General features: G+C 35.5%; 7 protein-coding genes across 9 annotated transcripts in view; 2 read left to right on the plus strand and 5 right to left on the minus strand.

The window, feature by feature from the left end:
• LOC128225167 (acidic phospholipase A2 Cc1-PLA2-like) overlaps positions 1–9200 on the minus strand; it is a 22967-nt gene extending 13767 nt beyond the window's left edge. Inside the window, exons 1-2 of one of the 2 annotated variants that reach the window (XM_052935215.1) lie at positions 9130–9195; positions 6882–6941 (exon numbers count right to left, since the gene is read on the minus strand). The gene's annotated coding sequence lies outside the window, so the exon portion shown is untranslated. Of the gene's footprint in view, positions 1–6881; positions 6942–9129 lie in introns of both variants that reach the window. The other variant, XM_052935216.1, reaches the window with a different exon arrangement.
• A 3551-nt stretch (positions 9201–12751) lies between these two features.
• Positions 12752–34785, plus strand: LOC128224089 (solute carrier family 22 member 4-like). The gene is made up of 13 exons (XM_052933747.1): positions 12752–12758; positions 14321–14398; positions 15761–15906; positions 16547–16798; positions 18191–18287; positions 21193–21312; positions 22951–23155; positions 24044–24274; positions 27179–27313; positions 28555–28637; positions 33934–34051; positions 34310–34382; positions 34567–34785. The coding sequence occupies exons 2-13, from the start codon at positions 14326–14328 to the stop codon at positions 34735–34737; spliced, it is 1704 nt and encodes a 567-aa protein (XP_052789707.1). The 5' UTR covers positions 12752–12758; positions 14321–14325; the 3' UTR covers positions 34738–34785.
• Positions 34786–37304: 2519 nt separating this feature from the next.
• On the minus strand, positions 37305–38665 carry LOC128205868 (uncharacterized). Its single transcript, XM_052907896.1, has 4 exons — positions 38657–38665; positions 38418–38534; positions 37788–38102; positions 37305–37526 (listed from the first exon to the last, which is right to left on the minus strand). Exons 1-4 carry the CDS (start codon positions 38663–38665, stop codon positions 37305–37307), a joined length of 663 nt encoding a protein of 220 aa, XP_052763856.1.
• A 226-nt stretch (positions 38666–38891) lies between these two features.
• LOC128205873 (uncharacterized) lies at positions 38892–41603 on the plus strand. Its single transcript, XM_052907909.1, has 6 exons — positions 38892–39151; positions 39394–39541; positions 39802–39864; positions 40270–40455; positions 40922–41038; positions 41310–41603. Exons 1-6 carry the CDS (start codon positions 38892–38894, stop codon positions 41601–41603), a joined length of 1068 nt encoding a protein of 355 aa, XP_052763869.1.
• Positions 41604–44170: 2567 nt separating this feature from the next.
• LOC128221378 (solute carrier family 22 member 4-like) lies at positions 44171–91042 on the minus strand. Its single transcript, XM_052929990.1, has 13 exons — positions 90954–91042; positions 81234–81328; positions 60127–60272; positions 59510–59761; positions 57876–57972; positions 56024–56143; positions 54667–54871; positions 53403–53633; positions 50893–51027; positions 49300–49382; positions 45577–45694; positions 44690–44762; positions 44171–44499 (listed from the first exon to the last, which is right to left on the minus strand). The coding sequence occupies exons 2-13, from the start codon at positions 81322–81324 to the stop codon at positions 44302–44304; spliced, it is 1749 nt and encodes a 582-aa protein (XP_052785950.1). The 5' UTR covers positions 81325–81328; positions 90954–91042; the 3' UTR covers positions 44171–44301.
• LOC128221372 (elastase-like) lies at positions 70554–76101 on the minus strand. Its single transcript, XM_052929977.1, has 3 exons — positions 76002–76101; positions 73058–73213; positions 70554–72520 (listed from the first exon to the last, which is right to left on the minus strand). The coding sequence occupies exons 1-3, from the start codon at positions 76030–76032 to the stop codon at positions 70719–70721; spliced, it is 1989 nt and encodes a 662-aa protein (XP_052785937.1). The 5' UTR covers positions 76033–76101; the 3' UTR covers positions 70554–70718.
• Positions 91043–142252: 51210 nt separating the features above from the next.
• LOC128220183 (alpha-(1,3)-fucosyltransferase 10-like) overlaps positions 142253–144179 on the minus strand; it is a 16900-nt gene continuing 14973 nt past the window's right edge. For both annotated transcript variants that reach the window (XM_052928464.1, XM_052928472.1), the window contains one exon: positions 142253–143590. In XM_052928464.1, coding sequence (XP_052784424.1) covers positions 143003–143590 — 588 coding nt within the window. In that variant the 3' untranslated portion in view covers positions 142253–143002. The remainder of the gene's footprint in view (positions 143591–144179) is intronic.

A 144179-nucleotide genomic window follows, 5' to 3' on the forward strand; every position in this document is an offset into this window, starting at 1 on the left:
GAGAGTATAGTTTCTTAAAACACTTCGACAAACCTTTTCACAATACGGCCGTCTGACGGAGCACTGTCAAAACATTATTTTGGAAACAGGTTTGTCGAAGTGTTTGATGAAACTAATCACCTTATCAAACTCCTGTAATAAAACAAAGGCGGGTCTCTTTAAGAGGCGTAGACTGCCCTTTATTTTATTTAAAATGGTGTAGTAAAATAAAAGTTATCTTCATTTTAAGCAAAATGTTGCCTTCCGGCATGGCATTTATGACGTAACTTATCACGTGGTATACACACACTGATCATATAACCATATTCCCAGCAAACATATCGGGCCGATGTCGGCTGAATATCGGCATATCGGCCAGTGTTTGCCGATATCGGCCCGACATCGGCCCGATATAGGCATATTGACTGAAAAATTGTATGCGTAATAATACTATCTGATTTAAATTTGAATGTTTAAACATAATTACATAAACAATAGCTTTTATTTTTTCATGGACAAAAAACCTTTTATAAATATATCAATATCGGGCCGACATTGGGCCAATGTATATGTGGTATTGCTTCAAGGGAGAGCAATGCATATGTTGCAACTTTCACTTGCAGTTCATTTACCTGGCGATTAATAAATATTTAAAGTCATTATCATTAAGTAATAGAACCAACTTAAGTTTATATTGTTTTTTTTTTTTAAATTAATTCTGTAACTAAAAAATTCAGTTCATGTTTATTTGATTTTTATCTATGAAATTATTTAGTTTTATATTCACTGCGGTATTTGTGCCATTTTAAAAAGATGATGAAAGTCAAATCATATTTTTGGTTTTAATCAATGGTAAATACTATTTGAATCGTTGTTGAGCGCATGAATATAAGGAATTATTATAGTACTATTCTGTTAATCTATAGTTTTATTCTCGAAAGTTATAAATACTTTTATTTCGAGTTAATATGTTGAAAAGGAATTCGAGTAATATATTTTCCTGACTAGTTTTCTTTGTTGTTTTATGAGTTTGATTAAAATCAACATTTAGGTAGCATGTGCACACAAAAGCAAAGTATTACATGAATGATTTGGTTGGGTTTGAACGATTAATTTATCCGCTTTCATTTTAGACCAACTTAAAATGAACATTTTGTTATCAATTATGAATCATAATTGACACATTTTAATTTACAGTATCGTATATTGTGGAAAGATCGAAGTTGCAGAGAGCGGACAACTGCAAATTGAAAATGAGGAATAAAGACCAGCATAGGGGAGGCATGTCTTTACGTCCCAATGTAACCATTTATACTGAACTTATTCATACTACATGTATGTTAGTTACAATCAGTCTGTCATGGTGTGCATTCATATAATTTTTGTGAAGCAAATTAATTTATGATACATCTGTTAATGAATGAAGATCGAAGGTATTGATAAAAAGCAGGTGATTAAGGCTATTTCACACTTAAAAAAAGCAGGTTGACTATACCAACCTTTAAATTTACATAAAGGGGAGAAATGATCAGGATAGCCGATTAATGCATTTGTTACTGTAACAAAATGTGATGCATTTTCAGAGGAAGAGTGTTTTAATCAGATGAGGATGAATAAATGTCAGTGACAACACAACCAAGGCATTTGAAGGTGACAGTGGCAATGACAGAACTGTTCTGCAAGCATCACAACAGTTACTACAAGATCCCCAGACAGTTGCGACATCTATACAGGTATAAACCGTTTTTAACATTTGTTTACAAGCATAGTTCAAGTATATAATCCCCCAGAAATATGCGAAGGAGTGTAGGCAAATTGAATACAAATAGAAAAAAAATCACTTTTAACAAAAATTTAAAAATTAAGAATACCAAATTCCTTGAAAATGCATTTTGTAATACCCGTATCCTGAAAAAACTTATTATTTCTACCTATGTATTAAAAGTACATGCACTTATTCCAGAGGCTGTCGTGAAATTCCGTCGTTTCTCACAGGACAGGTACGAGAGACATATGCCGCCTGGATAGGGAGAGCATCGGACAGAGAAGGTGGAAGGGAAATTAGGAGGGAAATGAGGCAGGCACAGATGTCAGAGTGCATCCTTGGAACTCCGGGATGAAAAAACAAAACAATATTATGTTAAAAACCCTTTATGTTTAATGCAGGAGCTTTACCTTAAGTATTGTTCAATGAAATAACTCTTATTTCAAGTCTTATTTTGTTTGTTTATTTATACAGTGACAGTATGTGTGTATTATGGCATATACATGTATATGTATTGTAACTTGTACATTTTGATAATACTGTTCTGGGGTATTATCCACATTCTGTGATAACCCTATTGTTTAAATGTTTAAAGCACTAATAATAATAAAAAATGTAAGATCAAATTTTTAAGTATATAATATGCCTGTAGGTTTACGGTAGACTTTCTCTGCATGATTATTTTTCTTTCTGAAGACTAACCAAGACAACATCTTGTGTTTAACTATCATGTTCTGTTGTCATTGAGCATAACAATCCAGCTGTAAGAGAATAGGGACGAAAAAGGATCTCGGCATCATGCTGGCAAAATGTCGGCTATTACAAATATGCCGACATCGGCCCGATGTCGAGCCGTGTTGCACATCCGACATCGGCCCGATGTAAATGCCGATGTCGGGCCGATGAAGTGTTCCATATCGGCCCGTAATCGGGCCGATATAAAATGTTTGCTGGGTTATGTATAGCGGAGCGGTGCAGTAAGTTTCCTTATTTTCATATATTTCAGCCTTCGAGCCCCAAACATCCTACAATATAATTATATTTGATAATACTAATATTTACATTTATCTACTCATTTTTTAAGATAAAACTTGAACATTGTAATATTAACACCTCGACTTCAATTCCATAAATGTAGAGTAAAAAGAATATACTTGAAATAGGGTTCCCCTGTTTCTCGGCTATATTTGACTGGAAGAATGTTGATGTGTCCGATTGATATGGTAGCGGCTTTAACTGCGCTATACATGACCTTTATGGTTTTTAAAAACTTTGAACTAACATTTACTGTCATTTGTTCAAAACATCAATGTGATCTCATGTTTTGTCGAGACATTTCTCGAGTTCGACGTAAAAGCAGTATAATTTCAGGGTTTGGCTGAGGGTTTTTGCCATATGGATCATAGACTGTAGGATGAAAATACAATCAATTGTAAGCTTCATCTTTTGAAAACTGAATAGATTGCCCATTACTTTAATGTGTTCCATATACAATTTCATTTATATAACAAAGAATACGATTAATAAGCTAGAGCCGTGTCACAGGTATGGATCTTTCTTTCATGCTTTCCGATGAAATATGGGGTTTTATCAGCGTGGCATTCACTCTTTACCTGGAAAACAAACCTATTGTCAAGCGAAACAGACTGGTCTTTGAAGTAAGATGACTGAATATCCATATATAATGAAAAACAGTCTAAAACTAAGAAAAATGTTTAAAATCCAATGAATATCCGCATTTGTCCTTCCAAATTTTCATTCATAAAATGGCGGCGTAGTAAATTGGTTATGTATTCATGCCCCGCTGAAAATAAAAGTGTTTTCGTTATTTTTTGGAACACATTTGCACTTATAAAACTTTATTGATTACTGTTCATAAATGCTTTTCACTAAAAAAGAGCGCATTATAAACTATAAGAATAAATAGCAGAAAACTTTTTCTCAACAAACCAGAAATAGAAAAGTTGACAGCTATAATTTTGCTTGAGGGGCGCCCCACGGGTTGCGGCGTAAATAAAACCCTTTTCAAAAAAGGGGGTAATTAAGAAAAAAACAATCCGAAAATAAGCATAAAAGAAACTGAAAATCAGTGTTAGATCGTATTTTATTTTACTCGTGATGATAAAAAAACCCTATATTTTTACTCGTGGCTTCGCCACTCGTGAAAATATGTTTTTTTTATGACACTCGTGGAATAAAATAATATCTTACACTGAAATAAACAAATATCCTCTATGTATACACACTAAATTAACTATATATTACATGGGCTTCTTCATATTATCAACTCACATATGAACGTAATGTTGTTTTCAAAGCGCTGCCCTTTAGGAAACGGATGTCAGCCATTAAGGCAAATCTTATCTTGGATCGAAAGCACTAGAAATTTGAGAAGAATATCGGAAATTACAAGCGGAGATAACAATGCAGAAGGATGCTAGTTTCAGATTGATATAAATATAATATGAGGTTTTTGGAGAAAAAAAAAGTACAAGGAAAGAAAACTTTGCAACAACAGAACAAAGAGTTGTTATTAATGGTCAGTGCACGCTGAAACATTGTCATCTATCAAATCCCTAAGTGTTTGCAATTGTAAAGTTACGTTTTGGATTAAATTCGTTCGATGTACAACAATGTACCAGGGGAGTGTGTTAATTCCTCAGCAAAGTGTGTAACAGTCACCATTTCAAAGCAGTGCACAACTCTCATTGCAATGTGAATGTTCAAAGTCCCATTCAGTTTCCCAAGTAGTTCCTTTTCTAGTTATGCTTTAGATAACATTTGTTTGAAAAAAACCACAATGGGATATAACTTTGCAAAAAAAATGATACAAGAGTAAAAACTGCTGTGTTGAGCATTACAATGCTTTCTATCAATGTTCAAAGTTCCAGTAGGAGCTAAGTGATGCTTCAGACAAAAGTAGATGAAAGAAAATCAAAGAACATGGAAGATAACTATGCACAAGAGATTCCATGAGTTCTTAAATCTGGTATTGAGCATACTTTGAATTTGTTATCCATCAATGTTTAAAGTTTCTTCATTCAGTTTCATTTATTCCAGCAGTTCCTAAGTTATGCTTTGGACAAATAATTTCAACAAAGTGACAAAGAGTTATAACTGTCATCTATGAAAGTTCAAAGTTACTTTGGACAAATTTGCTTTTTAAAATTTAACATTGAGAGAACAAGAAAATGGAAGATAATGAAAACAGTTTGTAATGTCTCCCCTGCGGTACTCCACTCAACTCAACTCTAAACTCGTTTCATTACTAACTCATGTTACATTATACGTACATGTATGTAGCAACATGATTAGAATATGTATCAAACACATTTTAATTATAGGTAATCGGTTACAATAATTAGACAGTATGCAGAGATCATACGTGTTAGTACGTTAAATAATAACCATCTATACATGTACGTCTATAAATGCTTAGCAGGGCCTCAGTTGTTTATGCCGTTTACAAAATAAAGCAGTATCACATGGCATCAACCATGTTATACGAACAACGGTATAAAACAACAGAGACTCTGTTTCGCTATGTGTTTTTTTTCTAATAACTTCGTGGAAACATACATAAGTACAATGTTATACAGGGTGATAGTAATATGCAGGTAGTAATCTGCATGTCACACAAGTAAAGGTAATATCAATTCCTGCCATTACGTACATTATATTTCAGAAATAGTCAATTTATAGATATCATAAGTCGATATGGAGACCAATACTTTTCAAGGGTAATTATCATTTAAAGATGCACTCTTACTCCCAAATAAGATTTACTACATTTAATAATATTGTTTTAATAGTCCAAAAAAATGAATAAATGTCGAAGGCAATGGTTCTTATATGTCCTAGTACAATGCACATTATTGCCATGAATTGTCATAAGTTTAGGTTCCCTTCGAAATGGCAAGTGCTTTTAACTCGTTAGAAGGAAGAATAATCAAAGACTAAGGGGATGTATACTGTACGTTAAAATGTAACTTTTAACTGGTTAAAGTTTGTCATGTTATGACTGTGTGTTAGCGTCAAGAATGGTTTGGAATGACTCATTAAGGTTTCGGGTATTGTCAGTTTGAAAGATACGACGACAATGTCATTTGGTTATACGGGAAAAAAGTGCACTGCACTTTATCATATATTTTATAGCACTTCTCTGTGCCAAAATTGAAATACGACAATTTTACTGAAAAGTAGTGCTTTGTTTGATTTCGAACTTTGCCATTGATCATGAAATGTGAAAAGGCACTACATATTTGGAAAGTTTACCTGCAAAATTACATTCTTGGACAAAAAACAGTAAGAAATGCACTGCACTTTAATATTTTTATGGCACAGCGCCGTATCAAAAATGCATAAACAAACATCAATAAACCAGTATCAACTATGCAACATTAAATAGGTTAAAAACAGTTATAAACTAGATTAATTTTGTGATTTTACTCTCCTTTAATAATCGTTTCCAATTGTTCTCAATTATATCAATTGGGATAAAAGAAAAATCATTGATACTGTGGTCAGGAGCATTAAAATGTTCAGACACATTTGTATATGAATCTGGAAAATGCTTTATATCAAACGTATGACTGTTTATTCTCTGACTACATTTTTGTTGTGTCTGACCAACATATTGCTTTATACATTTTTTGCAATTGATAACATATATAACACCTGTAGAAGAACAGGACAATTCATGATTTATCTTAAATTCTTTGAAAAAATATGTACTTGAAATTGTCATTTTTGATTTGTCATTTTCAAAAAAAGTGTCGTATTGCCTTAATCTCTGTATGGTTGCGAGACTTGGTACTTTTACTCGAAATCAGACATACAAAAGCTCGAAACAGTTCATAGGTATTGCATTAAACATATGCAGAAAATAAAACTGAACACCAATAACCAATTTGCATTTAGTGCGCTGATGATTCACCCTATCTAAGTGTTTATAGACTATAGAAAACTTACAATTTTGGGCCAATTATGTCGACTGCCTACTAAATATTTGGCTAAGGAAATATCTAACCATAGACTTGTCAAGTATCTCCATGGTGACAAACAGACTGTCGGCTTCCTCCCGGACGTATTTCGTTTATTGATGAAATATTCATTATACAAATACATAGTGTCTTACGTGGACTACGGTACGTTCCCCTCTTTCTACGCTTTGAAAAGTATTCTCCAAAATAAGGTGCTGAAAATGGAAAGGCAAAAAGTGTTCGACTCTGTGCTCAAACTTAATTCAAGGTGGCTCACCCAAACATAATCACACCGGGGAAATATTCAAACTTATGGATAGCTGCAAAGGCCTCTCCAAAACTATTGTCGATGTGCTCATTGCTAATGAACTTAAGTGCCTCATTTATGAAAAGACAATACTCGCGCAACTGTGAAATGTGTCATCTTATGTGTGAAAGCCTGCCAGAACATATCATGTACTACTGTTATAAGATCGATCATTTGAGGCAAACACTGTGGGAACATGTCATTGACCTTAAAGGTGTGGTTTATTTTAGAAAGTTTATGACTCTAAGTGGGAGAGAACAGTGCCTCAATATATTGAACATTTCTGCAGAAATGTCAGATTGGAAATTGTCAAGTTGGGATTTAGGAAAGGTGCTTAAAACATGTTTGAATTTGCGTAATATAACCTGGACTTACAATAAAGACAGTGCATATATCGCCTCTAATGAAGGCTCTTTTGCTAAGAATGAAATATTCATCCTTATATTGCATTTCGTGTTGCTGTTGTTGTTATTACTTCTTTAAATGCTCAATGACTGTAATAACTGCTATTTTTATTGACTACTCATCTGAACATTTAGTCTTAGTCTGCCACACAATTGATTCAACATACTGAAATCTTGATGAAATATACGAGCAATAATAACTCGAAGCATGTAAGGTAATACAAAGAACTTCAAATGTTTTTTACTCTTATAAACAAAAAAAGCTTTTCACATTTGTATTTCCATATAAATTAAATCGTTTACATTTGATTCTCCTTATGCAGTATGGAATTTAGAATTTCGCTTTCGTCTCTAGGTTTCAAAAACCTGCAATTATAAACAAATCAACCAAACACCTCGGGCAATTACTCAGTTATATCTTAGTTGTGATAATTGAGTAGTTATCTTCACTGACCTTGCACATATAGGTGTAATCATCCTTCAAATTTAAAAACACTAGTTCATTTATTTTGTATGTTTTTATCTTGTCCAATGTTGGGTATATAAAACCATGCATTATTTGACATTTGTATTGTACTTTGGTACCAACTAAACCTGCTGTATATATGTTATGCTCTCCAATTGATTTGTAGTTAATGAGATCTTGGTTTATAATTGGTTTATAATTTTACCAATGTTTGGTAATGATGAATTAAAAGTACACACAAAAGGAATAATGTATTTTTCCGATGATTTTACATTTGGCTGCAAGGCGTCCTCTGCACTGATGGAAAATGTTTTCGAAACAGCTTCATCTATAACAGAAATTGGATAGTTTCGTTCTTCAAAATAGGTTTTTAGTTTATCACATTCCTCCTGGAAACGGTCATCACTTGATGTTATTCTTCTATAGCGTTTAGCCTGGCTGTAGGGGATGCCGACCTTGCACATTTTTGGATGACACGAAGAGTATTCTATGTATTGGTGGCAATTCGTTGATTTTTCAAAAACGCTTGTTTCCAAACCACCCTTTATGACTTTTTTTCGATATGGACATCCAAGAATGAAACACATGTTTTAGAGACTTATTTGTAAATTTAAAATTTTGGTGGACTTTGTTATTATCGTGAAGAAAAGCCGTTAATTCATCTTCAGAATGTTCCCATATGAAGAAAATGTCATCAAGAAAACGCAACCATAGTAACGGTTTTTTGGTACAGTTTTTAAGAAAATCTTGTTCAAACTTTCCCATAAACAAAGATGCAAAGCACGGTGCCATTTTCGTGCCCATAGCTGTTCCTAAAATCTGTAGGGAGTTTGCATCGTTGAATTGAAAATTGTTCTTTGTTAATACAAGTTTGATTAAGTTTGAGATGTCCTCAATATATCCAAGAGAGTTAGAGTTGTCTTGCAGCATGCAGATCCTTCCTTGAACAAGACAACTCTAACTCTCTTGGATATATTGAGGACATCTCAAACTGAGAGTTTACCAATAAAATAACTTTCTTGGACAAAAACACTGAGAAATAGCAAAATGCACTGTCAAATCGTGGTCATTTCACGTCGATTCATTTTCCATGCACATGTAACTTTTGTTCAAAAATAAGTTTCTACTCGACGTACCAAAAGATGTGGAAAAGTGAGGAGCAGGTTCATAACTTTATTTCTTCTTCAAGTTTATTCTAAAAACTGAAAAAAAAGTTAAAAACATACCTTTTCTCATCCAAGATGGCGGGTTTTTGTTTACATTTGGAATGGTACCGTGCAGGTAGATCACCCGCCCTGAAATAACATATTCAGACTAAAATAAAGAAAGTAATTCGTATGTTGGCCTCGCGCTCATGTGAATGGATGTTCAGTTTTAAATGCTTCAGATACATCTCTATCTTGTGTACACGAATCAAAGTACTGGGATTGACGATGATTGGTTAAAGCTGCACTCTCACAGATTTACCGTTTGGCAACTTTTGTTTTATTTTTGGTCTTAGAATGAGACAATTGTTGCGTACATATCCGAGAACCAGTGTTATAAGACTGCTGTCAGAGAATCACATCGCAGTTTTTTTTTCATATATACTTTCGAAAATTGATGTCATATGCTGATTCAATCATTTTTCTTAAGGCGTTAGTAACGCCTTTAGCCACAAAACTTCAATTTTCGAACGTAAATGATGAAAAATGCGATCTGATATTTTGTCACCAGTCTTATATCACTGGTTCCCAGATATTTTACGCAAAGATATGTTCATTCCAAGGCAAAAATAAAAAAATGTTGTCAAAATGGTCAATCTGAGAGTGTAGCTTTAAACTATGCACGTATGAATAATACTTGTAGGCTAACATGGTAAAGGGTAAAACAAAAAGCTTTAAAGAAGCTGAAGCTTAAAACATTTCAAGTCTTATAATATGCGCAATATTGATAACAAAACATAAAAAAATCATCCGTAAGACTACATTGTCACATCATCAGTATATACGATGCACGCTTCAATACTACAAGATCTCATTTTCAGTATAAACGATATACGCTTCTTCACATCATCAGTATATTCGGTATACGCTTCTTCACATCATCAGTATATTCGGTATACGCTTCTTCACATCATCAGTATATTCGGTATACGCTTCTTCACATCATCAGTATATTCGGTATACGCTTCTACACTACATGATCACATCATCAGTATATTCGGTATACGCTTCCACACTACATTACCACACCATCAGTATATTCGGTATACGCTTCCACACTACATTACCACATCATCAATATATTCGGTATACGCTTCTACACTACATTACCACATCATCAATATATTCGGTATACGCTTCTACACTACATTACCACATCATCAATATATTCGGTATACGCTTCTTCACTACATTACCACATCATCAATATATTCGGTATACGCTTCTACACTACATTACCACATCATCAATATATTCGGTATACGCTTCTAAACTACATTACCACATCATCAATATATTCGGTATACGCTTCCACACTACATTACCACATCATCAATATATTCGGTATACGCTTCCACACTACATTACCACATCATCAATATATTCGGTATACGCTTCTACACTACATTACCACATCATCAATATATTCGGTATACGCTTCTCCACTACATTACCACATCATCAATATATTCGGTATACGCTTCTACACTACATGATCACATCCTCAGTATATTCGGTATACGCTTCCACACTACATTACCACATCATCAATATATTCGGTATACGCTTCTACACTACATTACCACATCATCAATATATTCGGTATACGCTTCTTCACTACATTACCACATCATCAATATATTCGGTATACGCTTCTACACTACATGATCACATCATCAATATATTCGGTATACGCTTCCACACTACATTACCACACCATCAGTATATTCGGTATACGCTTCCACACTACATTACCACATCATCAGTATATTCGGTATACGCTTCCACACTACATTACCACATCATCAATATATTCGGTATACGCTTCCACACTACATTACCACACCATCAGTATATTCGGTATACGCTTCCACACTACATTACCACATCATCAATATATTCGGTATACGCTTCTACACTACATGATCACACCATCAGTATATTCGGTATACGCTTCCACACTACATTACCACACCATCAGTATATTCGGTATACGCTTCCACACTACATTACCACACCATCAATATATTCGGTATACGCTTCTACACTACATGATCACATAATCAGTATATTCGATATACGCTTCCATACTACATGATCACATAATCAGTATATTCGGTATACGCTTCCATACTACATTACCACATCATCAATATATTCGGTATACGCTTCTACACTACATGATCACATAATCTTATATTCGATATTCGCTTCCATACTACATGATCACATAATCAGTATATTCGGTATACGCTTCCATACTACATTACCACACCATCAGTATATTCGGTATACGCTTCCATACTACATGATCACACCATCAGTATATTCGGTATACGCTTCCACACTACATTACCACATCATCAATATATTCGGTATACGCTTCCACACTACATTACCACATCATCAATATATTCGGTATACGCTTCCACACTACATTACCACATCATCAGTATATTCGGTATACGCTTCCATACTACATTACCACACCATCAGTATATTCGGTATACGCTTCTACACTACATTACCACACCTTCAGTATATTCGGTATACGCTTCCATACTACATTACCACACCATCAGTATATTCGGTATACGCTTCCATACTACATTACCACACCATTAGTATATTCGGTATACGCTTCCATACTACATTACCACACCATCAGTATATTCGATATACGCTCCCACACTACATTACCACACCATCAATATATTCGGTATACGCTTCCATAAAACCCAGCAAAGATTGAACATAAATGGTATTGCATATTTCTTGCTGAGTAAATGCCTTTTATTAAATCATCGCGTACGTTAACTTCTGAACTATGAAATAAAGTCCTCTATGCATATTATTATATTAAGAACGCGTGTAATTTTTTATGACTTATCTTTCATATGATTTTCGTTTTCAGTACAAATCAATCACCATGAAAGACCTCATGACCTTGACACACACACCTTAAGACTTATGACTGACCACTATATTTGTGGTGGATACTAGTTTTTTCTAACAAAAAACGAACAACATTTTGAGAAATACAAATACTGTATTTGAATAAGCATCTGGACAGTCAACTGAACAACATAATGCACACACATGTAAATACAATCAGAAACATACATATATTTCAAGTTATCAATATCGAATACACTAAGATATTCTACAAATTGAAACGTTTCCACAAACTATGAACAAATATGTTGTATTTGTTATACATATCCACAATCGTGAAACATTTATAACCATGCAATACAAGGCCCATCAAAAACTGTAAATCTTTTAAAGAAAGTTAAGTCTTGTCCGTTTGACTGTCCGAAACTGAATGACCAATTCACTGACCAATACCTCGTTTTCCTCGTGCTAACTTACAACGCCACCTAGCGTTCATTTCATTTAACTAAGGAAATTAATTTACTTCTAATTCGTAAACTCAAACTAAGTAAATTACATTTCGAGTTAAATGTTTTCACATTATCGTTAAGAACACAATTAATTCAATAAAAATGGGAATGTATGCGATGTATATGTGTTACAGTCGATCGAGTTTTACAACTGGGTAACCGGTTGGTTGAATAGGACGTCACTCATATATGTTCTAAATCATAAGCATAGTTAACACTTGCGGAATAACTCAGAATTATCCATTGGTAAGTCCATATAAGTTGGTATTGTTTTAATATCCAAGGCAAAATATTGTAACGATTTATTGTCGATCAAATATTGTTTAACAAAAGAAGTTTATATTTGAAAACATGAAAATCCGAATTTAATTAAAGAATATCAACATTTGCACTGAATATTCTGTACGATAAAATTTGTGTTCATTTTGCATGAACCGGTCGACCTTTCGTGACCTCTGTAGTAGGAGTTTCGCAAGAAAGACCTGGGCCATGCACACGTAAAACACACATGAACACATTACGATAATTTTCTTGATTAACACGAACAAAATACAACCAAAATCATTACTACAACAAAAAATAAATTAATAAAAAGGGGAAGATGAAAGGATTTAATCTTATTTTTCGCGCTTCATAGGTTTGCTAAATCGCGGGGAAACTTGTAAGCGTTCCACTCATGAACACACGATAACATGTATGCGATCCATTCTTGATTTACGTTTTAAATAATTATTTAAAACGAATGACAGCTAGTTTAATCTTCAGCAGAAGAATATATATCTTTGAAGTTCCATCGACATCATATGTTTGTGTTAGAGCACACCCGATAATTGCAACGTCGTTGCAATTGGTTAGATGACGTCGCGCTAACCAAATTAGACCGTATAATATAACACGACATATCGTATATACTGAAAATATGATCAAGTAGTCTTGTCGACTTGGTATGTCTTTATTGTACCTAAGCAGGTCGACATTATTTATGCTATACAATACTATACCATACCATACCTTAATAAACCATACCATACCATACCATACCATACCATACCATACCATACCATACCATACCATACCATACCAAACCATACCATACCACACCCTACCATACCATACCATACCATACCATACCATACCATACCATACCATACCATACCATACCATACCATACCATACCATACCATACCATACCATACCATACCATACCATACCATACCATACCATACCATACGAAACCATACCATACCCTACCATACATCCCACCATACAATACCATACCATACCATATTATACCTACCATATACCATACCATACCATACCATACCATACAAAATGTGATGTTAAATATTAATGGAGTCAACATAACTCCATTTTACGACAGGGCATACTTTTGTTTTGAATATACTGATGATGTGGTTGTTCCGATCTTTTTTCGTCGGCTTGACGAGCTTGACCAGCTTTAACATATATATTGTTGTGTCGTGTAATCGATGCATATATTGGATATGACATGTTTTAATTATATTTTGACAACAAAAGTTGAATATGCTACGTCGACGTCATTTAGTAAACTCGACATTTAATGGAAAATAAATGAAAAAGTCGACATAACTTTGACAACATGTGAATAAACAAGTAGTCAAGACATCTCCATTATCAAATTATCAGTATAGACGGTATGCGCTTCCATACAAAACTGCATTACGAAATTTCTTCGTAAGATTAAATCGGACTGATTTGTTAACTACGATGCGATTCCAATAAAATGATTTTTTTTAACAAAAATCAGTCTTATTTTATCGTAATAGAAACCATGGGAGAATCATCTGAGACAAGTAGCGCCCCTGAAACAGAGACTTTCTTGCATGAAAATCAGCGATCATTCGGTAACGTGAACACTAATAGTATAATAACCATGTACAAGGTAAGGAATCACGTGACCTAAAGAGGTTCTCATATGTGTCACCAAGGATCAAAACCGATGAAAACACACATGGAAGTCACGTTCATTTCGAAATAACTTGTTTTCCTTTTCCTTTTTATATTTGCTTGTATTTTAATGATGCAATCAACCTGACAGAAATTTTGTCCAAGGATTATATCATTAAAAAACAACCAAAAATGGTTCACACGTGAAGACACAGAACAAGTCTTATATACCTTTAGAAATATTTTCACATCCTTTCAGTCAAAAAACGTTATTTAGAAGTTAACGTCACTTACTTCACACCGGTTGTGACCCGTGTGGACCTATGTGAGAACCCCTTTAAGTTATGTGATTCCTCATCCTATTATAGCAATTCTGTTTATATTTCTACGATTTAGTTCTTCACCTACTAACAGATTTGTATCCATTAACGCGTTAAAGAATGTATTCTAGAACACTTGAATAGCAAACATAGGCATTGATGTTCTAAAGATTTCATTTTAGTAATTAAAAGCAGAGTATTCTTCCCCGATGTATCTTAACGCTTTTACTATTTAATTGTTGGACAATTTATACATGTTCGCGAATGTCTTCTAACAATGCTATATGAACATATGATTATTGCTACATATTCACAAACTTATTCCGAGCGGTTTAAACACATTTGCTTCTTATATAAAATTTTCCTTGAGAATTCTTTGTCCTTTGATTAGTAAAAATGATCTATATTTTTTTTAAATAATACAAAACGATCCTAATCAAACTAATCAAAACTTGAATTTGAAATGTCATTCTTATTGGGTGGTAGATTTTCAGTCTCCAGACTGTCAGAATAAAACATTTACAAAATCAAAGAAAATTCTTTTCAGGAGCTAAACTCATAAATAATAATGAGTTAAAACAAAGAATACATGTTTAGAAGTTATTTTATTTTAGATTAATGGACCTGCAGATGTACATGTTGCTTTTTAAAATTAATCACAATGGGGGAATTGAATGCTAGAGTGTGTGTTTTTACTGTCAAGAGAAAAATATTAGTTTTTCTATGGCATTGTGTTTGTTTAATTTCTGTCTGGTATGTCTGGTATGCAAATTTGAAATTGGAGTCTGACGAAGTATGAATTTGAGATAACAGCGATGTTTGAACGTCTGAAGAAGATAAAAACTTAAAACTACAACAAAAATGTTCAATAAACAGCAAAATTGATACCATTTTACAAATGATAAAGTCTTTTTTCAAATATAGTATTCTCCTAGCCAGACATATTTGAAAATATAATAATGTTTAAGATCGGCACAAAACAGTGTTTCAATATTGCAGACGTTAGTAATGACGCTGTCACCCATGACAACAAAAAGAGCGGGAAACCAGCAGGTGACAGTGACGATGATCTCACACCAGACGACATTCTGCTTCAGTTGGGAGGATGTGGGCTGTTCCAGATTTTACTGGCCCTCATAATACAGGTGCAATTTCACACGGATGCATACATTACACCAGATTGCATCATTTAAGACTAAACTTACACTTAGTATTCATGGGGAGGTCCTCAACCCGTCCACACACGTTTTCGTCCTTTGAGTGGGCGAACGTCCTCAGTTGCTCCTCTTCCCGAATCATGGCGCCCACTTTAGAACAAACCATTCATCCACTGCTGGCAATGAAGGCACCCTTACTTTGACGATACATATGAAGTGCTAGTAATACAATACTTAAAACCACGAGACTGAGTATCCAGTGCTCCAGCCAGATTTTGAAAAGGGCAGGGTGCTAGGACAGAAATGGCCTTTTTGATGCGCATTGAATGAGCCTTAATGGGGCACTTGCATGGGCCACTGTTCAATTCATATTGTGTATGTGTTGTAATTACTTTTAATCCTAACAGTTTGTTATGATTACCTTATCTGTTAAATTTCCTTAGTGACAAAATTATGTATAGTTATTATTTAATTTTCTGAAATTTGACTCTTTCAAACAAATTGGCACAGTAGGAAAGGGTGCAGGAAAAGGGCAGCAGGGTGCTCCACCCTGCTATTCAAGCATAGCTAGAACACCGAGTATCTGCTAAAGGTATATTTTTAAACAACATGTTATTTTCCATTTAAGAGTATGAAAACGGTGATCTGCTGGGGAATAGGAGGGAACTCGTTCTTCGCATACGTTCCAAAATGGCGGTGCACTGATGTTGATGACGTCATGAATATATCGTCGACTGTTTCCCCGCTAACTACCATGGCAATTAATGTTACGGATACAACAAACACAACAGCATACTGGAACCAGCAGTGTCAACTTCCAAATGGAACCCACTGTTCCAATTTTGAATTTGAAAGCAGCATGCATACACTCGTGTCTGAGGTACGTACAACTGTTATAAAATTAGTAAGCGTTTCGAGGTATTGGAGGGATCTAACTCCGCCCCAATGTTCGATTGCCTGCTAGACGATTCAAGTTCGCGGACAATAAAAGATTGCCAGTTATGGAAGTATAAGTACCTGGTGACAAAACCGCTTATTGAGAACACGGTGTGTAATGCACATGACTGACAGCCCGCAACTAGCACAATTACGCATGACGGCGCGGCGACGCGAATTTAACCCAGTTTAAATGTAAGGTCCGACTGTTCCGTTTTTTCGATATAACGGGCCCTCGTCATCTGTGTAAAATTACAATGTGAATGTTTTTCTTTTCAAATGATTGTCCGTCAAGTTCATTTGCAAAGAGTGTATTGTACATTGTTGAAGAATGTTTTCTTTATTCAGTACTTATTTACGTGTATACATTAACTTCCTGTACAAGTAGGTGGAGCATAATCATGCAGTTACTTGCATAACACCTTTTGCCAGTACGAAAACAGTTTGAGTATTGCTGTAACAATGTCATTGTAACCAAATGTGACGTCACAAACCACGTGGTATGTCCACACTGTGTAATTTATATGTATGTATAACAAACCGCGAAGCGCTTTTGTATAATTTCTGGTGCGTGCGGTACTTTTACATTCATCAGATGGATTCGTATCAGTGAAAAGCTGAAAAAATCAACTAAGGTTCTGACACTTTTTTTATTTTAAAAAGTGAATTAACTACCTTAACGTTTATGATAAGACCTTTTCACATTATCGATAGAGTTACTATTTTTAGAACAGACTGACCCAATTGAAATGAAAACGAGGCTCTACGTGTAAAAATCGATGTAGATGTTACAGTGATAATGCATAAATCAATACTTATACATGTACAGTAACTTTGCCCGCTGTTACTTATGTAAGTTATCATTTTTGTGACTTATCTTTTATAAATTGAATTTTGCCATTCCATTCGCCCACGGTATGTATTGTTGTCCCGATCGATGCTAAATAGCGTGTTGTTAAAGTTGTATTTACCTTGTTGTGTGAAGTTTGTTAGTGGAAGTAAGAACATTTATCAAAAGAATGGAAGAAAATGTGAATTTGAAAAAAGAATCTTTATACATGTGTATTCATATTTAATTTAAACATGGTATCTTTTACAACGTTTGTAAAGAAAGTTATGATAACTTAACCTAAGACGTTGCCCGAGAGTGTAGTATTGTGTTGTTGGGGAAAGCGGACTCCCGGATAAAACACCACTTGGCTTGGTGACCACAAACCAAACTCACATGCGCCCAGGCCGGTAATCGAACCCGAGTCGCAAAAAGCAAGAGCGCTAAACACTGCGCTAAGCGGACAACCAACTGTTTATTTACTGTCTTTCCATACTTTCTTTCCAGTTTGATCTTGTATGCAGTCAGTCGTGGGTGACAGCCACCATTACCTCTGTCCAGATGGTCGGTATGATGGTCGGCAGCTTCGTCGTCGGACATCTAGGTACTCGTTCATTTTTTTGTTATTTATGGAGACAATGAATAACGTTTTAAATAGGTCAGAAATTTGTCGAAGGGTGAATGTAATTTGTCGCATTGCTTTATTAAGTTGAAAAGTAAGTCCTGTTATTAACCAGCAACACTAACACCAGCAGTAGCAGCAGCAGCAGCAGCAGCAGCAACTGCAAAACAGTAGCCTTTATTTGATATAACCGGCGACAACCAAGAAACAAATGTAATTTACATGCTGAGGGAACAGAATGTGATTACTCATTTTCTAGAATAATTAAAACGAACAACCTCAGTAACATTCGGAATTCCTCGGCCATTTTTTTTCAAAAACAACCTCGGATGTATGCCGGTACATCAGTTGAAGTAGTTCGAATTTTTTTAAATTATATCGTTAATTAAATTTAGTGTTTTAGAGTTGTATTAATTGATCTAAGTTTAAATTGATTACCAGTGAAGTGTATTATTGCAAACATTATTAAGATTTTCAAGAGTAAAGACATAAAGTTTAACTGCTAAATAAAATTACTACGCGATCTACTTGCAGCGGACTTAAATGTACCTCTTTTTGAGTATGTAAACCGTCCAAATACATCCGAGGATGTTTTTGAAAAAAAATGGCCGAGGAGCTCCGAATGCCTCAGTAAGTAACCACATATCAACCTATTCAATGAAATGTCGTAAAAAGTACGCAATTGGATTGTCCCTCTAAGGCACCTGATTAATCATTCGGTAACTTGATTTTTAACTTTTTTTGCAGATATTTGAAATTTACAATAAATCATTGGTTTAACCAATTTCACTTCAACATATATTTTTTTTTTCAAATTCCGAGATGTTTGAGTGCAATAGAAGGATTGGCTGGTAATAATACCATGAAAAGTAGACAACTGATATATGAACAAAATAGAAATAATCACGACAGCATTGAGATGGAAGCTTTAAGCTTATCCTATGACATAGAAATTAATTCTGTTAATTAGCATTTTATATACTTTCTTCGCGAAGTACGTGATGAACATTGTTAAAATATAACTGGTATTTTCTGGTGGTCAACATTTCCTTTTGTCCAATGAAAAGGAAGTAATTCTCGAGTGTTTGATATATTTTTTTCAGTAAATTAGCAGTCAGCCCTTATTGATTTTAATTCAGTGAAGCGGTATATATAAACAGTGGCTGCCAATTTAGTAGGTAGTATACACAATAACACGTGTACTTCTAAAAAAGTTAAAGGTTGTTTGTATAAACTTACACAAAATAAATGGTTCATGCGACTGCGTCTCATCAAACACATTTATGATTTTAAGTACATACTAACAACCTTAAACCATTCCTTAAAGGCACCGCTGATTAAAAAAAAATATCCAAAGGGATAAATGCATAAACCATCAATTCTTGAACGTTAATATGAAAACCTGCGATCTGACTCTTTGTCAGCAGTCTTATATAACTGTTTTCCATACATTTACGCAAATATTGGCTCGTTCCAAGACAAAAAAAATAATAAAAGTTGTCAAAACGTTCATTCTGTGAGAGTGCAGCTTTAAACCACCGGAAAGTATATAATGAATATGAGTTCGTACAAGATCGCCTATTTCATCGCTGTAGTTTGTATTCCAGCGTTTAATGTTAAGCAGAATAGAACTATTTTTAGATCGCTAAATTTAGTATGCCTTTGCTGCTGTTTGCATCTTTTTTTCAAAACATTATATTTTCTAAACGAAATACAATCTTATGTCTAAAATCTAAAACAACAAATGTTTCAGATCTTTCTTTTTTTTTATTTTTTTTTTATTTAATTCTATATTTGGGGGAAGGGTTTTTTGTTATGTTGCATAAGTATTTAGTGTCAGTGAACGGAAGAACGCTTACATGTGAACAATCTATTCAGTGAAATTGCTTTGTGCCCAGGGATTGACATGAAACTTATGTTTCGGAGAGAATTTATGATTTATTTTTTCTTTATGTCCTTATTTTGTTCGAGGTTTTTCTGAAATTATCAGCTATCTATGTTCGTATTACATGACGAATGAAATTCACATTTCAAATAACGTGACAAAATCGGTATGCGGCTAGCGTAAAGGGAGATCACTACGTAGCTTATAAGGATTATTAAAACTCATAGCTTTATACCGGTCTTGCAAATGCAAAAGAACACTCGGCCTATTCTGTCTGAGCTTGATGGAGATTTTCGAACAGTTACGATTGAAGTTGAAAGAGCGCTTGGCCTTTTCCGCCTAAACTTGACGGAGATAAACGAAAAGTTAAAGTTAAACAGAATGAAACTGACTTTGGCCTGAAAACAAAATACATGGCAGTACATGTATAAAGAAATGTTAAGCTTGAAATCTAATTTATTAAAAGCATTTGTACATTAAGTTTATCAACTCTTCAAGATAGACGCATGAATAGGAGACTAACCAATTTCCATAAAGCAGTAAACACCCTTTCTCCAGTTGAAATACCGGACTAAGTTGCTTCAGCACAAAACCATGCTACTTCATGTAGGAGACATAACTAAGGCTATATTTAACCCCTGGCCAAATACGAACAATACAAGAACAGTTTCCTGCCTGTTTTGAAAAAAAAATCGAAATTGTGATCCTAAATCGTCTGCAAACTATGATTTTAGAATTAAAGGTCAAATTTTCGTTGGGATGTTGAATTCGTGGATAATGCAACCCACGAAATCCACGACAGTTTATGTCCCACGAATATTTATGAGTTCACAGTAGTTTACGTTTTTCCATTTACTTTTAGTTTTGCTCCCTTTGGTAAACTTGTTTCACATTTTTAACTTAGATATGTCCACATTACTGTATTATTAATACTTGTAATCCTCTTTCAAATGGAGAAAAAGAAAAACTATAAACATTTACGGCGTCGTAGTGTTTTTTCAGCCGACATGTTCGGGCGGAAGAAGCCGTTCGTTCTCTCCATGGCGATCATCTGTTTGTCGACTATCATCTGCTACTTCTCTGTGCACTGGATCATGTTTGCTACGGCACGATTCTTCTTCGGTATGCACTCAAGTTATTACTTGCACTCTGTAAAACTAAATAGTTTATCGCAGAAAGATCCTCCTCAAACAAAAAAACACCTGAACTCAACTAAACTAAACTCAACTCATCTCAATAGAAAATAGCTATCTCGTTTTAAGACATTTAAAGCAACTGTAATCAAATACCGCTAGCACTCTCCAATCGAAACTGTCCTCGGACATCTTCCATCGCAAACAACCACGGATGTATATGGACGGTTAACTTGGTCAGAAATCTTTACATTTAACATCGCTGCAAGTCGATCGCGTAGTAACTTCAATTTAGCAATTAAACTGAAGGCCTATTCTCTTAGGAATCTTCATTATTTATACAATAAAATCCTTCACTGTTATCAATTTGAACAAAGTTTTACAAAATACACGTAAAACACTACAATAAATGAGCCTCATAATTATATATTTTACGATCTTCTACTGATGAACCGAGTTTTTTTCGATGGAAAATGGCCGAGATGTTCCGAATGAGCGCCGTCTAATCTGGTTCTGCATGGTTCTCGAGGGAAACCGTTAAGCTCTTAGGACTGTTTTTCCCATCGATGTAAGACGACATTTCCTATATCCTAGAATACTGATACTAGTATAAACAAATACTCCCATGATTTCAAAAGTCTTTTTCGTCGTACATTTGTAACTCTGTCATCCTTTCATGGACAAATGCTCATATAGCCACATTTTAGTGTAGGAATCGGCTAGATGTTCTCTCTAGCATGTATGCTTCCTCATATTGGACCAGTTGCAGCTATCTAACCATTGTCGAAGTACAAAGAGATATGGAATCTTCAGGTTTTATTCTTTGACGTGTACATGATGTATGCATGGTAAAGACTGAAATGAATTCAACAATAACACACTTACTACAAAGTACATTTAAATGATAAAGCATCATACAGAAAGCTCAGGAGTATGAATTACTAATAGATAAAGAATACCAAATTCGACACTCAATTTAGAAGACAAAAAATGAGGTACGAATGAACCAAATGTACAAAATAAAGTGAGTACGAATGTGGTCTTAAAAAACAGAAGAAAAAAAAACGCAAATTCTCAATTCTCTTAACAAAGCCATTTGGTACAGAGTTTACTTTAAGGTTAAATAACGTTAATAAACATAGTACATACACTGTAGTGACCACAAAAGCCTCAAAATGTTGAAAATACAGAAATCACCCCATGTGAATGCCGCTGCATTTTTGACGAAACAGACAACAGTTTTTATACCTGAGGTTAAACTCAACTTTAAAATTACGACAGCAACATATGCTGTAACATCCAGGGCCGGTATTCATAAAGCCTTTTTAGTCATTTACTAACTGAAGTGAGTTTTCTTGTTTAAGAATCGCATTGTTCATAAGATATGTTTTCTTTAGAATGTCCTAAATACTTGACTTTCATAAACTAAATTCAAAATGCACACTTTCATAGAAAAAACCCTAATTATTGTATTTTAATTTGATTGTTAAAAATACTTTAGAATGGAAATGGCTTAAGATGTTTTATGAATACTGTTTTCGGATACCCTCTCTAAATGGTCGCTTCCGTCGTTAACCTCGACCCGCTGCCATGGGTAACTATTCGTTTATCCAAACTTTCGTTGCAGGTATCGGCGCATCTTTTTTCATGAGTATCTACTGTATCCTGCAAGGCGAGCATATGCTCTCAAAGTGGCGCTCCACCACCATTTCCTTCCCCTCTTGGGCCCTTGAGCTGAACCTCTTCTCCCTGGTCGTCTTTCTCCTGCACGACTGGGAACACGTTACCCTGATCATGGCCTTTCTTGCCGCCATTTACCTGCTCACGTGGTTGTAAGTTTTTTGGTTGTAACTTTTGTTTGTTTGTGTGCTTTTGACAAAAATATATACATGTAGTTAAAATTTAGCTTGTTGAATTTCGAGTTCTTCCCTCTTGGATAATTTAACCACTTTTAGTCTTTTTTAGACATTGTGAGATATATTTTTTTTTCAAATTACTTTCCGACTACGCGAAAAAATGCAATTTCAACACTTCAAAGTGTTTCGTTTGTCACCATTCCGTTTTTGTGAGCGTAGTTTAAAGCTACTCTTCGTCCCCTATACTATTATCATAACAGAATGGACACTATCTTTATTTATTTTCAACATTATTACAGCTTCCAATTTTGACTGGCAATTTGTTGTTTCTTGTTCTAAATTTAATCACATATACTTGGAGAAGACTCGAACTCTTCAAACTCAAGTGTATTCGTAATTCTATTATATTCCGAAATGTGACACTTGAACAGAGCTTGTCCGCGATATTAGTAAGTTGGTATAGTAATTATACTAGTGGAAGTGAATTAAAAACAATAAAAAAATGAATTTACGAAGTGTCGCTAAGATTTAAAGTATAAAAAAGTTGTTTTAATCAGTCACCCTTTATTTGTGTTGAGTACAATATAAGTAATCGAACTACGGTGGTATTCAATATACAACTTAATACAATCGTATGGTTATACATCATTGACTCCATTCACTGTATAGGTCCGGTATTTATATCGAGCAATCCGATTAGTTACATCGTTCTTAGATTCAATAAAGGCCAGTATTGAATACCACCCCTGATCTGGAACGCTGTTATTAATAGGTTATAATAATTAAACTATTAAACAGTTGTGTTAATCATTGACTCTTAATTAATTTTGTTAAGCTCACAATAAGACATGGACTGTACCGCAGCTTCATCCCTGAAAGCTTCCGGTGGCTTGTTGCCCGGAACAAGATCAAGGAGGCTCGGCTTGTAGTCAACCAGATGGCCAAGTGGAACAAGAGGCCCGTCGTGAATTTTGAGCGCATGGTCCGTTCTGTGGAAAAGTCTTTAAGCGGCGATGAGGACGCTAAGTATTCCGTCATCGTGCTCTTCCGGAAACGTCCCCTGCTGCGCCTCACCGTGCCTCTGATGCTGTCCTGGTAATTGTTAGTAAAGTTAGGCCAAATTGGTTGTTGTTTTTTTGTTGTTGTTCTGTTTTGATTATTTTTATTTATTTATCAACAAAATCATATCAATACCGGAACATAATAAATAGAGGATATTTGTTTATTTCAGTGTAAGATCGTATTTTACACTGAAATGAACAAATGTTCTGTTTCTTTTATGCTTATTTTCCGAGTTTTATAGAATTTTAATTTATTTTTTCAATAAACCCCTTTTTTGAAAAGGGTATTTTTACGCCGCAACCCTTGGGGCGCCCCTCATGTATAATAATATCTGTCAATTTTCTATTTCCGGTTTGTTGAGAAAGAGTTCTCTGATATTCTTTTTTATAGTTTATTATTCGCTCGTTTTTGAGTACAAAGATTTTATGAACAGTTATCAATGAAATTTTATGAGTGCATCCATGTTCCAAAAAACAACGAAAACTCTTTATTTTAACCGCAGTATGAATACATAACCAAATTACCACGCCGCCATTAATTGAATGAAAATTTGAAAGGTCGAATGTGTTGGCAAAACAATTGGAATACTTATTGGATATAAAACATTTTTCTGAGTTTAAGAATGTGTTTCATGATACATGGATATTCAGATTAGTCATCTCACTGTCAGAGACCAGTCTGTTTTGCTTGAAGACAGGTCGATTTCCAGGTAATGATGAGGACCACGCTATAAATCTGTAAATCGTTGTGTGAATATTCCGGGAAGTTCGTATTACGTTTAACAACGACAAACCGTTCAAAATACAATTGAACGATGATATAACATTCTATTTATGTTCAAACTGTTGTTTTCGTCTGTAATTTGATTGGTATGAAAGCAAACGTTCTCAAGAAAACGTTTAAACAAAACGGATATAGAGGATCTGACATGAGTTGTCATTTAATACCAATTTTTATTAAACGAGTTCAGGAAAACTGTTAGTTAGCGAGCCTTTGGCGAGCTTACTAACAGTTTTCCTGGACGAGTTTAATAAAAATTGGTATTAAATGACAACGAGTGTCAGATTCTTTTTATCACATGCTTTTTCCGGTATAAAATGGCAAAAAAAACCCTACCTGTTTCACCTGCGAGGCTGATGAGCCGAATATCACCAAGTGTTGTCATTTCCCGCGCTACATGCATTGCAGGAATGTAGTACCAGGATTTATTTAAAACAGCATATATACCCGATCGTTTTAAATCCGTTTATTTAAGAATGCATTCTCATATGATATCCAGTAAAAATCACACTCTAAACACTTTAATTTTAACGAAATCTTTCTTTCTGTTATACCGGAAGTGAACATAAACATCATGACGTCATCTAGTAGATGTGACGTCATAATGTTTATGTTCATTTTCGGTTAAAATAAACTAAATTTTGGACGCATTTAAATTTGCTTTTTCAAGATATCAAGACGACATACTTTGTTATCCTCTTAATATTTAGAAAGAAATTCAACTACTCTAACCAAACAAATATTTATTATAGAAATAAAATAAGAATTGAAGGTTTGGTATACAGGAATATTACCAATTAGCAGTTCCTTTTTGCCAATTAACTTTTTATATAAATGCGGAGCGATATATTTTCTGACCAATAGATGAAGAGCAATGTTATATTACACATGTGTAATATAAAAAAATACGTGATGGTTATATTAAACCGGAAACAAGGTGTAGCATGTGATAAAACCATTTTTCTAATAAACGGTAAGTTTTTTTATTTCCAAATATCTTTATTTAAACTTATGTAACATTTCTTTAAATGTCAAATATTTTATTTGCAGACATTTTCTGTTTCAAAAATGAAGGGTTTCGTTTTGATCAAGGGGAAGTTACTACAATAGATTTTAAAGTACTTCTGAAAGTTGATATTTTCACTCCTTATTTTGCAATGAAAATTTTCACTGTTTTTATATCACTGATAAAACTCTATATTTCAAAAAGCATGAAAGAAACATTTATTTTGCAGTGATAAGAACATTTCATAGAAAAATACTTTTTAAAGCTATTATCCAAAACATTTTGTGAAGGTTATAATTAAAAAACACTTATGTTTAACATAGAATTGTAAATCTTTTTTGGTTTAGGAATGACGTCACCATTACGTCATATGTACTTCCGTTGTGTGGAAAATTCTCAATAAAAAAAATGTTCTTATGATTGATAGACATGTTTTCACATGCTCAATACACTGTAAATCAAAACTATCATTATTCCTGAAACTTTTATACCTTAAGTATCTATTCTTGCTTGATTTATCATTTAGAGTAGAGATTAAAGCATAAAACGCTGCCCTATAGTTGAAAGGTCATTTTGGAAGATCTGTCATGGCGGACGGTGCAATTTTTAGAGTTTGCTTTTCAAGTGGAGTGATTTTTCTTAGGAATAACTTGACCCCCCTTTTTATTGGCTTAAAAGGTAATTTTAAGCTTGTACTTTAAGAATATATGTGGTTATCATAGCCTGCATTCGCTCGAAATGCCTTTAAATGTTGTCTAAAAATTATAATTTTACATTGAATTATATATGGAATAACAATGGTGGTGTGTAACCTTTAATATTTTTTAAGTTAGTTGGGTTTTGCCCCACCCACTCACAAATATTGATCATTATGCTGCGTAAAAGTGCTATGCGATAAATGTCTTTAAAAAAGTTTTATTTTAATTGACTTTACGTTTTCAAAATGTTTGACATATGTATCATGAGCTAGCATAAATGTTTCGATGCTGCAGGTATATTTGCCGATCCATGGGAGTTTGAGGCAATGAGGTTTGACTGTATACCAAATAGTATCCGAGGACTTGCCATATACCTAATATGTTAGACATATTGCTTTATACTTATCTGCAACCATTTCTGTTAAAAACAGACACATACTCTTCTTGTTTCAGGTTGACACTTGGAGTGATCGGTTACGGGGTTGGGTTCGGAGTAAAAGAATTCTCCGGGAACTTCTACCTGAACCTATTCCTGTTCGCACTTGCCTCAATTCCATTCAAGCTCATATCCATATACCTTCAGGTCAGGTACGGAATATTTACGTTCGTAGATAAATACAGTGAGATGATTGGGCACTGAGACGTTGCTACAACATTCTTAAAAAAAATGGGCATTTGTCCACCACGCAGCAAAAAAATGCATTTCTCAACTATCGCCTACAACTGATGGGCCATTTCTCTATCACTTTCCACAAAGGATGAGCATGATTCCATAAATCTACAAACACATTTGGCTTGCTCCTCAGCTCCCCACAAAAGATGACGCATTTCCCCGCCACTGTCTAAACTGTATTGAGCTTTGCTCGACCACTTTCAAAAAAGTAATGGGCATTCGTCCACCACTCTCGAAAACCATATTGGACATCGTTTCATCAGTCAGCACAAACGAAGCGGGCATTTTTCCACCGCATCAGTCAGCACAAAAGAAGCGGACATTTTTCCACCGCTTTACAAACATATTGGGAATTTCTTCACTATTACAACTAATTGATCGATGCTCCCACATTCTCAAACAATCATTTCCAAAATTGGTGGTGTATTTCTCAACAGCTTTCTTAAAGGCAATGGGCCATGCTCCACCACTTTCTAAAAGGATAACGCATTGCTCTACCAGCCCCCGAACATTGTGGGCTATACCTCGCCTCAAATTTACCTCGATGTCCCAATATGAGATTAAAAACACTAACACGATTTAACATGTAGTGGGTCAATTGTTCATAACTTTGTTAATGTATATATTGTTGTTAATTGGATCGATGTTAACTTTCAAAGGTGATTTTTTATGATGTGTAAATATATTTAAATAAGACAGGCGGAGCTGCAACTATTGACCCAGTATGTGTAAGAAATCGCAGTTCATTTAAGGAATGGAAGTTGAGGTGTAAATATTACGTAAACAAAAATCTGAACAATCGGTCAAATGTTTACAAAAAACCTCATTTTGTTTTCATTTCTGCTCGAAGACTTTGCATAAAATAGATGTACAGTTGAACGCCGTTGTCTCGAACTCACATTGACTTGCAAAAATACCTTGAGCCTCGGGAAATTTGAGCCAAGCTTCGAGGCTGCCTTCAATATAAAGAAATCGGCCCTTTACATCCAGTTCGAGCCAACGAGGAAATCGAGCAAAGATAATTCGAGCCAACGGGATTCGACTGTATTTTGATTCATTTTAGCACTTATCAGTGTGAATGTTACATGTCAGCGAATCTTTTAAACATCATTCTAAAAATTAGCTACTACACGTATGTATGGTATATTTATTTCAGAATTGGTCGGAAGTTTACGTCAATCATAGCCTACATTGTTTGTCTCGTCGGCGGCCTGGTTGTTACTTTGGTACAGTACATTGGTGAGCAATTGAATATGCCTTGAATATACCTTGAACGTACCTTGATTCATCCGTGTGACATAAGTTAAGTGAGTGCTCCAAACGTTTAGAGTACTACAAGAACCATGAATCTTGATTCAAAGTCGGGTATATGCTAGCAAGAAACATAAGGTCTACAAGCTATTTTCCGACATGAACAACAAACATAAGTAACAATGAACTTGTGACCTAGAAATACTTGTGACCTGGAAATAAAAGCATAAAGTTTTTTAAAAAGGTACAAGTTTGGAACAGCCATTTCTCAATATAGCCATGCATAAAATTACAAAACGTAAGATAGATAAGAGCACAGTATCCAGTGATAACATCTAATTTTCCCGACCAATTCACACGCGCGCGGCTCCTCTTTTCACTGTAAAATGGTTAGTTCTTTCAAGAGTATAAATTATGGATGATCGTATACATTTAAAGCAGCAAACTAGTAAGTATCATTATGTACATGGTGATTACAGCATAACAGTGATGTGTGGTTGGTAAAAATGTTATAACTAATTCAGCTTGCTAGATATCATCCTTAGAAAGTTTTGCTAGGAGGAGGTACGTAATTTATTATGTAATTTAGATACTTCTAGATTTTGATGATATTATCAGAAACACTACGTTATGGACTATTGTATCACTTCAACTGCCATATTTAAATTTATTGACCGGTTTAATGTATTTGATTTCTGTCCAATGATGTCAGACGACCACTGTTCGATATCTTTCACAATTCATATAAGCTCAAAACATATTAAAAATACAACCAATCAGGCTCCGACCCCTGTAAAGTGGGATAAAACCAAATCAGAACTATTCATCGAAAATATTGATGAAACCAAATGTGTTCTATTAATGCAAAATTAGAAGATATCATAAATAGTAACGATGTAACACTAGAAGATATTGATTATATCACAAATGAATTATCAAATATTTTTGTAGACAGTGCAAAATTGTCTTATAACACAAAAGACAAAAATACAAATTAAAAAAAAAACCCAGAGCAAACAACACAACGCATAATTTGTACAATAAAAACTGTAAAACAGCCAGACAGATATTCCATCGAGCAAAATATAATTACAAATTAAATAAGAATCATGCAAACTTACCATCATTAAAAAGAGAAAGTAAGGAGTTTAAAAAAACTCTCAATTCAACATTTAAACATTATAAAATTGACAATGTTACAAAACTTAAGAAATCTAAACAAAAAGATCCTAAGAAATTCTGGAGAATATTGAATGGCAAAAGCAAAACTAATGTTGAAGCATCACTAAAAGACCTAAATAATCATTTCAAAAATGTTAATGCATCTATTGTTAACGATGAAACAAACACAAATAATAACCCACCTTTTGAGACACCGGAGTATATTAATAGTATTCTTAACGCCCCAATAACTAAGGAAGAAATACAAAAAGTGGTTAAAGAATTGAAAAATGGCAAGGCTGGTGGCGTAGTTTTAATTTTAAACGAACACATTAAATCTACTTTAAATTTATTTGAAAATATATATGTAAAACTATTCAACATAGTGTTAGATACTGGTTATGTCCCTGAATCGTGGACACAGGGAATTATTCAACCAATATTTAAAAACAAATGAAGCCCGCTAGGCGCAGAAAATTATAGGCCGATCACACTTTTAAGTTGTTAAGGTAAGTTGTTCACCGGTCTTTTAAATAAACGTCTACAAACATTTGCTGAGAATAAAAATTCAATATATAATAGATTTTCAAGCTGGATTTCGCTCAAACTACTCAACAATATGTTTGTGCTGCACTGTAATACAAATATCAAGAGCTAAAAAGAATAGATTATTCTGTGCGTTATTGACCTCAAAGCTGCATTTGACTCTGTCTGGCGTTCAGGTCTTTGGTCGAAACTTATTTCATATAACATTGGTGGTAAATTTCTAAAGGTTATTAAAATATATTCAATTCCATTAAATCGTGTGTAAGGGTAAATGGTGAGTCGTCGAACTATTTTGCAAGTAATATAGGGGTCAGACAAGGAGAAAATCTTTCTCCGATGTTATTGTCCCTGTTCCTTAACGACCTGCATGAATTCTTTAACACTAAAGAGCTTAATGGCATCTAAATCGGTGAAAATCAGTTATTTTCATATGTAAAAATATTTATACTTTTGTATGCTGATGACACAGCAATTGTCTGTGAAACTGCAAATGATTTACAAGATTGTTTAAATGCATATCATGACTACTGTCTTACATGGCAATTAAAAGTAAATATTGATAAAACAATGATTGTAATATTCTCATCTGGTAGAATGACAAATCACACTTTCCAATTTGATTATATGGACATAGAAACTGTGAAATGTTACAAGTTTGTAGGAATATATTTTAGTCGTTCTGGATAATTTCTTTCTGCCAAAAAAACATATTGCAAACCAAGCTACAAAAGCAATGTATTGTCTGATAAAAAAGCTAAATCATTATACCTCCCAATTAATATGCAAATTGACTTGTTTGATAAGCTAGCTAAACCAATACTTCTTCATGGATGTGAAATATGGGGTTTTGGAAATTTGGAGTTATGTGCAAAAATGTTAATAAAACCTGTATTTTATGTTACACCAAGTTTTGTTAAATTCCTGAACCTCTTCACAAGTACGAATGAAAATGATTTTAGGAAACTATCAATATTTGTTAAACACATATTAAAATCGTTTACCACTTAGTGTTAAAAACTGTTCATTATGTAAACGTATATCATTCGTTTATTCGGCGTATTAAATTGGAGAATTCTCCCATGCTATTTACCTCAAAAGTACATACTCTTTTGATAATTGGCATAATGTTCATTTTCCTGTTTTAATATGATTAAACTTGACATAATTTTTATTTTGATTATTGATAATTGTAATTCTAATTGTAATTTGAAACTCAATGTATCATTCCTTTAACTTTAACCTCATTGTGCACTTTGTTTTCATATTTGTATTTACTATGTGCCTGCATAAAGCCTTGTTATACTTATAAGCACTTATAATATCCTCATGTTTGTAAACTCTGTTTGCATAGAGTGTAAGAATAAACTTTGAAACTTTGAAACAGTAGCGTACAAAGGCCTGGTTGTTCCTATGGTTGGGTTAATCCCTACCTACAGGCAACCATTCAAACCTCTGCCCAGTCACCGTCTTGACAATATTAGCACCTACCACTGTGTAAGAATGTCAATAGAAAATGCCATATCGTAACACCTTAACAAATACTTGCCGAAAACAACACACTAGTAGTTGTATGTGTTTGACAGATGTTAATGATATATAAATGATCGAAACAATCATGAATATATATAAGCCCTTGTTATTTAATTTGCATAGAGGCTTTTTGCACATTTTAGAAATATGTGCATCATAATTTAATTATCTACCTCAACTCCTAAAAGCTTAACTTGCTCTACACAAAAATAGTGTGATTAAGTATATTGAATTGTTTTATTTCTTTAATAGACTTTGAGCCAACTAAAATCGCTTGTAGTTTGTCAGGGTAAGCCTGCATTTGATTGGAAGAAAACCAGTCTATCAAAATGCTACTTTCTTCTTCAAGGATGGTCAAGTTTAACACGTTGTTTTCTGTTTGTAAGATAACTGTGCATAAGTTTACATGCTGTAGCTAAGAGAACATATGCATTTTGCTGGTCTAAGATGATATCATGGGGCTGGCAGTCGAATGCTTTAGAGAGGTCCATTAGAACTGCACCTATATATTTGTTCTCATCAAGGTTTTTTTCCATTCGTCTACAAGCAATAACAGGGTAGTTTTCTTACTGTCAATAAATGTCAATATGTGTAGTAAGAAAAATGAGTGTTCCAACCTTTTGGAGGGATCCCTTTTTAAAGGTGAATGTGTTTGATTAAGTTAAGTGATAGTGCTCCAACAATTTGGAGTAATCTCTTTTTAAATGTCAATATGTGTAGTAAGTTAAGTGAGTGTGCTCCAACCGTTTGGAGTGATCTCTGTTAAAGGTGAATATGAGTAGTTCAGACTCTTTGTAGGAGCTCATTGCCAAAAGCCTGATATAACTCAATTATCTACCTTTGTATATAAGTCAAGACGTTGCAGTTTAACGTATTTTTAAAGAGTCATTGACGTACTAAATTAAAACCGAATGTACTTTCTTTAAATCTACACTTTCACAGTTTGGCAGTTTATATCTTTTTTTCTCATTTTTTTATCAGAATGGTGAGTATGGTATCAATGCCTTCACCTAAGTCATATAAGATAGCTCACAATAAAACAGATCTCATTTGTTTGGAACACTGCGGAAATTTCCGTTTTCTTAAAGCGTTAGGTATGCTTTTAACCATACAGCATCATTTTTCGAACGTAAATATGAAACAAAAAGAGATCTGCTCTTTGTCACTCTTATGTCACTGGTTTCAAGACATTTACGCAGAAATTAGCTCATTCCAAGTAAAAAAAGTTGTCAAAAATCAATTTGTTAGAATGCAGCTTTAAAAGAGTCATTGTAAAGTACACATGTACATATGGAAGGGTACAAACCACCCCGATAGGACAGCAACATATTACTTAGTTGTAGATTTTGCTTCCGTTAAACCTCTATTAAGTGGCCACCATTCGGAAAGATATAAGTGGCTGCTTTAGACAGGTGCCCTCCTAATCCAGGTGGATAATTTCCACCACTTAAGCTTTGTTTAAACAGGGGTCTATGATATATATTTCAAAAGACAATTGACTGACATTTCAGTTACATTATATAATGTTTACTTTCCATCTAATGCTGTTATGATCAACCGTGACATTTATTATTATTATTAGAGTTATGTTGTTGTCCTTTATCTAAACACGCTCCACGGATTGTTAATAGTATTTGCCCTACATCTTAGTGCTGCGGTGCTGGGGGTAAACTCATGGAGACTAACGCAGACCTTTCCCGAGAACCTGTAACCAATTATAGCCGTGTATTCAATCTATATGAGTACATTATAAACATAGATATTAGAGGTGTCTCTCAGCACTCCAGAACGCCTAACCATGGCGGCCTGACGTCAAGTTACGCCATAATGACAGTGCGGAAGTGGACGCGCCTGTGGACCAATTATAGCCGTGTATTCTCACTATATACGAGTACATATAAACATAGATACTAAAATATTTCTGTCACCAATCTCAACCGCCTTACTTTGGAGGCCTGACGACAAATTTCGCCCTAATACAATACCCAACTGTAACAATGTATCCCCACCACATACAACACTATTGAAATATCTCTTCTTGCTCTAGACACTCCTTACCGTGGCGGATTGACGACAGGTTTCGCCCTTATGGCCACTGCTGGAGTGGGCGCGGCCTGGGGTCCTATGCAGACTATGACCGTGGAGTTGTACCCGACAGTTGCAAGGTGAATGTATTAACCCAAGCTCCTGCCTTTTCACAATTTATTTGGTAATAAAAAGAAGTGCATTTAACGAAACATGAGCGAGTCCCTTTAATGAATAAGTGTCATTTCTGATAAGAGTGAGCACTATTTTATAGTTATACACTTAAGAGTTATGTAATATGATGTGTTATTTACCATTAGGAGCAACAGAGAAGTTAATATATATATATGTATGTATGTGCATCAATTGTTGTGTAAAATAGTCCCATGTTTTCACAGAAACACAGCGTTTGGTTTCCTGAGTGTTTTGGCCCGGCTTGGTGCTGTAATCGGACCGCAATTTGTATATCTTGTGAGTAGAAACAATTACTTCAAAGAAGGCTTATCCGTTTTGAGTTTGTGTCAAAATTTGAAAAGGCATTTCAATACTTGCCACAACCTGTTATGTGCCGGTGATTATTTCGCTGGCACCGCGTTAAACAATACTTAACCGACAAACATTTATTGAAATTATCAATTTCCCGCCATTTTTACAGGAAGTGTTGGTTCCCGGCCTTCTTTACATTATGATCGCCTTGCTCTCATTCATCTCCATAATGTGTATCATCTCACTGCCGGAAACCAACCACCGGATGCTGGTTGATCGCCTCGTAGATGACCTTGACCGAGAGCGGAAACAGGAAAAAGATCATATGGACTCTCATTAGCAGACGACAAACAACAGAGTTGTGTGACCTTTTGAAAAAAAAATGGATATAGCATTTATATTAAGTTTTGTGAATAATATTTTTGTTTAATTTTAGAAAGGAAATAAATAAGGGAAATATCAGACTTGAAAGAAAGTACCAAAGGTTCACCAACGTACAATATGCACCAGCAGATTCGGGGGTTGGCGGGGGCTAAAATCCCCATGAAATCGTCCAAGTTTCCTTTTTTTCAAAACAGGGGGGGGGGGGGAGAGAGAGGGGAATAAAATTCGCTCAAAGTGCAACATTTCGGACTAGAAATTGTTAAAATGGCGGCGTAAGTCAGGTTCCGACCTTAAGTTACGCCCCTCTAACATCGAATCCTGGATCCAACCTTGATATGGACTGGTTACACCATAGATAATACACGTTGTTTACCCTCCTCTGGATGACAGGTTGTTTTTAAACGTGAATTTACCACGATCGTTTTTGTAAAAGCGTGTTTGCGTGATAATTAGTTTTATGATGAAACCAATTTAACTCACCAAACAATTAAATCGTTTGATCATGTGTGTTATTATTTTATTACCCAACGTGACTTCGAAGATTTATTTATAAAGGAACCTTAATGCACATGTAACCCTTTTTCTTGAAAAAAAACCCGCATATGTTCCAACTACACGTGCGTTTATTGAGAAACTGAAGGTAAAACGTTTATTGTCAACGTGCATACAAAACGACATTTCAAGTTAAATACTTTACCATTGAAATGATAAACTTCTTCCACCTCAGATAAGAAGATCCAAAAATTTAACCATGCTAGAAATTCTTATCTTGCCCACAGGCAAAGACCCGTATGGAACTCCTTTTTAATGGCCATCACACTGTAATGACCTCCCTTGTCGAAGACTGTCGCCTGTAACATCATTGTTCCTTGTCTTGTGGCTATATTTAGAATGCTAAAAGATTATTTCTTGCTTCAAATATCTCCATTAAAAAGTGTTCAGGCACCTTTCACGAAATAATGCTTCACTCTCCTCAGAACTATTTAGAGACCGATTTGACTATTAACATTAACTGATACACTGCGCGCATATCCATGACAACCATGAATTATCACATATCCATACGTATTTATATTCACTACGCACAAAGGAGTTCCAGCAAAAAATACTTTACTTACTTTTGTTTAACTGAGGTGGTAGAAAAAGTATCTGACATAGACGCTCATCCAAACCCTCGGGCAGGGTGCTTTGCGGAAACTCGGTAAACCTCGTTTCCACAAAACACCCTACGCTCGGGTCGGGATTAACCTATCTTACATTCTCGGCCATGGATGATACTTATATTCTCCTAGTGGTAATTTTAGATTGTGAAACAAAATGCTCCGCATGACGGAGACAATGTCCGTAAAAATTTCCTCAGTTGACAAAGGGGAAAAACGTCAGTACTCTAACATCGTGGACTTCAAAGACGATACTAAAGCATGCATCAACAATTGTTGAATATTCCAGCCGTCAGTAGCTTAGTTTAATCTGTCCAAATGAATTGCAACACTTTATATCGTTATAAAATTAATCATTGTAATAAATACGAAAGCGCACTTCAAGCGTAACCATACGTACACTTAGTTACATGTAAATGTCTTAAAGCTGTAATCTCAGAGATTGACTGTTTTGACAAACTTTTTTGTCTTAGAATGAGCAAAGTTTTGTGTAAATGTCTCATAACCAGAGATTTATGAGCTTGGCCATTAATCACTAACCACCTAAGCTGTGCTCATAGTCACTAGCATCCTGATTCTGAGTTTGAGCTGGGCTCATATTCACTAACATCCTGAGTCTGAGTTTGAGACACGTATTGTGAGCTGGGCCCATATTCTCTAACATCCTGAGTCTGAGTTTGAGACTCGTTTTGTGAGCTGGGCTCGTATTCTCTAACATCCTGAATCTGAGTTTAAGACCCGTTTTGTGAGCTGGGTTCATATTCACTAAGGTCCTGAGTCTGAGTCTAAGACTCGTATTGTGAGCTTAGCCCATATTCACTAACCACCTGAGTCTGAGTTTGAGACTCGTATTGTGAGCTTGACCCATATTCACTAACATCCAGAGTCTGAGTTTGAGACCCGTACTGTGAGCTTGGCCCATATTCACTAACATCCAGAGTCTGAGTTTGAGACTCGTATTGTGAGCTGGACTCATATTCACTAACATCCAGAGTCTGAGTTTGAGACTCGTATTGTGAGCTTGGCCAATATTCACTAACATCCTGAGTCTGAGTTTGACTCGTATTGTCAGCTGGGCCCATATTCACTAACCACCTGAGTCTGAGTTTGAGACTCGTATTGTGAGCTGGACCCATATTCACTAACATCCAGAGTCTGAGTTTGAGACCCGTTTTGTGAGCTTGGCCCATATTCACTTACATCCTGAGTCTGAGTTTAAAACTCGTATTGTCAGCTGGGCCCTTAATCACTAACATCCAGAGTCTGAGTTTGAGACTCGTATTGTCAGCTGGGCCCTTAATCACAAACCACCTGAGTCTAAGTTTGATACTCCTATTAAGAGCTGTGGCTATTCACTAAAATCCTAAGTCTGACTTTGAGACTCGTATTGTTGACTGGGCCCATATTCACTAACATCCTTAGTCTGACTTTGAGACTCGTATTGTGAGCTGGGCCAATATTCACTAACATCCTTAGTCTGAGTTTGAGACTCGTATTGTGATCTGGGCCCATATTCAGTAACATCCTGGGTCTGACTTTGAGACTCGTATTGTGAGCTGGGCTCATATTCAGTAACATCCTGGGTCTGAGTTTGAGACTCGTGTTATGATCTGGGCCCATATTCACTAACATCGTCAGTCTGAGTCTAAGACACGTATTGTGAGCTGGGCCAATATTCACTTACCACCTAAGTCTGAGTTTGAGACTCGAATTGTGATCTGGGCACTTAATCACTAACATACTTGGTCTGTGTTTGAGACTCGTACTGTGAGCTGGGCCCATATTCACTAACATCGTCAGTCTGAGTCTAAGACACGTATTGTGAGCTTGTCCCATATTTATTAACATCCTGAGTCTGAGAATGAGACTCGTACTGTGAGCTGGGCCCATATTCACTAACATTGTCAGTATGAGTTTGAGAATTAAATAGTGAGATGGGCCCATATTCACTAAAATCCTGAGTCTGAGTTTGAGACTCGTACTGTGAGCTGGGCCCATATTCACTAAAATCCTGCGTCTGAGTTTGAGACTCGTACTGTGAGCTGGGCCCATATTCACTAAAATCCTGCGTCTGAGTTTGAGACTCGTACTGTGAGCTGGGCCCGAACTCACTTACATACTGGATCTGAGTTTGAGACTCGTATTGTGAGCTGGGCTCAGTCTGAGTTTGAGACTAATATTGTGAGCTGGGCCGATATTCACTAAAATTGAGAGTCTGAGTTTGATACTCGTATTGTGAGCTTGGCCCAAAATCACAAAGGTCATGAGTCTGAGTTTAAAACCCATATTGTTAGCTGGGCCCATATTCACTAACATTGTGACACTTTATTCAAGACTCGTATTACGAGCTGGGCCAATACACATTAACATTATGAGTTTGTAATTATTACTCGTAGTGTGACCTGAGCCCATATTCATTGACATCCTGTGTTTGAGTTTGAAACTCGTATCGTAAGCTGGGCCCATATTTACTTACATCCTGAGTCTGAGTTTGAAACTCGTATTGTAAGCTGGGCCCATATTCACTTACATCCTGAGTCTGAGTTTGAAATTCGTATTGTAAGCTGGGCTTATATTCACCAACATCATCAGTCTGAGATTGAGTCTCAATCTCAATCTTAGTTTGGTAATGAATATGGGCCCAGCTCACAATACGAATCTCAATCTCAAACTCAGACTCGGGATGTTAGTGAATATGTGCCAAGCTCTCTTTACGAGTCTCATATTCAGATTGAGGATGTAATTTTTTATAGGCTCAGCACACACTTCGAGTCTCAAACTCAGACACAGGATGTTAATGAATATGGGCCCAGCTTACAATACGGGTCTTAATCTCAGACTCAGTTTGTTTGTGAATATGGAACTAGCTTAAACTCAGACTCAGGATGTAAGTGAATATAGCCCAGCTCATAATACGAGTCTCAAACGAAGACTCAGAGCCTTAGTGAATATGGGCCCAGCTCACAATACGAGCGTCAAACTCAGACACAGAATGTTAGTGTATATGGGCCCAGCTCACAACGCGAGTCTCAAACTCAGACGCAGGATGTTTGTGGATATGAGCCCAGCTCGAAATACGAGTCACAAACTCAGATTCAGGACCTTAGTGAATATGGGTCCACCTCGATATTCGAGTTCCAAACTTAGACTAAGGTGGACAGTGAATAAGGGCCCAGCTCACAATACGAGTCTTAAACTCAGACTCACAATGTAAGTCATTATTGGTCCGGCTCAAATTAGGAGTCTAAAACTCAGACTCAGGTGGTTAGTAAATATGGGCCCAGCTCACAATACGAGTCTCAAACTCAGACTCATGTAGCTTGTGAATAAAGACCCAGCTCACAATACGAGTCTCAAAATCAGACTCAGGATGTTAATAAATATGGTCTTAGTTCACAAAACGAGTCTCAATCTCAAACTCAGACTCAGGATGTTAGTGAATATGGTCCCAGCTCGAAATACGAGTCTCAAACTCAGACTCAGGATGTTAGTGAATATGGGCCCAGCTCACAATACGAGTCTCAAACTCAGACTCAGACTCAGGATGTTAGTGAATATGGTCCCAGCTCGAAATACGAGTCTCAAACTCAGACTCAGGATGTTAGTGAATATGGGCCCAGCTCACAATTCGAGTCTCAAACACAGATTCAAGATGTTAATGATTAAGGGCCCAGCTCACAAAGAAGTCGAAAGCTCAGACTCAGGATGTTAGTTAATATGGGCCCAGCTCACAATACGAGTCTCAAACTCAGACTTACTAGGTTAGTAAATATTGGCCCAGCTCACAATACGAGTCTCAAATTCAGAATCAGGACCTTAGTGAATATGGGCCAAGCTCACAATAAGAGTCTTAATTTCAGACTCAGGATGTTTATAAATATGGTCAAAAGTCACAATACCAGTCTAAACCTCAGATTCAGGATGTAAGTGATTATGGGCCAAATGCTAGTGAATATGGGCCAAGCTCACAATTCGAGTTTCAATTTCAGACTCAAGATCGAAGTGAATATATGCCAGCTCACAATACGAGTCTCAAACTCAGACTCAGGGCGTTAGTGAATATTGACCCAGCTCACAATACGAGTCTCCAAATGAGATTCTGGATGCCAGTGAATATGGTCCAAGCTCACAATACATGTCTCTAACTCAGACTCCGGATGTTAGTGAATATTGGCCAAGCTCACAATACGAGTTTCAAACTCAGACTCAGGATACTAGTACATATTAGCTCAGCTCAACCTCAGGCTCTGGATGCTTGTAAATATGCCAAGCTCAAACACAGACTTAGGATGTTAATAAATATGTACTTAGCTAAAACTCAAAATCAGGATGCTAGTGAATATGGGCCAAGCTCTCAATACGAGTCTCAAACTCAGATGCAGGATGCTAGTAAATATTGGCCAACCTCAAAGTCAGACTCAGGGCTCAGATCTAAAAACGAGTATCAAACTCAAACTCAGGATGCTAGTGAATATGGGCCAAGCTCACAATACGAGTCTCAATCTCAGACTCAGGTGGGTAGTGAATATGGGCCCAGCTCACAATACGAGTCTCAAACTCAGACTCAGGTGGTTAGTTAATATGGGCCCAGCTCAAACTCAGACTCAGGATGTTAATGAATATGGGCCCAGCTGACAATACGAGTCTCAAACTCAGACTCAGGATGTTAATGAATAAGGGCCCAGCTCACAACACGAGTCTCAAACTCAGACTCAGGTGGTTAGTGAATATAGGCCTAGCTCACAATACGAGTCTCAAACTCAGACTCAGGATGTTAGTGAATATGGGCCCAGCTCACAATAAGAGTCTCAAACTCAGACTCAGGTGGTTAGTGAATATGGGCCTAGCTCACAATACGAGTCTCAAACTCAGACTTAGGACGTTAGTGAATATTGACCCAGCTCACAATACGAGTCTCCAAATGAGATTCTGGATGCCAGTGAATATGGGCCAAGCTCACAATACATGTCTCAAACTCAGACTCAGGATGTTAGTGAATATGGGCCCAGCTCACAATACGAGTCTCAAACTCAGACTCAGGATGTTAGTGAATATGGGCCTAGCTCTCAATACGAGTCTCAAACTCAGACTCAGGACGTTAGTGAATATTGACCCAGCTCACAATACGAGTCTCCAAATGAGATTCTGGATGCCAGTGAATATGGGCCAAGCTCACAATACATGTCTCCAACTCAGACTCCGGATGTTAGTGAATATTGGCCAAGCTCACAATACGAGTTTCAAACTCAGACTCAGGATCCTAGTACATATTAGCTTAGCTCAACCTCAGACTCTGGATGCTTGTAAATATGCCAAGCTCAAACTCAGACTGAGGATGTTAATAAATATGTGCTTAGCTTAAACTCAGAATCAGGATGCTAGTGAATATGGGCCAAGCTCTCAATACGAGTCTCAAACTCAGATGCAGGATGCTAGTAAATATTGGCCAACCTCAAAGTCAGACTCAGGGCTCAGATCTAAAAACGAGTATCAAACTCAAACTCAGGATGATAGTGAATATGGGCCAAGCTCACAATACGAGTCTCAAACTCAGACTCAGGTGGGTAGTGAATATGGGCCCAGCTCACAATACGAGTCTCAAACTCAGACTCAGGTGGTTAGTCAATATGGGCCCAGCTCAAACTCAGACTCAGGATGTTAATTAATATGGGCCCAGCTGACAATACGAGTCTCAAACTCAGACTCAGGATGTTAGTGAATAAGGGCCCAGCTCACAATACGAGTCTCAAACTCAGACTCATGTGGTTAGTGAATATAGGCCTAGCTCACAATACGAGTCTCAAACTCAGACTCAGGATGTTAGTGAATATGGGCCCAGCTCACAATACGAGTCTCAAACTCAGACTCAGGTGGTTAGTGAATATGGGCCTAGCTCACAATACGAGTCTCAAACTCAGACTTAGGACGTTAGTGAATATTGACCCAGCTCACAATACGAGTCTCCAAATGAGATTCTGGATGCCAGTGAATATGGGCCAAGCTCACAATACATGTCTCAAACTCAGACTCAGGATGTTAGTGAATATGGGCCCAGCTCACAATACGAGTCTCAAACTCAGACTCAGGATGTTAGTGAATATGGGCCTAGCTCTCAATACGAGTCTCAAACTCAGACTCAGGACGTTAGTGAATATTGACCCAGCTCACAATACGAGTCTCCAAATGAGATTCTGGATGCCAGTGAATATGGGCCAAGCTCACAATACATGTCTCCAACTCAGACTCCGGATGTTAGTGAATATTGGCCAAGCTCACAATACGAGTTCAAACTCAGACTCAGGATCCTAGTACATATTAGCTCAGCTCAACCTCAGACTCTGGATGCTTGTAAATATGCCAAGCTCAAACTCAGACTGAGGATGTTAATAAATATGTGCTTAGCTTAAACTCAGAATCAGGATGCTAGTGAATATGGGCCAAGCTCTCAATACGAGTCTCAAACTCAGATGCAGGATGCTAGTAAATATTGGCCAACCTCAAAGTCAGACTCAGGGCTCAGATCACAAAACGAGTATCAAACTCAAACTCATGATGCTAGTGAATATGGGCCAAGCTCACAATACGAGTCTCAAACTCAGACTCAGGTGGTTAGTGAATATGGGCCCAGCTCACAATACGAGTCTCAAACTCAGACTCAGGTGGTTAGTTAATATGGGCCCAGCTCAAACTCAGACTCAGGATGTTAATGAATATGGGCTCAGCTCACATACGAGTCTTAAACTTAGACTCAAGATGCTAGTGAATATGGGCACAGCTTAGGTGGTTAGTGATTTATGGCCCAGCTCATAAATCGAGTCTCGAAGAAAATAATTGAAATATTGTCAAGGCCTTGGTGTCGACGTCATAGTCGCCATACATTTTTTTCGCCATGCGAATTAAAACTGAAATGTTGGCCATGACCGTTTAAAGCAGCACTCTAACAGACTGACCGTTTTGACAAATATTTTTGTTTTTGTCTCAGCATAAACAGATTTTGGCATTTATTCCTTTCATTAAACATGATAGATATCTCACAATAGAACAGATCTCAATTTTTTGGTAAATTGCCAAATATTTCATTTTCCCTATAGCGTTAGTATCGCTTTTGGCCTTAAAGCAACAATTTTGGAATGTAAATGTAATAAACTGATCTGTTGTCAGCAGTCTTTTGTCAGCTGTCTTATGTCACTGGTTTCGAGACATTTACACAAAACTTTGCTCATTCCAAGACAAAAAAGTTTGTCAAAACAGTCAATCTCTGAGATTACAGCTTTAAGACATTTACATGTAACTAAGTGTACATATGGTTACGCTTGATTTGCGCTTTCGTATTTATTACACTGGTTAATTTATATAACTATATACAGTGTGGCAAATCATTTGGATTGTTAAAACTAAGATACTGACGGCCGGAAACCTTCAACAAATGCTGATATGTGCTTAAGTATCGTCTTTGAAGTCCACGACTTTGAATAGTGCAAGTAACGCTTTTCAACAAAAGACTATAAAGTACTGACGTTATTCCCTTTTGTCGACTGAGGAAAATTTTACGGACATTCGCACCGGTACACAGAGCACGTAATTATTTCATAATCTGAAATTATCGCTAGAAGATATGTTTTATCATTCCAATGGTTAAAAATTTAACTTGAAGTGTCGTTTTGTATGCACGTTGACAATTAACGTTTTACCTTCAGTTTCTCAATAAACGCACGTGTAGCTGGAACATATGCGGGGTTTTTGTTCCAGAAAAAATAGTTACATGTGCATATGAGGTGCGTGTTTAAATAAACTTTCCCAGTTACGTTGGGTAATAAAATAATAACAAACAATGATCAAACGATTTATTTGTTTGGTGAGTTAAATTGGTTTCATCATAAAACCAATTATCGCAAACACGCTTTTACAAAAACGATCGTGGTAAATTCACGTTTAAAAACAACCTGTCATCCAGAGGAGGGTAAACAACGTGTATTGTCTATGGTGTAACCAGTCCATATCAGGGGTAGATCCAGGATTCCATGTTAGAGTGGGCGTAACTTAAGGGCGTTAACTTTTGCCTTGCGCCCCCATTTTAACAATTTAAAGTCCGAAATGGTGTACTTTGGGCGTATTTTATTCTTTTTTCTCCTTTATTGAAATAAAAATAAACTTGGACGATTTAAGTGAGAAGAAGGGGAGGGGCGGGGGCGGTGCGCCATCCTGGAGCCGCCATTGCATATGGTACGTTGGTGAACCTATTGTATTAATTTTTAAAGTCTAAAATTTCCCATATTTATTTCCATTCTAAAATATAACTTATATTTTCACAAAACTTTTCTACTGATAATATAAATCATATATCAAACTTCTTCAAAAAATCACACAATTCTGTTATTGGTCGTCTGCTCTTGAGTGTCCACGTGATCCTTTTCCTGTTTCCGCTCTCGGTCAAGGTCATCTACGAGGCGATCAACCAGCATCCTGTGGTTGGTTTCCGGCAGTGAGACGATACACAGTATGGAGAGGAACGAGAGCAGGGCGATCATAATGTATAGAAGGCCGGGAACCAACTCTTCCTGCAAATAGGCAGGAAATTGATAATTTCAAAAACTGTTTGTCGGTTAAATATGGTTCCACGCGGTGATATTGGAATTATCACCTGAGTTCTACCCGTATTGTTAAGTATTGAATCGCCTTTTCAGATTTTCACAATGATTGAAACGGATGAACCTTTTTTTGAGTATGTTTTAGGAAAATTCTACTCACAAGATATACAAATTGTGGTCCGATGACAGCACCTAGCCTGGCAAGAACACTGAGAAAACCAAATGCTGTGTTTCTGAAAAAACAAACACAGAACAGGACCATCTTACAAATGTTTTCATTCATATATATACTTACACTTTTGTCAATGTTGCTTTAACAGGTAAATAACATGGCATGTTATATAACTCATAAGTTTATTATTATATAAAAGTGTTCACTCTTATTAGTTAATAACACTTATTTATCAAAGGGACTCGCTCATGTTTTGTAAAATGCGTTTCTTTTTATGACGAAATAAAGTGTGGTAAATCATTCAAACCAAGATACTGGCGGCCTAAAGGTTAAATTAAGGTTTAATTATAGAATCAGCGTGTTCAGGTGCATTGCCGTGAAAAAAGAATTGTTCAAAAAACATGAGCGAGTCCCTTAAATAGTTAATAACATTTATTGAGTCGGTACCATTGCGCTATTTGCCTGAAATATCACTATAACCCGTCGATAACCTTTGGAGAAAAAAAACTTTACGTATGTTCTTTTGTCCGATGCATATAATTGCAATTGTCCAAGGGTGTTAATACATGGATCCAACCAATCTCTTACGCAGTGATTTCCCTTGACTTACAAAGTAGATAGCTGTCTCCACATGCGAAAATAGCTAGATATCCAATAAAAGTTTATAAATAAATATGAAAAATAGCACCTTGACAGGTATTGAACCAATTCTTTATTAAAGTTCCATTAAATAATATTGTTTTCAAGTTTGAAAGATAAAGATTTTTAACCTTTGGTTGTAACACGTGATTGATAACATCATCACGTGATGTACGTGGTGCGAGAAAGCATTGAATACTGTACGAAAAGGGTTGAGTTAGGGTCAATACATTTACCTTGCAACTGTCGGGTACAACTCCACGGTTATGGTCTGCATGGGACCCCAGGCCGCGTCCACTCCCGCGCTGGCCAGGAGGGCAAAACCTGTCGTCAATCCGCCACGGTAAGGCGTGTCTAGAATAAGAAAATATATTTCAAAAGTTCTGTATGTTGTGAGAATATTAGTATCTTCCATGGCCGAGAGTGTAAGATAGGTTCATCCCGACCTGAGCGTAGGGTGTTTTGCGGAAACGAGGTTTACCGAGTTTCCGCAATACACCCTGCGCGAGGGGGCGGAATGAACCTATCTTACACGAGCGGCTATGGTAGATGCTTTTTCTCCCACCTCAGTTAAACAAAAATAAGTAAAAATGTATTTTTTGCTGGACCTCTTTTGTGCTTAGTAAAAATAATTGCGCATGGATATGCGATAATCGTGGTTGTCATGGATATGCGCGCAGTGATTCAGATGATGTTATTAGTCAAATCGGTCTTCAAATAGTTCTAAGGAGAGTGAAGCTTTATTTCTTGAAAGGTGCGTGATAACTGATTTATGGCGACATTTGAAGAGAGAAATAATTAATTAGCGTTCAAAATATTATCACAAGAAAATGTTTCCATAATGCTACAGACGACAGTCTTTAACAAGGGAGGTAATTACAATGTGGAGACCATTAAAAAGAAGTTCCATTCGGGCATTTTATCTTCGCCCGTGGGCAAGATAAGGATTTCTTGCATAGCTAAATTATTGGATCTACTTATCTGATGTGGGAGAATACATTGTTACAATTTGGTATTGTTCCACTGTAATAGTCTGCATAGGACCCAGGCTGCGTCAACCTCCGCGCTGGCCAGTAGGATGAAGCCTGTCGTCAATCCGTCACGGTTAGGCATGTTAAGAGAGATATTTCAATAGTTCCACTTGTACAAAATCTACTAATAGGTCGTTGTCCTATCGGGGTGGTTTCTACCCTTATATGTGAACATGTGTTTTGTACCATGAATCTTTAAAAGCTGCACTTTCGTAGATTGATTGATTTGACCACTTTTTATTTTTGTCTTGGAATGAGCCAAATTTTGTGTAAATGTCTAGAAACCAGTGATATAAGACTACTGACAAAAGAACAGACATATTTTTTTTATATTTACGTTCGAAAATGGATGTTTTACGACTGTAAAGCTGATTCAGAGAAAAAAAACTGTCAATCTTTGAGAGTTTAAAGCAAACACATTTGGTGATTAATTTCGTACGTTATAGACTCTTTTTAGATATTTTTAAACTGCAATGTCGTGATTAAAATATCAAGGTGATTCATATGAATAAAATGTATTTCGCCATGAGCTCCTACCAATTTAAGAGTCTTACACATGATCACATTTAACAGAGATCACTCCAATAGATTGGATTATTTACTTAACTCACATCACATATTCACTTTTTAAAAGAGATCACTCCAAATTGTTGGAGCACTATCACTTAACTTACTGCACATATTGACATTTAAATATACATCACTCCAAAATGTTGGAGCACTATCACTTAACTTTCTAAACACATTCTCATTTAAAATGAGATCATTCCAAAAGTTGGAGCACTCACTTAACTCACTACACATATTTACATTTATAAGAAAACTACCCTGTTGTGGCTTGAAGAAGACTGGAAAAAGGCCCTTGATGAGAATAAATATATAGGTGCAGTTCTAATGGACCTCTCAAAAGCATTTGACTGCCTGTCCCAAGATCTCATCTTAGACAACTTAATGCATACGGTCTCTCAGCCCCAGCAAGTAAACTTATAAACAGTTATCTTACAAACAGAACACAACGAGTCAGACTTGGCTATCCTTGAAGAAGAAAGTAACATTTCGATAGACTTGTTTACTTCCAATCAAATGCAGGCTTACCCTGACAAGTTGCAAGCACTTTCAGTTGGCTCAAAGTCTGTTAAAGAAATGAAACAATTCAGTATACTTAAAAACACTAATTTTGTGAAAAGCAAGTAGAGCTTTAAGGCGTTGAGGTAAATAGTTTATCAAATTTTGATGCCCAGATTTGTAAAATGAGCAAAACCCTATGCAACTGAATATCCTTCAAAGACTTCGCGTATTTTTGACAATCAATATTAAGCTAATTATCTTTAAATATTGTATCAGATCCAATTTCAATTACTGTCTTGTTATTTCGATTTTTATAGCAAGACCAACACAAACACAGAACAATTATATTTTTTAATGATTACACTTCATCTTAGGAAAGTCTTCTTCATAGTGTTCAATTTCCAACATTATATGTAAGCAGAGTAAGATGCATTGCTATTGAAACTTAAAGTGTCTGTACGGCTTATCACCAGAGTATGTTCAAAACCTTGTAGCTTTTAAGACATGCAATTTAAATATCAGTAATGAAAACTGTGTAGATGAGTCATCAGTAAGAACAGCTAAGAATGGGTAGAAATATTTTCGCTTTGAGGCCAGTCAGGTATGGACAGCCTCCCAAAGGAATTAAGGTACTCTCATAACTACCTAGAATTTAGAAGGCTGATCCGCACCTGGACAGGTCCCTCTTGTAAATGCTCAATTATTTTATATACATGTTACTTAAAAAGTAAAAAGAATTATAAGGTGTTTCACTGAATTTCTCTTATCCTTTGTGTCCACGGAAAAGTAGTTTTGTTTTCAACGGGATGGCCAACACCCACTGGACAAGATGTGGCATTCAAATACCAGAAAATATTTCAGCGGGCATTTTGAATATGAATAAAAAATATCAAATTAAAAAACAAAAAATATCTATTCATAAATGTTTCAAATTTATATATCATTAACATATGTCAAACACATACAACTACTTGTGTGTTGTTTTCGGCAAGTATTTGTTAAGGCGTTATGATTTGGCATTTCAATTAACATTCTTCCACAGTGGTAGGTGCTGATATTGTCAGGACAGTGGCCGGGCAGAGGTTTGGATGGTTACCTGTAGGTAGGGATTGACCAAATCATAGGAGCAACCAGGCCTTTGTACGCTTCTGTTTCTGATAATATCAGCAAAATCTAGAAGTATCTAAATTACATAATAAATCAAGTACCTCCTCCTAGCAAAACTTTCTAAACATATCCAGCAAGCTGAATTAAATATAACATTTTTACCAACCACACATCACTGTAATGCTGTAATTACCATGTACATAATGCTACTTAATATGCTTTAAATGATTACACTTAATATCCATAATTTATACTCTTGAAAAAACTAATCATTTCACAGTGAAATGTCAACGAGAGGTACAAGAGGAACCGCGCGCGTGTGAATTGCCGGTACCGCCGGGAAAACAATTGATGTTATCTCTGTTTACTGTGCTCTAATCCATCTAATGTTTTGTAATTTTATGCATAAATATATTAAGAAATGGCTGTTCCAAAATTGTATCTTTTTAAATACTTTATGCATTTATTTCCAGGTCACAAGTATTTCCCAGGTCACAAGTATTTTCCAGGTCACAAGTATTTCCCAGGTCACAAGTTCATTGTTCTGTTTTGATATGTTATTTATGTTTGTTGTTCATGTCGGAAAATAGCTCATTGAGCTAATGTTTCTTGTTAGCATATATATACCCGACTTTAAATAAAGATTCGTGTATTTTGTATTACTCTAAAAGTTTGGAGCACTCATTCATCTTATGTCACTCCGATAAATCAAGGTACGTTCAAGGTACATTCAAGGTATATTCAATTGCTCACCAATGTACTGTACCAAAGTAACAACCAGGCCGCCGACGAGACAAACAATGTAGGCTATGATTGACGTGAACTTCCGACCAATTCTGAAATAAATATACCATACATACGTGTAGTAGCTAATTCTTAGAATGATGTTTGAAAGATTCGCTGACACGTAACATTCACACCGATAAATGCTAAAATTAATCAAAATACAGTCGAATCCCGTTGGCTCGAATTCGCTTTGCTCGATTTCCTTGTTGGTTCGAACTGGATTTAAAGGACCGATTTCTTATTATTGAAGGCAAGAAATTCCCCGAGCCTCGCGGTACTTTTGATGGTCTCTGGGAATTCGGGCCAACGGGGTTCGACTGTATAGTCATTATATGCATGGGACTGGGTAGACATTGGTACAGAAGGACTTTTTGTGTGAACATTATAAGTTAAATTTTGTGAGTATCTTAAATTTTATAATGGGACAGCGGGGTAAATCCGAGGCATGGTATAGCCCACCATGTTCGGAGGTTGGTAAAGCAATGCGCTATCCTTTTAGGAAGTGATGTAGCAATGCCCATTGCCATTTTGAAAGCTGTTGAGAAATGCGCAACCAATTTTGGCAATGTTTGTTTTTGAGAGTGTGGGAGCATTGACCAGTTATTTGTGGAAAGTGGTGAAGAAATGCCCAATTTGTTTGTAGAGCGGTGGAAAAATGCCCGCTTCTTTCGTGCTGACTGATGGAACAATATGGTTTTCGAGAGTGGTGGACAAACGCCCATTGCTTTTTGGAAAGTGGTCGAGCAAAGCTCAAATAAATTTTAGGCAGTGGCGGAGAAATTCGTCATCTTTTGTGGAGAGTAGGGGAGCTAGCCCAATTTGTTTGTAGATTTATGGAATCTATTCATCCTTTGTGGAAAGTGGTCGAGCAATGCCCAATCCTTTGTGAAAAAGTGGTTGAGCAATGCCCCACCCTTTGTGAAAAAGTGGTTGAGCAATACTCTATCTTTAGTGAAAAAGTAGTTGAGCAATACCCCACCCTTTGTAAAATAGTGTTAGAGCAATACCCTACCCTTTGTGAAAAAGTGGTAGAGCAATACCCCTCCCTTTGTAAAAAGGTGGTTGAGCAATACCCCACCCTTTGTGAAAAAGTGGTAGAGCAATACCCTACCCTTTGTGAAAAAGTGGTTGAGCAATACCCCACCTTTTGTGAAAAAGTGGTAGAGCAATACCCTACCCTTTGTGAAAAAGCGTTAGAAAAATACCCCACCCTTTGTGAAAAAGTGGTTGAGCAATACCCTACCCTTTGTGAAAAAGTGGTTGAGCAATACCCCACCCTTTGTGGTAAATGGTAGAGCAAAGTGCTAGCCTTTGTGAAAAAGTGGTAGAGCAGAGTTCCATCCTTTATGGAAAGTGGTTGAGTAGTGCCCTATCCGTTTTCCAAAAGTGGTTTAGAAATGCCCTTTGATTTGTGGAAAGTCGTTGAGAAATGCCCAATCCTTTATGGAAAATGGTGGAGAAATGCCCCCATCATTTGTGGACAATAGTTGAGAAATGCCCTATCCTTTCTTTCTCACTTCATTTATGCATGTATGTATATACAAATGTTAATTTACGTACCTGACCTGAAGATAGATGGATATGAGCTTGGATGGAATATCGACAATAGCGAACAGGAATAGGTTCAGGTAGAAGTTCCCGGAGAATTCTTTTACTCCGAACCCAACCCCGTAACCGATCACTCCAAGTGTCAACCTGAAACAAGAAGAGTATGTGTCTGTTTTTATGCAAATGGAATCAGATACATTCGAACCCCGTTATGTCGAACTCGCATGGCACGAATTCCTCGTTGGCTCAAACTGTATGTAAAGGACTGGTTTCTTTATACTGAAGATTCCCGTATGGCTGGAATTTTCCGAGGCTCGAGGTATTTTTGCCGGTCCCTGGGAGTTCGAGCCAACGGGGTTCGACTGTAGGTATAAAGCAATACGTCTAACATACGAGGTATATGGCAAGTCCTCGAGTTAAATGTGGTATATATGGTATATCTATCACTCGCAGCGCCATTATTTAACTTCATCATGGGCCTGATTGTATTACGGTTAGAGCATAGACGGGTACCTGGGTACACTTTTGCCAGAAAGGCCCAAATCCATTAACTGTCTTTGACACATGTTGTTTTCATAAACATATAGAAGAAAACCACTGGTCATATTTTTTTAATTAAAAAGTTACGACCTGAAGCCTAACGACTGTTATTTAAAATCTAAAAATCGACTTGTTTTGGGAACATATTTGATAATATCGATTAGTTTGGAATAGTGCACTCTTAAAATAACAGGTTAATAAATGGTTGCACAGAGCCAGTGTTCGATTACAGACAAGACACACTGATAATGACCCGGTTGTTCGGGTTTATTTACTAGGACACATGGAAGTTGATGTCAAAGGTTTTACAATATGACACCGAAAAAGTTATAAAAGGATTTTTCAAACGTTTTGTACATAAATGTACATATCTTTAATACATATGCAGATTCAAATGCAGAGACGGATTAAATGACACAATTAAAATTCGGTCACGCGTTTTGTGAAATAGCAGTCTAACTCGGCTTTCGTCCATATGATAAATTATTGCACACTTTTAAAGGAACTCGCTCGTGTTTTGTAAAATGCGCTTTTTTATGACGAAATAACGTGTGGCAAATCAGTAAGATTGTACAAACTAAGATTCTTACCTTCAACAAATGTTGATATATGCTCAACTATCGTCTTTGAAGTCCACGATTTCGGTATCAGAGTAAATAATGATATTTGCTGTTTTAGTTGCTTTACCGTAAAAAAAGAAAGTTGGTCCAAAAACATGAGCGAGTCCCTTTAAGTGAACAATAGTTTGTCGTTTCATCGATGAATTGGCAATAATGCTACATATCGATGCCTCTTGACCAAATTAAACGTCCGAAAAAACAACAACTAATATTAAAGCTGCACTCTCACAACTTGATTGCTTTGACAACTTTTTTAAATTATTTTTTGGCTTGGAATGATCCAATATTTGCGTAATTGTCTGAAAACCAGTGATATAAGACTGCTGACAAATGAGCTGATCGCAGTTTTCATACTACGTTTGAAGATATATGTTTTATGGCTTAGAGCGCTATTACCGCTTTAAAACCTGCAATTTTCGGCAGTTTACCAAATAATAAAAAAAATAGTTGACAAAACGGTCAATCTGTGAGAGTGCAGTTTTAAGGACTTCTGATATGTTTTACTGTCTTAAGATTCTGTTTGACGATTTATTTTGTTTGTTGTTCAATCTTCATATTACATAATAAATGGGTTTAATCCTTTCAAAGGATCTCCCTCTTAGAATTATTTTTAAATTATTTATAGGTCATCGATTCAAACGAGCCAATGAAAGCCAAGTATTTCGTTCACCATATTTCGTTGAAAGTCTTGTGTTACCATATCAATTCATATATTGGGCCTTGAGGGGCTTAATGAACGATGCAATTTTTAAAACGGTTATAAATCATGTACAGTCGAACTCCATTGGCTCGAACTCGCTTGGCTCGAATTCCTCGTTGGCTCGAACCGGACTCATTTCTTTAACCTGAAGGTAAGCATTCCCTCTTGGAGTTTCGACTGCATTACAAAATGAACTAACATAGACTACGGTCGATGTCGCTCCCATGGATTAAATTCCCTCAATTTGTAATACACCAACTATAACCTATAATTGGTATCAGCGATTAACATAAATATTGCGAAATGCCGGTTGTTTATATCATAGTGGATGGCATTTTACAGTGTGTGTTATTACCAAAGGAAAACACAATTAAATAGCAAACTCAAACAATGAACATATTTTGCTTAATTCCGTAATGAAAAAAACCCTAAAATTCGGGACGCGGGTATTTTTTTGAGAAGATGGGACAAGCCACACAAGCCAAAAAAAAAATAAAAAATAAAATAGTATTTCTCTATATGAAATGTTCGTTGCATTGTAAGATATATGTTAATTATGTTTCTGTATTGGTATTTTTTGTTGATGACTGTATAAAAACAAACAAAATAGAACAACAGCAGAAAACAACAACTATTTTTAGCTTAACTTTATAAACAATTACCAGGAAAGCATCAGAGGCACAGTGAGGCGCAGCAGGGGACGTTTCCGGAAGAGCACGATGACGGAATACTTAGCGTCCTCATCGCCGCTTAAAGACTTCTCCACAGAACGGACCATGCGCTCAAAATTCACGACGGGCTTCTTGTTCCACTTGGCCATCTGGTTGACTACAAGCCGGGCCTCCTTGATCTTGTTCCGGGCCACAAGCCACCGGAAACTCTCAGGAATGAAGCTGCGGAACAGTCCATGTCTTTCAGTGAACTCAACAAAATTTATTAAGATTCAATCATTAACACAACTGTATTTAATAATCATAACCTATTAATGACAGCGTTCCAGATCAGGGGAGGTATTCAATATTGGCCTTTATTGAATCTAAGAACGATGTAGCTAATCGGATTGCTCGATATAAATAACGGACCTATAAAGTGAATGGAGTCAATCATGTATGACCATAACTGATTTAAGCGGTATATTGAATACCACCTCAGTTCGATTGCATATATTGTACTCAACAAAATTAACTAATGGTCACTCATTGAAATAACTTTTTTATATTTAAATCATATTGACACTTTCGTAAAATCATTTATTTACTTACTAATATTGCGGACAAGCTGTGTTCAAATGTCACATTTCGGAATGGAATGTAATAGAATTATGAAAATCCTTTACTTTTAAGAGTTCGAGTCTCCGTCAAGTATACGTATATGTGATTAAATTCAGATTAAGTGATTAAAACCACCAATTGCCAGTCGAAATTGGAAGCTGGAATAATGTCGATAATAAATATAGATAGTATCCATTCTGTTATGATAATAATATAGGGGACGAAGCGTAGCTTTAAACTACGCTCGCAAAAACGGCATGGTGTCAAACGAAACACTTTGAAGTGTTAAAATTGCATTTTTTTGCATAGTTGGAGAGTAATTTAAAAAAAAAAGATAAATCACAATGTACCATTAAAGACTAAAAGTGGTTAAATTATCGATAAGGGAAGACCCTGAAATTCAACAAGCCAAATTTAAACTACATTCGAACCCCGTTGGCTCGAACTCGCTTGGTTCGATTTCCTCGCTGGGTCGAACTGGATGTAAAGGAGCGAATGTATTCTATTACATGTAAGCATTACCGCTTGGTTCGAATTTTCTGAGGCACGAGATATTTTTGCTGGTCCCAGGGAGTTCGATCTAACGGGATTCGACTGTATATATTTTTGTCAAAAACACACACAAATAAACAACAGTTCCAACCCAAAAACTTACAACCACGTGAGGAGGTAGATGGCGGCAAGAAAGGCCATGATGAGGGTCACGTGTTCCCAGTCGTGCAGGAGATAGACGAACAGGGAAAAGAGGCTCAGCTCAAGAGCCCAAGAGGGGAAGGAAATGGTGGTGGAGCGCCACTTTGAGAGCGTATACTCGCCTTGCAGGATACAGTAGATACTAAGGAAGAACGCTGAGCCGATACCTGCAACGAAAGTTTGGATAAACAAGCAATTGTCTATGGCAGCGGAGCGAGGTAATCAACAGAAACGACCATTAAGAGAGGGTATCCTGGGGCGGTATTCATAAAACATCGTAAGTCATTTCCTAACTAGTCATTATTTTTGAAGTTTTTTCTAATCAAATTAAAATACATTAATTATGTAATTTTAAAATGAAAGTGTGCATTTTGAATTTAGTTTATGAAAATAAAGTAGTTAGGACATTTTCAAGAAAACATATCATATGACCAATGAGATTTCCTTAAATTAGAAAACTGACTTAAGTTAGGAAATGACTTAAGATGCTTTTTGAATACCGGCCCTTGAGGTTAAAGCAGATGCTAAAACGAAAGGTTGAATAAACGACAATTTGTCCATGGCTGTGGTTCGAGGTAAACGACGGTAGCGACCATTTAGAGGGGGTATCCTTGAAGTATAGTCTAAAAATAAAGTGTGGCTTTATGTGTCAATGGTGACGAGGTTAAGCCGAAAAAGAACTTTGGAGAAATGGGAGTATACTATCATTGGATAATAGAAGTATTCTAGGATATCAGGACATACCGTCTTACATCGACGGGAAAGACAGTCCTAAGAGGCCTAACGATTTTCCTCGAGAACCATGAAGAATCAGGTAAAACGGCGCTCCTCGGTCATTTTCCATCGGGAAAAATCTCTGGACATCATTACATGTAGTTCGTAAAATTAAATCTAATTAATTGTATTTATTGTAGAATTTTAACGTGTAATTTGTATTACTTTGTATTACTTATCTGTAGTTCGAATTGATTCCTGTGAAGTGTATTTTGCAGTAAAGTAATTAAAATTCCTAAGAGAATATTGCTTAATTGAAATTTCTACGCGATCTACTTGCAGCGTACATGTAGTTTAATGTAAAGATTTCTGACATTGTAAACCGTTCATATACATCTGAGGTTGTTTTCGATGGAAGATGGCCGAGGTGTTCCGATTGGATGGTGCTAGGGGTATTTGATTACCGTTGCTGTAAATGTCACTTTAAACGAGAAACCAGATTGCTATTTTCTGATATACTTTTCAGATGTATTATTGTTTACGAAGGATATTTTTGCGATAATCTATTTTTTTTACAGAGTACAGATACTAACTAAGTTGCATACCGAAAAAGAATCGTGCCGTAGCAAACATGATCCAGTGAACAGAGAAGTAACATACGATAGTCGACAAACAGACGATCGCCATGGAGAGAACGAACGGCTTCTTCCGCCCGAACATGTCGGCTGAAAAACACAAGGAGACGACGGCATAAATGTTTAAAGTTCTTTTATTTCTCCATTTTAAAGAGAATAACAATTATTGATAATAAAGTAATATGGATATATCTAAGTTAAAAAAAGTGAAACAAGTTTTCCAAAGTGAGCAGAAGTAAACGTAAGTGAAAAAACATAAACTACAGTGAACTCTTAAATATTCGTGGGACATTAACTTTCGTGGATTTCGTGGGCTGCATTATCCACGAATTCAAGATCCAAACGATAATTTGACCTTGAATTCTGAAATCAGAGATTTGCAGACGATATAGGATCACAGTTTCGATTTGAAAAAAAAAAATCCACGAATTTAAGAACCCACGAAATCGTCCTTTTTCGAAAACCCACGAAATTTCAAGCCCACAAATATAGATGATTTCACAGTATATCGTAATCGGACTAAAAACCTCGCTGAACCTAAGGTCGTGGATGTTTTTGTTTGTTTTTACTCCAGTCATCCATGATATTCTGAAAACGAGGCTTATGATTACGACATATTAACCGGGCACATAAAACCAATTCGGAAGGTACTACTCAGTGTTACATGTTTTTAGTTTCTCATTATCAAACACATGGCAGCGAATCAATGCATTGTTATACCATAACAGAAAATTGGCTACATTCAATCTTTGCAGGATTTGAAGCTGAATATTTTGTGATTTAAAAAAAATGTTTGTATTCTTACACGGGATTGCGAAAGTTTATCCAACACATAGTGGTTACGTTTAACCGCCTTTTTCTTATAAGAAATGTAGCTTTTTTCTAATGTCGTTTCATGTATTTAGTACATAAGGGGACCTTTCATCCAATTAATGGTGTTAGAGGTCTGTGTATGTCTGCAAGGCGGCACTGACGCCGTCTACAGGAGTGATCTGCACCAGGTCTGGAGGACGGGATCTTAATGAATTCAATATCAAGCTCAATATTGTTTTATACATGTATTGTCATTTTTTATCTTGCCAAATCAGTTTCATTCCGTTTAACTTTTAAATTCAACCGTTACTGCTCGAAAATCTCCCTCAACCTCAGACGGAAAAGGCCGAACGCTTTTTCAACTTAAAGCGTAACAGCTCGTAGATTCCGTCAATCTCAGGCGAAAATTACCGAGCATTCTGTTGCGATTGCAAGACCGGTATTAAGCCATGAGTTTTAATAAACCTTAGTCTACAAAGTGATCTCCCTTTATGCTTGCAAACATTAACCGCAATCCGATTTTGTCACGTTATTTAAAATGTGATTTAAAATGTGAATTTCATTCGTCATGTAATGCGAACATATATAGCTTATAATTTCAGAAAAACCTGGAACAAAATAAGGAGATAAAGAAGTGTTTAATCATAAATTCTCTCCGAAACATTAGTTTTATGTCAACCCCTGGGCACAAAGCAATTTCTCTGAACAGATGCAGCTTGTTCGCATGTAAATATACTTCCGATCCCTGACATTAAATTCTTATGCAACATAACAAATCGCCCTTACCCCATTAAAATAATAAATAAATGCAAATATAAATATAAAACAAATATAAAAAAAGATCTGAAACATTTGTCGTTTTAGTTTTAAGACATAATATTGTATTTCGTTTAAAAAAAGAATGTTTTAAAAAGAGATGCCAACAGCAGCAAAGTAATAATAAATTAAGCGATCTAAAAATTGACGTTTCTCATTGTCTCCATAAATAAAAACGTCAATCCACGAGTACCTAGATGTCCGACGACGAAGCTGCCGACCATCATACCGACCATCTGGACAGAGATGATGGTGGCTGTCACCCACGACTGACTGCATACAAGATCAAACTGAAAAGAAAGTATGGAAAGACAGTTAAGAAACATTTGGTTGTCCGCTTAGCGCAGTGTTTAGCGCTCTTGCATTTTACCAAGGCGACTCGGGTTCCATTACCGACCGTGGCGCATGTGAGTTTGGTTTGTGGTCACCAAGCCGGACAATTGGGGATTTTCTCCGGGTACCCCGCTTTCCCCCAACAACACAATACTACACTCCCAGGCAACATCTTTGTATAAGTTATCATAACTTTCTTCACAAACGTTGTAATAGATATCATGTTAAAACTAAATATGATTACACATGTATATATGTATTTAAAAAAAAATTCACATTTTCTTCCATTCTTTTGATATTTGTTCTTACTTCCACTAACAAACTACACACACTATGGTTAATACAGCTTCGACAACACTCTATTTAGCATCGATCGGGACAACAACACATACCGCGAATTGTAGATATCATAAACGTTAAAGTGACACTCTTATTCAAGATCAATACATACACATGTATAACAAACATACATTTTGAGTGAAACCCTATAACTGCTTCCTAAATAATGCATTTATGGAAAATATGAATAACTGTTAACAAGATTGTAACTGTGTAATAATAGCTTAAAACTATCGTCTCACAAGGTAGAGAATACGGTGTTTTTTGCACATTTCTTTCAGATTAAATTCGGTATCCTTCATAATAACCACTGTTTTAGACATGTATTAATCCGTTTTGGTATATTAAGAGACTTATAATATTATTTGTGGTAAATCTTATTTGGGAGTAAGAGTGCATCTTTAAGGTAGTTATTTGATTTTTTAATATAAAAAGTGCCTGAATATAAGTTGACTTTTCTTCAGCTTATCACCGATACAAATCCATCTGATATATGATAAAGCTACCGCACGCACAAGAGATTATACAAAAGCGCTTCGCGGTGTGTAATACATACATATGAGTTACAAAGTGCGGACATACCACGTGGTTTTGGACGTCACATTTGGTTAAAATGACACTATTAGTATTACAGCAACACTCAACTTGTTTTCGTGCAGGCATAAGGTGTTACGCAATAAATTGCATGATTAAGCTCCGCCTACTTGTAAGCGGTTTTTGTATAGAAGTTAATGTATACACGTAAATAACTACTTAATAAAGAAAACGTTCTTTAACATGGTACAATACACTCTTTGCAAATGAAGTTGCCTGACAATTAGTTGAAAAGAAAAATATTCACATTGTATTTTTACACCGATGACGACGGCCAATTATATCCACAAAACGGAATAGTCGGACCTCATATTTAAACTGGGTTAAATTCGCGTCGCCGCGCCGTCATGCGAAATTGGGCTTGATATGGGCTGTCAGTCAAATGCAATACACACCGTGTTCTAAATAAGCGGTTTTGTCACGTGATACTTATACTTCCACAACTGGCGATCTTTTATGTCCGCGAACTTAAATCGTCTAGCAGGCAATCGTAGATTGGGGCGGAGTTTGAACCCTCCAATACCTCGAAACGCTTACTCATCTTATAACAGTTGTACGTACCTCAGACACGAGTGTATGCATGCTGCTTTCAAATTCAAAATTGGAACAATGGGTTCCATTTGGAAGTTGACACTGCTGGTTCCAGTATGCCGTTGTGTTAGTGGTATCCGTAACATTAATTTCCAAGAATGTAAGCGGGGAAACAGTCGACGATATATTGATGACGTCATCAAAATCAGTGCACCGCCATTTTGGAACGTAGGCGAAAAACGAGTTCCCTCCCATTCCCCAGCAAATCACCGTTTTCATACTCTAAAATGGAAAAGAACATGCTGTTTAAGAATATACGTATATCAGACTCAGTGTCGCGTTTTTTTTTTATCTTTTGTGAATATTGTATTACTTTCATGCCATATCTATCGCAAAAGTAAGTGTGTCTTCATATTTAAATCATTTGAGCGATGGATGAATGGTGTGCCCTAAAGGTAGCGCACATCGGGTCGAGGAGCAACTTAGGACGTTCGCCCATCCCCCTGGACTTAAACGTGTTATGCACGGTAAACGGACCTTCCCAAGAAAAATAAGTTTAATTTTAAACTAATCTAAAATAGTGCAGTCTGTTAAAATGCATGCATCCCCCCCCCCGTATCGCACCCTTAATCCGTGATTATTTTTACCTGTATTGTGAAGGCCAGTAAAATCTGGAACAGCCCACATCCTCCCAACTGAAGCAGGATGTCGTCTGGTGTGAGATCATCGTCACTGTCACCTGCTGGTTTCCCGCTCTTTTTGTTGTCATGGGATACAGCCTCATTGCTTACGTCTTCAATATTAAAACACTGTTTTGTGCCAATTTTAAACATTATTATATTTACAAATATGTCTGGCTAGGAAGGTAATATATTTGAATATAGATTTTATCACTTTGTAAAATGGTATCAATTCTGCTGATTATTGAACCTTTGTATTGTAGTTTTAAGTTTTTGTCTTATTCAGACGTTCAAACACCGCTGTCTACTCTAATTCATACTGTATTAAGCGTCTGTTATCAATTTCAAATTTGCATACCAGACATACCAGACAGGAATTAAACAAACACAATACCATAGATAAACTAATATGTTTCTCTCGACAATAAATAATATACCCTTGAAAGCAATATCCACCTTGACAATCATTAAAACATTTGCAGGTGCCTTCAACTGAAACAATCTTGGCCATGTATGCTATGTATTTACTCATAGTTATTAATGACTTTAGCTCCTGATAGAGTATTTCTTTGATTTGGTAAATGTTTTATTGTTACAGTCTTAAAGGCCTAGTTTAAGGAATGTTTGGCATGATAATCCCCTGCTGTGCATCTCCTGTTAATCTGGTGTCACAGTAGGGGCCAAGTTCCTGTGTATTGGTTTATTGGCTCAGGGCCATTTAGGGTCCATTCAAATAATAAAACATCGAAAACTGCACAGCAGGATACTCAGATTGGAGATCTGATAAGCTCATTAGGCAATAAGATTAAGATCAATTAACAGAGGTTGTGTACTAAAACACGGTTTTTGGGAGCGGGGGGGGGGGGGGGGTGGGTGGGTTGTCACTTATAGAAGGCTTAAACTAGGCCTTTAAGACTGAAAATCTACCACCCAATGACGCTAAAACATAAAAACATATCGGCAGTGCCTTATAAGTAATTATAAAAAAACATCATTTAATTCCAATCGATATCATATCAAGTATTGCATTTGAAATGCCATTCTTATTGTATGGATATAATTTACGAGTTTCATTTTAAATTAATTGAAGGAATTAAATTAATTTAAAATGAAACTCGTAAATTATATCCATAAAATAAGAATGGCATTTCAAATGCAATACTTGACAAGGACTATCTCCGAAGTTTGCCGGAGTTTGCCGAGATGTTACGATTGTATGTTTTATATGTGAGTTTATTTTTCAAGTAGAGATTTTAAGTATTTCATTACCCCGAATCTTACACTCGCTTAAACTGTAGATTAAATTGTATTGCTGTATTTAAATATATTTATAGTTGCCAACGTCATTCGCTCTAAAATATAGTAAATGCTAGTGCAAGGTGATTATCTGTATATAATTACAAAGTATTGGGAATAGTAATGGAATCGTGAAACGTTCAGAACAACGGTTTTAAATACCATTGAGCCAGTCACATTCTGGTTATTGGTGTTTACTTTTATCTTTCCATAGTCCAGTTTATAAGTTGTTCAGCTGACATCTTATTTGTCTGATGAACAAATATAACAAATCCAACATATACATATAAATGCCTATGACGATATACAGCCTATATAACAATAGGCTTGTGATGTATATACTAGTACTATGAGCTTGCTTTCACTACTGACACATTTTTTAAACTAAGCTAAATGTGACGGAAATAATAGTTGTATGTAGCCTACGCAAATGTTACGTCCCTTAGTTATTCGTATGTCATTCTGTAATATGTTTTTGCTCAGCTGTCAAAAGTTATTGACTTTTGTGAGTATTCATGACATTATCTTGAGTATCCATGATTAAGAGATGTTAAGTTACAAGCAAGAAAAACGATTAAATATTATTTGTTCAATACTAAAGCGAAAGCAAACGCCCCAAAGACTGATTTAATCATTTCGGTAGATGCTTATTAAATTGCAAACATTCGCAGATGAGGTTATTTTCAAGATAGAATAGGTAACTTATATTAAAACTAATATATTTTTATAAACACATAACAATATTAGGAGTATTTTTTTTAAATTGGATATTCATAAGTGAGAACATTTCAGGCTAAACTATAATGTACAACTGGGCGTGTAAGAAGTTCAGTCAGTTCCAGCAAAAACGGTAAAAGGTTTTACATCTACTGAAGTGGACTAGTCCAGGATAATATAAGGTGAGCTTTTCTGGAGGTTGTGGCGGTTCCGTAGTCTGGTGGTAACACACTTGACTATCAATCCAGAGGTCGCAGGTTTGATTCCCCGCCGCACCACTAAATACTAATTGTCTTCAGGGCGGGACGTCCAATGGGGGTCCCATGTGACAGAGCTATACACGGGTGCACGTTAAAGAACCGGTGTAGCTTACCAGGGTTACATTATGTCTGTGCACTATGCTCCAAATCCCTAAAATGACTAACAATTTTATCGGCGCCCCGGCGGAATGGGCAAGGCCCAAGAGTGAGTATAAATAACCTTACCCACCAAAATGGTTGAAGATTCTGTTGCTGGTCGTCGTAGTGTAAACTCTGAACTAAGGTAAACACATGTAAATAAATGTATCTGTAAACTGCCTGGTTGTCACAATCCTTGTGGTTGTGGCGTAACGCACCAATGGGCTTTGATATAAATTACCAGAGACCGGGTCGTAGTGATACTTTGAGTCGAGTAGGTTAATATTTAAAACAAGATCTATATAGAGACAACAAAGTTTATTATAAGGTAGAGTTACTGTTAAAGTTTTGATTAGTTTGATTAGGATTGTTTTATAATAGTTAATCATTTTGTAAATCATTTTTACTAATCAAAGACCAAAGGATTCATGAGGAAATTTTCATATAAGAATATTGTGAATACTAATAAAACAAAAATAATTGTTTTTAGGAAGGGAGGACGGCTCCCGGCAAATATTCATTTTTATTATAATGGTAATGAAATTCAGATTGTTAATAAGTTTAATTATCTGGGAACGGTTTTTACTCCCGGGGGCTCATTTTCAGATGCCCAAAATACAATTGCAGGGCAAGCTTTAAAAGCAATTTTTAAGATGAACAAGTATTTGTATAAATTTACGGACCTTACTATTAAACACAAGTTAGATTTGTTTGATAAGCTTATTTCTCCCATTCTAAATTATGGTAGTGAAGTGTGGGGCTTTGTCAAAGGTAACGCCATAGAGCGAATACATATGCAATATTGTAAAAGGTTGTTGGGTGTTAAAAGAATACACAGAATGATTTTATTTATGGTGAGCTTGGACGTGTAAACTATCAGACAATTAGATAAGTAATATTATAAAGTATTGGGTTAAGTTATTACGTACAAGTGATAATAAGTTTAATAAGAAAATATATTTTACTTTATTGAATGACTGTGAAAGGTACCCTAATAAGAAAAGTTGGTGCTCGTTATTACGAGATCTGTTGAGTTCACTCGGTTTTTATGATGTATGGCTCTTCCAAAAAGTAGGGAACGATAAATTATTTCTTGCTTATGTTAAACAGAGACTAAATGATAATTTTATTCAAAACTGGAATGGAAGATTAGAAGCCTCTAGTAGAGCTTTGTTTTATAACAATATAGCATGTTTTAAACTCCAACCTTACTTAATCTCATGCAGTATTAAAAAGTTTCGATTTAGTTTATCAAGATTACGTGTATCTGCACATAGACTTATGATCGAGAATGGAAGATGGGCGAAACCCAATCCAATACCCGTTGATGAGAGAAAATGTAATACATGTCAAGTCTTAGAAGACGAATACCACTTTGTTCTGGAATGTGGCCTATACTCTGATATAAGACGTAAATATATACCAATATTTTATAGACGTAGACCAAACATGCAAAAGTTTATCCAATTAATTACATCTGATAAAGAAGACATATTAAGAAATCTTTGTATATATGTTTACAATGTATTTTTAGTTAGATCAGTTGACATGTATGCGTCCTAATTATTGCACGTGTATTGTGATCTATCCGTTTATCATGTAACGTTTTGTATTGTGTAGTTAGTTATAAATATTTACTAGTTTAACAAACATGTATGATATACTTTTACATAGAAGTACTGTTACATAAGTGAGTGTTCAGCTTTTATTATTTAGGAAAACAAATTCGAAATTGATAGTTGCATAAATGATGTATGCAAATACTTCTGGTGAAGTATCTCTACCTGAAACAAAATAAGTACGCATGATTGCTTAAATCCGTATAAGTATTTATTAAATATAACTTTTCACTTCGACACACACTCTCTGTCTGTATTGTTACTAGACTGAATATTTGCACACAGTGTTCATGTACAATGATTCTCTAAATTTTGTTACATTTACAGTCATTATCTAATCTTACCTGATTCAGATATGACTATTACAAAAGTGAATTTTAAAGTTTAAGTGATTTCCCTTAGGCTTCCTATAGTTTCGTTTTGTATAGGTTGTCCGATATAGGGAGTTGCAGATATTTTGCAAACACAACTCTCTTTATAGAACAACTATTGTATATATGTACATGTATTTATTTCAACTTATCTGTGAATAAACATATAACGTTATTGACACGTTAATTAAATTAATAGATTGCATTATAACATATTTTGATTTACTGAACATATGAAGTTGGTGTATTTGCGTATTTGATATTTATGTTTTCTTTGTTGTTTTTTGGTTGTCTAGTTTTGTTATTTGTATGCATGGAATCACCTGAAAACACTATATTGTATATATATTTGTCCACATGGGATATGGCCCTCTGGATATTCTGTAAATAAATCTTGAATCTTGAATCTTATAAGAAGTACATATGTTTAAACCGCTCGGAATTAGTTTGTAAATGTGTAGCTTTAATTATATGTTCATATGGTATTGTTAGAAGTAATTCGCTACACTAAAGAACATGTATAAAATGTCCAACAATTAAATAGTAATAGCGTTACGATACATCGCGGACGAATACTCTGCTTTTAATTACTAAAATGAAATCTTTAGAACATCAATGACTATAGTTGCTATTCAAGTTTTCTAGAATAATTCTTTAACATGTTAATGAATACAAATCTGTTAGTAGGTGAAGAACTAAATCGTAGAAATATAAACAGAATTGCTATAATAGGATGAGGAATCACGTGACTTACATAGGTCCGCACGGGCCACAAACGATGTAAACAAACAAGTAAGTGACTTTAATTTCCACTTTAGGTCACGTGATTCCTTACCTTGTACATGGTTATTATATTATTAGTGTTCACGTTACCGAATGATCGCTGATTTTCATGCAAGAAAGTCTCTGTTTCAGGGGCGATACTTGTCTCAGATGAATCTCCCATGCTTTAGTTTCTATAACGATGAAATAAGACTGATTTTTTTTAAAAACAACAACTCATTTTATTGGAATCGCATCGAAGTTAACAAATCAGGCCGATTTAATTAAGCAATTTCGTAATAATAGTTCTGTATGGAAGCGCATTATGTAACCGTCATTACTGATAATGGTATAATGAAGTTTTCTTGTCTACTTAATTATAAAATCACATGTTGTCAAAGTAATGTCGACTTTTTCATTTATTTTCCTTTTAATGTCGACTTCACTTAATGACGTTGACGTAGCATATTCAACTACTGTTGTCAAATTAAAATTAAAACGTCATATCCATTTTGTCCGTTGATAAGTCGATAATATATATGTAATAGCTGGTCAAGCTCGTCAAGCCGACGAAAAAAAGTTCGGCACAACCACATTATCAGTATATTCAAAACAAAAGTATGCCCTGTCGTAAAATTGAGGTATGTAGTCTCCATGGTTTGGTATGGTATGGTATGGTATGGTATGGTATGGTATGGTATGGTATGGTATGGTATGGTATGGTATGGTATGGTATGGTATGGTTTGGTATGGTTTGGTATGGTTTGCTATGGTTTGGTATGGTATGGTATGGTTTGGCATGGCATGGCATGGCATGGCATGGCATGGCATGGCATGGTTTGGCATGGCATGGCATGGCATGGCATGGCATGGTATGGCTTGGTATGGCATGGCATGGCATGGTATGGTATGGTATGGTATGGTTTGGTATGGTATGGTATGGTTTGGTATGGTTTGGTATGGTATGGTATGGTATGGTATGGTATGGTATGGTTTGGTATGGTATGGTATGGTATGGTATGGTATGGTATGGTATGGTATGGTATGGTTTGGTTTGGTATGGTATGGTATGGTATGGTATGGTATGGTATGGTATGGTTTGGTTTGGTTTGGTATGGTATGGTATGGTTTGGTATGGTATGGTATGGTATGGTATGGTATGGTATGGTATGGTATGGTTTGGTATGGTATGGTTTGGTATGGTATGGTATGGTATATGGTATGGTATGGTATGGTATGGTATGGTATGGTATGGTATGGTATGGTATGGTATGGTATGGTATGGTATGGTATGGTATGGTATGGTTTGGTTTGGTATGGTATGGTTTGGTTTGGTATGGTATGGTTTGGTATGGTATGGTATGGTATGGTATGGTATGGTATGGTATGGTATGGTATGGTATGGTATGGTATGGTATGGTATGGTATGGTATGGTATGGTATTAAGGTATGGTATGGTATAGTATTTTATATTATTGTATAGTATATTATAGTATAGCATAAAATAAAGTCGACCTGCTTAGGTACAATAAAGACATATCAAGTCGACAAGACTACTTGATCTTATTTTCAGTATATACGATATGTCGTGTTATATTATGCGGTCTAATTTGGTTAGCGCGACGTCATCTAACCAATGGCAACGGCGTTGCAATTATCGGGTGTGCTCTAACACAAACATATGATGTCGATGGAACTTCAAAGATATATATTCTTCTGCTGAAGATTATACTAGCTGTCATTCGTTTTAAATAATTATTTAAAACGTAAATCAAGAATTGACCGCATACCTGTTATCATGTGTTCATGAGTGGAACACTTACAAGTTTCCCCGCGATTTAGCAAACCTATGTAGCGCGAAAAATAAGATTAAATCCTTTTATCTTCCCCTTTTTTATTAATTTATTTTTTGTTGTAGTAATGATTTTGGTTGCATTTTGTTCGTGTTAATCAAGAAAATTATCGTAATGTTTTCATGTGTGTTTTACGTATGCATGGCCCAGGTCTTTCTTGCGAAACTCCACCTACAGAGGTCACGAAAGGTCGACCGGTTCATGCAAAATGAACACAAAATTTATCGTACAGAATATTCAGTGCAAATGTTAATATTCTTTAATTAAATTCGGATTTTCATGTTTTCAAATATAAACTTCGTTTGTTAAACAATATTTGACCGACAATTAATCGTTACAATATTTGGCCTTGAATATTTAAAACAATACCAACTTATATGGACTTACCAATGGATAATTCTGAGGTATTCCGCAAGTGTTAACTATGCTTATGATTTAGAACATATATGAGTGACGTCCTATTCAACCAACCGGTTACCCAGTTGTAAAACTCGATCGACTGTAACACATAAACATCGCATGCATTCCCATTTTTATTGAATTAATTGTGTTCTTAACGATAATGTGAAAACATTTATTTAACCCGAACATTACTTTCATTCATAGTGATTGCTTTGTATTGAAAATGAAAATCCAATGAAAAATAAGTCATAAATAGTTCGCGTTCTAAATACAATACTATTCAAAGAGGACTTCATTTCATAGTTCAGCAGTTAACGTTCACGATGGTTTAATAAAAGGCATTTACTCAGCAAAAAATAAATAACCATTTATGTTAAATATTTGCTGGACTAAGTTTTATGGAAGCGTATAACGAATATACCGATGATGTGATCATCTAGTATGGAAGCGTATATTGAATATTCTGAAAATGAAATATTGTAATTTATTATCGTATATCGTATATAATGAAAACATGAGCATGTAGTATGGAAGCGTATACCGTTTTATTATACCGATGATGTGATAATGTAGTATGGAAGCGTATATCGTATATACTGATGATGTGTTTATGATTACTTTATGTTTGGTTATCAACATTGTACATATTGTAAGACTGAAATGTGTTAAGCTTCAGCTTCTATTGTTTGACCTTATACCCTTTTAACCAACAAGTGTAATTGATAGTGCATAGTTTAAAGCTGCTCTCTCACAGATTGACCATTTTGACATTTTTAGCGCACCTTAGCCGTAGGCAGAGAGTGAGCTATTAGGATCGATGATTGTCCGTCGTCTGTCGTCTGTCGTCCGTCGTCCGTCCACACTTAGATTGTTAACACTCTAGTTGTCACATTTTTGCCTCAATTGTCACGAAACTTGGTCAGGATGTTTGCCCAGTTATTACTCGGACAAATTCGAATATGGGTCAAACAAGGTCACAGAGCCCAAATATGGAAAAAACATTGTTAACATTCTAGAGGTAACATGCTCAGCCCAAATATCCTGGAAATTTGTCAGAAAGGTTGATTCATTGATTTCTAAATCAAGTTAGAATATGGGTCATCTGGGGTCAAAAACTAGGTCATAGAACCCAAATATGGAAAAACTTTGTTAACACTCTTAAGGTAAAATTTTCAGCCCAAATATCCTGGAAATTTGTCGGTAAGGTTGTTTCGATGATTTCTAGCTCAGGTTCGAATATTGGTCATATGGGGTCAAAAACTAGGTCACAGAGTCCAAAAAAGGAAAAACCTTGTTAACACACTAGATGTTACAATTTCAGCCAAAATATCCTGAAAACTTGTCAGAAACGTTTTAGCCGAGATACAGTGGGACCCTATTTCAAGTTATTCTTTTTATTCTTCATTTAAAGAATGGAAGTTGAGGTGTAAATATTACAATATGAATGTAAATATTATTATTATCAAATATAATTATATTGTAGGATGTTCGGAGCTCCAAGGGTGAAAATTTTGAAAATACGGAAAATTAATTTCACCTCTCTGCTGTACAAAATATGGTTATATCATATTTTAGGTAACGTGTCAGTGAGTTTGGCCACCAAGCGGCTCTTGAAAAGAAGATATCCAAGGTGGCGCCCAAGACGTTAGTACGACTGGCCTATTACCTATGATTCCTCAATGTGTATATTTCTCCATTTTCAAGTGGAATGCTAATAGTGATGGGTTAACTGAACAGTTCAACTGAATGTTAGATGCAGACGGACTTCGTTCACATAATAGTAACTGAATTTCTGATCCTTCAGTATTATTGAACTTCGCGTTTAAATGTTTAAAAGCACTGAAATGTCGTTTCTTTTACCACGCCCCAATCTCAATGTGCATTTCGAATCAAGTGCAACATATACGGTCTTTCAATCGACTTCACACATCAAAGAAACCCCGTCTTCAGCCGTTAGCGATTTGACGTTTTCTTTAAGTATCACATGGCATTGATTACTGAAGAGGCGGGGTTATTGCCACTCAAAGCATCTATACATGTAACGCTTGCATTGGTTTTACTTCAACTGAAAATGTAGCTTTAAATTACAACCGCAGCGACAACATGGATAGATTACATTTGAACAATTTAATCAATCAATTAAATCGAGGTTTAAATAACGCTCGCAAGAACGACGAACCAAACGCTTTGAATGGCTAAAACTGACTGTCCGATGCCGCTGTTTTGGGCAGTAAAAAAATTATGGTCCCTTCGGTGCAAAATGGTTTTCCAATCATCATTTTGTTAACTGATTAAGGAGCATGTTTATCAAAGTTTATTTGCAAAAATAGTATTATTATACATGATCTAGTGATTCCTAAACATATATATTAGAAAACCGCTTGGGCCGATGCTACGGGCGTTGACAGTGTTGCAACTAAGGTTTGTTTCAATCAAATCAAGACGACTGTTCTGTTAAATCGTTGATGTATTTTGCCCAACCGAATACATGTATTTAATGTTTATTCTTCAAAGTTTGTATTACTTTCAATGACATTTATACTGGCTTATAATGTTATTTCAATGGTATTGACAAAACATTCCATGTATACTGGGCTGTCGATTGAGACAGACCTTTGGAATGAGACTAGGTGCATGAATGAGATAGAGCTTTCGAATGAGACTGGGCTTTTTTAGACTCTCGACTCTTCCGAATTTTAGTGTGATGTTTTTGAGAATGGGAATATTCATGTATTTGTTATTGATTATATATATATAACGGTGTAATTGCCGCCTTGGAAACAAGGAAGAGCATCATGACTGTTCGTCAATAAGAGAAAATTATTGTTTTCGATCTTGTGCCACTTGTCTTACCGTCCACACTATACGAAGTATATCATCATCAACAATATTATAGTTATTCATCATAAAAACATATCTGAGTAACCATGCTTTTTTTTCATTTTGTTGTATTTGCATAAATAAACACACGCCCAATGTCAATATTGCTGCATTTATTCTGCTTAAATGTAATATTCAAGAACAAAATGAACTTGTGCATTATTTACATATTTAAAAAGCGATTGAAGCAATAGCATAACCAGATTAAACTGAACTATCTTCAAAACATTTGCCTGCCATCATCGTTGCGAGAAGTTCCAGTTAATAATCATCCTCAAACGGCAGATTGCAGTCGGATTTAAAGAAGTACTTTGTCATAAAGTCGTCATATTCCAAGCCCCATTCGGTGTCACAAGTATACCCCGCTGTTAGATCTACGGTTATCGGTACAGACGTGGTTGTGTTTCCGTGAACAGTCTCCTCCAATGCGGCAACTAGCGACAGTTTCATAAAAACGTCGGTTTCACCAACATCCTTAATTACGATCTGGTTGGTCCCCGATCCAAGATAATCTGCTCCAGCGCATTTTCCACCTTCAAACTCATAGGTCAACTTTGTAACGGTAATTTGTACATCTACACCAGCGTCGCTGTGAGCGCTAATAATGAGGTCCTTGGCCCAAAGAGGTGTGGGGATTTTGAACGTAGGATTGATTGAGTTACTGACCTGTATATCTGACTGAGTAACGTTGTTGTTGAGACTGAACACATGTTTTGTGACATCACAGCGTTTGAGACCAACATCGTCGAACGCCATGTGGTATGGATACGTATCCAGTCCAAGGTCAATGGCAGCTTTTAGTACTCCGCACGAGCAGTCAAAGAAATCAGCGGTGCTGTGCCAGTACATACGATTTGCGTAAAGGAATACCTTAGCCGCCTGTTGCACTGGAACGTTATGTATTTTGGCAATGACCCAAAAGACCCTCCGGAATACACCGCTACTAAAATGGGTATCTAGATGTTTCGTCATATCAGTTACGTAAGAAATCGACCTATTATCAGCGTCTGGAGACTCAAACTCCCGCAAGTAAGGCATTGTCTTTGTCAACTCCTGTCCTACCATAAAGTCGGGATTGAGAAGGTATTCCTCACTTGCCTCGCCCATAATATCAGAGAAGGCTTCATTCATACCACCCGATTCCCCTCTGTATTCTAGACCAGAACCCTGCTCAGTAACGCCGTGCGCTATCTCATGGCTAACAACATCTAGAGAGGTTAGAGGATGAAACATTTGGTCGCCATCACCGAAGGTTGTGTTTACACCATTCCAAAATGCATTCTCGAAGGCATCTCCGAAATGTACTCGAAGCACGATCTTTTCTTTCAACGCTTTGCTATCAAACCACTCTTCATACATTTTCGCGACAACCGTTCCGTAGAAGAAAGCGTCTATGGCTGGGGAAAACGCACCGTTAACTTCGTCGCCGTATCCCAAGTCGCACGGAAAACTTGCTGTTTCAACAATCGTATTATTAAATGAATTCAGCATGTCGACAACTCGGACATAGTCATTTTCGAGGTAACATATCCCGTTATCTATTGTCGGTGTGAGGCAATGCGGCATGTCGCCGTACATTATCTTTCCCATCTTGATATTTCCACCAGACGCAGTGTACTTTTCCTTATTGCAGCAAGGATACGTGCTGAGACCTTGCCAATTTTGCAGTACTTCACCCGACTTCAGGTCAATTATGTAAATCGGCCGTTTTTCTCCATCAACTAAGTAAGACACACGGTTAACTAATCGTGCAGTTTCGTCAGTGTGAAGGTAGATAAACTTTGTGTAGGTCGGGTTTACCACATCCCTGAAGTGATCCCCCTCCGCTTTGATTGCTATTTTCAAAGTATCTTCGTCCGAGAGCTCAGCCTCTGTGTCCGAAAGGTCTGCTTCGATACCCTGCAGGATGTTTCCCGAAGCGTCTCCAGTGAAGTGACCGTCTTTCGTCTTCCGAACGGTAACAACGATGTCATAAACGTCCACTCCGAGATATTTTTCTTTCATGCGTTCAATGCGTGTTCCCAGCACATTTTTCGCTTCTCGTTCGGTCTCCAGACTTTCACCTATTAAAAAAAAACAACATAATAATACTGATGCAACTCCATTTAATAAATTTAAAATAACATTTTTAAATTATTATCATGGCTCCCAATAAACAGGAAAAAATCAGCCTGAGACTTTTATTGAACTGTCCAAACCCGTTGGCTGGAACTCAAAGTGACCGGCAAAAATACCTCGAGCTACCGTTCGAGTCAACGAGGAAATCGAGCCAAGCAAGCAGTCCTGTGACGCTTCCGGTTGAACTGTCCTTTTCCGGGATATATTCAAACAAAAATATTGAACTGATTTTGATATAGTCTATATTTATCTCGTAATGGTCGGTATGATATAAGATAGATTACAAACTACTTTGGGCCATATGGCATAACAATTAGGACCGTCTCGTCAGTCCTGAAGGCATCATGATGCATGTTCAGTCGAATGGTTAATGCAGTCGTAATTAATATTTAGCGACATATATTTGGCATAAATGTTCAATGAATTTTAAATTCATCAAACTTAAAATCATAGATTTAACACCGTATATTAATCGTCTGAACCTGCGGTCATTCCGAACAATTCTGTGGCGTCCAATGGTGGCAATTCTCGGCGGTCCAATGCGCTCAGTTTCCGCTCCTTTATGACCTTCTGGGCATGGTAATGCGCGTCCACCTTGTGTGCCGCATCAGCAACCGTCACACTTCCGACCAAAACGCCTGTAACGTATTGAACGATAAAACGCATTTACTTTAAACACTTGTGCTTCGATAAGTTATTGAACTGGAATCATCTACACTTTTTACGTGACATTAATTGAAGAAGATAGTGAAAGTGATGTTTTTATTCGTGCTGATTCTGCATACAAGTGATTTTTAACATGTCAGGGTGTGGAATCAAATGAACTATATGGGGTTCTCACATTTGTCACCACGGTTTACAACCAATGATAAAAAACACCTTAGCGACGTTAATTTCTGAAAAAAATGAACCCATTTAGGCTATAAAAGACTATGCAACGTTCTGTTTCTACACGTGTTAAATATTTTAGATTTGCTTGTATTTTAATGATGCAATCCTTGGCCAAAATTTCAACCTGACAGAATGTTATAGTACGATGCAACGCTGAAGATTTGGTTGTGACCCGTGTTGACCCTTTTGAAAACCCCTTTAAATTCACGTTATTCCTCACCCTGGTGTTATCTAATACACTATTTGTTATGCTCCTTTAATTGGAGATTGCTGTAAAAGTGATAATTTCGGCCAGGGATTGGGAAAAAGAAAATGTATAGTTTTATTTCATGCGCGCCGGTTGGTTTTTGAAATAAAACTGTGGATAATATCTCGATAAGTTTACTGTTCTAAAAAACGTATATATATAGAAAGATAATTTGACAAATTTCTCAGATTCTCACCCGTTTCATTGTAAATTGGAAACATTAACGCATGCGATGTCGGGAAGAAAATGTGATGACATCATTTATTTCGTTCCCAGTAAGTATTACATTCTTTTGTTTAAATTTCGCACGGTTTTCGATTTAAATATCATTTATTATTTTTTGTTTTATTTTTGTTAGATTATAAGCATGAACTAAAGGAAAAAAATGTTTGTTTCAGTTTAAGATTACAATATATGTCACCTCGTGAACGTCAAAGGTAAATACTTCACTCGTGGCAAAGCCATTCATGGAATATTACTTTTCGAGTGAGCACTCGATGAAATATTATGCATGTCTAAAAACTGAATCATACAATTTTCCTCTATAAATTAAACAATCACCATCCCTGACCATTACTGTGGCCTATAGATTGTCGCGGAAGTATGGAACGTCAAATCTAAAACTGAGATATTTGACTCTTCAAATATTTAGAGACCTCTTTAAATAATAAGAGACCTCGTCAATTGATTTGAAGACCTCTTCAAATCAATTGAAGACCTACGTCACACCGACGTAGATTTTTCGCAAGTAAACACTATTAGCTTTGTTCAAAAAAACACATCTTAAGTGCATTAAAAATAAATAATGGTACTTTAAAATGTTCGGTATAATATAAGAAATATTAACACACCACTTCGGGTCATATGGTATTATAAGATCCGGGCAGTCAGCCCCCGAAGGTGAATGGACCGAGGCGTTACACTTTCGGCGGCTGACTGGCCGGTCCTTATAATGTCAAATGACCCTCAGTGGTGTGTAATATTTCTTAAATAGATCTCGTCAAATCAGTCGAAGATAATTAGATTTCAATTAATTAGGGCAAAAATGATTTTAGATAGCTCTAATTCTAACAAATCCGTACTTATCCATAATAAATTTGATCATAGCTCTTATTCTATTTTTAATCTCTAGAATTCAACAGTTGAGAGCATAAAGTCAGCTAAATTTATAACAAAACAATATGATTTAAAGAGATCAACAATCTGATAATAGAGGTCTCTAATCTATTTCAGAGCTCTACAATTCAATTACAAAAGTCTTCAATTTAGTTGGGAGATATCTACAATTGAATTGTAGAGCTCTTCAAATGCTATCATCAATACAATTGAAACCCTCTTTAATTGAATTTAAGAGTTCTCTAATTATTTGAAGAGCGCTTGAGATTATGTATATTTTGCGTTCCATACATTTAGGCCATCCGTACTAATAATTATATTGTTTCCATCCAAACGTTATATTATCGATTAGTTTTTATATATACTAGGATCCGTTCATCTGTGCTTTTTGAATCGCAATAAAAGTAAAATTTAATAAATAAATGGCGCTTATGATGGACGAGAAATAATAAAAGTTTAAGAGTAAACATAAACCTGCAAATGATAAATCCAACATCTCTATTTATTTAAAACAAATATATTCATCTTACCAATTTATCGAACACGAGTATGGTAACTTTTTAATGTTTTTTTATTTATATTATTTTTATACTAGAAAAAAATAAATAACGTGCTTGCAAAAACTGGCTTTGAAATATCTCAAGATAAAGCATTAATGAATATAACTGAAAAATGTCTAAATTGATGGTTAAGCACTCCTCTGTATCAATGCTACCTTACTATAGATTGATGATGGATATACTTCATTTTATCTTACAGTTATATTTGACAATTCTTTGATTAATATTACATCTTATCAAAACATTAATATATTTGTCTTCTCTTGGAATTAGACAACATCTTATCAAATACATTATATATTCGAGATCTCTTGGAATTAGACTACATCTTAGCAAACACATTATATATACGAGATCTCTTGAAATTAGACTTCGTCTTATCAAACATTTGAAATCTCCTAAAATAAGACTACATCGTATCGAACACATTTATATATTTGACATCTCGGGGAATTAGACTAGATCTTATCAAATACATCAATTTTACACTTACTTCGAGCTAGTGCCAGAACATAGTATTGAGTTATTATTCCCCTTGCCCTGATTTGTATCTCCCGATATTTAGCATGATTTAGTTCTTAGATTAAAAAATATAAAAATAAAGATACTTACAAAATGCAAATTGAAAGGCAAAGCGATCCATCCTTTTAACTTGAGCACTCGGGCCCGACTGGCGTCAGTGGGAATTTTTATAGCCGGCCTCCTGTATAAGTGCTTAACTTTTGTCGTTAATTGGTCTGTTAATTTACCCATTAGGAATAATACATGCGATTATCGTCATTGTAAAATGATGACTGTAGCACGACATTTACTGGCATCTACTTTCCGTAATTAATACAACTATTGTTTAGTTTTGGATTGGAGGTAATTGGTCTGAAATTTTGCGATAAGCTTATTGAAGTTGATATTCCAAATAACATATGTGAAACTCAAGAACTTTTATCGCTGGAAATGATTGGTAATGCCATGGACCTTTATACGGTTTATAGGTCCTAGGTAATGTATTAAACATTAAGAAAAAATGGACCTACTTGACCTTTGTGTGTATGTACATTATCACCTCATTGTTAGTTTTCGTACGCCGGATTTGGTCATTTTACGGAATACAGAGTGGCTACGTTCGACCAATCTTTTTCCTTTAAAATCGTAACCTTTTTCTAACGCTGTTTCATAAGTAAACAAGAAGAGCTTTCTACTCATATGGGTGTTTGGCGTCGTGAAGAACTAGAAATCAGTGTTTTAGTGTGTACAAATTTGTCAATTGACTATAGAATATATAGGGAATTTATTTATTGGTGTCTCACCTTTAGTAAAAATGATATGCTCGAATAAGTTGTTTTTTATCAAATTACTGAGAGTGAAAATTCACATGGATATTATTTCTTTCACACTGTACTTCAAATTGACATATTACATTGAGAACTTTAATGTCAAGGTCAAGGTCATTTAAAGGTCAAAGTTTGAGATTTTCCGTTAAAATTGATGTTTTACCTTTTCTTTACCTAAATTGCACATGTTGTTTATTTTCGTCTTTCTATTTTTTTTATGTTTTTTAATCAAATTGTGTTTTCTTACAAAATGGTTTTCAGAAAAGTAATTGATATTTTTCTCTTTTTTTTTTTTTTTTATCTCAGTTTCATTTCTGTTTAGTGAAATGTTTGAACAATGTTTTGGAAACAATTAGGTGTCTGCCCAGTTCATGTCTTGGCAGTCACCACAATATGTTGTTTCCAAGATACTTTAATGTTAGTACACTGTAACTGTTTCATTTTAAATTATATATAATTATGCATAGACGATAACTATTTAATAATTTATTTCATTTTGAAATACAAAACAAAAGCAAAGTTTTCCAAAATCAAGGTTAAATATTGATTGTGTTATGAATTCATTTATTTTTGTTTTGATTATATTTTATTTGAAAACAAAAGTCAATACATAACGGTAAACTATAGTTCATATATTTTCCTAAGTGAAGTTAAAAACAAAATGTCCCTGCATGAGCCAATGAAGGCTTAACAAGCTGTATTCTTATAAGTGCCAGGTAAGCACATCAAGCCAGAACTTTCGCTTTTCAAGTCCATCCAGTGTTTAACCAACCTAATGTGTTGATGTTCTAGTATCAAGCAACTCAAAATCTGTTCATCCTAGGTCCAATACGTGCTAAGCAAGCCCTGAAGTGTTTATATATAAGCCCACTAAGTGCCCTAAATCCCATAAGGGCTCGGTGTGCAATGCGGAAAGCAAATTCCACATGCCCTTAAAAGTCCCCAACAGAACTCTAAATGATGGCAATAAAGCCCATTTTGTACCTCTCTTACTACTAGGGGTTCCTTAGGAGCTCAAAAACCCAAGTGTGGCTACAGCCAAGCCAAGTCATTATCAAACAAACCCAAGCCACATTTTGGCAATAACCAACCCCGATCTTCCAGACAATCATCACACTCTTGCTCTTCTCAAGTCCACTTTGTGTTCAATAAACCTTTTTTAATTCTAAGTTATGCCACATATAGTCCATTTTGAATACCTTCATGGTTTAAGCATATAGGATACATATAGGGTGCATTCATAGATAGCTGCTTAATAATATAGCTGCATACATAATAATTAAAAAAAAATGAAAGAAGTTAGTCCGGTAGTGTATTTTTCTCCAAATTTACCTTTTTACCTCTAAAATGACCTTGATCTTGAAAATAATAAATGTATATAAATTTGACTGTGGACACTGTTTAGTGTTGATATACATTTAAAAAAATTATTTCATGATAAGTATAAAAATATCATTACAGCCTATTATTTTTATTTTTCCATATCACACACTTAAGCGGCCATCGTGGACGCCATCTTGGATGTAGTAAATGCCACCAAGTGGCCAAAGTCACTTTTCATAAACACTGGACATTCTCCTAACACAACATGTGAAAATAATTTGTATAACACCCCGGGCACTTTTATCTCACCAATGTGGTCTTGGAACTCAGACTAGTGGGATGTGGGATTTAAATGTTAATATTAGGAAAGTTATAGTCATTATATTTGAAACAGGGGGACATTGAAGATATGCTTCATACTTTATAAATATAATTCTAGGTATCGTCAAATCTTTAAATACGCGTTACGCTTTTGAAAAGCGGCAACTGGAACTATAAACCAAAGGTTATTGTTCAGCACTTCGCCCTTTTCATTCAATAATATATTTCATGAATATTATAACCAACTAGAACTAAATACAAAAAATAAAATGTAACCTATTTGATACTCTTGTCAGATCTGTACTTAATCATAGTGCTGAAATTTATGGATATCATGATACAAAGGGTATTGAGCTCATCCATAAGAAATTCATTTCAAAATACTAAGATTTCGAAAAAAAAGAAGAATCTCAGTGCACTTTATGGCAACCCACTAGGTCGTCGCAATATAACAACTCAACGTAAAGCTATTCTTCTCATATAAGGAATTCAGTTAAATGGAAATTCTCTCGTTCGAAAAAAATGGTGAGTCAATGAATCATATGGATGAATGACGTCAATAGAAATAATAATACATACAATGGGATAATTGGGTCTATAGATCAAACAAATGCTAGAAAAAATCGGCATGGTTGATTACAGTCTCTTTCAAAATTTACCCCGTATACCTAATAGCCTATTAAACAAAGGCTATTTGATAAATATAGAGAGAGAGACATTAAGTATTGTCAACATATGTAGACGAATCAGCTGAATTAGAATCAACCATATGTAAACACTGTTAAATCCACATGATAGAAAACGAATACCATCTTCCACTGGTCTATCCATTTTAGTGAAATAAGGAAACACTAACTTAAACCATATTATTACCATTGTCATACACAACATAATTTTATATATCGTATGTCAAGTAAATCTTTTTCTATTGAAGTCAATCTAAGTGAACATTTGTGTAACTGTTTCACGCACATGCCATTTAGTTGACATCAATGTATGTATGTGCTATTTTATTTATACTACTGTACCTATTAAGATACCGAATAATATAGCATATTGAACTATACCACATTTTAAGTAAATAAGGAGAAAAAAAAGTTCTTTGTTTCCACCAAAACCTCCATAAGAGGTGTAGGTTGGTGTAGTGTACCTGATAACGACCAGACATTTCGGACATGTTTCAGACTTTCCATCTTGATCATGTAGATGCTTGTTATTTTGATTTGTGTGTAACATCATGCGTCTGGAGTATGCGGATTAAAAAATGTTTAGATCATGGCTTCTAGTTAGTTTATTACAGTAGGTAGGCATAACCTTTTTTATCTATTTTTATAAAGGTTACCACTATCGTAAAAAAATATATATTATAAAGTGGTTATTTCTTAATATATTCACTTAAAAAAATGCACATTTTTTTAGGAAAATAGGAAAAAAAACACCGTGCGGCAAAACAAGTGTAGCGTCAAAAGGATAAAAAAAAGAGTCGGTCGGGTAAATGGAAAAAGTTATTTTATTGTTAATATGCCATACTTTTGAAGGATGGTATGAACACATAACGTTTATGAATTTAAAATCCTAACTAGCTGTATACTTGTTATTGCACCTTCATGTCACCATCTTGTATTTGTTGGCATTGAACAATCATCAATCTTAAATGCAAAGTCTGTTTGCAACGGTATTGAAATAATACAAGAGCATAAGGAAGTTAAACAATTAATATTAAAAGGGTGCCATACTATATAATATCATGTGGTATGAATATAATGTTTATAAATTTAAAATCCTAACTAGCTGTATACTTGTTATTGCACTTTCATATCACCATCTTGTATTTGATGGCTTTGAATGTTCTATCATTTAAATCTAAATAAATACATTTTATGTTTACATAAGTTATAATCATGATTGACAAGCAAGCTTTGCTAAGCCTGTTTCCAAAGGACCGTGCTCGTATTTTGACCAGCCCAACTGCGTTCATATCCCCGAAAATGACATCAAACCCGCAGTCCATGTACTAATATTTACACCAATAGTTCATTATTTTATTCAGGAATTGTTAAAACAATACTTTATTTCATTTAAGATACATTTCAGTTATCCTTTAGTCATTTTGTATGAACCGGACGACCTTTTTGTGACCTCTGAAGGCAGAGTTTTGTAAGAAAGTCCTGGGCCATGCATATATAAAACACGCGCGCTTCATGGATTTTCAAAATCGCGACCAAGCGTTCATACTGCATGAACGCAGGAAAAATAAGAATCAATCATTAATTAGCCTTAGAACATGTAGCTATTATTTGTCTTTTTAGATATGGAGACAGTTTGGTTATACGGTAAGTTCAGTTAGTATTGACACAGACAGTAAAACGATCAATAAACGGACGTTAGCTTAGTATTTTTGCACATATTGGGTCTACCGTATAAACATTTGTTAATGCGTGTTGTTAACTTCATCGTTGATAGTTTTCAAATCTTTACTGCATTGGATTTCAATGGATAACCTTGTAATCTGCAGTATTTACTAACACGATTTGAAACAACTGTTTTATCAGCTCTTCTTAAATTCAAATGCATGAGCACATCGTTAACTAGTTCACCTTTGAAAGTTAACAACGACAACATTAACAACGTTGTTGTCTTTAACAAAGTTCTTAACAGTCGGCCCTTTAAGTGTATCTAATAAAAACATATAGTCGAACCCCGTTGCCTCGAACTCGCTTGGCTCGATGTTCTCGTTTTGCTCGAATAAGATATAAAGGATCAATTTCTTTTAACTGAACGTTGGCTCGATTTTATCGAGTCTCGTGTTGTTTTCAACGGTCCATGTAAGTTCCAGCCAAAGGGGTTCGACTGTACTTTGAAATGCACTTACCTTTGTGAAGGTCACCATTTTCTTGCACTTCTTTTGCTAAGAAGCCATCTCCATCGCTGGTGATGAAATTTAGCGGCTGGACAGATGTCATATCTCTGAAATTGAACACGTTATGGTGTGTAAGTTTATTTACACCCGCACCCGGATAAAACCTGGCTTTCGAGTGCTCCGAAAATATCTTTAGTCATATTATGTTTTTGGAGCATAGTGTATAGACAGAACGTAACCCTGGTTAGAGGTACCCTGGCTCTTTAACGTGTACCAGTTTATAGGACTGTCACACGGGACGCCCATTTCACGTCCCTCTCGAAAGACGATTAGTATTTTTTCGTGGAGCGGCGGAGAATCGAACCTGCGACCCCTGGATTGACAGTCAAGCATGTTACCACTAAAGCAAGATCAGCCACTTAACTTGTACACGTGTACATTTTCTGCTTAATTCCACGCTAACTTGACTACAACCAATTGGCAATCGATATTTTGTTGCTACATGCATCATGAACACGTTATCTGTGTACTACTTAAAACACGTCGTCTTCGAATTGTTTAAACAGGCCAGGTACTTAAAAAGGAGAACAAAATATAGTAGTGATGTTTTGTCATGGTCTAAAGGCCTAGTTTAAGCTGCTATAAGTGACCCCCCCCCCCCCCAATCTGTGTTAAGTACACAACCTCTATGTATTGATCTTAATCCACTTGCCTTGATCCCTCTTATCAGATCTCCGATCTGACTATCCTGCTGTGCAATTTCGGACGTTTTATTATAGAATTGGACCCTAAATGGCCCTGGGCCAATAAACGAATACACAGGAAAATGGCACCTACTGTGCCACCAGTGCAACTAGCAGAAGATGCACAGCAGGGGATTATCATGCCAAACATTCCTTAAACAAGGCCTTTAACATACAAATTCAAATTCAATTTTAAGTAACGAATTTTGGTTAAATGGTATGTTTAAAAAGTGTCAATACTATTTTAAATTGAAATTAATTTAAAGTGACAAATACAGTTATGCGTGAGATAGTTAAAGATTTACTCCCAAATAAGATGTACCACAGTTCATACGATTGTTTTAATCCACCGAAATTGACGAATAAATAAAAAAAAATGTTTTTATGAAAGATACCGTGTTTAATTTGAAAGAAAGGTGCAGAAAACACGGTATCTCTACTTTATGAGACGATAGTTGATCACTGTAAATATTTTAGGACTTTGACCTGTTGGGGTTAAGCTACAATTCAGCCCAAAGATTCAATACTTTATCACGAGTAAGCGGAAATCATTTCTATTCGTGGGAATGAAATTTCGTGGTTTGTCGATAGAGGACAATTTCGTTGGAACGTTAATTTCGTGGATTTAAAAAAAATCAATTCTGTGATTCTTAATCGTCTGCAATATTTATGTGAAAAACTACCGAAACAAGCTCAGTAGCCAAAAAATAAACATAGACCCGTTAAATGAAACTGGGTAAACGCCAAAGAAATAGAACACAAACACAAAAAAAACACAAACAAAAAACATGGATCAGCAGCACAAAACTCCACAACCAGCAAAGTATATATATACTAAATAAAAAAACTAGGTATGTTTATCAATGATTGTTCAGGTAGCATGTTCCGCTTGGGAACGGTCAGTTTGCAGGCAACTGAACAAAATCCTGTCAGTGTGCAGGAAACTGTGACAAGTCCTGTCAGTGTGTAGGAAACTGTGACAAGTCCTGTCAGTGTGCAGGCAACTGTGACAAGTCCTGTCAGTGATTATCCAGGCAACATGTTTGACCAGTATGTTTTTTAATATTCTTTGAGAAAAAATATCAAGCTATATTGATTACATAGGTTAAACTCTTTTACTCAGGTGAGCGATTTATGGCCATCATGACCCTCTTGTTTAATTCCATATAGGAGAAAAAAAAACGTAATACAATAGAAATTTGTCCCCGAAAGAGTAAGCAATTTATTTAAATGATGACAGAAATTTCAGAAACTATTTGATAGGAACACACAGGGAAGTTGAGAGGTGGTGTTCATATGTTTCATAACAACTTACGAGTTGACAGGCTTCAATTTTATTAGGCGTGATATATACATATAGAACATATATATACAGTGTAAGATAAAAATAATGTATGTAGAATACTTTTAAACATTTTAGGGTTGGGACGTTTGTTATTTCGAAGTAGTTGAAAGGGAAATACAGATACACAAGTTGATATGAAATGTATGTCATTGTTAATTTATTCAGTAAGTATGCATAATATGGTCATTTTTTATGTATGCTAAAAGATGTTAATATTGTTCACAAGGAATAAGTTTCACAATTGAAATGAACATCACGTTAATGTTGAACAAGAGCTGTCACAGAGACAGCGGGCTCGACTACCCGCCGTTTTTAAGTGTAAGGATTGAAAAGTTTTGGCGAAACATGCATGGATCACTGTTAGATAAGATTTCAATGCAATTCATGTGGTGAGATATTAACATAAATGTGGTTACATGGAAAATTTCAACCAGAATGTTTAAGTCTAATAATAAAGGGCAATTATTTGCAAAATACAGTTATATATCTTGGTTATTCAATTACATTGAGTGGTTGAATACCATTCTATAAAGTCTCAATGCAATACATCGAGTAGTTGCTGAGAGATTTACCTATGTGTGCTTACACGCAAAACCTTAACCAAAATTTCTATGTCGAATAATAAAGGGCAATTATTTGCATTAAATGAAACTAGAGCTATCTTACATGGGGAAGTTTGATGATTGAGTACACTTGTATGAGTCTCAATGCAATATATGAAGTAGTTGCTTTAATATTTATATAATGTGCGCTTGCACACAAAACCTTAATCATAATATCTAAGTCGAATAATAAAGGCCTATCATTTGCATTAAATGCAAAGTCAAGTTACCTTACTTGGTTAATTTATAGGTTGGATGGTTGAGTACCATTGTATCAAGTCTCAATGCAATACCTGAAGTAGCTGCTGAGATATTTACCTATGTGTGTTTGCACGCAAAACCTTAACCAGAATTTCTAAGTCGAATAATAAAGTCCTATTTTTTGGATTTAATGCAAATTAGAGCTATCTAACTTTGTTAATTCAGTAGGTTGGATTGTTGAGTACCATTGTATCAAGTCTCAATGCAATACCTCAAGTACTTAATGGGATGTTTACCTATGTGTGCTTGCACGCAAAACCTTAACCAGAATTTCTAAGTCAAAGCCTATAATTTGCATTAAATGCAAAGTAGAGTTATCTTACTTGGTTAATTAAGTAGGTTGGATGGTTGAGTACCATTGTATTAAGTCTAAATGCGATACCTCAAGAAGTAACTGTCATATTAACGTATGTGTGCTTGCAAGCAAAACCTTACCCAAGGTGTGACGCTGACGCCGACGCTTGGGTGAGTAGTATAGCTCTCCATATTCTACGAATAGTTGAGCTAAAAATGATATGAAAATACCATCTGCATGCAGACAGAACATGGAAACAAACAACAAAGCAAATGAAAAGTGTTTTGTACAAACGAGTAGTACAATGTTTTATTTACATATCAAAATCAACGTAAAGTAGTAATACATTCAGTAAATGTCTGTTTTGGAAATATGTACGTGAGCAAACTATGCATGTTTTGATGAGGTTGGCAATAAACACATGTGTAAATGCACATGAAATATGTATTAACATTATCAACATATACACTGAAAGAACATGTACAAATGTATGAATGAATCATTTTTGTGTTATCAGTGTTTATGCACCATTTTCAATAAAAGTTTCAGTATAAAGCAACAACTGGTACAAAAAATGTGGTCATTGCAGCATTGCTTTATTATAATAGATAGCACAGTGTAATTGCAAGCATGTTTAGTTGTGGAATACGAATGAGTAAGTAATGCTTATGAGTAAGAGCTGAGCATCGTTAATAAAGATTATTTATCATTATTCAGTAAAATATACATCGAAATTGGCTGATGAAATAAACAGAGCAACCGAAAAGTTTATGGTCAGTTTGTGGTACATCTCGTATTCAAAACAAGTGACAGTTTGTGTGCTCCTCCTCATAATGGTTTTCATGGCAACAGGGCAATGATCCATTTAGAACGTCTGAATGTTCTTCGGATAGTAGCTTGAAGGCATGTTACATCACAGCTGAGTACATCAAAGCTGAGTAAATCAATACCATGGTGGCGTTGACTTCCTGAAGGATTCAGTTTTCTGAAAGTACATGTACCACAAACATAGTCATTAATATTCATTGCATGATAGAATTAGGAAGTGACTACAACACAATTTTTTTTAACTAAATAAAAACTTCTATTTTTATTTTATGTGTGCTGAAATTTCTAAGTAGTTGTTCATTTTATATGCACACACAAACAGGTCTAGATGAACAAGAGACGTCATTTGAAGGTGAAATGGTGGGAACTGATTCATTTCTGAAAAATGCATGCATTTAAAGTATGATTGAAAAAGAAATGCAATGCAATGTAAAGCATTGTATGAAAATAAATAGTAAATAAAACCTGACCTGTTGGTATCTGAATTACATGCAAAATGTCAGCATTTAATGTTGATAAAAAATATACCAAACCCTAACAATACATATATGACAGATAACTGTGGTCTTGAGCCTATTTAAGCAACATATTTTTCAGAAACAGACTTTAAAACTCCTATAGTTCATCTTCAGGCTATATGCAACACATACTGAAAGTTTGGAAATGATATATTAAACAATAAATGAATGAGACAAATATTAGCACATGTGGTATTTTCATAAAAAGCAGAAACAGCCATTTCCCTCAAATGGTAAGCTGCAAACCTTTGAAGAGCCATTATTTCCTGATGCATTGGAATAATTTGACCAAGTTAAGTTTTCCTTGTAGCTTTTAATGGTGTCTATAGAACAGCACCACAAAAATGTCCTACCTGCTCTTTTAAGATTTTTTCGTAGCAAAATGAGGTTTTTGCACTTCTTTTGCGCTTAGAGTTTTATATAAATATGAGGCCCAAAGGGCCTATGCTCTACTGGCTGGGTTTGTGTGGTCAACATCTCTGTTTTCGAAAAGATGGGAATCTCAATACTCAAAACTGAAGACTGTAATATGTTCGCAAGCATTTATTACACAATAGCATTTTTTTTATACTATCAAGGCCCACAATCTAATCATTTCAAGGCCCATAATATAGGCATGCATGGGCAGATTTAGCTGGTTTTCGAAAGGAACCCAGCTCTAATGAATATCCAAATACTGTACAAGTTTCATCAAGATACAATCAAAACTGAAGACTGTATCGTGTTAACGAGCAATTGTTTAATGACATATATAATGATTTTTTTAACTATCAAGGCCCATAATCTAGGCATGCATGGGCGGATCTGGCTGGTTTTCAAAAGGAGCCGAGCTCTTATGGATATGTAGATACTGTACAAGTTTCATCGAAATACAATCAAAACTGAAGGCTGTATCGTGTTAACGAGCAATTGTTTACTGACACACTGTTTTTTGTATACTATCAAGGTCCATGATCTAGGCATGCATGGGCGGATCTGGCTGGTTTTCGAAAGGAACCGAGCTCTTATGGATATCCAAATACTGTACAAGTTTCATCAAGATACAATCAATACTGAAGGCTGTATCGTGTTAACGAGCAATTGTTTACTGACAAACTGATTGTTTTATACTATCAAGGCCCATAATCTAGGCATGCATGGGCGGATCTGGCTGGTTTTCAAAAGGAGCCGAGCTCTTATGGATATGAAGATACTGTACAAGTTTCATCGAAATACAATCAAAACTGAAGGCTGTATCGTGTTAACGAGCAATTGTTTACTGACACACTGTTTTTTGTATACTATCAAGGTCCATGATCTAGGCATGCATGGGCGGATCTGGCTGGTTTTCGAAAGGAACCGAGCTCTTATGGATATGTAGATACTGTACAAGTTTCATCGAGATACAATCAAAACTGAAGGCTGTATCGTGTTAACGAGCATTTGTTTACAGATGCACGGACGCACATACTACGTACAAATTACCATCGCATAAGCTCTTCTGGCCTTTGGCCAGTAGATCTAAAAATGACATAGAGCCATACTGAAATGCTTCAACTTGTCAAAATTTTGCTTTTTTATCCACTTATTATAGTTACATAGAAAGGTAACAGAACTGTTCAGTTTAACAAAAGAAATTTAGTGATAATGTGTTTATAGACAGACTAAACACCACTTTATGCCAAATTGTTTGCTTCTTGGACAAATTGCGCAACAAAAGAAATGGCAAGAAAACACCAAAACTGAAAGATTCATGAAAACTGCTAGTGTTTTCATGTTTGAGGTGGTATATGATGTAGAAAATGCAGAGATAGCATAAATATGCCCATTTTTTTTTTACTTTAAGTATCTGTTTTGAAGGCTAGATTTGGCATTAAATTCAAAGTACAGCACTTCACCAATGTCTATACGTTGCTTATTTACACCTGATTTGCTATAAATCTCACTCATTTGATCATTTACACACTCATTTGATCATTTACACACAAACATGTACTACAGAGCTGGCTTACATTTTCATTCTTCTGAAATGTTGGATTCAGAGCTGCATCTCCTGGATTCAGATTGCAGGACTACTGCCGGGAGGAAAAAGGCGCAGCTAACTGGAGGCCTGTAAACACTCATTTTAGGCATACACAACCTTTTATGTGGTCATAAATGTGATAAATATGCAGAAAAGCTCATGAATTGAAAGATTTTCAGGACAAAATTTATGAAATATATAGTCTTTTGGACATGTTGCTATCAGTTTTTAACAATTCAAAGGTTAATCTCATCTTCTTGAGTACCCAGATGCATTTTGAAAGCATTAAAACAAGACATGCTTAAAATTTCTTCTTACTTGGAGACGGTATTCCTTTCTCTGAAATCCTTGCTGAAAGCCGGTATGGAAAACCACATGAGACCACATTTTTACCAGCACTGTTTCTTGTCCTTGAAATTCCCCTGTGGCTACAGCAACCAGGCTGGCTATTGAAATAAACAATACATTAGGGTTTTAAGACATTTATAATGTATTAAGTTTGTTTTTTTAATGCATGAAGGGAAAAGGCTCTAATCTTTATGAAAGCGGCTCACTTTTTATTTCTTTTGCCTTGAGAAATGTCAAGTTTTTCAATGTATAAACTGAATAAATAAATGAATATATATTAATTAATGAAAGGTGGCATTATTTCTTTAAATTAGGGATCTCATTGTGTTGCTGTGATTGTCGAAGTAGATGTTTTCTTGTCCATAAGCTAAAAATCATATGCACACTAAATAAAACATCATTCTGCATCAAATGTGCAGTAAGTTTTGTTTAATTGCTTATAGAATTTTAAATTTATGTAATAGTGGCTTAAAAGAGCAAACAAAATGTGCGAATAGATGCACAATACAGACCAAAGACAAATACAAGTCAGCAGTTTCATTAGAAAATAATATTATTATCAAAGCCGCACCAGAAATGATCGACAAACAACATGAAAGAAATTCATTTAGGAATGGAACAAACAGTATCAATGGGCTTATATGACCCAAACTTACTCACTTTATATTTCAGTTTGGATACAATTTTCCATTATATGATCTTGAAGTTCTAACAAATTACATTATGTCGGCATGTTGGCATACACCAAGTACATCTCGGCCGGTCTGGCTGGTTCTTTACAGTTCCTCCCGGGTCTGTTTGAAATAATAAGAAAGGAAAATAAATAAATCAACAACACCTACCCAAACATACAATCATTGACGCCCTTATAGCCTATATAACATAATTAATTAACACATCTCTGGCATACCAGTTTAAATTGATGGGTTCATTTTTAAATGTTCCTCCACGACCAAAAGCTGCTCATGACAGGTGCGATGAAGCCAACACTTGAAGATGAACACAATATCACGTTTCAGTCAGAAAACTACTGATGTAACCTTAATCTGGCATTTTTCTTGGGCTTTATCTTATAAACACACGTCTTTATTACATACTGTAAACCTTATTTGAGAACAAAACAGTACGAAACTGGGGACGAACACAAACTTTGTGAAAACACATGGGTTTTTTACAAATATTTAAAGAATAGACATAAAATGTATTCATTCTTAATGTTTACACCTATTTACACAAGGTGTATTTGCAGTTTGAAGCTGTCAGCAACTGTTTCATGCATCAATCATCAAACATCTGACTAAGTGAAAACTAGATTCACTTCGCGGCAGCCATTTTGGATTTTTGTTTACATTTTTGCTAAGTCTATAAATGGACTGATAACGTTCATAGTCCAGTTGTTTTCGTATCAAATGTGATAAAAACTATAAGAGACCCCTCCCATGCTTAAAAACAAACCAAATAATCCTTTGTACTTGCCTTAAAACATGAAAAAACGTTTAATCAAATTTTCACTTTCGTTTTTCTTTTAGAAAAACCACGTTTTCAGTTAGTTTTCATTGAACTTGGTCTGGATCCCAGAATATTTCATCATCTAATTTTAACTATAAATAGCCACATGGTTCTCCGCAAATGTTAATATATGTGTTTTAAAGGGTGTATAAAACCGGTACCAGCATTGGGTCGCCTTCCGTGTAAAATTAATATTCATGAGATTCATAAGGGGATATTACTACAATCGACTTGGTATCACTACAGTACATTCCTACAACTACGTAGTAGGTCACCTATGGTCACGAAACTGTGTGAGCCACGAACGGCACGAGTGCATCAATTAACGAAAGGCATAATATACGTCTTCAAAATTAGCTAGATGAACTATACAAATTCACATCCTAATCTAAAGAAATTAAATAATAGAATAAACACGCAGATTCATGATTTAGGCCTCTTAATTAATATGTAGGTCACGCACATAAACAACGCACATTGACAGGTAAATATACAGTGTAAAAAATGAAGCAATTTCAATAACTGTCATGCCACGCACACGTAGATCCGTTCGTGTGTAACAATCTGATTATAAAATACTTACAATACACATTTATTCCAGCTGAAGTCCATGAGACACTCTTAGGCAGGGCGCTTACAAAATGGCGACGATCGAAAAGTGAAATGACTAGAATCTATGCTAAATACAAGCGGAGTAATCTGTATAATATACTTTATCGATATACGGTTTCAAAAAAGCATTCACTTCGTTAATTTGTTTATTGGTCAGTAAAATAGCGTTTAAATATCCTTTCATTTTAAAGGAAATTTAAGAATTGTTTGGAATCGATTAATCAATTATGGTAACTACTTTTTATACCGGCTCACACCTGTAACAATACATTTAGTTGTTCGCCGTTTTGGAGCGGTTGTGTATACATATATTGTCGTCATTTTGTGATTTTTTAAGCTGTATTTTCAGGGATATGCAAAATGTACGAGTTCATGGGTATATTACTAAACATCAATTCAGATTTGTTGAAGTTTAAAGATGTCATGTGTATTCAATCATTCAATGAGCGGATTATTTCGACCGCTTCACCGTGTAATCATTTGTAGTAACGATCTGGTGTGCCTACTATGAACGTGGCCCTGAAGGGCCCCCGTTTAAAAACAATTTTCATCCAAGAAAATTTGAATTAATTAATATTATGGATAAAACAGCTTAACCTACATAATGTTTCAACAAATGATGATAATCCTAAAATAGAATCACAAAGGGAGAAAAATACAACAACATACCTTTATGTATGACAGCGTAATATCACAGCAGTGAAGCAAAAAAGAAGAAACACAATATAGGTATAATCCACTTTGCATATAATTAACAGTTTAACTAACATAGCCTCGTTAACAAGTAGATATGTTTGTTTTGAGCCTAGCTATTACGTATCATTATTTATTCACACCACCTTAAGGTGATAAACCACCGAGTTTGTGTTCCGACTTCGGAATTTTATTTGTGACTACAAGGGGAGTACCTGAAGCATATTGAAATGGTCTTTCGTAAAATTCAGGGAGGTGTCAACATGGGAATGTCTTTCATTAGTTTGTTATTAATATGTTATAAGGGGTAGGAGCTGGATTGTTTTCTATACTTTAGGAACTTTTAAAGAACATATTAATGAAAGAACAGCTGTCAAGCGTTCTCTACATTTTAGATTCTGAACGCAAACATTAAAATAAAATACGACAAACATTACCTCTATCAATTGCCATTTCGATTTCGCACACACGGGTCGGCGGGTGGGGGGGGGGCACGCCTCCCTTTATTTGTCCAAGTTTATGCCATTATCGGAGTATAAAAGAAATAAAATTCTCTCAAAATACACCATATCCGACCTGAATTGTATTGTTTAAAAGCCATTCCAACATTCAGTTCCTGGAGCCGCCCCTGTTTGGGGCACAAAAATGATGTTTATGCCAAGACGAACTGGCGTATGACTAGTAACACCCTGCCTACTAAATGCACCTGATAAAATTGTTACACTTTGGTATTTCAGTTAGTAAACAGTTTAACCATGCTGCTGCATATAGCATGAGAATAAGGCCAAACGTAAACTGTACAACACGCCCGGGAATCACTGCAGCCACATCTTTCTGTTATGCTGTAAAAATTCACCAACGCATCTTCCGTTGCAATCGAAACACAACGGCTTTTTGTTTCACCGAAAACAACCTCGGATGTATGCCGGTGCATTAGTAAAAGTAGTTCATAGAATTTATGATAACAAAATAAAATAATTTTAATCAATTAATTGTAAGCGTGTTATTTGCCTTACTAGGTTCAAATTGATTCCTAGTGAATAAAGTGTTATATTGCTCAAATGATTAAGATTCCTTAGAGTAAAGTCCTTAAGCTTAGATGCTGAATCGAAATACAACGCGTTCTACTTGCAGTGTCGTTAAAAAATCATATATTTTTTTTCCGAAATTATAAACCGACCATATTCATCGATGTTTTTTTCGATGGAAATGGTCGAAAATATGCTTCCGTTGTGATGCTTGAAAATGGAAGTAAACGGTAAGTATGGTTTGAGGTTTTTCCTTTGCAGAGGGTTATACGCCTAAAGATCAAAACTTTGGAATCGTAGCCCCACACATGATCGACATTGTGTTGTTTGAAATATAAAAACTCTGAAAAAAAATGAAATCTGATCGTATAAAATTTGCATAACTTGTTAAAGTTTAATATGGACATAGTCAAAACTTAGATGTGAAAAACGGACTATAAAAAATGTTCTTATTGAATATCCGTTGTTTATAACTGTTTTCGCTGAACAGAAGGTGCGCTCAATTTCGGAGAAAAAATATGTGCATTTCCATGTGCACGAAATGTGCGTTAATTAAACATTTAACCAGTACCTGATTAGTTGTTGAGAGTGACGTCATTATGTCATGTAAGACAAAAAAGGTGTATTGATTTTGGAAAATGGAAGGAGTACAGTTCACAAACCTACAAATAAAAACTTTGTTCGACTTTCAGGACCTAATGACACAATTCACAGCAACAAAAGATACAGAAATCATTTTTTTAATAATGCAGATTCCGTGCGCCATATTTCAGTTAAAATAATTATAGAATATTTTTTAAAGCTGCCCTCTCACAGAGTGACCATTTTGACAATTTTTGTCTTAAAAATGAGCCAATTTTTGCGAAAATATCTGAATACCAGTGATACAAGACTGCAGACAAATGATCAGATCGCAGTTTTTTATATTTATGTTCGCAAATTGATATTTACGGCTAAAAGCGATACGTACGCTTTAAGGAAAATGAGTTTTTCGGCAGTTTTCCAAACGATTGAGATCTGTTATTTTGTGAATCATTTAAGATGAATAAAATGAAGAAATTGAGACCACACTCAGCTTATTCCGAGACAAAAAAAACATCAACAAAAAAGTCAAAACAATCGATGTGTGAGAGTGCAATATTAAAATACATTTTTTTCTCGAATTTGAACGCACCTGCTCCGTTATATTTGTGAATATTTACGGCTCGATTCTCCAACGTGTCAATATAATTATGCGGCACTGATCATTGCTGTTAAAAATGAACATAACATTTTAAGACAAACCAGTAATGTGAATCATTTTAATTTACAACAAGAAAGTTTTTTTTGGTAATTTACTATCAAACATATACAAAATTGCGTTGTGAAATCCAGTTAAAGTGAGTGTTTGTTTTAACCTTTGGATCAGAATTTGTCATCAAAATGGCTTTGTTTTATCAATTTTCACAGAATTTACGTATGAATTTAAGATTCAGTCGAACCCCGTTAGCTCGAACTCCCAGGGACCGGCGAAAGCATACATCGAGCGTTTGGAAATTCGAGCCAAGCGGAAAAGAAATTGGTCCTTTACTTCCAATTCGAGCCAACGAGGAAATCGAGTGAAGCGAGTTCGAGTAACGGGGCTTGAGTGTAACATGCAATTGGAATTAAATTTTACCAAACAATATGGTTCTTCAGATTTTCAACTAGCCAGTAGTGATCCTAATAAAAAAACAAATTACAAGTAGAAGGCTGTCAGCATTTACGATTGTAAAATTGCCAACGTCCTGCTTACATATTATCGTTTAATTAGGCCACAATATAAAAATGGTTTGTTTGGAGTCTTCCGATCGAATCACAAAAACACCCGGACGCTGAAATTTTGCTTTAATCTCTCCGGTCATATTTTAAATATTTTTTATTATTACCGAAGGAATTGAGGAGTACACATAAACAACCTAATCCTTATCCGTCCAAAGGCGGGTCGTGCAAGGTCAAACAAATTATTTTAATTGTGGCCCAAAGTTGAACATTATTAATGTTAAAACAGACAGTAGAATGATTTGCATTTGCATGTTTATGTCATGTAGGTCCAACAATTCTCACCATGTTTTTGACCCTTGGTCATGGAAGTCGCTCTTACAATTAAATAAGCACGAACGTACAAAATGGCTCGAAGATTACAATATGGCATCAGTGATCTGTCAAATATAGCTGTAGATATATAGTTATGGTAACAGCTGTAATTAATAGCCATTGTTGTATTTCAAAGCAGAGCTACAGCTTTAATCAAATTAATGTTGTTGTCTTTTATTTATAGCTACAGCTACAAGGTATAATTGTAGCTGTTCAATAATCTTTGATCTGAGATAATCGATTTTGATCGTCCAGAGCTAATCAATTATCATTGGTATGAGAAAACAAGTAAGCATTGATCTGATATAATCAATCTTCATTGATATTGTATTATCAATAATCACTGGTCACAGAAAGCCAATCTTCTCCGATAAGGGATATTCAATAATCTTTGATCTGAGATAATCAATAATCATTGATCTGAGATAATCAATTATCATTGTTCTGAGGTAATCAATAATCATTGGTCTGAGATAATCAATAATCATTGGTCTGAGATCTTTTTTATGATAACTGACACAGGAGGACAAAAAAGATAAGGACCAATAACAAAAAATCATGTGTTATACCCCGGTATTGGGGGCTGGATTGAGATCACTGATAGTCTAATTAAACTAGGCATTTGAAGGCTAAAAACAAACGCTCCACAATGGTAACAAAGAAAACAATACTAAAGGGTCATACTTTGGTCAAAATTGAGACAGCAGAAATTTCTTACTTGACGATCATCTGTGAAACTTTGACACATATCCTTAAATTGACGTATAATGAAATCGGAACACAAATAGCATTTTCTAGCCCCCACCCCCCCCTCCCCCACCCTTATCTCATTTCGGTCATATTTTAATTTTTTGAAGACCCGAACATGTATATGTAATAGTTACTGCACCCAAATCCGACTTATTGAAGTTTTACAAAAGTTCTACATATTTTTAGTGATAAGGGTTGTGTGTCAGAAATGATAGGTACCATTGTGTCAAACTTACCGTGCAATAAGTAGCATGCGTATATTGATTTATCGTTATTATTTATCTGCACGCTACATTATTGGAAGTAAGAGCTATGCCTACTGGTTCCTGTCAGGATAAGATATTTACGGTACAAGCTATGAATGTCGACTATACACCGTTACAGGTGCCAACGATGGATGGCGACTCTACACCGTTACAGGTGCCAACGATGGATGCGACTCTACACCGTTACAGGTGCCAACGATGGATGGCGACTCTACACCTTTACAAGTGCCAACGATGGATGGCGACTCTACACCGTTACAGGTGCCATCGATGGATGGCGACTCTACACCTTTACATGTGCCAACGATGGATGGCGACTCTACACCTTTACATGTGCAAACGATGGATGGCGACTATACACCGTTACAGGTGCCAACGATGGATGGCGACTCTACACCGTTACAGGTGCCAACGATGTATGGCGACTCTACACCGTTACAGGTGCCAACGATGGATGGCGACTCTACACCGTTACAGGTGCCAACGATGGATGGCGACTATACACCGTTACAGGTGCCAACGATGGATGGCGACTCTACACCGTTACAGGTGCCAACGATGGATGGCGACTCTACACCTTTACATGTGCCAACGATGGATGACGGAATTTGCAAACGTACGGGTACAAACAATTGCTGTTGGTGCCAACTATGGTTTTCGTCTATCCACAGAACTTCGTTGAGTAATATTGCGCATTAGGGCTGTAGCGCAGCAGTGCTTTACCCATAATTCATAGTTGTCAAAAGGGGCGGATCAAGTATTCGACGTTAGAGGGGGCGTAACTTAGGGGCGTAACCCTTTGACTTGCGCCCTTCCCTTAGGACCGAGTTTTACTTGGTTTAAAGTGATGGCGGGTTTTGGGATACGCCCGCAAGAAATTGTAACCAATTTCTAGTCCAAAACTTCGATGATTTGACGCCGGATGTGCCCCCCCCGGAACCGCTAGTGGTCAATATTAGAATCCAAGCCATTTTTACTGTTTTATTTTACAGTTCACACTGCAACTCATTATGCTGATTTTATTAACTCTACAGTCATGCTTATCTTTCATTGAAGGACTTAGTCGTAACTTTAATTAACTTAAATCTGTATAAACGTCAAAAATGGCAATTCATATTTATTCCTCTAATCTACCTGCTTATATTCAATGCTAGCTGAAGATCAATTCAATAAAAAATGTAGCGAATTAATGAAACTACGACACAAATATAGTTTCAATATCTTCATTGAAACAGTTCCCTGTATCGATCACCTTCGTAAAATGCGTGCAAATGAACTTATAAATGTCAGATTATTTTTTTTGTAAGTTTGTTTATGTTTAAATTAAAATTACAAATAAACATATTTTTTTCGTTTTATTTATACAGGAAACGGTTTATCAGCTATTTTCCTAATAAAAGATCCGAGATTCCATTATCACATCTTTGTCTTGATATATCAATGTTTCTTTTCATGAAAACACCACACGCGAGAATCGAGTTTACCTCACAGTTTTTCCGAAACAATTATGATTCCTAAACATTTTTCCTATTGTCAGTCCATTTACTGTACTCTGTTGTGTCATTATTTGCTGCCTCATTGCAAGCTTTGTTTCTATGGAAACGTAGCCAATAAACGGGTTTCGCTTCCCTTGTTTCTTTATTGTCATTCTATACTGGATGAGGTGAGAGTTGTCTAGAGGTATAGGGGTCCGCCTCTCACTCAAGAGGTTGTGAGTTCGATCCCCAGCAAGAGTACACTCTCATGGGGTCTAAAATGGACACCAGTACTGGGTTCTGCACAGGAAACGGACTTGAGCATTTAGAATAAACTAAACTATCTATCATCGCAAACGAGTCATGTTTTTGGTTGGAAAGTTTTGGTGTCAGCCCGCAACGAAATGCTTCCAGGTCGTTGTGTCCCTTCAAGAATTTCTTAAAAACAGTGTTTTTTCTAGCTTAGGTAGCATTTGATAATGTGTACGTTGCATTCTAGTGTGTATTTTTAATTGTACACATGATTTATATCATATTTGAATACATCGATGTGGTTTTGAATGATATTTTGCAGAAACTCTTTCAGACAAAGTGTTCATAATTTGCGGGGAAAATAGAGTTTAGGCTGCAATCTTTTCTGCAAGTTCATAATCAAGTGGTGGGCTGAATTAATTTTACATTTAACAAAGAAGAGAATCTCGTTGTGAAAACGGTAGATTCACGTTCACGGTTTTAACTTTCAAATTAATAATTTTATCTATCGAAGCATACCGGCTCATTTTTTACACTGCTAAGTTCTTTTTAACTTAATTAAGTTGATACATTATCTTTATTCTTTTAAGGTTTGTCTGATACTGATAACTGCTTTGTTCTAAACCGTATTGAATGGACTCAGTTTAGGAAAATGCACATTTTTTTTGCATCAAGTTACCGTTTTAACCGAGACCGTTTTGTCCGCGTATCATCGGGATCATTTCAGGCGCTTATTGCAGCATAATAAGGCGTGAGACCACAGTTATATTTACTATATGTTTCATATAGACACTAACCTGGCTTTTTACTTTATACACATCCCAATTGAAAAACAAGGACATGGCATCTCTAGAACAATTCAAGACACAAAATATAATCACAAGAAAACACCATGTTGACCATTGACCCGACTGTCAAAATTGAGTTCAAATACAGAACCCTTCCGCCAAGGAGTCAATCGGCTATAAACAACTAATTTTCAGACTTCCACAAGCTATGATTTTTCCAATATTTACACTGAAAACTATCAATTTCTGCAATAGAGTGTCAAATTCAGTCAAGTTCTCTGCAAAAAGAACATTTTTTGCTTCTTTTTCATTCAATTTTATTAAAAAATGGTACTTGAACACTAGCACTCTTTTTCTGTATTAACATCCGGTCAACGGGGGGCAGATAACTGTGGTCTTGAGCCATAAGTAGTCAAAAATAAGTGTAATGGCGACCTAGGCGATATTTAGCCGATTGGGTATATATTTTAACTCGGATTCCTGCCACTTTTAGGAATAACCGGTAAATTGTTGTGCCAGCTCGGTGTAAAAATAATTATTCATTGCTCAGAACGCAGTAATGCTTAGGGTTGGTGTCCCAGCTAGTTCATTCGTGTTTTAACTGGACGTGTATCTGTTCATTACGAAATGGGGTTGGAAAGATTCTTCTCTTGTCAATGATATAACCAAAGCGGATTTTGAGCTATAATAGTATGTTGAAATATGTTCTGCATCATAATTACAAGTCTCTGTGGCTTTCATTGTAGTATGGATATATTGATGCACTAATTGCATGCAATATTTCCCATAAAAGTAGACGAGTTCAAGTAATATTAACGAGATGCGAAGTAAAACCTTACTGAATGAGAACAGGTGGAGCGAGCGCAATCAGATTACCAATTAGATTTCACTTAATCACTACTAACTGACTAAGAATGTAACCTATCTTTTGATTGGCCGCTGTATTCGGCGCACAACCTTAACTATGCACGCATCTGGCGCGTGATGTTATTGGCGTCTGCTAAATTATGTTGTAAACCTTTTCAATAGCGAAGTACTATTTTCGATTGAAAATTATTCTTGAAAAGGACGGAAAATATTTTTGTGAGTTAAAATGAATTATATTTTGAAAACTGTTTGATTTTGAAGAACCGTATTCCACGTTCTTCCGTTGTTTTAATTTACAGTGATTTTGATGAACAACATACTGTTCATACAATGCTCAAATAAATGTATTCTGACTGAATATAAACAAAACAATTGTTTTAAATTGGCAGAAACTATAACGGTCAGGGAAAGATCATTTCTGAAAATTGCAATGCTTACACAGATTCTGAGTAGGCGGAGCTTAAATATTACTAAATATACACAGTTAAGCCGTTACATCGGCTGAAAATGTACGCTGAATGAAGGAAGAGAAAATAGGGTATATAAATATCATGTTAACACGAAAGGGTGTGCATTCAAAATTGAACTTCATCACTGACAGGAATGATTAAAACACATAAAAATAGTAGTTTATCACTGCTTTCAATATTATGAGATCTGTCTTTGTTACGTGGTTATCAACTTCCATTCCGAACCATGGCGACAAGCATCGGGAATGAAAGTGTTGGATTATTTCATACAAACATGACAAATGTTTCAACAGTGTTTGAATCGGAAACATTGTTTAGTCACAGCCTTATACCTGCCTTAACCGTCTGTTACTTGTTGGCAATATGGACTATAGTTATTCACGGCATACTTTTGTTGGTCTTCATTTCCAATCGGCATAAGCAATGGATACAAAAATGGAAAGGAATCATCAGCCTCGTTTTCACAGACTTTCTCTCCGGATGGGGATACCTGGCATTTTTACTGGCACAGAATTTCCCAAACATGGACTTCTACCCGTGTATTCTTCCAACAGGATTTTACATGGCGACACAACTTTCAACGTCGTTTCATATCCTCCGAATTTGCATTTATCGACTGGTGTCTGTTGTTAAAAAGGGACGAATGGAACCAGAAAGCACACAATCTGCGGTCATTCAGTATTACGGAATATTAATTTTATCAATTCTTATAAGTTCGTCCAACTTTTTATGGCTGAAGAAGAAAGATTCGTATGCATTATGCGTGTTGAGCGAACTTGCTGGTCCAGAATTTCGTAATGCGTGCATTTTCATTCTTTGTATACTAGGGACACCGTGTCTTCTTACAACAACTGTTTATTTTATACTCATTTGTGTTATTAATTGGAAAGCCAAAAAGGTCAATCCTCATCCGAATGAATCTAATCGAAGTTTACCAGCAAACCAGCTAAATAACTCTTACGGGCGAACAAGAATATCGGAAGACCAGCCGCATAATTCTAATGGGATTTCAAGGATACCAGGAAACCATCCGAATAATTCTAGCGGGCGAACAAGAATACCGGAAGACCAGCCGCATAATTCTAACGGGATTTCAAGGATACCAGGAAACCATCCGAATAATTCTAGCGGGCGAACAAGAATACCGGAAGACCAGCCGCATAATTCTAACGGGATTTCAAGGATACCAGGAAACCATCCGAATAACTCTTACGGGCGAACAAGAAAACCGGAAGACCAGCCGCATAATTCTAACGGGAGTTCCAGGATACCGGGAAAACATCCGAATAACTCTAATGGCCGAGCAAGAGTAACACATAGCTTTAACGGGACAACAAATATACCGGAAAACCAGCCCTGTACTTTTAACGGAAGATCAAGGTTACAGGAAAAACAGCCGAATGCGGCTACCAGTGTCATACATGGAAATCGTCAAGCTGCTGGTAAGATTGCAGCATCCCCACCACAGGGCGTGGAAAGTAACGTTGTTGTCAATATTACGATAAGAAAACATTATAAAAAAATCATGTCAACTATTGGACTAATGCTGCTTTTTAACAATCTAGCAGTGTTGCCATATTGTGCCACCTTGCTCTACACTATAGTGCAGGAAAGACTGGTCATAGCGCCTAATCATATTTGGGCAGCCGCGGCTGTTATGCTACAAATGAACAGTGCTTTGAGTCCATTTATTTACTGTCTTAAAGTAAAACCCGTAAATGAAGCATTTAAATCAATGTTTACTTGTCGGGAATGACGCCTATTACGTGAAAAATTGTCATGATATCTTATTGCGTACTACGTATACATAAGAAATAACAATCGACACTTTCTACTTAATTTGCCAATTTGACTCTTGATTATTATGTTGTCGTTGAGCGTCATTAATGTGGCCTTTTGTGGACTGTGTTTACTAAAATGATTTGCTACTGGGTGTGTCCGCGTACTTGTCACTGTTTTAGTAATGTTTTGTTGAGTACGGTGTTAATTTTAGCGTTAATCACAACATAGAAGAGTGAAAACATGTATTCCTTGTTATATCATTAATTTAAATAGTAGCAGTTGTTTTGTTAATTTATCCAAAATTGAGCGGGGGGTGTTTTGTCAAATGGGGGGGGGGGGGGTCCGGCTCCCGTGGAAAAGCTCGTTGCCCAACCCTTTTGTATTTCAATTATTAGATACCACAAACAACGTTACATTGAACTGTTTGTGTTTTCCTTTATAAACAATGTTACACTGAACTGTTTGTGTTTTCCTTTATAAAGAATGTTACTGTAAACTATTTGTATTTTTGTCTTCATAAACAAAGTTCCATTGAACTGTTTATGTTTCTCTGTTGTTTGTTTTATATTGTGTAAATGTATCTTCATACAATAACCTGCATAAATTAATAAATATGAGCCTTAGTATTCCAACAGTATTGTTTACGGTCCCTAAGTAACCCTAACCTGATGTTACATTGGAGGTATGGCCCATCGCTTCCCTCTGGTCAAATCGAACGAACAGTTCGTGCACTGTATTTTTGGATTATTACCCGTCATGATTTATTTAATCAGCAAGCAAAAAAAACATTTTTTTTGTTTGAAAGATTTCTGCTGAAGGATAATTTTACCTTTTTAAAAAAATGATGTTTTAGGTTATTTAAGTATACTATTCCAACAACACATTTAAGTTTCATAGAAACACGTTGAAAGAATGTTAATTACATTGCAGTAACTGGTGAAAATTTTTCACGCAGCTTAAAGGATTTTATCAGTGAAACACTCACTTTAAACTAGCCTTGTTTAAGTCATAAGAAAAAAAACACAAAAGTATTAGAAATAATCACACATACATATATCACATAAAAATAGGAGAAGTTTGAAATAGTGTCAGTGTTTTTCTCTCAACTTTTGAGGGAATAAAGTCGAGGCCCTCAGATAGAGGAATAATAATAATAATATAGACACAAAGGGGAATAATACAACCATGATTCCTATAGTGTTCAACTTGTTTGTAGCCTTGTTTTAACCCCGGTTTGTTTTCAACCTTTTATTCAACAACCCTATTGACATATTCATGAACGTCACTTTATTGTTTCATTTGCTACATGTTAGGAGGTCAATGCTCCTGAAAAAAAAATAAAGGTTTTTTTATCTAGGTATGGGAAATATATAGACTTTTTCAGGAGATGAATGGAACCGCAAACCACAGCTTGTTAAGAAAGCAAACAAATGACAATGGTGACGTAAGTTCGCTTAATTCAGGGTACTCGCACAAGGTGTATGAGAGAAGAGGCCACGTCCATGGTGGAAAAGGTCTTAACAACCGGCGTCGCTCCGTATGGCGTGGTTGAGTGTACAACGCCCTGAAAATGAGAACACAAGTAAATGCAATACTTGAAGACATGCAATTACTATTGAAGCCCGATATATCAGAGTAGCGTGTAACCGCATTACAGCAGTGAGAATCGCTTAAATTTTGGCCTTGCAATTCTGCTGATCATTAGGAGAAAAGTTTGACACATGTTTACAATAAAAAACTAGTTTATAATTATTATATAAATATTGAAGTCTTTGAAGGGTGGCAGTATAGCTTGTAAACAGTGTATATGTATGATTTTAGATCTATTTATCTATTTTAGATTTGTTTTTGGTGTGCTTTAGTCTCTTATAACTCACACACTGAGTGGCAATACATGTTGAAAGGTATATTTATTATGTGATGTATATATGCTGTATTGATTATACGTTCATAAACTATCAAATATTAGTGAAGACTATATAGCATCGGGATACAGGGCCCTCCTGAGGGTTGACGACTGTATGCTTTGTTAATCCGAACAACGGATAATTGCTTCAATATCTATAAACTTGTCGTTAATTGCCTAATACCCCATCACAACGTTTCCATGGGCACAGACGACATCGCCTTTCACACATTGGCAATTAACGACCAGGCTGTAGCTAAATTATATTATTATATTATGTGATGTATATATGCTGTATTGATTAGACGTTAATAAACTATCAAATATTAGTGAAGACTATCTGTATGCTTTGTTATTCCGAACAACGGATAATTGCTTCAATATCTATAAACTTGTCGTTAATTGCCTAATACCCAATCACAACGTTTCCATGGGCACAGACGACAGCGCCTTTCACACATTGGCAATAAACGACCATTTTAAATTATATTTTCATAACAAAATATATTTTTTCTCCAGCCGAAATATTGGGGGTGGAGGTGCGACCGTCTCACCTGCCCACCACCCAGCTCCGGCGCCTCTGTATAAACATTTAAAAGAGTATCAACAAAATAATGTAATTTTGTCAGTCTTTCAAAATGTTTAGAATCTAGACGATACAGCCTTCACCATAAACAGTAGCAGTAAAACCCGTAACAAATCTCGGCGTAATGCTTATGACATCAGCCGAAAATAATGCACCAGCGGCAGACAATACGGATAGATAGGTCAGAGCATAACAATGACATGTTTTGTATAGAAAAGTATAGATGTGGGGTAAAATAACACAAAAGAAGTTTAATTTAAGTGGACTCAACTGAGAGAATGAAAAACATACTATCAACGATCGAACTCCTTGTTTCTGCCCCGATTACACTAAATTATTAATTAACTATTGCGTGTTTGACTAGATACCGCGATACTTGTGGTAGTAATACTAAACAAGTGACGACAATATACCAGTATGCCAAAAGTCGCCCAAAGTCGGCCAATATTTTATTGTTTTTTTGATTGGCTACTAAACTCGACAAAATTGGGATGAAAAGAACGGACTATTTTTATTGGATGTCAAAATTCGCCCGAATATGAGAATGTTGTAATTTAATTATTTTGCTTTCCGTTTTACCGACTGTTTTGAAAATTATGTGCATTGTTAAAACATATATTTGGAATAACTTGCCTATAAAATACCTCAACCACTTTGTACGGTTTGATATTAGTGTTGTATTGAACCTGTTGAGGGATTTTATGATATTATATTTTTGGAAACTGACACAAATGGACGACGAAGGAGGAAACAATCTCGAAAACAATTTTGAACTTTTTGCAAACGGTTTACGAAATACTCACTAAAAGATATGCTTCCTTTGACTTTACAGTGCACTCGGCTTGTGTGCAATGCCACTATAAGGGATGCGTGTCATATTCGGCAAAGACTAGTCTAGAAAAGCAGAATCCAGGAATGAAAATGGGAAATTAGCACCAATAATACGGTATGGTATTTGAGAATAAATAAATAGAAGGAATTATATTAAAAAGGTTTCAGTCTTGGTATCATCTTGTTTTATACCATTGACATTGATGAATAGAAAACATTGTTGGTCTCCTGCTTCAGTTGAGTATTAATAGTCAAGTATGACCAAGGAGAATGGTCATACTATGTATGGCAATTTTCAGAATTAAATGTTTGTTTTGTAAGTTACCTTTCATCTACAAAGTTTGCTAAATACAGTATATTTTCATCTGCACAGAAAGGCTAGTATATTACGATTTTGTCTATATGAAAATGCTGCCGTGGCGGTATGTCGCGTCTGTCGCTATTGTTAAGATATTATTACAACGACACTTATTTGTATATAAATTATGTATTTTTGAGTTTTCAATCAACAGCGTCAACAATACATTTCGATATCCTATTCAGCTTTTTGCTAAGCGTACAATATTTGCGTCAATAAGAATGATGTAAAACGAACAACAATCCATTATATAAGTGTTAAAGTTATAAATACAGGCTCACAGATACTGATAGTGTACTCGTATTTAGAATTATTTCACACTTTGTTTATACTTTTCCAAGAAAAGAAGACGTCTCGAGAAGACTTATTGATTAAGAAGGGGTGGGGCAAGAATAATTAAATAACCAATAAGACTTGAATTATTATCTCCTAACTGACTTAGAATGTAACCTTTCGTTTGATTGGCTGTTGTATTCGGAGCACAACCTTAATTGTGCTGCGTGCTAGAGTGAGATTGTTATATATTGGTGTCTTTTTAATTATGTTGTCAACAGTAAAACAGTTTACGGCAAAAGTATTCTTAGTTTAATTGATTTTAATTACAGATTGGGTTTTGAAGCACTCTTTACTTCCGCATCAGTTTTAATTATATTCGTTTAAGCGTATTACTAAATATATGGACAGGTGAGCCGTTTCATCGGCTGAAACTATTAGAGAAATGGGGAATATATTTTTGAAATTCACCACCTATTGAATGTTAAGAACATGAAACGCATTATACCACCGTGTTCAATATTATGAAAACTACCTTTTCCCATTCGTAATCAACTTCAATTCTGCACCATGGCAACAGTCATCGGCAATGAAAGTGTCGGATTATTAAAAACAAAATTGACAAATGTTTCTACACTTTTTGAAATGGAATTACTGTTTGATGAAAGTATTATACCCGCTTTAATCTTTTGTTTCTTGTTGGGGATATGGACTACAGTTATTCACGGCATACTTCTGTTAGTCTTCATTTACAATCGGCATAAGCAATGGATACAAAACTGCAAAGGAATCATCAGCCTAGTTTTCACAGACTTTCTCTCCGGATGGGGATACCTGGCACTTTTACTGGTACAGAATTTCCCAAACGTGTCTTTCTACCCATGTATCCTTCCAACAGGATTTTACATGGCGACACAACTTTCAACGTCGTTTCATATCCTCCGAATTTGCATTTATCGACTGGTTTCTGCTATTAAAAAGGGACGAATGGAACCAGATAGCACACAGACTGCGGTCATTCAGTATTTCGGAATATCATTTGTATCAATTCTTATAAGTTCGTCCAACTTTTTATGGCTGAAGAAGAAAGATTCATATGCATTATGCGTGTTAAGCGAACTTGCTGGTCCAGAATATCGTAGTGCGTGCATTTTCATGCTGTGTATACTAGGGACACCGTGTGTTCTAACAACAACTGTTTATTTTATACTCATTTGTGTCATTAAAAGGAAATCAAAAGAGGTCCATCCTCAGCCGCATGAATCTAATCGGGGTACTAGTGTACCAGCAAACCAGCAACATAACTCTTACGGGCGAACAATGATACCTGAAAACCAGCCGTATAATTCTAACGAGAGAACAATAATACAGGAATACCAGCCGCATCACTCTAATGGCAGAACAAAAATATCAGAAAACCAGCCGCATAACTCTAACGGGCGAACAAGAATACCGAAAGACCAGCCGCATAACTCTAACGGGCGAACAAGAATACCGGAAGACCAGCCGTTTAGCTCTAACGGGCGAACAAGAATACCTGAAAACCAGCCGCATAACTCAAACAGGAGTACAAGGTTACTGGAGAAGCAGTCGAATTATTCTTACGGGAAATCAAGACTTAATTTGGGAATTTTTAAGACAAAAACTAGCAGTTCCATAAATGGAAACCGTCAAGCTGCAAGTCAGATTGGAGCAACCCCACCACAGGGAGTGAATAGTAACGTTATTGTCAATATTACGATAAGAAAACATTATAAAAAAATCATGTCAACTATTGGACTAATGCTGCTTTTTAACAACATAGCAGTGTTGCCATATTGTGCTACCTTGCTCTACCATATCATTCAGGAAAGACCGTCGATAGCGCCTGGTCATATTTGGGTAGCCGCGGCTCTTATGCTGCAGTTGAACAGCGCTTTGAGTCCTTTTGTTTACTGTTTGAAAGTAAAGCCCGTAAATGAAGCATTTAGATCAATGTTTAATTGTCGGGAATGACATAAATTACGTGAATTCCTTACAATGCTTTGTAATATGTCACTGCGAGCTATAGAGTTTATACATAAGTGATAACGATCGAAACACCATTATTAATGTTCCGTTCCCATATGATTTTGCACCTACATCCATATCTTGTCTCGTTGAACGTCATAAGTATACAGTAAGTACTTGGTCACTTGCAAGGTAGCAGTCAACACCGTTGTCCCGAGATGTAGATGGAGGGGATGGTATCTGAATTGTCGCTCGAGGCCGAGGGTAACAGATCACAATGTCATCCCCGACATCGTGGGTCAACCGTTTGACTGTTACCCAAATAACCACGAACCAACAAACACAAACCGTTCTAACTAAAATTAAACAGACGAAACATTAATTGATACTTCATTCTCATACGAAGTGCATACAATCAATACCTGCAAATATCGTTCTTCTTTGTATGAACTGATCGCCTCAAATTATATGTATGACATCTATGCCCGTATTTAACATAACGTTCTTATCATTTTCATCAGGTATACCTAAGCTTTCCGACTCGCAAATACGTCATTTTTAAATGCCTGGTGACCCCATAACAAAATAAAACACTTAGCTTATGAGTTTCAGTTGAATTGATGTGTCCAAAATTTTCGTACATGTAGAAACCTGTTGTTTTGAAATATAAAACGTAACCATAGTATCATTTTGTAGCTCAATATTCTTTTTTGATATCAAGTCACATGAAATATATCAAGGGAAATAAATTAACTGTTACAACGCTCTATACAACGTATCTACATATATTACAGTTGGCGGCACAGTTGAGAGGACATAGAGTGACATAGAGTGCTAGCCCCCCTCCCCCCCCCCCCCCACACACACAACATTTGGATTCTCTCTCACCTATTTTGTAATATTTCTATTATTATTTATTGTATTACTCGTTCTATTAATTAGAAACTATATTTCTCCTACTTAAAGGACATACTATTCACATTCTATGCAAGTGTTCATATGAAACATTTAAGATGTTTATATCTAAGTTATGTGACAATGTTTGGGCAAAGGGCCGTAACTGACGAAAAGCTCGAGGCCCTATTATATTGCATTGGCTTTATATAATAACGTAAACAATGCTACATTAAACTGTTGTGTTTCTTTTCATAAACAATGCTACATTGAACTGTTGAGTTTCTCCTTATAAATAATGCTACATTGAACTATTGAGTTTCTCCTTCTAAACAATGCCACATTGAATTGTTGTGTTTCTTTTCATAAACATTGCTACATTGAACTGTTGTGTTTCTCTTCATAAGCATTGCTACATTGAACTGTTGTGTTTCTCGTCATAAACAATATTACATTGAACATTTTTTTTTCATAAAAAATGTCACATTGAACTGTTGTGTTTCTCGTCATTAACAATGTTTCATTGAACAGTTGCGTTTCTCGTCATTAACAATGTTACATTAAACAGTTGTATTTCTTTTCATAAATAATGTCACATTGAACTGTTGTGTTTCGCGTCATAAACAATGATACATTGAAAAGTTGTGTTCTCTTCATAAATAATGTTACAATGTTTCTTTTCATAAATTATGTTAAATTCAACTGTTGTGTTTCTCCTTATAAAAAATGATACATTAAAGAGTTATGTTTCTCGTCATAAATAATTTTACCTTGAACTGTTGTGTTTCTTTTCATAAACAATGATACATTGCACTGTTGTGTTTCTTTGCATAAATAATGCTACATTGAACTGTTGTGTTTCTTTTTATAAACAATGATACATTGCACTGTTATGTTTCTTTCCATACATAATGCTACATTGATCTGTTGTGTTTTTCTCATAAACAATGCTACATTGAACAGTTGTGTTTTTCTAATAAACAATACTACATTGAACTGTTGTGTTTCTCTTCATAAACCATGTTACATTGAACTGTTGTGTTTCTTTTCTTAAATAATGCTACATTGAACAGTTGTGTTTATTTTCATAAATAAAACTGTTGTGCTTCTCTTCATAAACAATGTTGCAGTAAAACTGCGGTCGTTCGAACAGGCGGTCGTTCGACAACCGACGTTGCCTTGAGGTCGGAGCTTGGTCCCGAACGTTTTGCCATATATTTTCATATAAAATATTCTGACGCTGCATCGAACCCTAAATAAGTCGAAGAGTCGATCACAATAGCCGGTCCAAAATGCACAAATCATACACAAAACCTTATGGCTTCCTCGAGGTCATAATTTCACACTTTTTCCCGAACGCTTGTTCCAAATCATTTTTAATCATATATTGAACACGAAATCGTTCCCTCGGTCATGGGCAACTGGTGTTGTTATTCCAATCTACAAAAAGGGAAACCAATCAGACCCTAACAATTACAGGGGGATAACTCTTACTAGCTGTTTTTCAAAATTATTTACTATCGTATTAAATGAAAGGCTGAAATTGTGGGCTGAAGAAAATAGTATTTTCACAGATGCTCAGTTTGGTTTTAAAAATAAGTATAGTACGGTTGATCCTGTCTTTATTTTGCACTCGTTGATTCAAAAACAGTTTGAAAGAAAAAAGAAGCTGTTTTGCTGTTTTATTGATTATAAAAAAGCTTATGATTGCATTGATAGAAGTAGGCTTTGGTATAAGTTTATAAAATTGGGAATCGACGGTAAAATTTTGTCCATTGTTCGATCTATGTATAGCGAGGTGAAACTTTGTGTAAAACACCTGGGAACATTGTCAGATTTTTTCAACAGTAACCTTGGCTTATTTCAAGGGGAGATAACCTCTCCGATATTTTTCTCACTTTTCTTGAACGATATTGAAATGCATTTGCAAGAAAATATAAATGACGGCATTACTGTCGACCAAATTTCAATATATCTACTGTTATTTGCAGATGATGCTGTTATTGTTTCAGAGACAAAGGATGGTTTGCAGAACTCTTTAAATAGTTTATATTCATATTGTCGCAAATGGAACCTCACGGTTAACATTGATAAAACTAAGGTTATGGTGTTTAGGAAAGGTGGTAGGTTGGGCAATAATGATAAATGGTTGTATAATAATCAGGAAGTTGAAATTGTTGGTTCTTTTAATTATCTAGGTGTTGTTTTTACCAGTGGCGGTTCTTTTATTCAAGCTGCCAAAACACTTGCAGGAAAGGGGTTGCGATCACTGCACGCACTTATGGGGCTGGTTCGTAATATTATAGTTCCAATTAATATCATGTTTAATCTCTTCGACTCTTATGTGTTATCTGTTTTAAACTACGGCACTGAAGTGTGGGGCTATATGAATGCGGAAGTCTCAGAGAGAGTACATAAGAAATTTTGTAAATGGGTGTTAAATGTTAAACAATCCACTAACACTTTGGCCTTGTATGGAGAGTTGGGTAGGTTCCCATTGTACATAGAACGTCATATTAGAATGGTGAAATACTTTTTAAAGCTCCACTCAGTAAAGCAAGAAAACTGTATTTTAAATGCTATACTACTTGATCAAATTTATAATGTAGATAACAACGTGTCAACCAAGAGCTGGGTGTCAAGAGTTCGTGACATCCTTCAATCATCTGGTCTTAATGAAGTATGGCTTTATCCTGGTTCTGTGAAAATTGAATGTTTTGTGCCTGTGCTTCGGAGTAGACTTCGAGATATTTATATTAGTAATTGGAGATCTGGGTTAGATCTATCTTCTGCTCTAGATGTATACCGTGAAATTAAAACTAGTTTTGAACAATCAGCGTATCTCAGTCTGGTAGAAAATACAAAATATAGAAATGTATTGGCTAAATTACGTCTTTCTTCGCATAAATTAAATATAGAGATAGGTCGACATAATAAAATTCCTAGACATGAAAGAAAATGTACATTGTGTATTTTAAATGATATTGAGGACGAATTCCATTTTGTTCTTAAATGCCCTGTGTATGCAGACCTTAGACGCCAGTATATTCCTAAGTACTTTTATACTCATATTAGTTTGATGAAATATATTTTATTGATGCAAAGTAGTAATAAAATACTCATTAGAAAATTAGCAATGTATTGTGATAAGGCGTTCAAACTTCGTGATTCGTTGATATAAAGTATGTGTCATGGATGTTTTCTATCTTATTTTTGATAGGGTAAAAACTCATATTGGGTTGGTGTATTGTCCTTATGTTTTGTTATTTCAGTACATGTTTGCATCATTTTCCTGGTCCTTACGATGTAATCAAATATACTTTCATTACCCATTATACGCAGTCATATGCGGCTATATACATAACCAATGCATGATTACTGTTTGATAAATCTTAAATAATGTCCGACAGTATGTAATATTCAATTAAAAATTATATCATATGATATTAATTCATTCTCACATGTATATCCCAGAAACAATCAAATCAAATGTATTTAGCGTATAATATGCTATGTGTTAAAATTGTTGCATGCCATATATATATATATGTATTTTTTGCTATTATGACGATAAGCTTGTAATGCTTAAGTCTAATAAATATTCTGTTCTGTTCTGTTCTGTTCTGTCCAAAATAAACAAACAATTGTTAGGTGCTAAACCTTTTGCAAGTTGTAAAGTTTGCAATGATAGTTGAAAGGAAATTTGATATGGTGTGAAAAACCGTTGATCACTGTTTAGTGTTTACACATGACCGATAATAGTTGATAAGGGCATTTGAGAAGAAAATTAAGAGTTTTAACAGTTTTGCGAGACGGACAAGATGCGCCAGTCATCAGTTTTTGATTTTGCGAAACTTAAATCTGACTAATGCCATAATAAGTACTGTCATAATTAAATGTTGCTTGATTAGAAAGTGTGCTTCTTGTAAAAATAAACATAACTATTTATTTAATTATTGATTATTTTTCTTATACATTTCGTATAAGACAGCCTTTGAACACATGAGCTATTTCCATAACCCAACGCATAATCGGTGTTGTAGTAAACAGTCGGTTTGACGACTTTAAACTTTCGTTTGAAACATCGGTTCCCTCGAGGTTCAGCTCGGACCCAGGCGTCCTCGAGCGATCGCAGTTTTGCTGTACATTGAAAAGTTGTGTTTCTTTATACATTGTTTCTTTTCATAAAAATGCTACTTTGAACTGTTCTCTCCGTAAACACTGTTACTTTGAATGTTTGTGTGTTATTATTAAACAATGTATCATTAGCTTGTTTGTGTTTCTTTTTGTAAGCAATGCTACATTAAACTGTTTTTTTAACCAACAATGTTACATTGACTTATATGTGATTCTCGTCATAGACAAAGTTACATTAAACTGTTTATGTTTCCTTTTATAAACAATGTTTCATTGAACTGTTTGTGTTTTTCTGCAAGTTTCTTTGTAGTATGTAAGTGTAAATCTTCATACAATAAATGTGATTTCATTATAATGTTTAAATGTTGCATTTTATGAATATGCATAAAACAATGCTACGTTCATATGTTTGGATAAAAAATATATTTTAGTGTTAGATATTAATATCAAATAGAAACGCGGTACTGAAAACAGTGCAGTATGATTGTATCTTGCTTGAACGGATGAAAAATGCACATCAAAGTCCGATGCCATAATATACAACACTATAGAAACAATTTGTTTTATTTCATAGAAACATGTTAATAACATGCTTTTAACAATGCAGTAATTGGTTAAAATGTATTATGCAGCTCGATGGTTTTTTTCAGTGGAAAATGGAGAAGTCATCCTAAAACGCCATAAGAAACAGAACATAAGTATAAGACATAATCACACATAATCACAGGTTACTTTCGGTCAGTTCAACACTTCTTGTTGATGGCAATCAACGAATGAAAATGTCAATGAATTGTTGATTTCGTCAAGCAAGACTTACTTACGTCTTTATGACGTCAGCAAACTATTCGTGACGTCAAAACGGTCGATTTAGGGTACTAAAACAAGATGAAGGAGAAAATAGCGACCGCCATGGTGGAAATAGCAGCAACAGCCGACATCGCTCCGTTGGGCGTGGTTGTTTGTGTACCGCCGGCCTAAAAACGAGGACACAAGTTAATGAAATGTCTAAAGTGATTGCCATTACTACTGTAGACCGGAAGGTCATAGTAGTGTGTACCGCATAACAGCATACATGTGAGGCTCGGAAAAATCTTGAATCAAATGGGTCTTTGACATTGCAATTCTACTATATATTAGGGTAAAATACATCCTTACATAACGATCGGATATTAGATGATAATTATTATATACAGTTGAGTCCCTTGGCTCGATTTCGTTTGGCTCGAATTCCTCGTTGGCTCGAACTGGATGTTAAGGACTTATACTGAATGTAAGCGTTTTCGCTTGGCTCGACTTTTTGAGGCTCGAAGTATTTTCGCCGGTCCCTGGGACTTCGAGCCAACGAGGTTCGACTGTAGATATTGATATTAACGTCTTTGAGGGTGGAAGTATAGCTTGTGACCACGAGTCAAGACGTTATAGCATCGGTCTACAGGCCTTTGTTGAGGGTTGGCGAATACTTGCTTTGTTAGTCAGAACAAAACCTAAACTTGATAACTGAAATTATTCATTTAGTAAGCTCAAAATTAACCATTTTCATAATTGTAGTTTCATTTTTTATACATCTCATTTATAAACATTCGATAAAACGGCAAAACAAAGGAAAACAAGTTTGTCATTCTTTCAAAATGTCTAGACAAAGAATCTAGACGATAACTACTACACCATAAACAGTTACAGTAAAACCCTTGTCTCATTGTACTGCTTATGACGTCAGCCGGAGATATTGCACCAGCGGGAGACATACCGGAAAGTTCAAATAGTTACCATGACATGTCTTGAAAAGAATATTAAAGATGTTGGGTATAGTAGCACAAAAAGTAGATTTAATAAGAGTGGAAAAAACTTATTTAACTGAAATATATAACTACAATAATATCAACAATCGAACGGTTTGTTTGTGCCCCGAGTTCAAATAGCTATCATGAGGCAGATATTTAATCTATTGCAGCTGAAACCGTAGCAATATCAGTCAGAGGTGGTGAACAAATTGTTTCTAAATATGTTGTATAATCTTATAATAAACTTATAATATGTGACGTCGTCTGAAAAAAATGACTATAGACTATAGTATAGTTGTTTTGACTTATTTTCGCTGACGACGTCAAACAAACAAATAATTATACATAGAAAAACGTTTGTTTGCAATCTCTGAATGTAACTGCCAATTATGGTCGAAACGTTTTATTTAGTGAAAAACTCCTGAACCTGAGTGGTACCCGCGTTCCCTGTGGTCATTGCTGATGAGGTTGTAACCCCCTCAGTACTGGCAGTTGTACCTGCGTCTGTAGTTGTTGTTCCAGATTCTGCTCCTCCTGTGTCAAATATAATTTGTAGACAATGTTATACAGTTGTTGAAGATTAAGCAGAAATTGTATACTCATTAGAATTTAGATTTAGTCATTAAACATTTGCTTTTCATAGCAACTTTCCTGGTTCTGTCTTTGTGGCTGATTTCGTATTTTAGCCTTTTCTCCGTGACAGGGCGAAAATGCGGAAACCTATGGTGTTCTGTTAGGGTCATCGTGTCTTCGCCATTACACGAAGGAGCGAAGACGTAAAGGAACGATGGCGAATAATCGAAAGTACGAAGGTGAAGGAGCAAAGGACGAAGGCGAAGACGAGAAGACACAAAGGAGAAGAATCGATGGCCCTGAAAGAACACCGTAGGTTTCCGCATTTTCGCCCGATGAGCTCTATCTTTCGTTCCATCGCTCCTTCACCTTCATACTTTCGAACATTCGACTCTTCGCCGTCGTCCTTTCGCGCCTTTGCTCCTTCACGTAAGGGCTAAGACAAGATGACCCAGACAGAACCCGTTAAACCGACCCAAGAAAAATACGATATGATGAGGGGGCGCATCTTTGCCCCGACACTTGGCACATTTTTGTTTCGCCACTAAAAGCATATTCACTCCATCATTTGTTGTTGAAGAGATATTGGTAAAAACAACAGCAACGATGCTTTGCTAGAGTTTTCATAATCAATATTCTAGTACACAACATAAAGTACTTATTTTGCTTGTTATACTTATCCAGATTAAGATAACCATTAATATAATGTAGGTTTCTGTGCTTAAAGTAGTTCAACGTTCGAGACGTTACGTGGCTACTTTCATATGATAATAGATTTAAAGCAATTTCATGAAAACATTACAAAGTATTTTCTTGATTTATTGTTTTCTAAATTTTATTAAATTCGTTACGAACTCATTCTGGTAAACAAGTTACACTGAAATTCGATACGTATTTTATAAATTATATTTCTGCCGGCGATGGTTAATCGTAGCTTTACAGTTGCGAATCAAATAAAGGTAAAAAGAAAAAAAAAATAATCAATAAAACAACAAGATCGAGTCTTACCCTAGAGAGCTATGACCAAAAGGCCGAGTAAGCAGATAGCACACACTTTCATGGTGGATTATCTCTGGCTGATGTGACCGCAGATTGAAATATTCGACTTCTGGTGATCAGGTCTAAGGTTAGCTGTATTTGATTAGAAACGCATTGGCTGGATTTGAAGCGCAAACAATGAGGCCCGTCTTCTTTATTTTCTCGAAAACATGTTTATATAAATATATTTAATTTCTTTTTTCTTTTTCTTTGTGGTATCTAGCTAGAAATGTAATTATACATTTGAAACATCGATTTAAAAGAAATCTTGGCGCAGAGACAAACACCTTATACCATACTTCATGAAACCTCATTTATACCTTGTAAAGACAGGGCCCTCAGATCGCTTGATAGTACAATATGTCTACTAGTATATTAATTAATATTTTACGTATGACGTACTTCACTTTGCTAATCAACTAGCTTTGACGTTAAACATCAAGGTGAGGAATCACGTGACTTCAAAGAGGTTCTCATGTGTGACACCACGGGTAAAACGCGATGTAAACAAATAATTAGTAAATGCATAGCTTTTTTGACAGAAAATATATGAAAATAATGCTGAGCCTTGGCCAAAAGTTCAACTTTGCGGACTTTTGTAGAACGGTGCAACGCTGAAATTTCGGCTGAGTATATTAATATTTCTCTTTTTCTTATGAACGCAATTAATCATTAGATTTTTATTAAAAAAAGTGTAAAAAAGTATAGGTATTTTTTTTTGAATTTTCTCTTTTGCCTTATTTTATTAAACTCGTTATTGGACATGTATCATTTCATAAATACATAGTTACCTTCTTTATGTATCCGTTTAAGAAATTACAAATACAGCAATGTTAAACACAAAAAAACTAATGGCTTCAGTTTAGCATAACCTCATCGGTCTCCATGCGTTTAATGCTTAATTAACCGAATAAACCTTTTTGTTTTTTGACAGACATGTCTTTGTACTGTATGATAAGAAAGTGAAGCATTTATTAAGATTCGATCTGTAAATACAATATTTAGTCCAAAATAGTGCATTTTGGGTGTATTTTATTCCTTTTTTCACCTATATTGAAAGAATAGGTAAACTTGGACGATTTAAGCCCCCCCCCTAAATCGTCCAAGTTTACCTATTATTTCAATATAGGTGAAAAAAGAAATAAAATAATAAATGGATTGCACTCCGGGGGCGAATGTATGATGAGGAAGACATATGCGTTTATTACGCTTATTTTTTGCATATAAACTAAATAATAAATCTGGCAGATTTGTGTTGAAACGTTTATCATATACTGTGTCCTTTTTCTCGTCCCCTGCATCGAATTGTTTAAATCTTGTCAACAGGTTATCTTTTAAATAGTCTGGTTTGCAAATTTTAATGACATGGTATGTAAGTTGTACATGTAGTTATTTGTTATATATGGAACAATAAACAAACATTTCATTTTGGCTGATTTTGACCAAACCAAAAGCTATAACCAAGTCAAGTCAAGTCAAAATTTTATTAGCATTATTCAAATTGAACATTGCCAAAAACATATACACAAGATGGCATTTAATGATATCAGTATAACATCAAAAGAGAAAAGTATGTTTTATAATATCATGGTATAATAGAATTTATACAATTAAGCATTTCTTCTATCTGTAGCAAACGATATATATGTTGCTTTGTTATTTAACAGCTTAACATTGTCAGTACTTAACAAAGTATTAAATTTGGTCATGTTTGGCCATTGGCAATAATATCTTGGTAAATATTTGACACGAAGGTCTCTATACTTTGGGCATATCAAAAGAAAATGATACTCATTTTCAACAACATTCATATTGCAATGTACACATTTTCTATCTTCACGATTAATATTCCTATATCTCCCTTCTTCAATATTAAGACAGTGTGCTGAACATCTAAATCTAGTTAAACATATCCGTAATTTGTTATTATTTATACAAGACAAGTATTTTTCAATGACAAAATCGTGTTTAAAACCAACATAAGATTGTAATTTATCTGAGTTTCTAACACTCGTATACCATTGTTGCAAATAATTATCATACAACCGTCTTACAACAGCCTCTAATTGCAGTCGTGTAACATTTTCACAATCAAACATAAAAGTAAATCCTAGCTCATCGAGCAGTTCCTTCACTTTTAGTGTCCATGTATTTATATACATACCATTGTTATTTTTCATACTATAAACTTTATATAAAAGAGACCCAGGATAACGTTTTATTTTATACCAAAATCTAATTATTCTAATTTTTCTAAACAATGATAATGGGAATCTTGCCAATTCACCATATACTGCAGCATTACAAGTCTGCTGTCTAACACTTAGAATTTGTTTCAAGAATTTTAATTGAACTCTCTCGATATCCTGAGCTCTATGGAAACCCCATACTTCACAACCATAATTCAGTATGGGGCTTATCATAGCATCAAATAACTTTAATTTATCACGTATATCTAAAGATATAACAACGAACAATCGATTTATAGAATACAAAGCACGCAGTGCTTGTTCTGACAACTGTTTTTGTGATTGCAAATATGTACCATTTTGCGATATTGCAACACCTAAGTATGTGAATTTTTTAACAACATCAAGTTTATGCCCGTTATACATCAAATTAACATTCTCAGTTCTGTTTCCTTTTTGACATACCATTACAAAGCTTTTATCTATGTTAACAGTTATACCCCATGTATTACAATATACATGTAATTTATTCAGTAAGAGCTGCAAACCTTGCTCTGTATATGAAAATAAGACAGTATCGTCTGCAAATAACAGCATAAATATACGAATTTCGTCAATAGTGACTGTATCAATACAATCTCGACTTAAACTATCTTCCATATCATTTATAAAAAACAGAAATAACAACGGTGAAAGAGGCTCACCTTGCTTAACACCCATATTGCTATCAAAATAGTCACTATATTGTGATCTAACACGTACACATGATTTCACTGATTCATATATTTTTTTGAGCATCGATACAAGTTTGGTTGATGCACCATATTGTAACAATTTGTACCATATACCATTTCTATACACAACATCGAACGCTTTACGAAAGTCTATAAAGGCACAGTATAATTTTCTTTTATCAGTATTAATAACCTTATTAATAATAGATGACAACACATAAATACAATCAACAGTACTACGTTTGCCTCTAAAGCCAAATTGGTTATCATTTAGTATAATGTCGTTATCAGCCCACAGGCGTAGTCTATTATCTAACAATATAGAAAATATTTTAGAGAATATACTTGTTAAGGTAATACCTCTATAGTTATTTACATCATTGAGGTTTCCCTTTTTAGGAACCGGGACTATGATACCTCTAGTCCAACTTTGTGGGTAAATACAATTATTGTACATATAATTAAACAATTTACATAAAACAGGTGCAAATAAATCTTTACAATCGATAAACATTTCGGGTGTTAAATCATCAACACCACCACTTTTACCTCGTTTTAATGAACTAATGGCTTTAGTGACTTCTTCTATAGTAAAGTCTGTATCTAACTGATCAACATTAACAATATCATCATCATCATCAGAATTATCAACATCCTCATTAGTAAAAACATCACCATCAAAAAGATTTTTAAAATGATTCAAAAAATCATCTTTACTGATGCTATTATCTTTTGGCTTATTATTGCGTATTTTCTTTATTTCTTTCCAGAATTTCTGTGGTTGAGTTCTAGACATATTATGCAAATCACTCTTTTGTTGTAAATAAAACTGTCGTTTAGCCTTACGTGTAACACCACGATATACATTACGTCTTGTACACAACAATCTACGATATTCATCAGTATTATATTTCCTATACAACTTATTTGCAGTTCGAAACTCCCGCCGTGCTGTCTCACAATAACCATTAAACCAGGCATTCCTAAATTTCCTATTATTATTTTTAACTCCAGTATTTATTCTCTTACCACATGAAACAAATGCCTTATTATATAACAAAGTGGAAAATGTATCTACACTATTATCAATGTCAGTGTCACCACTTATCAGACGATCAACAATATTATGGAACTCGTTACAACAAGAAGAAATATTAGCCCTATATGAATTAATATTTTCTGGACTCCATTCGAATTTAACATAGTTTATATGATCATTTGTATTTATATCGTTTGGCATATTAATTGATAATATACATGAAATAGGGACATGAGGCGTAAACCTGTATAAATCATGAACTGTAAAATTCTTAACTAAGGGAAATAAATCCCGAGACACAATTGCATAGTCAATAACACTATTTCCGGTATTGGATATATATGTATAATTGCCAACTTGCGCATCATCGCCTAATCTACCGTTAACTATTGTCATGTTGCTAGATAAACATAAGTCCAATAATTTAATACCCGATGTATTTACATTTTTATCGACTGAATGTCTTATTGGGAAAATATCGTCACAGTCATTACACTCTATTGTAGGTATAAACCGTTCATAGTCATTCACGTTCGATAAAATATCTGATCGTTCGCCTGTCCTGAGTTCAAATCACCCAATATTACAACATGTCCCTTATCACTGTATTTTCTCAACCCGAACTCTAATTGTTCAAAAAAGCCTATTTCATGGCTTTGAAAATACACTGAATTGCTAGGGGGTATGTAAACAAAACACATGTATATGTCATCGCTTACATTAAAGTATAACTTGTCCGCTTTAATCCAAATAAACCCAGTTTTATCAGTTTCACAAATTGTTATTCCAGGTAGTATCGAAGATTTAATTAAAAGCACAATTCCACCGTGTCCCCGTCTAGATTTATTACTTTCCGGCCTAGGCACAGATATACTATGAAAACCATTAATATTTATTTCATCGTCATCTTTTAACCATGATTCGCATAAGCCTAATAAGTCAAATGACTGAATAGCATTAATAAATTCTGAGTCGTTAAGGCATGATTTTAACCCCTCAATATTCCATGTGCCAATTTTCAAGTCAGTCACACACTTTTCTCCGTCCCCCTATTGAGAACCGGTAGTAGCGGTAGGTGGTTCCGGCTGTGCGCGGGTTTCCGTCGTCGTTGAAACTGTCACTGTCGTCGTCGCTGGTGGAGCCGTCATCGTCACTGGTGGAGCCGTCATCGTCGCTGGTGGAGCCGTCATCGTCGCTGGTGGAGCCGTCATCGTCGCTGGTGGAGCCGGCATCGTCGGTAGAGGTCTAGCTGAGTCCAGGGAAACGGCCGCAGAAACCTGCGACCTCGCGTGCGGATAGGGCGGCGGCGGTCGGTTCACCATAGCCCCTCCAGCAGAAGTGTTCATAGCCACCGGTGATTGTGGCCATACATTGAGCATAGGTGGCAGTTTGATGATCGGTGACTGTGCTATCGCAGCCGAGCTGGAGGCGGACACCCCCTGCGACTGTACTGCGCTTCCTATCGGCGGCCGGGGTAAAGGAGCGGACGCGGATGTGCCCGTCACGTGCGACACCGCCGACCCCCGTTGTGCATTAACGGGATACGACTGTGGCATTTGATGATTGCTCCCGATATGGCCTATCGACGTCGTGGTTGCTGTTGCTCGCCCAGGGTGCGTGAACGGAGCTCTGTGGCGCGTGTCGGCAACGCCGGACGCAGATTGATCATACAACTTATTGTTAATAAAAAGTTTGTCTCTCACCAGATTAGCGCGTTTCCCGTCGCGTCGTGCCTGTTTCATGATCGGCACTAGCTGACGTCTCCGTTCGATAACTTCCGGCGGATACTGGTCCGTTACGTTGGGGCCTCTGTGGTTAAGCTTAACACGTATAAGGGCATCCTTGACCACCATTTTAGATTTAGTGTCAACAAATTTTGCTACAATCGGACGGGTTTTACCCGTAGTGTAATCGCCGACTCTGTGTGCTCTGCTGATTTTAATAACATCTTCTGGGTTGCCAATGTATAGAATTTTACGACAAAAGTCCAGAACTTTTGACTCGCAGTTTTCATTAAACGGATCGCTACGATCTCGTGGCCTTTCACGCGGCTGAAACGCAGTGGCGCCGACGGGTACGGACGGCGCGTCACCGGAAGCTGCGTAGAATGGCGTGTTAGAGGGGGCATCAGGAGCGCTGGTACCAAACGCTATGTCTCCTGGGCCCTCAGGAATGCCCCAAAACAGGTAGTTGTCCCTCATAGAGCGGCACTTTAGGTCGATCACACTTTCGTTTGCATTGCTAACGAGAGACTTCAGTTTAACATTTTCCGATTTTAATGAATTTAGTTCCGATTTCAGTAATCCAATGTCACTAGCGTTTTTTTCTGTATTTGCAACAAGTCCATCGTACTGGTCACTCATAAATGAATGGCTAGTTTCAATGTCCTCAATTTTGTACTCCATTGCGGACAACCGATCTGTTATGATTGTTACACTTGACTTGATATGATCTAACTGATTCAACTTATTATCCATACTATCTAGTCGTTGAAATAAAGTTTGTACATAATCAGGTGCTACGTTCTGTGTAAGGATTGGAGAGCTGCCCATATTCATGAAGTAAGGTGGTTGTTGACTAAAATATTGTGGATTCATTTGATTTACCGGTGTCGACACAATGACAGGCTGGGTGGCCTGGGTGGGGGTCGGGTTGGGGGTCGACGGTTGATGCACACCCTGGGTCCCTGGCTTGGCGGCCATCTTGCGTTTCGATCCTTTGTCCTCTGACGGCGGAGTCCTATTTTCCGTTTTACGTTTCCTCGGCATCGGCATAGAAAAACACTACACCAGTAATCCATGTAATCCGTGTATGTTATCCTATCACTTTTGATCACATTATTACTTATTTAACTTGTTAAAACTATAAAATTAAATATTTTTCAATTTTCGAAAAAATATGCGGCCATCTTGTTTCACGCATGCGCAGAAGTATAACCAATTGTATACAGTAGGCTGCTGTCGAGCGTATTTCACAGATACCGTGGATGTCAGTATACCACGTGATAAATTAATAGCATATATGACTTAATTAATCACGTGGTATGCACACACACTTAGATAGCAAGTTGTCTTTTTTCCTTGATAATATCCAGAAGTGGGACAATGTATTTGTAATGCCTTATCTTAAATGATCTTAATGATTATAAACAGTGTATACTTGTTAATACTGTTAATAAAAACACAGATGTGGCATGTAATTATGTACAAAATGGCTTTAAATTAATTTAATTTTATACTTAGTCTTATTATTTTTACATCTCCATCTGCATGGATTTGTCGTATTGGTTTAAGGGCGCACAACATAGGTTGATGCTATTTCAGTGCATTGTCATGTTTAACTCATTTTGATTTAATATAAACACAAAGCTATAATTTCTTAATCTCTCTTTTGTCGATGTAGTTTCATGCTAACACAACTCATGTTTATATACTAATGAAATTGATATAAATGGTTTAAATTCAAACGATAAATGTTGAAATTAAAGTTGTATTTGCTTTTGTTTTTTATCTAGCAAGATAAGAATGTGGTAGATTGCCACAACAATGCCATTAAGCGCATAAAATAATCGTTTTAAAACGGAAACAATTCAAAACCATGATTATTGTTTTAATGTCTACTGAGGTATTTCATTTTTGAAAAATTACATATTCAAACCAAATTCAAAAGATTTAATTGGAAAGAGTATTTCCTCTCACATAAAATACATTCTATACCTGAAAGCGAGACCCTTAAATGTTTAAAGAATATTCCACACGCAATAACGCATGATTGATTTTCAAAATGACAGCGGTTTTGCAAACCGTATCAAACCGGGTATCTATTTGACAGGTTTGTCGCATTAAAACAAATCTATTTGTAATAAAAACAGACTATCACTTCTGATATTTTATTGAATAAAGTTTTTATTGGCAAATCGGCATCTTGCCTTTGGCCATTTACACATTGCATAAATATCGATATGGCCAAGACACAAACGTACATGAACAAATATTACAAATATGATATAAAATGCATATGAAAATATATATATATTGACAATTGAAATAATCAATATATTAAGTAAGTACGAGTTATACAAACTAAATCATGATTAATTATTGTTATTTCTGTCATTTTTATAATAACTATAATTATAATCAATATTTTTGACATTACTATTATTATTATTTAAGTAAAATTAAGAAGCAGCCAAAATTTGGAGTTTTTCTTCTCGAAATTTCATTGCATCGGAAATAAATCTAGCAACATTGTTTATAACCTTAACATTTTGACAGGATAATAAATTCTTAAATTTAAGTAAGCTAGGCCAGTGTGATTTTATTCCATGTTTTCTTCGTATATCACTGTAAGCGGAACAACATAGTAGAAAGTGAAATTCTGACTCAACAGTATTCTGTGCACATAATTTACATTTACGTTCTACCCTAATAACATTATTAAATCTACCTCTTTCAATTTCCAAATTGTGTGAAGATAATCGAAATTGTGACAACTGTTGTCTAAATTTAGTATTATAAACAAAAGCATTTTTCGTATTTAAATTCGCATTTAAATGTTTTATAGTATTTCATTTTGGATTGATTAGACAATACACCACCCCATTGTTGTACGTATTGATATCTCAGTCTTTGCACCAAATTTTGTATATAATTGATATCAGCATTAAATTCAAAGAAAATATTACCATGACCGAGATTATCTAACACCCGTTTAACTGATACGCACCATGGGTTTATATTTGAGTTATAAGCGATATTTCTATTTAAACCATTATATAAATTACATTGTTCAGTAAAAACGTTAAACATAAGTGAATCTGGGTTTTTCATAACCTTAGCCCAGTAGCTTAAAGCTCTTTGTTTGCATATGACAGACAATGGGAGTCGACCCAACTCACCAAAAACAGCTGCATTTGAAGTCTGGGGCGTACTCCTAACATCAATTTACAAACTTTTGAGTGCAACTTGTCGACGTCATTTGTGTTGTAAATCCCCCATACCTCAGAGCCATATAGAATAATTGGTACAACAAGCGCATCAAACAATGAGAGTTTTGTTTTAACATATATATTGACACGACTAAATATCGATAATAAATGGTTATATGCTTTCAAAGCTTGCTCATTTAAAGTATTTATTACTTTAGTGTAATGAAACTTAATTCCTAGGTAACAGAATTCACTGACAATTTCAATAATATCACCATTGATAGACCAATTGAATTTTTCTTTTCTCAAAAACACATACTTTAGTTTTATTTACATTTATCTTTAAGCCCCATTTGCATGAATATTGATATATAGTGTCCAGTTATAATTGTAAACTATCTGCACTGGTAGTGAATAACGCAATATCGTCAGCAAATAGTAGCATAAATATGGATAGTAAGCGTAAATATTTTTCCGTAAGGTTGGTAAAGTCTATACAATCTTTAATGCATTTATAAATAAAATAAACAATAATGGAGACAAGGGTTCGCCCTGCTTAACACCAAGAGTAACATTAAACATTTCAGAATATGACATACAAGCAGAATCTTTAATACAAGACTTAACATTGAGATAAATAGCTTGAATCATTTTAAGCATTTTGCAACTCATACCAGATTTCAAAAGTTTAATCCAAAGCGCTTCATGTATGACAGTATTAAACGGTTTTTCGTAGTCTATAAAGGCACAATACAAATTGGATTTATTATTAATAACATTCTGAATAATAGTATGTAATATAAAAATACAATCAGTTGTGCTACGGCTATCTCTAAACCCAAATTGAGATGAGTTTAATATAAATATGAATAAAGGAGTTAAATCTTACAAAGAACATAAAGAATAAGTAGCATTTGGTAAAACGGTAATGACACGGAATGCTTTACTTTCTGATGGTATCGGTGACACATGTGTCCTTAATATATCATTAACTGTTTTCATAGGTTTCAAAACTAGTTTTGTTTGAACTCAATTCTTAACAGATTAAACCCATTGTACGTATTACTCATGGAGAAACCTTTCGTCGTTTATTGAAAGTGCGTTTTCATTGTGATAGATTCAACAATGATAAGTTAACATTTGATCATAAGCAATTTCCTATCTGAGTAGTTTGTTTAAAAGACGTAACCTTTAAGTTAGGGTGAGTTGGGAGCAAACAGTGTGTTTGTAAATGTTTTAAATAGTTAAGAAAGTTAAGAAGAAAATCAGTTGTTTCAAGACAAATGCTCTATAAGAAAACACACAGTCATTTTGTTTGATTTATTGATTCAAAGCAATCGTACACAGGAATCAACACGAATAAAAATAATCAATGACGAAGAGCCTGTTTCGTTAAAATATCATGCTGGAGAGCATGTAAGACCTTATTTTTCCCAGATCATATTCTTCACACCTGGGGAAAATAGGATCCTTTTCTCCACAGCTGGGAAAAAAATAAGATCTCATTTGTCACACATTTCGACATTATGTCACAGCTCCTAGGAATTTGTGATCGAAGCAGGTTTTTTATGTACCATGAAATCACATTCCTCACAGGTCAAAAATTGCATCATTTTTTTAACAAAAAAAGTAAATTTTATAACTGAGACACATTTGTCACAGATTGCTATTTCCAGTATTGTAGATTGTCATTTTTGTTGTTGCTGTTGCTGTTAGTTGGCTGCAGTTGTAGGCGCAGTGTCGGTTGTTGTAGAGATAGTTGTTTTATTTTTTCTATTTTTTATGTTGTTGCTGTAGGGGTATTAGTGGTATAAGTTGGAATAGTATTGGTTCTTGTTGGCACCGTAATAGTTGGTGTATGACTAGTAAAGGTAGATGGCATAATGTTTATTGTCGTGAGTTGTGTTCGCATAGACAGATGTACATGAAAAAGTATTTCCAACGCTTTCAACGGCTAAATTTCGGGCAAGCAGTGAATACCGCAGTGCTAGAAGAAATTTGGTTTAAAGATAGTTCTGTTCCGAGCTTGCCTGATATGGTCGAGCATTTACGATAGTGTAACAATTCACTCTCGGGGACACAATCCGACCAAGATAAATATAGAGAAAATTTTAGTTTTAAGAATTGGTGGTGGTGATGTTGTTATTGTTGTTGTAAAAATATGTTTTATTGTAATTGTATAATGACGTAGTTTTAAGAATAAGTGTTGTTGTTGTTGTTGTTGTTGTTGTTGTTGCTGTTGTTGTTGTTGTTGTTGTTGTTGTTGTTGTTGTTGTTGTTGTTGTTGTTGTTGTTGTTGTTGTTGTTGTTGTTGTTGTTGTTGTTGTTATTATTATTATTATTATTATTATTATTATTATTATTATTATTATCATTATTATTATTATTATTATTTGTATTATGCTATTATTTTTACAGCAATCTCATCGACAAAAATTTGTGAGGATTTTGATTCTCTTGCTTACCACCAATTTGGTCAATCATATATGTCACAGTTTGAAACTGTGAAGAATAGGATCCTGTTTTTCTCAGACTTGTGAAGAATATGATCTGGGAAAAATAAGGTCCTACAGAGCTATATTCAAACTCTAATAGTTTGGAAGTTGTCATTTCGAATATCCGTGTAAGAAAATGAAGCCAACAACTGAACACTTTCCTTCATATCACACAGTTTCAAATATATCAAATGGTAATTGGAGGCTTTGATGATCCTTTTTGGACGGTGCCCCTCAGGGCCCGTCCTAAGTAGGCACATCAGCCGATCCAACTACCAGCTAAAGCACGCCAGTGCTCAGTAAATAGTTCGTATCATTGTTTTGAATACACAGCTGATTTAAATTGGCTGTTACATAGTTATTTTCTAAAATATCTTGGCGAATAGTGAGAGAAGTGGGTCATGTATAATTTATTGACAATTGGTATTCAAATCAAATATTTATATTGATAAATCATTTCGCCAATATCGACAACTACATGTAAATAGTTCCACTACCTTAATATCAAACTGCATTCGGAACTCCTCGGCCATTTTATCGAATAAATGGCCGAAGAGCTCCGAATGATCAGCTGACACGAAAAATAAATCCGTAAATGTTTTGAACTGAATACTGAAGTACATTGTTGCTAAACAGAATTAATTCAATACTTTGAACTATCGAAATATTTTAAAATATATATCATACTGTAGACTCTTTAAGTGGAATCATCAAAATATGATGTGTTAATGACACGACCCAAAATGACCCGGTTTATCCAAGATGGCGGACGAATCAACACATGTCCGTGGAATTTCCGATGTCAAATGGGATTTAAGGCATCAAACTAAAGTTTTACAATGGATTGTTAGTGCTAAAAAGAAGAATTAAAATAATTAATTGAATAACATCATCACCTTATGGTCAAATTGACTGAATTTAACGCAATACAATTAATGATTGGTGAAAGGTCACCCACTACTAAAAGTAAGTTGCAGTAAAACACGGAAATACGAACTTCAGAAAACAATAACGTCGTTTTGCTTCGTGCCAATAGTAGATGTTAATAATAGTTGCAAATATTGATGTGAAAAATAATGATAATAACTCGAAACAACTTGCATTCTGTGTCACAGTTGTCATCTTTCTTCATAAAACATATATCACAGTACAGTAGGGTATTTCTTTAAAATTGTGATATTAATGCACCAGTCAATTGTAACCACAGCCACCCCAGGTCCGGGGATATACAGGGAATAGCCGGTGAAATGGGTCATGTTTTTGCTTTTCAGGTGACCCCGCATTGCCGGGTGAATGCGGTGGTTTTGTCTGCTTTAAATATAGCGGGTAATTGGCCTTACCTATGGTTCCCCGGGGTGCAGGGACCTTGGCGGGGATTTTACCAACTGTTCGTTCCCGAATGGCATGGAATTAACCGGTGTTGGCTGTACAGTGTACTGAAAGTCAAAGTCCCCGCTATTCCCCAGATGGGGAGGGGGGGGGGGGGCGTTACAATTGACTGACCAGTGCATAATTTGGTTCCCTTTATGCCATGTTGATCTGATTCATACCATTGTAAAATATTTTCTTCAACTGTAACACTTCAATATTAAACACTGCATTGCAAAATAGAAACACAAAAGTTTCACATAATTTATATTGAGCCAATATCATTGTTTAATCACACAAGTATGTATAATTACACAAGTGTTTCATTAAATACTTATTCTGATCAGCTTCTGTCAACATAGCATTGCCATTTTGGAACTATCTAGCTGATGCGCGTCATCTTGATGCTCAATATACATCAAGTCGAAAATTATAGACGTGTTCACTACGTGACGTGCCATATCAAAAATAGTAAAATATCATTCAATGTACAATTATTTGAACTAAATAAACTTAGTGCTTGAAATGTCATTCTTGGCTAGGAGAAAAAGTTGGATGTGGACATGAAGAATCGCCTAAACAAAACTTGTCCAAGACTCTGAAGTTGCTGTTTATTTGGACTAGTCAAGTATGAAACTTTTCAACAAGATAAAGTTACTTTAAATGATCCTGGCATTAGGACATGGAGCTAGCCTGTCTGTATTATCTGGATGGTGCTAAGCCCCTGGTGAGCCTTAAATGCCTTGATTTGAAATCTGCCACTTATTATTCTCTATCATTGACTACACATTTTTCAGGTAAGTGTAAATTACAGTATTTTCTTGTATGTTAAAATTAACAATGGTAAAAGATAATGCATAACTTAATTGTGCATGCTGGGGATATCAATATTGTATACATGTATCCAGCTTTGCGGATATTTACAGTGTTTCAATAGCCCAAAAAGGTCTTATTCAATGAAAAAAAATAATCAAAATACTAGAATGTAGACAGAATTTTGACATTTTTTGGCAATTAATTAAATTCAAGGGCGTAGCCAGGCTGTACTGAATGTTACGCACAAATGTGAGTGGCTATGGGATGGGGAATCCCTGTAACCGTATGGGGTTAAAGGGGGGGGGGCTGCTCCCCACGGAAAAATGGTACATGGAACTAACATGTTTAGCATTGATTTGTATTTGTCGTAATTTATAGGTTCGAGGCCGATGACTGTAGTTACCAAGTGATTTTTAAGGCTCTGTTAGCTATCTAGCACAGAGAAACAATGCTATCTATAGCTGATCTTCCCTTTAAGGTTTTATTCTTATGTCAAAACATAGCTTAGCCCTCGACTTTGATTCCATGTTTGGCCATTTTTTTCATTTTTCAAATTGATGTTACGCATGTGCGTCAGTGCGTAACGCTGGCTACGTCCCTGAAATTGTTCTTTTGCAATTTTGGGCAAATTATTCTCATTGGTATGCCTATCAAGCATGAAACATGTATGTCTTAAAAAGATCAATAAAAGCAAGCCATATTACTGAAATGTTCAAGGCCAACAGATCCCTTCAGAGAAAATCATGCATAACTCTTTTATATACATATATTCTCCCTCCAAACAGAGACCTGGTATGTTAATTTGCATATTTAATCCAGGACATCCGCATACTATGAATGCCCATTACCCTTATTCGTTATTTCAATTTATTTCTGAAGACAGCATGAACTATTATAGAAAAGGAGTGTCAGTAATTCAGTCTGACAGCCTGTGTTTTTTTTTCAATCAGAAGGAAATTTTGCAATTTTAACATGGCCATGTTTTGATATGCTTGCACAGTGTGTGAATTGTGATCAAAATTGTGCTTGGTTAATTTTGTGGTAATGCGTATATCTTAGACTTGACATATTTCTTAGTTACCGCATGGCCTGTTCCAAATGATAAAGCATTTGGAAATGTCAGTTCAAACCTGACAAATATGAAATTCTTTTCCTTAATTCAATTTTGATATTTTCAAAACACCCTATTTTAAAAAAACAAACTTGTTTTAATAGATGTTTATGGATAAGAATAATTTAAATTTGAACATCAATTTGTTAAGACTAAGAAATAATGAGCCCTTAAAGCTGCACTCTCACAAATTGACTATTTTAACAGCTTCTTTTATTTTTTGTTTTGGAAAGAGCGAATTATTGCGTAAATATGTGCAAACCAATGCTATAAAAAATATCTGACAAAATATCAGATCTTAGATTTTCATATTTACGTTCAAAAATTGTTGTTTAATGGCTGAAACTGATCAGCTAACGGTTAAAGAAAAAAATGCATAAAACATCAATTTTTGAACTTAAGTATAAGAATCTATGATCTGATCTTTTGTCAGCAGTCTTATATTACTGGTTTCCATGGATTTCGCAAAAAAATGGCTCGTTCCAAGACAAAAAATAAAGAAGTTATTAATACTTTCAATCTGTGAGAGTTCAGCTTTAACAACAAAAATAGAATAAACCTACAATTAAGCAAATGAAATTTCAGATAGGCATAAATGAAGTGCTATCCTTAATCATTAACAATTTCATTCTTCAAGTTTGTTTTTCCTCAGCCTACTGTCATTCACCTGATGCACAATCCCTGCATTACATTTTACGTTGACAATGAATAAGACAATGAGGTTGTATTCTAAGTCAATCAAATGACCTAAAGTAACTAGCTTATTGATTAAGAAGGGCTCATTATCAGCAATCACTCCACCCATTCTTAATAATGTTTTGTCATAAAGAATTGTTTTCGTGTTTTTTATTTACTTGTATACTTTATATCCAGTTAAATACAGCCATCACATTTTTTTCTCCTAAATACACATGGGGATATCAATATAACATTGGTCTATTTCTATTGGTCGAAAAAAATATCGCGACTCAAATATTTATGAAACACCGCTGTTGGTCAAGGACAGGTCATGCGGTGACACCACATTTTTCCATATTTCAAATTTATATTACACCAAAATGGCGTCTTTATTCGGATTTGATGACTATTTCAATGAATAAATAAAACATTTAAACAAGGTAACAGGTTGTCAACGTTATACTTACATTACAGGGTTAGTAGGGGACATAGTATTGGATATATGTGGGGGCAAGAATCCATATTTAGGTTCGAGCTTCACTCCACCGCAATATGTTTTCCTTTACATTGAATATCCCATATCGGGTTACCTACTGACCATGGAACTTATAGTATCCTTCCACATGTTTTTAAAAAATTCATTGGCAAGAATAGTTTTTTTTCAAATGACAATTTGTCATTTTGTATTCATTGTGATGAAAAAAGGTAAAATTAAATTTCCAACAAATTCTTAAGAGGAAAATGTGATATTTATCTTATCTCCTGATAAAAAAACTTTCAATCACGTTGGGTACTGAATGGGGTACTATATTGGTTTAAATAGGAAATGACGTCATGAACACAGTAATCTATGACTTCATCTTACTGGTGACCATTATGATGTCACAATTAAAAAGAAAGAGTTTAGTTTTTAGTTGTTATTCCTTCTACTGTACTTGATATCACCTTTATATGTATTCTTCTTACAAACAGAATGAGAATGATCGCATGATTCTTTGGTTTGAAATTTTACCTAATACAACATTTTTGCAATGCATGCATTTAGTGCAGAGAATAGCATCGCTTTTATGGTATCCTGTTTTTTACTAGAGAAGTAAAACAGGTTGGTTGTTTTTGCTGTCTTTACTTAAAGAATATTTTGATAAAAAGATACTAAGACTCGTCATCATATAATAGACTGTATTATACAACTCGTCAAGCAAATATGTTAGTAAGCTCGACAAAGACTAACTTATATGTTTACAGATTGGACAAAATGTACTGCTTTAAAAATAATTATAAATGTTGTGTTTGGCTAACCATGATTGTGACATTTTCACTTACTTCTTTATTTTTGTTGCCTCTGCAATAAAATTTTGCTATGTTTGGAAAACAATTCATCATTGTTGTTCTCGGGTTACTTTAAAGGGACTGTACACCAGATTGGCACCAAAAAATGTTTTTCCTGTAACGCAACTCAGGACAATTATTTAATAGAATGTGTTAAGCTTTGACTCATAATTATAGAGAAAGGACCAAAATGTAAAAAATAGCAGTCCAATGTTGTATATACTGTGCTACGAAGGCTTACTCCAAATGGGTGGACTATTTAAGCTATATACCTAGGTAGACATACCCAGTAATATTTTTAATGGAAAAATACGAAATAACTGCTTAGCTAAAATAAATTGTAAACTATGTGGTACTTCAGTTAATAAGATTCAATGCGTTGTACACATTTACACCAAGTTTATGTCAGTTTTCGACAAAAAAAAATCTGCAAATTGATCATCTTGTGCACAGTTGCTTCCACTAAGGCCTACGTTTTTAATTTTGAGTACAACATTAAACTTTGAACCATGTGTACTGTTTTGAAAACATCTGTTAATGTTATGCTTCGGTTATCTTGAGTGTGTCCTTTTGGCGTATTTGTTATGCAACTGGAATGAAATTTTGACCATGATGTAGTTCTGCAAATAAAAATTAACGATGATATTGCCGGGTGACCTTTTCATCAACTTTTCAAAGCTACAGCATTAAAATGAATACGTTTGGAAAATAAATATCAAGCTTAGATATTTGGTTTGAAGCATTGTCTAATTGTCCTCACCTAAGAGTTTTCAAATTATGCTCCTATATTCAAGTTTGGGTCCCGATGATTTTCTGTGTTTATAAGAGAAAGGACTTAGTTCTATACTTGCAGCAGACCGAACAATGTCACCGTCCATCAGCACTTTCAGTGCTTTGATTAAATATAATTTTAAATACTTCGCCGTCTCTCTTTTACAACTATAACATATCTATCACAAAGTTCGCGAGTAATTTCCCTTCTTATTGGCGACCAAGAGACATTTTTAAAACTAAAACCTCTCAAATATGTCTGCAACTCGTTAGAAAAACGTAATTGGGCTTGAGTCATTTTTTTATTATTTTTAAACGCTTTAGTCAATTTTTGAGCAGAGACAGATCGCAACTACACTTTACAGTCGCTGCGTTGATCGTTTATCGACTGACAGCTACACATGCAAGGATTGGTACTAATACTAATAATAATGTTTTATTGTCTGGGAATATAGTCTTCATATCAGTGTCTTTATTTGAGAAAATGTAAATAAATATGGTATAAATTACACTGGTCTTGCCATTCACCACGACTATTGTACTAATCAACTATGGTTTGAAAATCGGTACTTCTAAATAAATCTGCCATATGTCCATGACTATCTTGCAACCATTCGTTGCTTCAAAATCAGTTATCCAAGGTAGCATAGCTCCATTCTCATCCCAAAAGGAATTAAACATTCTCCTGTTCGAGTCATATGGTGTCAAATTATAACTCATATTAGCGTAAAATAATGGCTGCAAACTTCAATAATAGTGATAATCTAAGGTCGGGTTTTATGCTACTAATGATTTACTAAAAAACAATGACCCTTTGTCTTGGATTTCAAACAATGGTTTATATTATCAACTATCAACTTCTTATACGAATGAGCGGTTATCAAAAAAGAAACGTCTATTGTCATCTTAATCAGATTAAGGTATTGTTTGTCAAGAATGCCACTGTTCATATCCCATCTATTGAAATGAATACTGTCCATAAATGTAGACCCCGTTAAAAATGGCGCTAACCAGACAACCTAAGCATGTGACAATGTTTAGGCAGAGGGCCGTAACTGAGGGAAAGCTCGTGGCCCAATTTATATAATAGCGTAAACAATGCTACATTGAACTGTTGTGTATCTTTTCATAAACAATGCTACATTGAACTGTTGTGTATCTTTTCATAAACAATGCTACAGTGAACTGTTGTGTATCTTTTCATAAACAATGCTACATTGAACTGTTGTGTATCTTTTCATAAACAATGCTACAGTGAACTGTTGTGTATCTTTTCATAAACAATGCTACATTGAACTGTTGTGTATCTTTTCATAAACAATGCTACATTGAACTGTTGTGTATCTTTTCATAAACAATGCTACATTGAACTGTTGTGTATCTTTTCATAAACAATGCTACATTGAACTGTTGTGTATCTTTTCATAAACAATGCAACATTAAACTCTTCTCTCAGTAAACACTGTTACTTTTAAATGTTTATGTTTTGATTTTTAAACAATGCTACATTGACTTGTTTGTGCTTCTCCTCATAAACGATGTTACATTGCACTATTTTCGTTTCTCTTCATAAAAAATGGTACATTGAACTATTTGTATTTCTCATCGTAAACAATGATATATTAAACTGGTTGTGTTTCTGTTCATAAACAATATTACATTGAACAGTTGTGGTCTCTTCATAAATTATGTTACATTGAACAGTTGTGTTTCTCTTCGAATAAATTGTTACATTGAACAGTTGTGTTTCTCTCCGAATAATGTGTTACATTGAACAGTTTGTGTTTCTATTGTTAAATAATGTTACATTGAACAGTTGTGTCTCTCTTCATAAATAATGTTACAATAAACAGTTGTGTTTCTATTCATAAATAATGTTACATTAAACAGTTGTGTTTCTCTTCATAAATAATGTTACATTAAACAGTTGTGTTTCTTTTCGTAAACAATATTGCATTGAACAGTTGTGTTTCTATTCATAAAATAATGTTACATTGAACAGTTGTGTTTCTCTTCATAAATAATGTTACATTGAACAGTTGTGTTTCTATTCATAAATAATGTTACATTGAACTGTTTGTGTTTCTATTCATAAATAATGTTCCATTAAACAGTTGTGTTTCTCTTCATAAATAATGTTACATTGAACTGTTTGTGTTTCTCTTCGAATACATTGCAACATTGAACAATTGTATTTCTATTCATAAATAATGTTACATTAAACAGTTTGTGTGTTGTTTTTCATAAATAATGTTACATTGAACAGTTGTGTTTCTATTCATAAACAATGTTACACTGAACTGTTTGTGTCACTCTGTCGCTGTGTTTATATTGTAAACATGTCCTTACAATTAAATATGATTAAATTTATATTTCTAAATGTTGCATTAACACGATAATAAGTTTTTGTTTGGATAATTAAGATTTTTTTTTATATTTTTCGTTGATAGATATTAATATCCGACAGACACGCGGCACTGAAAGCTGCGCAGTATAATTGTATCTTGCCTCAACTGATGAAAAATTCACATCAAAGTCCGATGCCATAAAATACAACTCCATAGACATTTTTTTGTTTTATTTCAAAGAAACATGTTAATAGCATGCTTATTACAATGCAGTAACTGGTAAAAATGTATCATGCAGCTCGAAGGGTTTTATCAGTGGAAAACCCACTTCATATTGACCTTGTCTTAGCCGCAGAACAATACCTATGGAGATGTTATCCTAAAACGTCATAAGAAACAGAACATAAGTATAAAACTTAATCACACATAAATATATCACAGGTTACTTTGAGTCCGTTCAACTTTTCTTGTTGGTGGCATTTAACGAATGAAAATGTCAACGAATAGTTTATTTCGTCACGCAAGTCTTACTAACGTCTTTCTGACGTCATTGGTGACGTCAGAACTGTCGATTTAGGGTACTAAAAGAAGAGGAAGGAGAACAGAGCGATCACCATGGTGAGGACTGTCGCAACAGCCGATGTAGCTCCGTTAGGCGTGGTTTCTTGTGTACCGCCAGCCTAAAAACGAGAACACAAGTTAATGGAATGTCTAAAGTGATGTTTATTACAACTGTTGACCGGAAGGTCATAGTAGTGTGTAACCGCATAACAACATACAGGTGAGACTCGGTTAACTATTAAATCAAATGGGGTCTTTGACATTGCAATTCTACTATATATTAGGCTTAAATACATCCGTACATTACGATCGGATATAAGTTGATAATTATTATGTAGATATTGATATTGACGTCTTTGAGAATGGCAGTATAGCTGGTAAACACGAGTGAAGACTTTATAGCATCGGTCAACAGGGCTTTGTTGAAGGTTGGCGAATTGCATTGTTATTCAGAACAATACCTAAACTTGATAACTGAAATAATTCATTGAGACAGCTCAAGCTAACCATTTTCATAATTGTAGTTTCATTTTTGATACATCTCATTTATAATCATTCGGAAAAAAAGCGACAAAAGAAAAGAAAACAAATTTTGTCATTTTTTTCAAAATGTTTAGGCAAAGAATCTAGACGATACAGAATACACCATAAACAGTAACAGTAAAACCCGAATCATATCTCATCGTACTGCGTATGGCGTCAGCCGGAGATATTGCACAAGCGGGAGATATTGCGGAAAAGTTGTTCAAATCTTAACCCTGACATGTTTTTTTATATAATAGTATTCATGTGCGGTATAATAACAGATTTATTGACGGGAGAAATGATATACCTGAAAAATAATACCAACAATCGAACGCTATGTTTACGCTCAGAGCTATCATGAGGCAGAGTTTTTATACTTGTGCAGCTGTGAAACTATGGGTTGCCGAATCAGTCGGTGAGCGGTTGGGGGGGGGGAGGGGTAAATTAGTGTCTTTAAATAGTATATATTTATACATATATATCATAAGCTTATGATATTTGACGTCGTCTGCAAAAATCAGTAAAGTTGCTTTGACTTATTTTTGGAAATGCTTTCAAGCAAACATATAATTATACATAAAAACATGTTTAGCAATCTCTGAATGTCACTGTCAACTATGGTCTAAACGTTTTTTTTATGAAAAACTCCCCTACCTGAGTGGTATCCGCGCCCCCTGTGGTCATTGCCGATGCTGCTGATACCGGGGTTGTAACGATGCCGCCTGCAGTACTGGCACTAGCGGTAGTAGCTGCATCTGTAGTTGTTGTTCCAGATTCTGCTCCTCCTGTGTCAAATATAATTTGTAGACAATGTTGTTAGAAGATTAAGCAGAAATTGTATACTCTTTAGAAGTGAGATTCAGTCATCAGCAAATTTTCTGGTTCCGTCTTTGTGGCTGATTTCGTATATTTTAGCCTTTTTTTCCGTGACAGGGCGTATATGCGAAAACCTATAGTGTTCTGTTAGTGTCATTGTGTCTTCGCCCTTACACGAAGGTGAAGAAGCAAAATTAGAGGGCGAAAACGAGAAGCCACGAGGAGAAGACGCGATGGCCCTAACAGAACACCATACGTTTCCGCATGTTCGCCCTAAGTGCCCCCACTTTCGTTCGATCGCTCTTTCACCTTCTTACTTTCGACATTTCGACTCTTGTCGTCCGTTCGAGGCTTTGCTCCTTCGCGAAAGGACTTAAGCAAGATGACCCTAGCAGAACCCACAAAACCGACCCAACTTTTTTGCATTTTTTGCTACGACACTTTAAATGACAGAAATCAGCCAACATAGTATTTTATTCCGTCGCTGTTTCGACAAATGACGAACATTTTTCATTGCTTTTATAAGTAAAAATAATAAATGAGATATTTTTACAAAATTATGAAGTGGTAATTACACATTCAACGATGCCTTGCAAGTGTTTTCATAGTCATGATTCTGGTATAAAAATTATTTTGCTAGTTTTACTTATCAAGATCAAGAGAACCATACATATAAGGTAGATATCTCTGCTTAAAGTAATTTAATGTTCGAGATGTGACGTAGCTCCTTTCATATAATAATAAATTTAATGCAAACATAACAATATCATTTTCTTGAATTGTTGTTTTCTAAATATTGTTAAATTCGTTACGAACTCAGTTTGGTAAGAAAATTTACACTGAAATTCGATACGTTTTTTAATAAATTATGTCTCTGCTGGCAACGGCTAAAGAAGCTAAACATTTGAGAATCAAATAAAATTAAAACAACAGCAACAGTATATTTTTAATGAATAAAACAGCAAGATCGAGTCTTACCCCAGAGAGATATGACCAAAAGGCCGAGTAAGCAGATAGCACACACTTTCATGGTGGATGGTCTCTGGCTGATGTGACCGTAGATGGAAATATTCGACTTCTGGTGATCAGGACTAAGGCTGGCTGTATTAGATTAGAAACACATTGGGTGAATATGACGCGCAGTAATGAGGCCCGTCTTATGTATTTTTTCAAAAACATGTTTATATATTAATTTCTTTTTTTCTTTGTGGTATGTAGCTAGAAATGTAATTGTACATCGATTTAAAAGAAATCTTTGCGTAGAGAAAAAATACTTATGCTATACTTCATGAAACGTCATGTATACCTTGTAAAGACAGGGCCCTCTAATCGCTCGATATTACAATATGTCTGCTAGTATATTAATTAATATTTTACGTTCGACGTCCTTAACTTAGCTAATCCACTAGCTTTGACGTTAAACATCAGGCCTCAATCTTTCGAAACGTTTTTAGTTCCATTTAACAGGATTCAGCTAAGCTCACTATTTTTGTTGTACAATAATTTCATAATATGATCTTTTTTAAGAGTTCTTGTTATACTTTAGATCTTCATAATAATCACAATTAACCATTTTTTATTCATCAAAATTCAATTTAAGCATGTATTTTGGCTAATTGAAATAAGCTTCTTAAGTCTGTTAAGCTTATAATGTTTCGAGAAATTGGGGCCAGGGTGGGGGATCACGTGACTTCAAAGGGGTTTTCACGTGTAACACCACGGGTAAAACCCGATGTAAACAAAGAATTAGTAAATTTATAGCTTTTTTGACAGAAAAGATATGAAAATATTACAGAGCCTAAAAAACACTATACTATTTTCTGCTTCTACACATGGGGAATATTTTACATTTGCTGGTATTTTAATGATGCAATTCTTGACCAAAATTTGCAAAATTTTGTAGAACGCTGCAACGCTGAAATTTCGACAGAATTCCCCTACGTCAGCTGTAAGCGAAACCAATAGTATTATATTGAAAGGATTCAAGTATTTTGTACCCAAGAAATCGAAAATGAACGAAATGGACAAATTACACCACTCTGAGCGAATAACAACACTGTGAACGAATCACGCCACTGTGGATGAATTATGCTACTATAGACGAAAAACACCACTGCGGAGCGAATAACACCACTGCGGAGCGAATAACAACACTGTAAACGAATCACACCACTGTGGACAAATGATGCCACGGTGTACGAATTACGCCACTGTGGACGAATTACGCCACTGTGGACGAATTACACCAATGTGAACGAATAACACCACTGTGGAGCGAATTACACCACTGTGGACCAATTATGCCACGGTGTACGAATTACGCCACTGTGTACGAATTACACAACTCTGGACGAATTACACCAATGTGAACGAATAACACCACTGTGGAGCGAATTACACCACTATGGAGCGAATAAGACCACTGTGGACGAACTACACCACTATAAGCGAATTACAGCACTGTGGGCGAATTATGCCACTGTGTGCGAATTACCCCCTCTGTGGACGAATTATGCCACTGTGTACGAATTACGCCACAGTTTACGAAGTATGCCACTGTGTGTGAAAAACACCACTGTGGACGAACTACACCACTGTTGAGAGAATTACACAACTGTGGACGAACTACACCACTGTAAGCAACTTACATATCTGTGGACGAACTATACCACTGTGGAGCGAATAACACAACTCTGGACGATCTACACCACTGTGTACAAATTACACCACTGTGAACGAATCACGCCACTGTAGACGAATTACGCCACTGTGAATAAAGTATGCCACTGCTGAGCGAATTACACCACTGTGGATCGAATTACACAACTCTGGACGAACTTCACCACTGTGTACAAATTACACTACTGTGGACGAATAACGCCACTGTGGACGAATTACACCACTGTGGACGAAGTATGCCACTGCTGAGCGAATTACACAACTCTGGACTAACTGCACCACTGTGTACAAATAACACTACTGTGGACGAATCACGCAACTGTGGACGAATTACACCACTGTGGACGAAGTATGCCACTGCTGAGCGAATTACACCACTGTGGAGCGAATTACACAACTCTGGACGAACTACACCACTGTGTAAATATTACACCACTATTTACGAATCACGCCACTGTAGACGAATAACACCACTGTGAACGAATAAAACCAATGTGGAGCTAATTACACCACTGTGGAGCTTATTACACAACTATGTACGAATCACGCCACTGAGGACTAATTATGCCGCTGTGGACGAATAACACCACTTTTGACGAATCACGCCACTGTTGGCGAATTATGCCGCTGTGGACGAATAACACCACTTTTGACGAATCACGCCACTGTAGACGAATTACACCACTGTGGACGAAGTATGCCACTGCTGAGCGAATTACACCACTGTGGAGCGAATTACACAACTCTGGACGAACTACACCACTGTGTCAATATTACGCCACTATGTACGAATCACGCCATTGTAGACGAATTACATCACTGCGAATGAATAAAACCAATGTGGAGCTAATTACACCATTGTGGAGCTAATTACACAACTATGTACGAATCACGCCACTGACGGCTAATTATGCCGCTGTGGACGAATAACACCACTTTTGACGAATCACGCCACTGTTGGCGAATTATGCCGCTGTGGACGAATAACACCACTTTTGACGAATCACGCAACTGTAGACGAATTACTCCACTGTGGACGAAGTATGCCACTGCTCTGGACTAACTGCACCACTGTGTACAAATAACACTACTGTGGACGAATCACGCAACTGTGGACGAATTACACCACTGTGGACGAAGTATGCCACTGCTGAGCGAATTAACCACTGTGGAGCGAATTACACAACTCTGGACGAACTACACCACTGTGTAAATATTACACCAATATGTACGAATCACGCCACTGTAGACGAATTACACCACTGTGAACGAATAAAACCAATGTGGAGCTAATTACACCACTGTGGGGCTAATTACACAACTATGTACGAATCACGCCACTGGGGGCTAATTATGCCGCTGTGGACGAATAACACCACTTTTGACGAATCACGCCACTGTTGGCGAATTATGCCGCTGTGGACGAATAACACCATTGTGTACAAATCACGCCACTGTAGACGAATGACACCACTATGATCGAAAAAAACACCACTGTGTAGCTAATTACACCATTTTATACGAATAACACCACTGTGGACTTATAACACTACTGTGGACGACGTATGCCACTGTGGACGAATAACACCACTGTGGACGAAGTATGCCACTTTGGACGAATTACACCACTGTGGACGAACTACGCCAATGTTGACAAATTATGTCACCGTGGACGAATTACCCTACTTTGGACGAATTACGTACACCACTGTGTACGAATCACAACACTGTTGACGAATTACACCACTGTGGAGGAAGTATGCCACTATGGACGAATTACAACACTGTGGACAAATTATACCACTGTTGACTAACTACGCCAATGTTAACAAATTATGCCACCGTGGACGAATTACTCTACCTTGGACGAATTACGCCAATGTGGGCGAAAAATACATTTGTCAATGAAAAATGCCGCTTAAGACGAATAACGCAGATGTGGACGAATTACGCCACTTTGGACGTGGCAACTTTTAACAGACACAGTGCAAGGAAAATCGTGACGGGAAATGATTGTGAAACACAAATGAAATCCAGAGTATGAAAAAGTCGTTCAAATACTCATATGCATCGTATAATTGGTGCTTTGTAACAAACAGAATGCAAAAGTTGACCTCGTTTCATTACTAGGCGCGTTCGTCGTACGGGTTGTGGGTTCGAGCATTTCGAAATACATTAACATAAAACGTATTAAGTGTTAGCAACTGTATAATTCTTTATGTTAGGGCCTCCGATCGGATGTAAAACTATCCTATGAGACGATATTTTCATAGCGATAATGAGTTATGGCCACTTGATGTCAGAGGGTCAACATCGCATGCACTTATTTTGTGCCATAAATTTTACTTTCAGACGCTTTTGGAGTACGCCTTGTTTCGAAATTTTGTATATTACTAAAGTAGAAACGAACCATTTTACAAACACTATGTTCTTTAAAAGGGTAGTTATTTTCTTAATCCGCTTAAAAGTATGTTATACATTTGTAAAGAAGTATTTGCCCCCCCCCCCCCCCCCCCCCCCCCTAAAAAAAGAGAGTAAAAAACGATTTTTAAAACGGTTTTTGTTTTTCCTAAGAAAATATGTGATGCATTTGAAAAAAGGGTATTTCTTTTCTCCTCGGAAGTATTGGTGTGCAACACAACACATTGAAAACTGTATATTTTTAATGTAAATTAAGCAAAAGCTGAAGTTCATGTAAGTAAATTATAATATACAAATAACGACAGTCTTTCATTTTCTTTGAAATTAAGTAATCACTAAAGTCAACACAACTTTTTCTTACAATGTCAAGATTTAATACAATTCTTGATGAGAAAAAGGCAGGAATAACAGGTAAACAAATCATAAATTAAGAACAACCATTTATAAATAATATTTAGCCAATTATATAATATAAAACATCATCACATAGGTGTGCCCTATTTTATTTACAGATGATTGTAATTATGTAGCATTGTCGACTAGTTCAATGTCGACTTATTTTATGTCGACTTATTTAAAATCGATTTATTTTATTTCGACTCGTTTTATGTCGACCTTTTTATGTCGGCTTGATTTATGACGACATATTTCACGTCGGCTTATTTTTTGTCGACTTATTTTATGTCGACTTATTTTATGTCGACTTGTTTCATGTCGACTTGTTTTATATCAACTTAATTTATTATCAATTCTTATTTAAAGACTTTTATGTCGACGAAATATTACATGTAATACAAATTGAATCCACTTGTCTTTTTATCAAATAAAGTCACACGCTTTATGCAGTATTCATTTACAATCTGATTCAAATGTTGAGTTCAACTAGTTTTTTATGTCTACAAATATAATCGGTATAATTCGACCGACATAGTCTTGCGCCAAAATGTCGCGTTATAACTCATCAAGTAAACATTAAACAACCCGACAGATTTTATGTCAGTCACATCATCAGTATATACGATATGCGCTTCCATACTGTTGGGAATAAGATCAGTGTCAATAATCATCACCATGTGCTTCTTCATCCAGCATAGTTAATGCTAAGTTAGAGAACTCTCTTTCAGATGAAGTTGTTTGAGCATCATAAAGTTTTTTGAGGGCCATCGCCTCGTATTTCCCAAACGTCCATTCTGATGACCATTTCTCATCGTGGACACTGTAGTGACCGTTCTCATCAAACATACGCGGGGATGGACAATAGTATTGGTCACTTGTGGCCACGTGACTATCAAATTGCATCCCAATCTCGTCAGAATATACTTGCTTTTCTATTTTGTGAATTTGATTGCATAAAAAACACTCAAATCCTATGAATAATGACGAGTGTGTTAAGCCCTCCTGTTTTTGTGTTTGTTTTAGTCGTTGAAATGGAGACCGATGTTTTCTTTTACAATAGTCTGGCACCCAATCACGGTCCTTAAGTAGCTTTTTCAACTTTGTATTGCTTGTTGGCTGCTCCTTAAACCTCAGATAGTCATTATATAATATATTGTTCTTGTCCAGCAGCTTTACGTACTCTGCAAGGTCCTTGATGTCTTCAAAATCCTCAACCAGAATGGCAGATTTATTTGATGGCAGGTACTCCTGAAATATATAAGAGTGAAGAGTGAAAGTCATTACTTTTATTTGCTAAATTAAAATTACTGAACGAGGTTCTAGCGGCGTAGTAAAATGTAAAGATTTTTGACATTGTAAGCCATCCATATACACGTTGGAAAATGGCCGAGATATTCCGATTGGGCAAAAGTAACAGACTGTTCTCGCAGTACACTTCCTGATCGATTGAAAAAGAATCTTAAAAATCGTCCTTGAATATACTAAACCCCGTAATCTTGCACCATATCTATCTAAGTAAACAAAATAAAGACATTCTCATTACATTTGCTCTTTTTCTGGGAAATCATTGTCAATTCAGCTATGACCCTCGGAGACTTATGCCAGGCAATGTTTGTAAACATATATAATCAAAACAACAATAATATATCCAGTCGAATACTGATGAGGTGTATATCCCATTGGAAAGGCGAACAATGTGGGTTGATGAAAAAAAGCATATAATTAAGGGACAGATAACAACTATTGCTCCTTCTAAATGGTGATTTGATTAAAAGCTACGTGGCCACAAATTACCCCGTGTAAAAGCATAAAAATATCACTATGTTTTATAAGTACC

Source organism: Mya arenaria, chromosome 2, assembly GCF_026914265.1.
Source record: "Mya arenaria isolate MELC-2E11 chromosome 2, ASM2691426v1".
Classification (NCBI taxonomy): domain Eukaryota; kingdom Metazoa; phylum Mollusca; class Bivalvia; order Myida; family Myidae; genus Mya; species Mya arenaria.

Excerpts from the sequence above, each read along its gene's own strand:
- LOC128224089 (XM_052933747.1), top strand. The coding sequence starts at position 14,326 with ATGGGAGAATCATCTGAGACAAGTAGCGCCCCTGAAACAGAGACTTTC. Across the intron at positions 18,288-21,192 it reads CTTCGTCGTCGGACATCTAG|CCGACATGTTCGGGCGGAAG; the intron begins GTACTCGTTCAT and ends GTGTTTTTTCAG. Across the intron at positions 24,275-27,178 it reads GTGCCTCTGATGCTGTCCTG|GTTGACACTTGGAGTGATCG; the intron begins GTAATTGTTAGT and ends TTCTTGTTTCAG.
- LOC128205868 (XM_052907896.1), bottom strand. Across the intron at positions 38,103-38,417 it reads TTCAAACTCAGACTCAGGAT|ACTGAGCCCAGCTCACAATA; the intron begins GTAAGTAAATAT and ends TCTCAAACTCAG. Across the intron at positions 37,527-37,787 it reads CTCATTCTCAGACTCAGGAT|ACCCAGGATGTTACTGAATA; the intron begins GTTAATAAATAT and ends TCTCAAACTCAG.
- LOC128205873 (XM_052907909.1), top strand. The coding sequence starts at position 38,892 with ATGGGCCCAGCTCACAATACGAGCGTCAAACTCAGACACAGAATGTTA. Across the intron at positions 39,152-39,393 it reads CTTAAACTCAGACTCACAAT|CTCGAAATACGAGTCTCAAA; the intron begins GTAAGTCATTAT and ends ATATGGTCCCAG. Across the intron at positions 39,865-40,269 it reads CTAAACCTCAGATTCAGGAT|GATGCTAGTGAATATGGGCC; the intron begins GTAAGTGATTAT and ends ACTCAAAATCAG.
- LOC128221372 (XM_052929977.1), bottom strand. The coding sequence starts at position 76,032 with ATGGATCGCTTTGCCTTTCAATTTGCATTTT. Across the intron at positions 73,214-76,001 it reads TGCCTTTCAATTTGCATTTT|GCGTTTTGGTCGGAAGTGTG; the intron begins GTAAGTATCTTT and ends AATACGTTACAG. Across the intron at positions 72,521-73,057 it reads ATTGTTCGGAATGACCGCAG|GTGAAAGTCTGGAGACCGAA; the intron begins GTTCAGACGATT and ends TTTTTTTAATAG.
- LOC128221378 (XM_052929990.1), bottom strand. The coding sequence starts at position 81,324 with ATGACATCTGTCCAGCCGCTAAATTTCATCACCAGCGATGGAGATGGC. Across the intron at positions 60,273-81,233 it reads AAATGGTGACCTTCACAAAG|ACGTAAGCAATGAGGCTGTA; the intron begins GTAAGTGCATTT and ends TTAATATTGAAG. Across the intron at positions 57,973-59,509 it reads TGCATACACTCGTGTCTGAG|TTTGATCTTGTATGCAGTCA; the intron begins GTACGTACAACT and ends CTTTCTTTTCAG.